Source organism: Ictidomys tridecemlineatus, chromosome 5 (assembly GCF_052094955.1).
Source record: "Ictidomys tridecemlineatus isolate mIctTri1 chromosome 5, mIctTri1.hap1, whole genome shotgun sequence".
In the NCBI taxonomy this organism is placed as follows: Eukaryota; Metazoa; Chordata; class Mammalia; order Rodentia; family Sciuridae; genus Ictidomys; species Ictidomys tridecemlineatus.
In genome coordinates this window covers 121,672,845-121,781,038 of record NC_135481.1, presented here as the reverse complement: position 1 = coordinate 121,781,038, position 108,194 = coordinate 121,672,845, and the positions used below count along the sequence as shown (strand labels likewise).

At 47.1% G+C, this 108,194-nt stretch overlaps 3 protein-coding genes, 1 long non-coding RNA gene and 1 other non-coding gene across 15 annotated transcripts; 3 read left to right on the top strand and 2 right to left on the bottom strand.

The window, feature by feature from the left end:
• The first annotated feature begins 4,830 nt into the window (after positions 1-4,830).
• Positions 4,831-10,366, top strand: Ankrd9 (ankyrin repeat domain 9). Of its 2 annotated transcripts, none has more exons than XM_078050934.1 (3): positions 4,831-5,083; positions 5,980-6,053; positions 6,567-10,366. In XM_078050934.1, exon 3 carries the CDS (start codon positions 6,606-6,608, stop codon positions 7,569-7,571), a length of 966 nt encoding a protein of 321 aa, XP_077907060.1. In that variant the 5' UTR covers positions 4,831-5,083; positions 5,980-6,053; positions 6,567-6,605; the 3' UTR covers positions 7,572-10,366. The 2 variants fall into 2 exon arrangements, with proteins under 2 accessions (XP_077907060.1, XP_077907059.1); XM_078050933.1 differs by having other exon boundaries at positions 5,875-6,053.
• A 3,771-nt stretch (positions 10,367-14,137) lies between these two features.
• Positions 14,138-93,928, bottom strand: Tecpr2 (tectonin beta-propeller repeat containing 2). Of its 7 annotated transcripts, none has more exons than XM_005341003.5 (20): positions 93,788-93,928; positions 88,683-88,973; positions 76,211-76,339; positions 75,565-75,696; positions 71,311-71,468; positions 67,707-68,019; positions 63,978-64,110; positions 62,812-63,144; positions 60,979-61,961; positions 58,400-58,583; positions 56,393-56,566; positions 54,035-54,215; positions 52,637-52,778; positions 47,801-48,041; positions 47,020-47,109; positions 45,192-45,425; positions 36,535-36,683; positions 17,008-17,149; positions 16,210-16,359; positions 14,138-15,919 (listed from the first exon to the last, which is right to left on the bottom strand). In XM_005341003.5, the coding sequence occupies exons 2-20, from the start codon at positions 88,899-88,901 to the stop codon at positions 15,765-15,767; spliced, it is 4,242 nt and encodes a 1,413-aa protein (XP_005341060.2). In that variant the 5' UTR covers positions 88,902-88,973; positions 93,788-93,928; the 3' UTR covers positions 14,138-15,764. The 7 variants fall into 7 exon arrangements, with proteins under 7 accessions (XP_005341060.2, XP_040129889.2, XP_040129891.2 ...); XM_040273955.2 differs by having other exon boundaries at positions 88,683-88,923; positions 93,788-93,919; XM_040273957.2 differs by lacking the exon at positions 45,192-45,425 and having other exon boundaries at positions 88,683-88,923; positions 93,788-93,919.
• LOC120887078 (small nucleolar RNA SNORA11) lies at positions 21,526-21,652 on the bottom strand. Its single transcript, XR_005730246.1, has one exon. It is a non-coding gene; the product is annotated as a small nucleolar RNA SNORA11 (small nucleolar RNA).
• On the top strand, positions 70,164-71,872 carry LOC144377957 (uncharacterized). Its single transcript, XR_013439309.1, has 2 exons — positions 70,164-70,559; positions 71,345-71,872. It is a non-coding gene; the product is annotated as an uncharacterized LOC144377957 (long non-coding RNA).
• On the top strand, positions 93,292-104,292 carry Cinp (cyclin dependent kinase 2 interacting protein). Of its 4 annotated transcripts, none has more exons than XM_078050939.1 (6): positions 93,292-93,535; positions 97,790-97,958; positions 98,245-98,341; positions 99,320-99,449; positions 102,689-102,818; positions 103,569-104,292. In XM_078050939.1, the coding sequence occupies exons 3-6, from the start codon at positions 98,280-98,282 to the stop codon at positions 103,769-103,771; spliced, it is 525 nt and encodes a 174-aa protein (XP_077907065.1). In that variant the 5' UTR covers positions 93,292-93,535; positions 97,790-97,958; positions 98,245-98,279; the 3' UTR covers positions 103,772-104,292. The 4 variants fall into 4 exon arrangements, with proteins under 4 accessions (XP_077907065.1, XP_005341059.1, XP_040129898.1 ...); XM_078050938.1 differs by lacking the exon at positions 93,292-93,535 and adding an exon at positions 93,983-94,294; XM_005341002.5 differs by lacking the exons at positions 93,292-93,535; positions 98,245-98,341 and adding an exon at positions 93,919-94,043.
• The last annotated feature ends 3,902 nt before the right edge of the window (positions 104,293-108,194 follow it).

The following is a 108,194-nucleotide window of genomic DNA, read 5'->3' as shown; positions in this document are numbered from 1 at the left end:
TCTCCCCGTTACTCCACGTGCCTCCGACCCGCTCCATTCTCCTTCTCGCTGCTGCCCCTGCTTTGAACCCCCTCACAGCCAGGCCCTCTCCCTAGCCTCCAATTTCCTTGGACACATCCCTCAATGCAGGGCCTCAGCCTGAACCGGGGGCACCCTCACCTCCTCTCCTTTCCCACTCACACCCAGCTGTCCTCCAGTATCTGTGATTTGATCTGCAGAACACAGTGCAACACAGTGCTTGTCTCCAAGGCCCCCATACCACCCTTTACCAACACCCCTTCAAAGCCATGGTGGCTGGCACCTCCACCCTCTCACCCCTGCCACTGATTCTCAGCAGCCCAGAAGGAGGCCAGAAATCCAGCGCCAGCTTCGAAGTTCCTACGCCCAGAACCTGCAGGATGTAGGTCCCAGGATTTGAAACCCCCCCCATCTCTGGCCTCACTGAGCAGCCTCCCAATCAGCTCACACATAGACCTCTGCCCTGGAGGGAGGGCCAAGTGAAGGGAGGGTGCTTCAAGCCAGGTCTCAGCAGGAGCAGGTGAGGATAAAAGTCAAATCCTCTCCCCAGTTGGCAAGACTCAGCCCTCAGCCCCTCCCTGCCCCAAGCCTCTTTGGGAATCATCCTCCACCCGTCACCCCCTGCCCCAGCTGTGAGCCACACCCTGAGGCCATCCAACTTCCTTTAGGAGTCTGCCCATTAACAGCTGTCCACACTGTCCCCTGGGCAGCCTTGGAGGGCTTGTGAGACAGCTGTGGAGGGGGATAGCCTGCTGGCCACAACCCCCAGGAGGTGTAGGCAGGGATGTTCAAGGCATTGCTGGGAGCAGGGGACAACTTTCCCAGGAAGACCAGGACTCAGCAGTCACAGGTGCCCTGAGGATGGATCTGCCTCTGTAATAGAACATCTGTTACAGGGCACAAAGATTGACTTCTTTCTTTTTTATTTATTTTTAGTTGTAGGTGGACAGCATGCCTTTGTCTATTTATTTTTATGTAGTGCTGAGGGTCGAACCCAGTGCCTCACACTTACAAGGCAAGCCCTCTACTGCTGAGTCACAACCCAGCCCCAAAGATTGATTTCTTAGAATTCTTGAGGCTGGGAAGAGGGGAAGGAAGGAGGGGAGGGAAGGAAGGCAGAGAAGGGAGGGGGACAGAACTCATCCTTTTGTCTTGAAGCTCTCTGGGGGTGGGGGCCTTATGGCGCAGTCACCTCTTAGAGGCCCCAGTTCTCAACACGGGTGCATTTGGGGATTCAGTTGCCAGTGCATGAGCCCTGGGGACAGGTTCGAGTCATAGAAGTGATCTTGGGAGGAAAAGGCAAGCTGCTGAGGGTAAGGGACATCTGCCACCATGATGGAGAAAGTTACAATGTCAGCCACCATGTGGCCATAAGAAAGACCCATGCAGCCAGGAATGCCACTGGGTGGCAGGAAAAGAGCAGATGCCCAGGGCGTCATGTTTTTTTTTTTTTTTTTAATTTTAATTAGTTGTTGATGGACCTTTATTTTTATTTATTTATTTACATGCAGTGCTGAGGCTTGAACCCAGGGCCTCACACATGCTAGGCAAGTGCTCGACCACTGAGCCCCAGCCCCAGCCCATCCAGGTCTTTACATTTAGTCCCATGGTATCTCTTAATTGGGATCATGGGCTTCCAGGCATTTGTCATTATTTGTGTGCTTTTCATGAATGAATTAAATAACAAAATAATTCCCTTCCACCTCCACTATTGTCTGAATGCTAAACCCAAGCTCCTTGCCCCAGCTTATAAAACCCCTAGGGAACAGCCCACCCATCAACCTTTGCAGCCTCCCTTCTTGTCTCCAGGCCCTGCACTACCTGTGCCTGTCAGATCAGGTGAGGTGGCAGCAACCAAAGGAGGCCGATTTAAAAAGCCGCCGAAGGAGGCTTTATTGAGATATCACTCCCAGGTGGAACTCTGACCTACAGAGGGGACAGGGGAAGGGTCTGAGGAGAAACCCCATGGAAGCTCAACAAGACTGCACTTTTTTTTTTTTTTTTTAAAAGAGTGAGAGAGAGGGAGAGAGAGGGAGAGAGAGAGAGAGAGAGAGAGAATTTAATATTTATTTTTTAGTATTTGGCGGACACAACATCTTTGTTGGTATGTGGTGCTGAGGATCGAATCTGGGCCGCACGCATGCCAGGCAAGCGCGCTACTGCTTGAGCCACATCCCCAGCCCCAGACTGCACTTTTATGGGGCTTACAGCAGGAAGGGAAGGGCTTGGGACAGGAAAAGGTGTTTTTAGGGTCCCTTGTCCCGTTGGAGTTGGTTAGGGGAGTTGGCTGAACTCCAGGATTGGCCAAGGGGTCCTGCTGATTGACAGGTGTTAGGAGACCTCGTGATTGACAGGTGTTTCCGCTGGAGCCTGATTGATGTTCCTTTCCCCAGGCGGGCTGCTTTGTTCTGGCAGCCACCGACCTAACAGAAGTGTCTCCCTTCTGGTCTTTCAGGCTAAGTCCGTGCCTGTCCCATGTTTCTAAGGCAGTGGAACAACAGGGTCAGTCTTGACTTTTTTGAAAGAGTCCTCTGAGAACCTGAGCAAACAGGGACAGCATGGAAGTGTACCCAGCCAAGAGCACATCCTGGCATCCACAACCATGGCCTTTTGCCTCCGTCCACCAGTAGCCACGTGACACTTATGTCTCACCTCAAGCCCTGGGGGAGCAGAATGGGGACAAGGGCACAGCTGTCTTGAGCCCAAGGTTGCCCACCTGGGGACCCCTCCCTAGGATGTCCTGAAGGGCCTGGGGGCTCCCAAAGGTCATTCGTTTTGCCCTCCATCATTCTCAAAGACCTTCAGAACAGGGGAAGCTGGGAGAAACCTTAGGGAAACTGAGGCCTCAGGAGGGGAGGAGATGGTGGACACAGTGGCTACACCTGTAATCCCAGTGACTCAGGGGGCTGAGGTAGGAGGATGGCAAGTTCAAGGTCAGCCTTGACAATGAGGCGAGACCTGTCTCGAAATTTAAAAAGGGGCTGAGGATGTGGCTCAATGGTAGAATGCTCCTGGGTTCAATCTCCAGGACCAAAAAAATTAAAATAAATGAGTGACAACTTGTTGAAAGCCGAGGTGGGCAAAAGCAGGGCTCAGATTCCGAGCCTAGTGCTCTCTATAACCCCCACCCCTGGCCATAGAGTTTCTTCAAACTTAGTGGATTCCATGGATCCCTTGAGAGTTCCTATGGTCTGCAGGGTCCCAGTGTACTGAGGTGGGGCAGGGCTGCTGCTGTCAGCAGCCACCATACACAGATGGCAGCCTGGGGCACAGGATGCCCATCTTCCCCAGGTTGGCCTGGGCTGCCTTCTCTCTGGTCTGAGAGCCTTGTCTGCCTCCCAGGGCACAGTGCTACAGGAGAAGCCCATGTGTGCCCTGTGTATGTTCATATGTGTAGGAGAATGGACAGGCATGTGCTGTGGTAGGGGTCTGCTTGGGTCTGTTCAGAGGAGACTCTGGCCCAGGCAGGCCCTCTAGTCTTGTCCTAATTTCCTGGGGTGACACAGAGGAGCCAGGGCAGGGCTGTGTGCTCAGTTTTGCCCTGTAGGCTGGATCCCTCTCCCCATAGCAGAGGCAGGAGAAAGGGTTGGGATGAATAACTTTCTCCCTGTATGAGAAGGTACTGGGATGCTCTAGTGAGGACCTGTTATCCCTGCATGGGCTGTGGGTCTGTGGTTCTCAATGTCTGTAAAATGGCCAGTTTGGTGGCACATGCCTGAAATCCCAGGCAATCAAGATGATCCCGTGTTTGTGGCCAGCCTGAGTAATTTAACCTGCCTTCTCAAAATAGAAAGTAAAAAGGGCTAGGGATGTAGGTCAGTGGTAGAATGCCCAGGTTCCAAATCCCCAGTTAAAAAAAATTGTTTAAAAAACTGTGTTAAAAAAAAAAAAGGTAGGGCTGGGTTGTGGCTCAGTGGTAGAGTGCTCGCCACACAGGTATGAGACCCTGGGTTTGATCCTCAGCACCATATAAAAATAAACAAAATAAAGATATTGTGCCCATGTATAACTAAAAAATTAAAAAATAAAGGTCCAGAATTCCTAACTACTGGGGTGTGAAGGCATGAATTAGTGCTTTTGGGACCCCAGGACCTCAGGACTCTAGGCTCCTGAGCCTCCAAATCTATTACCCCAAATCCCAGGCCCATTGTGGGAAGGCTGGGGGCCAGGGCCCAATTCACAGGCGTCTGAGGAACAGCAAGGGAAACCCCTGTCTTCCCTTCTGGCTCTCCTTGCAGGCTACGGCTCTCTCTCTGAGCAGGGAATTCTTGGCGGCTGGTGGTTGTGATAAAGTGAAATCAAGTGTGTTTAGACAGGGAGGGCAGACGCAGGTGCCACACATCTCCCTCCATCCATCCATCTACACCCTCGGTCCGACCCTTCCCTGGGAGATGAGCCTGGAGCTCCCACGACGACGGGCAGCACGCGATGGGAATCTTTGGGGCACACTTCCATCCCAGGCCCACACCGTAGGGGGTTTTCCCAAGGTCGGCGAGGGTCAGGTCAAAGGAGTCTTGGAACTTGACTCGCGGAGCCACGAGGAGAGCCTCACACAGAGGGCGCCGGGGTGCCTACCAGCGCCTCGACCCTGGCTTTGCCCCGTGGGCGCGGCTCCAAGCGCCCAGCCGGGTGCGGGCGGCCCCTCGGGGGCAACCGGGTTCCCGAGCCCCGCCCCCGGCCCCGCCCCCCGCGCCCTCAAGTTTCTCCGAAGTTTTCCTCAGATCCGGCTGTGCGCCCCGCCCCCCGGCCCGTGACGCAACAATGGTGCAGCGCGGCCGCCAATGGGCGGCGGCGGGGACCCGCGGCGCGGGCCAATGGCGGCGGCGGGCAGTCCCGCGGTCCTGCCGGCCCGGGCCGCACTGCGCCGCCCGCTGCCCGCCCGTCGCCGGCGCCGGTACCGCCGCCCAGCTACCCGACCCAGAGCTCGGCTGCGGCGGGCGCGGGCGGCGGCAGCGGGGCTCTCCGGTGCGGTTCGTGCTGGGACCCCCGCCTGCCTGCAGCACGGGGACGGCGCGCGCTCCAGCCCGCAGCAGGGACCGGGACGCTCGGCCCACCGTCCCTCGCGGTGAGTCCCCCCGCGCCCGCGGCTAGCAACCCGGGCGGCGGTCCCCGCCCTGCCCGGCACGCCACGGTGAAACCCTCACCGCGCCCGCCACCGGCCCGCAGACACCGGGCTCGTGGGGGTGACCCGCCGCGGCCGAGGTCGGGTCGTGCCCGCTGGGAAGGGCGGGGAGGAGCTGGCGGGTGGCCCGGCTCGCGGCGCTGTCCTGGGGCCCAACCCCGTCGCGGAGCCGAGGCAGTTCTCTGCCCAGTGACGTGGGGCGGCCGAACTTTACGTAACGCGCCCGGCGCCCCACGCGTGCCCACTTATTGCACCTGGGACACAGAGGCTCTGACTCCAGGAGGGCGCATGGCCACAGCCCAGCCCGCCGTGTCCACCTCTGTAGCCCAGTTGCTGCGAGGGGTCCACCCAGTGTGTGTGGATGTGGCCTGACTGCTGCCCCAGGGCCCTCCGGACCGAAGGCTTACCCTTGCCCAAAGACACCAGGGTGGTGGGGCCGGGGGCGGGGCTCAGATAGGGGCTGGGGCATTGAAGGCAGGGTCAGAGTTCAGGCTGGGGTCCTCACCATGTGGGAATGAGCCCAAATTGGAACGCAGGAGGCCTGGGTTCTGGTCCTGCTTCCACCCTGACTTGGTGACTGACCTTGGATAAGCTTGTCCCCTGCTGGTAAATGGGTGGCAGTACCAGCATCCTGTGTGAAGATCAAGAAAGGCGTCGGCCGGCCGCACTGGAGGGGAGGGACTGCAGACTGAAGTGCAGCCTCTGGGTTGACTTCACCCTTTGCCTCCTCCCAGGGGCACTGACCCAGAGGAGATGTAGGGTCGGAGCCACTCCCCCACTCGCCCTGCTGGGGCTCGCAGCCAGCCACAACCGTCCACAATCCACTCCCTCCCCTACAGATGAGGAAGCTGAGGTTTCTTGAGGGAAGGTGAAATACAGTCACGGAACCTGGTGATCGTGTGTCAGGAACCAGGTAGGTCTCATCAGTCTGGGAAGAGGCTCAGGGGGCCTGACAGTGGTAAGGGGTCCGAGGGCAAGATCAAAGCATCGATGGGGTTGGGGTCGTCGGGGAGTTAGGGGCGGAAAATGGGTTTGGCTCAGGTTGAGATATGGGCCTGAGTTTTCCTGTCAGCTACCTGGCTTCTTATTCGGGGTTGATGGACCTGGCAGAGGTGGGACAGGCACTACCCCCCCCTCCCCGCCGTTTCCGGGCTGGAGAGACTTTGAAGGCCTGACCAGGTTAGGGTTTCTCCAGCGGGTGCCAGAGAGCAAGACAACTTCAGGGAGGGAGATCAGGTGCTGCCAGATCAAGAAAGCAGGCTGTGGTTCTGGGCCTAGGAGAGACTATAGGTGGGGGCAATGACTGCAGGGGCCAGGCTGAGGCAGGAAGCAGGTAGGAGAGTCCCAGACAGAAAGCTCAAGGCTCCAGTGGGGCTGTGGGGGTAGATGGGACCACCCTCTCCTCACTGCACCTCTTTGCCCGCAGGTTGGTCTGTCCTGGGGCCCATGCCTTGAGGCTGCCAGCATGCCTTGGGACGCAAGGCCTGGGGGCGGTGCAGACGGTGGCCCTGAGGGTGCCAGCGCAGCCCGCTCTCGGGCACAGAAACAATGCCGGAAGTCGTCTTTTGCCTTCTACCAGGCGGTGCGGGACCTGCTTCCGGTGTGGCTCCTGGAGGACATGCGCGCCAGCGAGGCCTTCCACTGGGATGAGTGTGGGCGCGCCGCGGCCTACTCGCCCTCGGAGGCGCTGCTCTACGCGCTGGTGCACGACCACCAGGCCTACGCACACTACTTACTGGCCACTTTCCCGCGGCGCGCACTTGCGCCACCCAGCGCGGGCTTCCGCTGCTGTGCGGCGCCTGGGCCTCATGTGCCGCTGGCTGTGCGCTACAACCGCGTGGGCATCCTGCGCCGCATCCTGCGCACTGTGCGTGACTTCCCAGCTGAGGAGCGCGCCCGCCTGCTGGACCGACGTGGCTGTAGCCGCGTGGAGGGTGGTGGCACTTCGCTGCACGTGGCCTGTGAGCTGGCGCGCCCAGAGTGCCTCTTCCTGCTTCTGGGCCACGGAGCCTCGCCAGGCCTCCGTGATGGTGGTGGCCTCACACCACTGGAGCTGCTGCTGCAACAGTTGGGCCGTGATGCAGGCTCGGTCCCTGCCGCTGGGGCTGCCTCTTCCGCCACTGCCGCCAACACTGTGTCTGGCGAGCCACGCCAGCGCCGCCTGCTACTGCTTGACCTACTGGCGCTGTACACCCCTGCGGGTGCCGGAGGCCCAGCCCGCCGGGAGCTGCTGGGTGACCGACCGCGCTGGCAGCGGCTTCTGGGTGAGGACAAGTTCCAGTGGCTGGCAGGCCTGGCCCCGCCATCTCTCTTTGCACGTGCCATGCAGGTGCTGGTCACCACCATCTCTCCTGGCCGCTTCCCTGAGGCCCTGGATGAGCTGCCGCTGCCGCCCTTCCTGCAGCCCTTGGACCTCACTGGCAAGGGCTAGACCCAGGGGGTGCGGGATTTGGGGACAGAACTGTTTTTCGGAGCATTGTACCTGCACTTTACATATACTGATCTCTGTACAGGAGAATCTGCTTCATCTGTCACATGCCATGGGGCAAGGCTCCCAGGTTTCCTGGGTGCAGCTGGACCCAGCTCCCCATGTTCCTGCCCAGCTGGGGCTCGGGTCATATACTCCCCTCATTGCCTAGCTCTGCAAAGGGGTGAGGACCAGCCTCCCACTCAGATCTGGAGCTGGGAGTGTCCCAAAGAGGGTGGCTGCTGAGCTGAGCAGGAATTGAGCAGGCACAGGGGGAGGGGACTTACTTGTGCAAGCCAGGGGGACGGAATGTGCAGAGGCCTGGAGGCCAAGAGGACAGGCCCAGTGGGGAGTTATGAGAGGAGGCTCTCGTAGTAAACTCTCTGGTAGGGTCTGGACCTGATCCTGCAGTTGAGGGGGGACAAGCAGGACTGGGCAGTCTGCTGTGCCAGGAGCTTGGCAGAGGCCTGACCCAGGCTGTGCCTTCCTGTATCCCCACCCTACTCTAGCCATGAGCCCCTTGGGTGTCACTGGCTTCCTGTATCTCCCACTGATAGGTGGCCCACGCAGGCCTGGCTCTGACTCTGTCACCACCTTTTGCTCTTTGTCCACAACTGGCAGGCAGTTTCCTGGGGCTCCTGCTTTTCAGCTCAGCCATTGTACCTGGTAGGCCCCAGGCCTGGGGCCCCCAGCTTCTTATCCCTCCTGGGGTTAGGTGTGTTTTCCTCTTGGCCCAGGGATGACTCCCTGGCCCACTCACAGTGGGCATTAGATGGTGTCCATGGTGATGGAGGGGTGGGTGTGTCACCCCAGGGGCAGGCTTCTTGCCCGTGACTGGAGAGCTGATTTCTCCAAGAAGATTTGTTACCGTGTGAGTGTGCTGCCATCCTGCAGGGTGAGGGGACTGACTGAGAAGATGTACCTCTCCTGAGGAGCCTCAGGACCAGGCAGGGTGGCCAGGCTGCCTGTCTGGGGAATCCTGCTGGGTCTGTATGGGCTGGAGGACTGTGATGTCCTGCCAGGGCATCTGCTGCCTGCCCTGCACCCAGTGTTCCTGAGGGGAGCCTGCTTGCCAGGTGGCAGAGTCTAGGGTCAGGGCTTCAGAAGGAGGGCAGGAAGGCCCAGACAACAGATCTTGCCTAGGGATCTAGACCCAATACCCACTTTCAGGGTGACCTTGGACAAAAAACCTCTGCCCTGGGCCCTGGTTTTCTCATCTGTCTTCAAGGGATTTTGGACCACCTCAGCTTATTGCCAACCCTGAAAAGGATGTTCCCCCATTGTGCAGGAGTGTGGGGTGGGTGGGTGTACTATCCTAGTGGGAATGGAGAGGGAAAGATGAAGAGGGCACACGACCTTCTGAGCCCAGATCCAGACTGGAGAGGGTCTTCTCCCCTCCTGTTGTGCCCTGGACCAGCTAAACAGCCTCTTTGAACCTCTGCACTTAGTGGATACTAGCTGCCCAGCCCCAGGCCTAGGGCATCAGGCTCCCTGGTTCTCACAATAAGGATGCCATTGCAGAGGACTTTCACTTTCTTCCTTTGAAGGACAGCAGTAGACTGCAGGACTGCTGGGGTGGGGCCTGTCAGGCTTTTGGGAGCCTGTCATCCCAGCCATTCTGTCTAGAAAGCTGGACAGCTATTGGGTATAGACTTCACATCTCTCCTGTCTGGTGCTGTCCTCTGGGTCAGTCTGTCCAGGGCTAGATGTCCCTGTACCTCCCCTCCTTTAGTGACAACCTTTGGACCCCTGGCCTAGGGGAGGTTCCCTCTACAGAACCCATTGGGACAACCCGGAGGAGGCCGGTATGGGATCCTGCCATCTGGAGGAATTATGGGCAGGAATCCCCAGCTGCAGGAAGGTGCAGGGCAGGGTCTAGGGCTGGGGGGGGGGGTGGTTTGTTTCAGGTACTCTGTGGGGTAACAGTAGTTGTGGGACAGCCACATCATTGCTGAGTGACTGGTTGACCCCTGTGTCCACATGGGCGAGTGGGTACAGGCAAGGACACCTTAGCGTTCACTGATTGGGGTGGGTGAGGCAAGGGCACAGGGAGTCACAGGAGGCCACAGACCAGAGTGGAGCCTGACCCCGGCACAGCTCAGCAGCCGGCCTGGCCCAGCCCTCCACCCTATAGTGGAGCAGAGAACTTCACGTGGTGCTGGCAGATAAGGTTATCTGGTGCCTGCTGCTGGGAGAACGAAGGGGGCCCCAGAGTTTGGCTTGCCACACCCAGGAAGGGCTGTGAGGACCCTGGTGCATCTGTCACTGTTGTCATTCCTGGCAGTGAGCTTGCAGGACTTGGGGCAGACCCAGAGGATTGGAGGGAGTCAGAGCCAGCTAGGCCCAGGCCCAGGCCCTTGGCATATGGCAACTCTGCTCTTGGTCCGCGTGGCAGGTGACTGACAAGCCTCATTCTCTGTGATGAAGCACATTGGTTTGTTGGTTTATTTCTTAAATGTCACTACTCTCTCCCTCTGTGTATGACCAAGTGCCCAGCAGTGTTCCAAGAGCCCTGAACCCAGTTCATTAAGAGTTCAGGGACCAAGCCAGGGGCAGTGACACATGCCTTAATCTCAGCATCTTGGGAGGCTAAGGAAGGATGGAAAGTTGTAGGCTGGTCTGGCCAACTTGGTGAGTCCCTGTCTCAAAAATAAGAACTGGGAATGAAGCTCAGTGGTTGAGTGCCCCAGAATTCAATCCCCAATAATACAAAAACAAAACAGAACTGTGTATTAAAGGTACTAGCCCTTTGACACATACTTGGTGCATGTTTTTTTTTTTTTGAAGGTGATATGGTTATTTTGGCTGTACAAAAGTTTTAACTTTTATGAAGACAGACATCATGTTTATGACTTATGGGATTTTGTTTGTTTTTTGTTTTTGTAGTGATGGAGTTTGAACTCAAGGGGTTCTCTAAAGCGCCTGCCACACCCAAAGTAAAGCTACATCCCCCATTCTTTACTTTTTTTTTTTTGGTACTGGAGATCAAACCCAGAGGTGTTTAACCACTGAGCCACATCCCCAGCTCCTTTTTGTATTTTATTTGGAGAAGGGTCTCACTGAGTTACTTACCGCCTCGCTAAGTTGCTGAGGCTGGTCTTGAACTCACGTTCCTCCTGCCTCAGCCTTCCAAGCCATTTGGATTATAGGAGTGGGCCACTCCAGCGATCCTCCTGCCTCAGCCTCCCAAGCCACTGGGATTACAGGAGCGGGTCACTCTACTCCCGGCATCCCAGTTCTTTACTTTTTTTTTTTTTTTTTAATATTTTTTTAGATGTTGATGGACCTTTATTTTATTAATTTATTTATATGCGGTGTTGAGAATCAAACCCAGTGCCTCACACGTACAAGGCAAGTGCTCTACCACAGAGCCACAACCCCAGCCCCCGGTTCTTTATGAGACAGGGTTTTGCTCAATTGTGCAGGCTGGCTTTGAATTTATAATACTCCTGCCTTAGCTTCCTGAGTCACTGGAATTATAAGTGTATATGGCTACACTTGGCTACAATTTATTTATCATTTTGTACTGAGGGTTTAATCCAGGGGCACTTTACAACTGAGCTATATTCCCAACCCTTGTGTTTTTTTTTTTTTTAAATTTTGAGATAGGGCATCATTAAGTTGCTAAGGGCCTTGCTAAATTGCTGAAGCTGCCCTCAAACTTGTGATCCTCCAGAGCAGCTGGGATTACAGGCACATGCCAACTGTAAGTAAGATTTTAAAGAAGTCTTTGGTGTTTTTTTTTTTATATTTGACTCAACTAGCATTGATACAGTAAAGGGTTAATGCTAGCAGCCAGGTGCAGTGGCACATGCCTGTAATCCCAGCTGCTTGCCTCAGCAAGCTAAGCAACTCAGTGAGACCCTATCTGTTTCTAAAAAAATATAAAACAGGGCTGGGATGTGGTCGAGTGCCCGAGTTCACTCCCTCCCCACAAGAAAAAGTTGATGTGAGAGAGAGCTGAATTTTTTTTTTTTTTTAGAGAGAATTTTTAAATAGATTTTGGTGGACACAACATCTTTATTTTATTTTTGTGGTGCTTGAATGCCAGGCTACTGCGCTACCGCTTGAGCCATATCCCCAGCCCCTGAATTTTTTTGAAAATATTTTAAAATATTTTTTTAGTTGTCAATGAACCTTTATTTTATTTATTTATATGTGGTGCTGAGAATTGAGCCCAGGGCTTCACGCATGCTAGGCACGTGCTGACCACTGGGCCACAACCATAGCCCAGAGATAGCTGAATTTTTAAAATGTAAATTTATTTAATTTTGGAATAAAATATTTACATGGCTCAAAATTCAAATGATACAAAAGGTATATGCTTACAAGCAACCACTGTACCAATTTCTTGTCCCCATATAGAATCTGTTTCTTCCCCAGCTTTCTCCCCTGGAATTGGGAAAAGCCGAAAGTCAGCCAGAAGGTTGGAGAGTGAGCACCATTCCACAATGCTGTCACCTTCCTCCCTCTTCTCATCTCCTTTTTAAAACCGTCGCACTCACACAGTGAGGAGGGCCGCTCGCCAGCACGCACCACGCTTCACTGGGCCTGTGCTCAGGTGGCCTGGCCCTCCCCAACACAGGCTGTTTTCAGAACTTCCCTATGAGGAATGGGTGCTGGATGTCTTAGTGTTCTTGAGTGCAGGTTTCCAGAAGTGGAGTTCATGGTGACACATTTGGGTCCTTGCTCGGTGGTATCACGCCTGACTTTGGCAGTGTTTTTTTTGGGGGGAGGTACCGCGGATTGAACTCAGGGGCACTGACCACTGAGCCCCATCCCCAGCCCTATTTTGTATTTGATTTAGAGACAGGGTCTCACTGAGTTGCTTAGTGCCTCGCTTTTGCTGAGGCTGGTTTTGAACTCACGATCCTCTTGCCTCAGCCTCCTGAGCCGCTGGGATTACAGGCGAATGCCACCGAGCCCAGCTTTGGGAGTGCGTTCAACACGTGCTCTTCCATCTGCTTGTGTCTGATGCATTTGTCCCATGGGTTTGGACAAGGCCTTTGGTAGACACTCCACCTCAGGATCTTACTTGTCATTGTGTCCCTATTTGATTTTTGTTTGTTGTGATGCTGGGGATTGAACCCAGGGGTGTTTTACCACTGAGCCACATCCCTGGCCCTTTTTCACATTCTGAGTCGGGGTCTAAGTTGCTTAGGGCTTTGCCGAGTTGTTGAGGTTAAGCCTCAAACTGCGATGCCCCTGCCCCGGTTTCCTGAGTTGCTGGGATTACAGGGGTGGACCACCACACCTGGCTTCCCGTTAACTTACGAGAGGTGTGTAGGTTGGCTGGCTCCACATCATGTTGGTCTCCTGTTCTGGGTTTGTGCTCTGAGGATTGAACGTAGGGTCTCATCCATGTCAGGCAGATGCTGTATCACTGGGCCACATCTCCAGTCCTGTGCAGGATTTTTGATTTAGACTTTGCATTTTGAAGAAATCAAATCTGTACATGGACTTTCTTTCGTGGCCTTGTCATGATTTCTATTCAGAAGCCATTCAGAAGACAGAGACTTCCTCTATTTCTTTCTTCCACTTACTATTATTTTGCCAGAATTAAGCAGTGGCCAACATCAGCTGTGAACACCCGCCCCCCCTGCATCTGCGGCACCTCCATCTTGCATCTCCGAGGATCTGGACTGCATGGTGCTGTGGGACCTTTGACAGCCTGTGCCATACTTGATATGCCAGCCTTCTTGGGGCTCTGGTCACCACTCTGCAGTTCTCATCTATTTGTGAGGTGGCATCAATCATCTGAGCTCCCTACATGAAGGTGAGCATGTTAACAGGATCCCGAGTCTCACAGGGCTAATAGAGGCTGCAAGGCTGTGAGCTCCTAGCAGCACACCTGGCCATCACGGGGCTGTGTGGGCTGGTTATGTGGAGGAAACTTACTGAAAATGAGCTATACCTGCAAATTTCTCTGAGGAGAAATTTCATGTTTGGTCTCCTGTTCTGGAGCATGAAACAAGTCTCCTTTTTTTTTTCTTAAATATTTATTTTTTTAATTGTAGTTGGACACAATACCTTTATTTTATTTATTTTTATGGGGTGCTGAGGATCGAACCCAGGGCCTTGCACGTGCTAGGCAAGTGTTCTACCACTGACCCACAACCCCAGCCCCTACAAGTCTCCTTTTAACTCAAGTTTTCTCTGATGTCTCTAAAGCCTGGCCGTTTCTTGACACTGGTCTGACATTTCTTGTTCAGGTGGCTTCCTGGAACCTTGGATGTGGTCTTTTTTCAGATGTTAGTTCCTAGTAGGGCAGGGTCACGGAAACCCCACAACCTGCCCCTGGCTCCAAGAGGGGAATCCCCGTGCCCCACCCCACTTTAGGGCCATCCTTCCCAGGCCACCTTGGGTGCATCCTGCTCTGGAGCAGCCATCACAGTGACACCTCCTAGTGCACATTTCAACACCTACCAGGTCACTCCTGCCAGTGAGGCTGGGCTGGGGCGCCTCCCAGCACATCCCTGGGAAATACCTAAGCGCACCTTCTCCCAGCTCAAGCATCAGACCTGACCAGGTTTGGAAAAAGTCTAGTTTATTGCACGATCTCAAAGCACAACTAAAATTAAAACCAGAAATAAAACTGTACAAAGCACAGAAGCTAAAAGTAGTCTAAAAGTATCAACTAGACTTGGGTTTAATTGCACTAAGGTCCCACGGGCTTAGGAGGACGCTGCCATCCGGGCGGAGCCGGCAAGGCACAACAGATGCAGAAGAGGAGTAGCCCACCTGGGGGTGCCTCCACAGTCACCAAACTCTTACAAAAGGGCTCTATAAAAGTGAAGTGGGTTTCAGCATCTCCTGCTGAGATTTGAAAAGCCTCCCTCTCTATGGCTGCGGGGGGGGGGGGTTCTTCCCAAGGCCTGTGGGGGCTCCCCAGCCTGGGCAAGGTGGGGTAGAAGCAGCCAGCCGAGAGTCCAGCTGGGAGCTGCCAGGGGCGGGCTCAGGGTGGACACGTGGTGGAGCAGCCTTGTCCTGACACTCAGATGCCTGTGGACCACAAAGGCCACCAGGAGGAGGCCACAGCAACTATCTACAGCAGGCACTGTGTCACCTACCCGGGCACCAGGCCAGGCTGCCAGTCAAGGACATTCTGGGGATGGCCATTGCTCTGAAGCCCCAGCCAAGACAGGACAGGCTCAGGCTAACCCTCTGGAAGGAACAGAAGGCCCTCCCTTGTCTCCAGAAATACACTTCTCTTCTAAATTTGTAAGATTTGATTTCAAATGAGGTATCTTATGCAGGTTTGTAATATAACAAAAAAGGCAATAACTAGGAGATCTGTCCTCTGAGGACATATCTGGCTTTGTGACATCCACCAGCAGCATTTGACAGCACTCCAAGGACATTTCTAAGCTAGCTACCACAGCTCAGCTCCCCTGCGTCTGACCAGGGTACTCCTGGGCCAGGCCGCCTGAGACAGAGCCTGACGCTCACTAGCTGGCCCCCAGCAGCCCTCACTGTCTGGTGAGGCGCGTTTGCCGCTGGCCGTGCAGACAGCAGTGAGGCGTGGTGTGTCTGTGTGTGTCTTCAGCCTGCACAGCCAGCGCCCTCTCCCCAACACGGATGGCCCCAAGTTCCTCCTGGAGCAGGCAGTGTGCAATGGAACCTGCCTCTCAGGGAGGAAGTGGGGCCCTGTGAGGAAGAGGAAACCATCACCAGGCACGTCCAGAGGCTGGAGGGCACTGACCTGTAGCTGCGCTGAGCCCAGGACTACTCATGTGGTCACAGTCCAGGTGCCCTGTTGCCTGTGCTGGCTACAGGTGTCCCTGGATCCTGGTTCAGACTTGCCCTGTTCCCCAAGTTGTCTCCCATAAACAGGACCTGGAGTGTGGAGAATTTGACCTCAGCACAGGGAACTAGTGCATGCAATGGGGCCACAGCCATTGCACCTGCTTGGAGGTGACCTTGGCAAGAGGTCAGAGGTGCTGCTGCTACAGCAACAGCTCCGGGCACTCAGCTAAGGCGCTGGGTGCTGGAATGAGATGGAAATCAACATAGATGAAGGCAGGTGTGGGGCGTCCACGAGAACAGACGTGTCTGGGCAGGGTTGATGAGGCATTGACGAGTGAGTGACTTGGAAATCAGCAGTGTCCACTGAAGAACCTTGGCATCCTTCCTCCTGAATGGCTGCCCAGAGCTCCTTCAGATGACCTCCCATTCATCCTCCAGGTCCTCAGGGTGGGTGGTGGCCACCTGACTGTTCTTCTGGGTGCCATGTGAACGGCTGAATGTCTTAGTCAGCCGCTGGAGGAGGTAGCCCGGGGGGCCCACTGCCCACAGCTCATCGGACGCGGTTACTGCAAGACAAGAGGCAAGCAGAGACTATTGTATCACAGGGCTGGGGTAAGGGCACAGGTGAGCTCAGGGACCTGGACAAGCCACTTCCCCAATTGTGCTTCATTCTCTTAACTTTAAAATGGACGCACAGAACCCTGTGCTGGCCCAGAAGCCTGAGAGAGCCCACGTGTTCAGTCCCTCCAAAGTTGTCCCGCCCTCCGTCCTGGCTTTGGGAGTGCAGAGCCGGGTGGGAGCAGCCTCTTTGAGAGCCCTTTTGACACAACCCCGAGGATCCTGCCTGGGCACCTGCCTGTGAAACAGGTCGCATTTCCGGGAATTTTCTTCCAGTAGTCCCCAGCAGGGTTTTTGTCTGTGATGCCGTAGCGCCGGGCCAGGTCACCATCTGGACAGCGGGCCCACACAGTCCTTGTGCTCAGTGCCAGCTGGCAGGCCTGCAGCCCTGTGGGAAACCAGGCATCCTGCTCAGCACCTGAGCATGGGACGGGGCACCCCTCCCTGACCATGGCACTTTCTGGGTTCTGCCCTTGTCTACCAGTACTTCCTGCAGGACACAGTGCCCGCTCCACACTGGGCACCAAGGGAAAGGATGCCCACTGTGGGGCTAGCCAAGCCACGAACGCCTGAAGCCAAAGGTCAGAGGGTCTGGCTGTATGAAAGCAGTCATGCTCCCAGAGCACCCGGAAGGTGGCCTGGTCTGCCAAGGAGGGAGTGCGTCTTTATTTCGGCGATGAGATTGAACTGTGGGTGCTCTAGCACTGAGTCACATCCCCAGCCCTTATCATCTTTTATCCTGAGACAGAATCTTGCTAAATTGCTTAGACTGGTCTTGAACTTGCACTCCTCCTGCCTCAGCCTCCTGAGTAGATCACAGGCGTGTGTTGTCATGCCTGGCTAATGGAGTATGGTGCAGATTCCTGTCTGTCACCTGCCCAACAGGACACCGGAGGCAAAACAGAACACTGAGTGGGGCAGCTGAGGCTTCCCTGCACACAGCTGGGCAGCCCCACATGACAGCAGCCACAAATATGCCGGCTGACGACTGTGGCCACGTGTGGGACACTGGGATGGTCTCATGGCTTCTTCCTACCAGGCACGTGCTCCCAGTCAGTCCCCACAGGCATCTCCTCGGTGATCCCGGTCCGGACATGCACGTTCCACCTGCTGTCGAGGGCCCACAGCATCTGGTCATTGGGACTGGAATGGATGCTGACCAAGGTGACCCCGGCTGGCTGGAAGCAGGAAGAGACTTTTCTCAGGGAAGGAGGGAGAAGGGTGACAAGAGAAAGATGGGAGGTGTGGGGAACTGAGGACACATGGATGATCACAGGCACGTGGCCTGATGTCAGGCTGGGCGGAGGTGAGCAAACCTCGGGAAGCAAGGTGGATGGGGACCGTGCTAGCCCGCTCTTGCAGCAGAGGCTCAAACCATCCTAGAATGCCAGGCAGGCCACAGGGACCTCCCTCTACAGCCTTCAGCTGGAGACAGAAGGGCAGAGGCCTTCAGGTCAGGGAGGGTGGAGCCATGTGAGAGGCACATGGTGCGGAGGTACTCTGGATGGCACCACCGGCAGCCCTGCTCACGGCAGCAGCAGGAGGGGACCCCCGTCAGAGGCAGCTGGACCCCTGGCAACCAGCAAAGTGGTTCCTCCTGCTCCAGCTGCCCTCCTGTCTCTGCCCTTGGGCAAGTGATGTTCCCTACTGCCTGGACCTTGGCACACTGGAGTGAGGAGAGCCAGGCAGGAGCTGGATCCTGGGTGGATACTGGGACCCCTGCTCCTCAGGCATCCTTGGCCCAAACCTTACATCTACTGGTCCACTTTTCATAGCACAAGAATAAATCTCTTCGGTGGACTATCCACCAGCCAGCTCCAGTATGACCCAGGGATCCACCCTTGGTTTTCAAAGCCTCTGTGCTTGAGAGGGCAGAGCTCTCTGGAGGATCCAAGCCTCTGGTCACTGGCAGTTCTGGTGAGCTGCCAAAGCTCTGAGGGACTGGCTATCCCCCACTGTTGATGCTTCCTTTCCTGGACTCTGTTGTCCCTGCTCTGCACTTCGCTCTCTGGGGCTGTTGTGAATATGATTACAGTACAAGCTACTGCCCGGCTCCATCCAGTGAGCTGTCATGACCCTGGTGGAGGGCTGGGGCTGGGGCTCAGGGGTAGAGTGCTTGCCTAGCACCTGTGAGACCCTGGGTTTGATTCTCAGCACCACATAAAAATAAATAAATAAAGGTATTGTGTCCATATACAGCTAAAAAGTAAATAAATATTTAAAAAACAAAACAAAACAAAAAACACTGGTGGAGGGCTGGGGCTGGGGCTCAGTGGTAGCGCACTTGTCTGGCATGTGTGAGGCCCTGGGTTCGATTCTCAGCATATAATTAATTGCATATAAATAAGCAATTAATAAATAAAGGTCTATCAACAGCTTAAAAAACTAAAAAAGCCCTGGTGGCTCCAGCTGCCAGACACTCAGGGCACCTCCAGGGCAGGGGCTCACCTGCTCCTGTGCCCATCGAGGTGCACTCGTGCTCACCCTCTGGCTGCCCTGTGGGGTTCCCTGTTGAGTGAGTGAATGGGGGGTACCAAGTCCCTTGCACCTCAGCTCCAGGGCTAGTTGGTCCCAACGGGGACCCAGGGGATTCAGACAGAATCTCAAGGACGTGGGCATGTCACCACTAGGAGCCTGTGTCAGCACTGGCCTTGCCTGCCTCTTGTTTCTCTGAATAACTCAGGTTTGGTGTCTCAGAGCCAGATGGGACTGAGGTTGCTGCAGGCTTGTCATCTTGCAGGCCACTCCTGACACATTCCCGGAACAGGAAGCTCGCCGCCTCCTCTCCCACCCAGGTCGGCGTCTTATGATGAGCTCACACTAGTTCAGGTGGCTCCCTATCAGCCAGCTCCAGTATGTCCCAGGGATGCCACCTCTTGGCTGAATGCCCATCAGCTCAGGTCACATGTATACTATGACCATCCAAAAGAGTACGGAGGAAACAGATGTCCCTCGTAACAGTGGCACCAACACAGGCTCCATGTGCAACCATGTCAGGGGAGCTGAGGCTGCTCCATGCACTCTCTGGGTCCATAGACACCAGGCACTGGGGCACCGCTGTGTGTGGGGCAGGAGTGGGGCGGGGGGCAGGAGTGGGGCACGGGGCAGGAGAGGCAAGGCCAACCTCAGATCCTGAGAGTGGGGAGAGAGTGAGTGGCGGGGGGGGGGGCAGCTTCTTGCAGTGGCATTAGTGAGGAGGTGGCTTTAGGGTTGAGGCCTGGAGGACACAGGGCTGCTGTGGGTGGTGGGAAAGAGGGAAGGCTGAGGAGGACTGTGGTGCTTATGCTGTGGGTCCTTACTGCCCATGCTACCAAACCAGTCCCCGTGGGTCAGATGGGAGGTAGGCATACACCAGAGCAGCCCTGGACCCAGTCACCTTCAAAGGTCAACCCCCAGATGCACTGGCAAGGTCAAAGGATAACTATATGCCACACATGTCACTGCTCTATTTTGGTGACAGAATGCCCCTGGACCATAGACAGAGCCACAGGGAACCCTGGTCTGCCCTGACTCCTGGCCCTAAGTGCTGGTTGGACCGGGATCTACTGCACAAGGGCCATTCTCTCAACTTTGTTCACTCTACAGTTTAGCCCTGGAGTCCAGAGATGCAGATTGGGGGAGCGTTGTTCTAGGTCCAGCTGCTACAATTCTACAAAGAGTAAAGGGGCTCCAGCAAAGGGAGGGGAGAGGCTGGCCACTTGAGGATGCATTGCCAGCCCAACAGCACAGAGGCCTGCAGAAGTGCCCCCAAGCACCGTGAGCACCACCTACATGCCTGGCCCATGCTGAACATCACCACCCTGGGGAAAGGAGAGCACGCCACGGCTTCAGGATGTGCTGTGTGCTTGGCATAAAGCCAACCCACAGGTTTGAGGACAAACACTGAAAGCATCCTCGGCCCCTATGGACCTGGCACGACAGGCTGTGGGTGGCTATGAATTCTTCAGCCCCACGGAGAGACCAAATCTGAGGCCTGTTCCCTAAAGCCTGGGCTGGGCCTTCTTTGACCAACAGGCCACAAGGGAAGCAGTACAGGTGGGCCATGCCTGGCTTGAGTAGCAGGCAGAGGTGGCCAGCTTTCAGCCTGAGCTGCTATGAGGCCTGAGGCTGAGGAGCCCGCTCTCTCTGGGTCCCAGGAAGCCACCTTCCCAGGACCTGCCAGGGTCCCAGAACTGGAGCAGAGAGGAGCAGTTCCTGCTGGCTCCGCCCCTGTCCTGAGCCAGAGATGCAGATGGAGTGTAACAGCCTGATGGTGGAAGCTACTGACTTTTGGGTAGTGTATCATGAACAACTGGACAGAGGGAAGGGACGGCTGTGATGCAGGGGAGGGGAAGGACAGGAAAGAAGGAAGTGGGACTGTCTGTGGGAAGCACTGGAAGGACAGCAGGAGGTAGCAGGGGACGTCCCCCATAATCAGGCAGACCCAGGCCAGATGCCCCTTCTCTTTCTCTCCATCCCCTCTGAAAGGGCTCTGAAATAAGATGCCCCAGCCTTCCTCCCATGGCCTGCCCTCCTTCTCCTTGCCAGCCCTGCTAGGACACAGGGGACAGCATGCCTTGCTGCTGCAGTGCTCCTAGTCTCCCTGCCAACAGAATGCACAGAACTCCTGGTTTGGGATGCCCCATGCTGAGGGCCTGTCTCTGTGACCTACCGTGCCATCCTGGCACATGTGCCCTGCATATGCCCATGGTCACCTGGCAAGCTTCTACCCACTTTCATGACTCTACCACATCACCTTCCCAGCCTGCAGTGGGGACCCCCATGTCACCACAAGCTCCCTGAGGGCAGAGGCCATGTCTGTTCCCTCTATCCACTCAGTGACCAGCCCAGGGTTGATCTTGATGCTGAGGAGGAACTGAGGCTACCGGCAACCACCAATGCATGGCCAATGTCCAGGTGCCTCACTTTTTCTTGTGCAATAATTTTAAAAATGTGTATTTTAGCCAGCGCAGTGGTGCACACCTGTAATCCCAGCAGCTTAGGAGGCTAAGGTAGGAGGATTGCAAGTTCAAAGCCAGCCTCAGTAAAAGCAAGGCACTAAGCAACTCAGTGAGACCCTGTCTCTCTTAAGTAAAAAACAAAATAGGGCTGGGGAGGTGGCTCAGTGGTCAAGTGCCCCGAGTTCAATCCTGGTATGAGGGTGGGAAAAAAAGGCTTATTTTGCTACAACTAAAAAAAAGAAAGAAAAGGCGGATGAGCCATGGTTGTACAGTTACCACCAGGGGTTCTTGGGACTAAGGGTTCTAGGGACTTCTATTGTTTCTTTCTATATGTTTTGCAGGACTGGGGACTACATCCAGGACACTCGACCACCGAGCTGTATCTCCTGCCTCCGCCTCCCAAGTTGCCAGGATTGCAGGTGTGAGCCACCGAGCTGGCTTTTTTTTTTTTTTCCTTTAAAGATTCAAAGTCTTTATTTCTAGGATCTCCCATGTATAAACTGGACAGGCTCTAGGTGGCTACCTCCCCCACTAAATACTGCAGTTTTTCCCAAAATATTAAGCCCTGTCCTACTGATCCTGTGTAGAAACCACATATGGAGATGCAGGGGTGCACATGTGGGGCATTTGCTGGTAGGGAAGCCATAAGTTCTGTGCCCTTCCTTACAAAGACCCCAGATCCCTGTTGGGTTGTTGTAAACAGAGGAACATTCTTCAGGCCCCTTGCTCCGAGCACACCCTTTTATTATTCCTTACAAATGCACATGAATCTATAATCATCTCAATATCTTTTATAAATTGTGGTAAAATGCACACAATACAAATTCTGCTATTAGTGACATCAAGTACATTCACAAATTGCATGATCATCAATACTATCTGGTTTCAGAGCCCTTTTTAAATATTTATTTTTAGTTGTAGTTGAACACAATGCCTTTATTTTATTTTATTTTAAAATACTTATTTTTAAGTTGTAGGTGGTGCTGAGAATCAAACCCAGAGCCTTGTGCATGCTAGGCGAGCACTGTACCACTGAGCCACAACCCCAGCCCCAATACCTTTATTTATTTATTTCTATGTGGTGCTGAGGATCGAACCCAGGGCTAGGCAAGCACTCTACCACTGAGCCACAACCTCAGCCCCTTCAGAGTCTTTTCACTGTCCCAAAGGAGACAAAATTTCAATTAAGAAAAAGCAAGCATGCTCAGCATGGTGGTATACACCTGTAATCCCAGTGACTCAGGAGGCTGGGCCAGGAGGATCTCAAGTTCCAGGCCAGCCTCAGCAACAAAGCAAGGTCTTAAGTAATTTAGCAAGACCCTGTCTCAAAATAAAAAATAAAAAGGGCTGGGGGGATGGCTCAGTGGTAAATGGTAAAGCACCTCTGGGATCAATCCCCAGTATCAAAACAAACAACAAAAAAAGCAGCTAAAATTTTGCTTATTCAAATTAAAAAACTCTTAGAAATGCAAAAAAGGAATAAAGAACACAACTTACAAAATGGAGCAAACAAGGGGTTTAAGAACTGTGTCTAGTGTGGTAAGCTGAGAAAAGGGGGAGGAGGGAAAGTGGGAGAGGGTAGGACAGACACAGGCCTGGGCTTGTGTTTTTTAAGTATGCTTTAAAGATAGGTTACAGGGCTGGTGGGAGGGAGCCAGGTCCTCTTTCTGGGCGTGCTGAATGATTTAATTATAGCCATCAACTACTTAGATGTTCACAGATCAAGGGGCTGCTGGTAGCTGTAAAGCTGCCTTTAAATAAGACCTTGTGGGGACACAGGAAGCTGCCTCATGCTCCCTAGCAGCAAGGCTCCAGGAGGGGTGCCAGTTAGGAGCAAGCAGAGCAGACATCCCTTCTCCTGAGCCACCAAGGTCTAGGACATGACAGTGCTCTTTTCCATTTTTCAGAGTCTTCAACTGGAAGCTCTGTGATCTTGACTGGACGCAGAGTGAAGGGCCGAGTGTGCCCTTGACTCTCCAGAGCTGTGGAAAGGGCCCTGTTGCAGGTGCATGCAGCAGCCTGGGCCACAGAAATGGTTCTCTGGTCTAAGAGTTTGAGTGTCAGGCGCTTCATTTGGACAAGGGGAGCCATGAGGAGATGGTCCACCCTGGACAGGGCCAGCCTGTCTGTGAGTCAGTGGACAGTATGTGGTGACCCAGCTCTAGCAGTGTAGGCAAACCTGGCACTCCCTGCCAGGAGAGGGGACTTTACCCACCACAGACACTGTCCAGAGGCTGCTGCTGCCCCTTTCTGTAGTAGGCACGGTAGCAAGGCATGATCAGATGTGGTCCCAGCCAGTGGCTCTCACTGGAGACCATTTCCCCTGGCATCTACTGGACCACAGGCACCACAGGCAGGGCTATGCTGCCTGGTCCAAGGCCTCACGTAGCCCTGGCCCCTCATGGTGTGTCAGCAGGATGGCTTTGGGCTTCTCCCTGGGAGGCTGCCTTGATCATGGGCACCAGCGTGCATCTGCCTACCTGCCAGCCCCAGTGGTTCCCAACAGGCTCCTTCCTAGGGCCAGTGATCCCCTGGGCCTGGGTATCTCCTGCTCCAAGAATGGGACCACCCTCTGCATTTCCACTGCTCCTACAGCTCAATGAATTAGCAACCAGAGGACAGCACGAAGTAGACCCCAACAAAACTTTGAAAAGGGAGGACAGTCAAATTAACTCTAGGCTGGAGAGAAAACGATCTCTTACTAACAGCCTGGCTCTTCTGTGATTTAGGGCTCACAAATATTGAGCCAAAAAGGACCCAGGTGACAGTGAAGCCCAACTCCCTCACAGGAGAGAACTGATAAAAAGGATGCTGAGAGGCGATGGGACCTGCCCTGGTCAGAGTGAGCCTGGAGCTCAAATGTGTGGGCTGGAGCCAGAGTTCTTCGAATTTCTAACAGGATAAATCTTTATCACGAGGCGCTTCAACATGTGCGTGTACACACACAGTAGCACAAAACACAATCCCTCACAAACATGCATGCACACACAAACAGGCACACCCCTACACACATTTCCCCCAGCCAGAATGTGAGTTAACTCAGGTGGAACAAAGGAACCGGTGAGAAGTTCACAGCCAAAGGTTAATTTATCTAGATCACTTTGAGGACGCAGACAAGATCAGAGGCGTGTGGCAGCAGCACCAAGTCACTGGCCAGCAAGCTTCCAAGCAGCAGCGTAAGCCACACTGGGAAGACCCTAGCTGGAAGGACCCTCAGTCCAGACGGCTATGCCTGGCAAGTGGTGGGTGGAGCCCCCTGGACTGCCTTTTCTTTTCCCTGTAATGTTATCTCCCTCCCTCCCTTTCTTTTCTATCCTTTAATCCACTTACAATGTGTGGACACAACCAGGAACAGTGGCACACCCCTGTTATCCCAGAGACTTGGGAGGCTGCGGCAGGAGGCCTACAAGTGTGAGCCTCAGCAACTTAGTGAGACACTGTCTTAAAATAAAAAATAGAAAGGACTGGAGATGTGGCTCAGTGGTAAAGCACTCCTGGGTTCAATTCCCAGCACCCCCCTCAAAAAAAAATGAAATACTGAACTTTATTTTCCTTTGGAGTTCAGGGTCTCACCCTGATGCTGTCACCTCAGGAGCCACTAAGGAGTGTACGTTTGTGGGGTCCTTTGTTACTGGCCCCTGTGGTAGTTATACTTTCTTTTATTTGGTCTTTTTAATTTTTTTTAACATTTATTTTTTAGTTGTAGTTGGACACAATACCTTTATTTTACTTATTTAGTTTTACGTGGTGCTGAGGATCAAACCCAGGACCTCGCACTTGCGCCTCTGCCGCTGAGCCCCAGCCCAGCCCCTTATTTGGTCTTTTTAGTCCTTCTGTGTTTTCCCTGTAGCAGATCCTTTTCCTGCTTCTGGTCTATTCCTCCTAGTTTGGATAAGCTTGAAAACCAGTTACCAGTGTGAACAGCCTTGTATTAAGGTCAGTCAAAGTGTGTGCCCAGGCCTTCACATTTGGTCCTACATGTGACTCCAGAACCCAGCAAGAAAAGGCATCTGCTGACTGCAGGGAATGTGCTAGAGGACGACCCCCAGGCAGGCCTCCTGCCCAGCAGGGGCTGCAAAGCCAACGGCCACCTCTGTTCAGCTCCAGACACCACTGGGGTGATGTGCCACATGGCAGATGCTGACAAATCCTAGCGTGAGACTCTGCTCCCTGTGTGCTCACCAGGCAGGCTTTGGCTGGCCTACCAGATAAGTGAAGCCCTGAAGGGAAAGATCCTGGAGGTGACTGATGAACTCAGCTTTTCTAAGGTCATAAGGTCAGCAAGGGACTCTGGTGTCAGTCCTTCCAGCTTTTTTTTTTTTGGTGGTGATGGGGATGGAACTCGGGGCCTCACGCCTGTGAGGCATGCACCACCCACATTACCCCAGCTCACGTTCTGGCAGCTTCACTGGGGCATACACATGCCTCTCTGGGTCTTCATTTTACCCATTGGGTATGAGTCACTCAAGATTGATGAAGGAGCCACTGGTGCTCACCTGTCATCCCAGCCCCGCAGGATGCTGAGGCAGGGAATCACAAGTTCCAGGGCAGCCTGGGCAACTAGTAAAATGTGTCTCAAGATTAAAATTACAAAAGGCTGGGGTGCAGCTAGGTGGGGCAGAGTGCTTGAGAGGCCCTGGGTTCCATCCTCAGTCCTGGGGGAAAAAAAAAGCAAAAGCAAAAGTGAGAGAGGAGGGGACTGCTGCAGGGAGGAGCACTCATGTCCTCTTCTAGGAACCGCCACCTTCCAGACCAGAGACGAGAGCCGGAGCCCAACATCCTAGAGGAGGCAGTGTTTCTTAGGATAGGTTGTTCTGCATGCTAAAAGCCCTCTGCCGCAGAGCTTAGCCCTTTTGTGCCTCACTCTTACAACCAAGGATCGACAACATCTAAAGAGAGTCAGTGTCTGCCATGAAAAAGACCAAGAAGAGACAAAGCAGGTGTGATGGAGGACAAGGAAATCAGGAGGGGAGAAGAAACTTTAAAAACTCCTCAGGTCCCACGTTCCTACAGGAATGCTCAGCCAGCAAGCGCCATATCACGTACAACCACAGAATGCTGCCTACCCACGATGACTTAGACTCTGAGTCAAGTACACTCTCTGTCATTATCCCTAAAAAGAACAAAGAAACAAAACATCCTCAGACAAAAGAGAAGACTTTACAATCATGAAACAATAACAGGAACTGAAGTGTGATCATGGAAATGACCTGACAGAAGGCTGCAGGAGAGACTGGGCTGTGGCTCAGTGGCAGAGCGCTTGCCTGGCATGGGGGAGGTACTGGGTTTGATCCTCGGCACCACATATAATAAAATAAAGGATCATTGACAACTTAAAAAAAAAAAAAAAAGAAAGAAAGAAAAGCTATGGAGAGTGCAGGCAGTTTGGGAAGCCCACACCATCAAGGAAGAATCCCAGTGAGAGCAAACCCAACAGAGGGGACAGAGGTGGGACAGACAGGCTGTGTGCAGGTGGGCCCAGCACACAGATGGAAACAGGCCCTCGCTAAGGCATACCAGGAACAAAGAGAGCTGGCAACTACAGAGAGCAAGAACAGGTCCAATACCAGGAATCAGGGGTCAGAACAGCACCAATCTTCTTGGCAGCAAGGGCTTGATGGGGAAGACTTTCAAAATTCTGATGGAAACTGACACCAACCAAACTGGTATAACCAGCCAGGTTGAGGGTGAAGGTCAATGAAAGATGTCGGTATTTCCAAAAGTTACTTCCTGTAAGCCTCTCCTCTGGAACAAAGTGGAGGATACCCCCCAAAACAGAGGCATCCCCTTGATGGAGACAGGGCTCCATCAAGAAGGAGGTGGGGCAGAGGGTGAGCAGGCCAGATTGTAACCTGCCGATGGGACCCAGGAGAGATTTCAGCAACAAAAAACAGACCACTTGGGGTGTCCAAATGTGTTGAGGCAGAGGACTGGGGCTGAAGGTGGAAGAGCAACAGAGAGGGTCATCAAGTCCAGGAAAGCAGACACGGCACAGGCAAGCAGCCATCAGTGCGGTTCATCCTTCTCTCCTGTCACAGGGTGCAGGGGCAGGACTGGGGATGAGGGGTGTAAGAGCCTTGTGTTCTCCTCTGCCAGTGGAGTCAACTAAAAACCCCGGGGGAAGGACAAAAAGGTGCCCCTGCAGCAGCTACCCAGAGATACAAATGGAGAGCAGCTCTCCAGGGCAGGGAGCACAGCATTCCCTGTAGAACCGCTGACAACGTAACTGTTGGACTCCGACTTCGACGACATGGCACCGAGCCACACGTATAGACAACTGGTCCAGTCACCAAGGGATGAGACCATGGAGACCACAGATACTGGAGCAGGACCCTGCTTGTTTCCTTCCTGGTTGTTCCCCCAGTCTACTGCCCCCTCTTTGAGTCACTCATCATCACCACCATCTTCCTCTTCCTCCTCCTCCTCTTCTTTTTTTTGGTTCCAGCCTTTTTTATTTTAAAATGGGGTCTTGCTAAGTTGCCCTGGCAGGCTTGAAATTATGATCCTCCCGCCTCAGCCTCTGGAGTAGCTGGGATCACAGGTGAGGGCCTCTGAGCTGGTTGCACTTGATTGTCGTGTACATCCTCATCTGTTTACCCATCCACCAATCCACAGTCCTTTTTAGATGCACCTCAAAGCAGACTGCAGACATCAGCATCCTTCTCTCCCTAATTACTCCAACCCGGAAGTCATTAACCAGAGCCTGGTATTTGTTTAATATATTTTTCTGAGATAAAATTTGCATGCAATAAATGTGCAACTCTCAGGCAGCCACTGCCTGAGCTTTCAGGAACTCCCTCTAGAAATGCCTCTTGCCCCTTGCCAATCATTTCCCTACTGGGTGACAATGGATCTGATTTCCACCAATTTGATACATTCTGTTTTGCTGTTCTAGAATTTCACTGTTTTGCTGTTTCTAGAATTTCAGAGGCGTTGAGTCTGAGTGCTGCAGGAGCCCGCAGACATGGCTTTTTTCTCTCAGGACAATGACTATGAGATACAACTGTGTTGTTGTATTTCTTTTTCTTTGGCTCATCTGTTTTTATTACCATCCCAGTCCCAACCCTAGTCCCTCCGTCACAGAACTGAAGATGGAAGGTCAAAGAGGCTAAGTCGAGGCCATGGACCAGGGCTGTCTGGCGCTGCGGCCTGTGCTCTCTCCACTCCACAGTATCTCCTCTGCCACAGGGTTTGGGCCCAAAATGGCTGCTTGTTTGGGATCTGGTTTCCCATCCTCCTTCTCTGCCCTTCCTGCTTTTGGCTGTGACCTGACATACACATCTCCCAACAGGTGTTGGTGGACATTTTAGGGACATGCCTGCCCCCTTCTGCTTCCTAAGTGGAGAAGCCCCAGTCTTGCATTTCGGGCAGCCAGCCCTACAGCTGGGGGCTCCTGCTCAGCACACAGGTGTTGAGCCTCACTACTGGTCCAGCCTGACCCCCGTACTGACCCGGCACTGCTCAAACACTGCTGTTCACTAGTAGGCCAGGCAGACCTCCCAAACCACAGGCTAGGCACCTCTGCATCATCTGAAATCTGTCATTAAGGAGAAAGCCAACAAGGATAGCGAGTGGCCAAGAGCCGGGCTCCTGCAGCACTCAGACTCAGCGCCTCTGAGCTCCTAAGCCATCCATGCCTACTAGGGCAGCTGGTGCCCACCTCCAGACAGCACCCAAGGCTGCCCGGTCTGGGATAGCAGCACAAACCACAGAGGCCCCCCTGAGCATACCACAGGCCACCCAGCCGAGCTGCATTGTCTGCGCAAAACACACGGCACATTTCAAAGATTCAGCACCAACAGGGAAAGGCTCTGGCAATTTTTTTGTTTTTGGTGTTGAGGAATGAACCCAAGGCCTTGTGCATGCCAGGCCAGTGTTCCACCACTAAGTTGTACTCCTAGCCCTTCCTTGGTTTTTTAAACTACTGTGATTACAAGTTGAAATGGTAACTTTTTGGATATACTGGGTTAAATAAAATATATTACCAAACCTAATTTTGCCATCTCCTCTCCCACAGCACTGCTAGTCAGCGGAAGAGTCTTCGCTGTAGCTCCAGAACTCTGGCCCTCACTGTTCCTGGGCCAGGGTATCTTCTAGGCCAAGACTGTGTCTCATGCTCCTTCTGCTTGGAACACACTCTGGCCTGCTGTCCTACCAATACAGGGCTGGGGATGTAGCTCAGTGACAGTGTCAATTCACATGGGAAACAGGTACCTCGGCCACAGCGGGCGAGAGCATGGCCACTGGGAAGAAGTGAGGCCTGCTCAGGGCACACAGGGGCTGTGAAGCAGTCTTCTCTTACATTGAGGCCCACAGGGCTGAGTGCTGTGAAAGACCCTCTGCCAACTCTGCTGGTTACAGAGGTGCTGTGAACGTGAACAGGAGGTTCTCTAACTGAAACAGCAAGCTCTGCTCTCCAAGATGCTATGCACCACTAGAAATGCTCCTTCCAAACCCTTCCAAATGTTAGGCCTGCATCATTCGCTTTGAGTATGTTGTTGAAACTTCTCCCCAAAACCACCACCAGAGGGAGAGGTTTTGCCAGAGCACGGGAAACAAAAATAAAGAAGCCGCTGATGTAAAACATTCCTGTTGCTTCACTTCACGTGCCCTCTGGCATCTACTGACCTGCTCCCATCTCTGATTCAACTGCAGATGTGGCCTCCAGGGAGACAGAACAAGAGGAGACACAGAGGACCAAATGTGATGCCCTATTTATTTCCTAGCACTTGGCAGTATTCTGACTTTCGAATCCTTTGTGGTGCTGGGATGGCCCAGGGCCACTCCCAGGCTGAGCACGCTCTCTTTGGGGCCGCCCTCAGCTCTCAACACCTGTCACTGAATCCTCGTCTCTCCTCTCTTCCCTGGACTCATTTTCTAGGGCCCTGTGCAGAAAGATTCCTTAGGCTTCATCCTGCAATATCACCTGTGAGGTCACTGAGCCTGAGCTGTGCCACCATGCCTTCTCTTGTGGCATCTGCAGTGTCCTGGTGCAAGCCCTGAGCCTCAGAGCTAGAGGTGGGAACCAAGTCAGGGTGTCACACTCTTGGTTCTGCATCCTGGCTCTGCCATCTGCTAGTGATGAAATCTCAGACCATTTTCCGAGCCTCTTCTCTGAGTTGAGGTTTTCTCCTTTGTTGAGTGAGGTCAGGAACAGTCTCTAGCTGAAATGTCATGAGGACTGGGGGGGTGATGTGCTTACAGTGCAACGTCAACACCAGGTGAGCGTCCTTTATAGCCCTTGTACCTCTGGCCTCAGCAGGGTCCCACAGAGGATCATAGGGAACCTCAGCAGGGGCATCTACTGGCGGGCAGGCCTGGGCCCTAGGATGGGCCCAGCATCATGTTAGAGCTGTGACGCTGGACAGGTTGTTGAGTAACATGTTTCCTGCAAAGCAAGGAGAGCCACCCCTGGTTTTTCAACATTCTGGGGAAAAAGCAGGCTCAAGGACAGGGCAGTGTTTAGAGAAGCACACAGTTAAGGCTTGTGCACAGATAAAGCCTAACATTTCCCCCCAGGAACCAATCTGAAAAGCCTCTTGTATCTGCAAATTCTACGGCAAAGTGAATTTCTTCAGAAGTATGCTAAAAGCTAACCAGAAAAGAAAGCGTGGCTCTAGTTTCTAGTTTCTACTTGAAATAGTTAATGTTTAACAGCCTACCTACCAAGCACGACTTGAGGTCCTTTATGTAAATTTGCTCTACTTTGGTCATTTTCCTGGGCAAGCTGTAGATCACCACAGTTAGTACATCTCTCCAACTGAAGCTTTCTCCCTCTTTATGTTTTACTTCCTAGAGGTTATTCTAGAATCTAATGGAGATAGGAACAGAAATGCCCTCATTATAAACCCACTGCTAGGTGCCCCTGTGGCTCCTTGGTTGCAGAGAGGTGCATACAACAGAGGACAGGGTGGCCCCAGCCCCACTGTGGCCTGCAGACCCTGCCTGTTCTAGTCTCCTGCATCCTGGCCTTTGGCTTGTTGGGGAAGGCGTGAGGCAAGGCACAAGCATGAAGCAACTGCTCGACAATGCTCTCTGCCACAGTACACTCTGCAAACCAGCCCCTGACCTACCCTAGCGTGGCTCTGCCATGCTACATGTTCTCCATAGCACCATGTTCCCATGGTCTCACACAATTATGACCTACACTTAGAGTTATCAGGGGAATGCCACTATCAAGCAAAGCACTGTGCATAGAAAGTGTGGAAGAAACAGCAAAGATTAGAGTGGAAATAGATGAGACACAGAAAAATGGGACAAAGTCAAATCAAAAGACGTTTTTTTGAAAAGATCAACAAAAATTGACAAACCCTGTGGCTGGATTAAGAAAAAGAAAAGACCTGGCTCCAGTGGCACACACCTGTGATCCCAGTGGCTTGGGAGGCTGAGGCAAGAGGATTGAAAGTTTGAGACTAGCCTTAGCAACATAGTAAGACCCTATCTCAAAATAAAAAACTAAAGACTTAAATTTTTAAAATCAAAAATTAAAGAAAGGGGCTGGGGATGTGGCTCAAGCGGTAGCACGCTCGCCTGGCATGCGTGCGGCCCGGGTTCAATCCTCAGCACCACGTACAAACAAAGATGTTGTGTCCACCGAGAACTAAAAAATAAAATATTAAAAATTCTCTCTCTCTATCTCTCTCTCTCTCCTCTCTCATCACTCTCTCTTAAAAAAAATAAAAGAAGGGATGTTACTATCCATCTTATAAAAATAAAAAAGGATTATGAGAATACTATAAGTAAGTGAACACAAATAAATCAGAAAACAGAAGAAATGAACAAATTCCTGAAAAAACAGAAACTGCTCATATTGAAACAAAAGAAATGGCAAAAAGACTGAATCAGTAACTAAAAACAGAAACTTCCCACAAAGAAAAGCCTCAGTCTACATGGAAACACTGAGAAATTCTAATAATGCTTAAATTGAATCAACCTCAATCCTCACAAACTCTTCCAGAAACCAGCAGAGGAAGGGACACTGATGTCAATGTATTTTATGAGCCCAGAACTGCCCTAATACCAAATCTGGACAAACCCATGAGGAAAAGAGGAAACCAAAGATCATTGTCCCTCATGACTGTGGGAGTAAAGACCCTCCTCAGGAAGGCCTGAGCAGACCAGGTCCACAGCTTGACCAGGGGGTGCACCATAGTCAAGTAGGATGTATCCCAGGAATGAAAATGTGGTTCGTGGTTCAACATGTAACAATCAATATGATACATCATATTAATGAAGAAAAAACCCCACGTGATAATCTCAATAGACAAAGAAAAAGCCAGGTGTGGTGGCACACAGCGTAATCCTAGCTTTTTGGGAAGCTAAGGCAGGAGTATCACAAGTTCAAGTTTAAGGATAGCCTGGACAACTCAATGCAACCTGTCTCAAAAAAAAAAAAAAAAAAAAGGATGGGGATGTAGCTCAGTGCCTGATGAGTTATATGCAAGGCTCTGGATTCAAACCCCAATACCATTAAAAAAAAAAGAAAAAGCATTTGACAAATGTCAGTTCCTTTTCTCAACAAACCAGGAATTGAAGGGAACTTTAATAAACAAAACCATACAGCTAACAGTTAATGGCAAAAGACTGCATGATTTTCTCCTGAGATAAGAAATAAGACAAGGACATCCACTCTTGCTGCTTCTTTTCAATATTGAGCAGGAAGTTCTAGCCAGAAGAACTAGGCAAGACGATGAAATGAAAGCCACAAAGGAAAAGAAGTTAAAATTATCTCTATTTATGGACAATATCAATTTTTTTTTTTTGTGTGTGTATGTGTGTGGTATTAGAGACTGACCTAGGGCCTACCACTGAACTACAGTCCCATCCCCTCTGCCCCGCTTTTCTTTTAATTTTGAGTCAGGGTCTTGCTAAGTTCCTGAGGCTGGCCTGGAACTCTCGATCTTCTTGCTTCAGCCTCCTAAGTCTCTGGGATTACAAGTGTGTACCACTATGGCTGGTTTTAAAATATGACTCTGTCTACTAGAAATTCTAAGGAGTGTATTAAAAAAACTATTAAAATTTAGGGCTGGGGATACAACTCAGCTGATAGACTGCTTGCCTCACATGCACAAGTCCCTGGGTTCAATCCCCAGCACCATAAGAAAACAAACAAACAAACAAACAAAAAAACACTATTAAAATCTAGAAAGTTTAGTACAGTTTCCAGACACAAGGTCAATATACAAAAACCTACACTAGCAATGGACAATCTGAAATTGAAATTAAAAAAACAATTCCAGGGGCTGGGGATGTGGCTCAAGCGGTAGCGCGCTCGCCTGGCATGCGTGCGGCCCAGGTTCGATCCTCAGCACCACATACCAACAAAGATGTTGTGTCTGCCGAGAACTAAAAAATAAATATTAAAAAAAAATTCTCTCTCTCTCTCTCTCCCCTCTCACTCTCTCTTTAAAAAAAAAAATTCTCTCTCTCTCCTCTCTCTTTAAAAAACAAAACCAAAACCAACCAAACAAACAAAAGACAAGTATAAAACAGTGCCAGGTGTGGTGACACATGCCTGTAATCCCGGAGGCTGAGGCAGGAGGATTGAGAGTTCAAAGCCAGCCTCAGCAACCTAGTGAGGCCCTAAGCAATTTAATGAGACCCTGTCTCTAAATAAAATATAAAAAAGGGCTGGGGATGTGGCTCAGTGGTGCCCCTGGGTTCAATCCCTGATTCAAAAAAAGTATCAAACATGTACTCTGAAAACTCTAAGACATTACTGAATGAAACAAATGAAGATCTAAATAAATGGAAAGACATCCCATGTTTGTGGGTTGAAAGATTTAATAAAGGTAAGATGGAAACACTTCCCAAATTGATTGACAGATTCAACGCAATTCCTATTCAAACTCTCAGTTGGTATTTTTTTTTATAGAAATTGACAAATACCCTAAAATTCAGATGGATAGAGAAGGTACTTTTAAAAAAATATATTTTTAGTTGTAGATAGACACAATACCTTTATTTTATTATTTAGTTTTACGTGGTGCTGGGGATGAAACCCAGGGCCTTACACATGCTAGGCACTGTAACTGAACTGCAGCCTCAGCCCTGAAAAGGCTCTTTTGAAACAATCTTCAAAGATAAAAAGTTGAAGGATGTATACTCCCTGACTTGAAAACGACAACCAGGTACGCATGTGAGCAGGAGGCACAGGTCACTGCAGCAGAGCAGAGCCCAGGCACTGCCCTACTTGCTACCCAGTGATCACCTGCTGCCTGGCAAGGGTTCCATGTGATTTAATGGGCACAATGGTCCTTTCCGTAGCTGGTGTCAGTACACTGCATGTGCATGTGTGAAAGAATGAACCTGGATGCCCGTGGGACAACAGCAACTCCAAATGAAGGAGAAGCCTACACAGAAGAGCTAAAACCACAAACTCTAAAACAAAACATGACTTTGGAATAGGAAACAGTTCTTAAACATGACACCAAAAGCACAAGGAACCAAAGGAAAAAAATAAACATTTAAAACTTTTTTTTTTTTTTGGTACCAGGGATTGAACTCAGGGGCACTTGCCACTGAGCGGCATCCCCACCCCTATTTTGTATTTTATTTAGAGACAGGGTCTCACTGAGTTGCTTAGTGCTTTGCTTTTGCTGAAACTGGTGATTCTCCTGCTTCAGTCTCCTGAGCCACTGGGATTACAGGCATGTGCCATAGTGCCCAGCACATTTAAGACATTTGTGCATCAAAGGACATCATAAAGAAAGCAGACAGACAAGGCACAGTGGGGAGGGAAGAAAACATCCAGAACATACAGAGCTCCTGTGACCGACTGGAAAGGATGACAGAAGGGAGAGTGAGCAGAGCACTCAGATACAGTTCCTGAGAGAAAATATGCCAATGGCTAACTAACGTGGGAAAAGAAGCTTACTGTCACTGGTCTTTAGGTAAATGTAAACCAAAACCACAATGAGATACCATCTCACACTCATGAAGGTGGCTAAAATGAAATGAAAAGAGAAAAAAATTGGAGGGTGAGAATGTAGAAAAACTGGAACCCTCATATGTTGCTGGTAGAATGTAAAACGGCAGAGTCACTGTGGAAGACAACTTGGCATGTCCTTAAGAAGCCAAACAGAATTACCAGATGACACTACAATTCCACTTATAGGCATATGCTCAGCTGAACTGAAAACATACATCCTCCCAAAGATTTGTACACAAAGTTCATAGCAGCAGTATTCACAATAGCTGAAAAGCAGAAACAACTAGAAGGTCGTCAATTGGTGAATGAATCAACAAAATGTGGTGTGTCTGCTAAAGGGACGCTGTTCAGTCACGAGAAGGGAAGAAAAACTGAGAGGTGCTACAGCACGGGTGAGCTGAAACCACACGCCAAGTCCAAGCCGCGAGGGAAAAGGCCACGCACCGCAGGACTCCATCCACATGCAGCGTGAGGAGCAGGGAAAGCCACGGGGATGGGAAACAGTAGCGGCCATGGTGAGAAGAGGGGGCTAAGGGCTCCAGGGAAAAGGTGGTGACTACCAATTAGTAAGGGGTTTCTTTTTGGGGTGATGAAGATGTTCTGGAGTTGACAGCGGTGATCACTTCACGCTGTGAATGCACTAAAATCATGGGGTTGAATACTGTAAAAGATGAATTATAACTCTTAAAAAGAAATAACACAGGGCTGGGGCTCAGTGGTAGAGCGCTTGCCTAGCTTGTGTGAGGCACTGGGTTTGATTCTTAGCACCACATATAAAGTCCACTGACAACTAAAAAAAAATTTTTTTAAAATAACATAAAACTGTTAGAAGGAAAACAGGAATAAACTCATAGTGTCCCCAGGACAACTATGGAATTGATTACAGGCAAGCTCGCCTGCCCTCACCACCATGCACCAAGAGTGCTGAGCAAGCAGCTATGAAGTGCCCCTCTCTGCGGGTGGACTGCCCCCACTGTGCGTGGGCAGCTGGTGTGTACTGCATTCCTTACCTGTGCCCTGCACCCTTCTACTCACTTCCACAGCCTTGTGAGGTAGGGAGGACCCCAGCAAGGACATGGCACCTCCCTGTGACCATGACTACCAACATGGGACCTCCACAAATTCTGAGGACTCCAAATGGGCACTAGCAGGGGTCAGACAAAATGACTTTCACTAAGTCACAACCCGTAATTATAAATCTTAACAGAAATATGCTTAGCACAGGAAGTACATTCATCAGGCCCTTAGCATAACTGAATCTGTGCTAAAATCAGACTCCGCTTGTGACTTAGCTGGTGGGAAAGGCGAGAGAACAAACTGACGTCAAACATAGTGTAAAGTGAAAGTGACAAAGGGCGGGCGGACAGGAAAGAAGGGACTGAGACCAGGAGAGCACTTGCAAAATATGGATCTCCCTGTAGCAACATTTTAGGTGACTTTTACCTCCACCTTTATACTTTTGGGTTTGCTTGATTTAAAAAATAATCTATTTTTAATTATTAAAGAATAATCTATTCAGCCCTAAACGTCACCCATCAAACTCCCAGCTGGGAGTGGCAATGATCAAGGCAGCAAGAGTGCTGACCTCTCTCACTATGTGCTACAAGGGCAGCTGTGGTCCTTTCTCCAGTAAGTGCATTCTGACGGCTTCGTCTTACTAAGGTGCAGGTTCCTACTGGTTAACTTGGCTTACCTGGACAGGTGGTTCAATCATGATCCAGGCTGGGAGCATCAGACTGGGATTCAGAGGCTGGGTGCCTACACGGAAGTAAACTCCACCCCTGGAATCACAGGCCCAGATGTGCTGACTTCCACATGCCAAGCTTGTGAGTTTTATGGCACCTGTAGAAAAACAGAGAAAGAGTACACATACTATAATTACTCCTGTGAAATGGCTCACATTTCATTTCATCTATGAACTTTGATTTTATACTTCAAAGGAAGAAAGGAGGCTACACTTTGGTTGGACTCAGGTGCATGTCCTTTGACCTGCTGCAGCTCTTCCACGTTGGGTGTGTAGACTTGGCCGGGTCTGAGAACATCATAACGAGGGGAGTCCGGAAGGCCCTAGCTGCCCTGCCATCTGCCTGGTGCCACATGGTATCCCTTCTAAGCTGTGAGCAAATTAATCACAGTGCTGCCATCACAGTGCACAGCCACCACAGGCTGGGATAACATTTCAGCACAAGTTCCACCATTAGATTACTACTGCCAGTAAAGTCTGGAGTTGGGGAAGGGAACTCATATTTACTGATAGCCTTGACTCAAATTAGAAACGACTATCTACATCTCCTAAGGAATCTTCACGTTTATATTTCTCTATTAATTAAACTGATTATAAACTGAAAAGAAATGGGAGGCGCCTTTAAAAAAGCATTAGGCTGGGAGTGGAGCTCAGTGGTAGAGAACTTGCCTAGCATGCATAAGGCCCTGGGTTCCATCCCCAGCATTACACACACACACACAAAAAAAAAAAAAAAAAAAAAAAAGAAAGAAAATAAAAGTTTATGTGGCAAAAATGTGCCACTGCTAATAGTTACTGAACAGCCACTACAGGATGGGCTCTCATTTCAAACTTCACAGCCAAGATCACACTTATTATTGTCCAAGTTTATGCAGGAGGCCAGCCAGGCTTTTACAGAGAGAAGTTTGCCTGGGATTGCCAGACTAGAAGGTGACTCAGTCTGGAGGCCAAGGCTGGACCCCCTTTGAACCTGGGTCAGCTTGACTTCTCTACAACAGCCACCTCTGACCTCTCAGGCTTCACACAACAAAATACACAGACATGCAGCGTCTGTGTCCCATCTGTTTCCACAAACAACCTCAGTAACCTATACCATCAAGATGTGGAATATTTTAATCACCCCCAAGTTCTGTAAGGTCCCTTCCTGTCAATGTTCTCTGCCCTGGACACACTAAACAGATCTCTATACCAGAGGTAAGCGTGGTCTGTCCTAGCAGTTCACAAAAGCAGAACTGAAGCGTATGTGCTAGAACGTGAACGAGCCTCAGCCTTGCTCACCTCACTCTGCTCCTCCATCCACCTAGTGGTGGACATTGGCTATATCCACATTTTGCTGGTAGAAATAGAACTGCTAAAATCATTCTTGTAGAAGGTGGGATTTTGTTTATGTGTGTGAACATGTATTTTTCTTGAATAAATGATCTAGGTGTTGCTAGGCCATATGTTGGATGAACGTCTCATTTTAAAAGAAAAAGCCAGTTTTCCCAATGTAGGTACCATTTTACATGCCCACTAGCAGAGTGTGCAAATTCTGGTTGCCTGTGCTCTCACTAGCATTTGGTTCTGGCACCTTCTTCATCACAGCCTTCTAGTGGGGGTGAAGTTGTGTCTTGTCTTAGCTTCAATTTATGTTTCTCTGCTAACCAACCAAGAGGTTGAGAGCTGGGTGCAGTGGCACACACTGTAATCCCAGCTGAGGCTGAGGCAGGAAGATTCCAAGTTGAGGCCAACCTAGGCAACTTACCTAAATATTGTCTCAGGATAAAACATAAAAAGGGCTGGAGATACAGCTCAGTGATAGAGCTCGCTGAGTTCAATCCCCAGCAACACACGCGCACAACCCTCTTACCCCCCCCCAATCTTCTACTATGCAGGTGGGCTATCTTCTTTTGTAAAATGCTTATTCAAATCTTCTGCACATTTAATTAATTGCAGTGTATTCTGATTAGACAGATAGAGGAGGTCTTTCTATATTCTGGATACAAGTTTTTGCCAGATACCTGGAGTGTGAATCTAACCTATGGCTTGATTTTTCATTTTCTTAACTTCTTTTATGTGAAGCCTTAATTCAACAGCTCATTCTAAGTTCAGTGCATGGTAAAACGGTGTGTGGCCAGTCCAGCTAGCATTGGGGCTGGGTGGGGCCCAGCAGCCTAAGGACGGTGCCCCTATTGCACAGCCAACACTGGCATGGGTGATGGCTCACAAGATTGCACCACAACACACCAGCTACCCTATGGGAAGCTTGCCACAGGTCATCTTGATGCCAGTAAACTATAAGCTCACCTACAGGAACTATTCCAGCTACCGGAGCCTTCAACCTGCCCCTGGAGCTCCAGGCAGTAGCTTGGTATGCTAATCACACACAACAGGAATGCACTGGGCCAGGTGCTCAGGTGGCAGTAAATAATACTGCCAGGAGGACACACAGAGTCCACAGGACAAGGTGAACATGCTGGAATATGTGCTGCGGTGTGCAGACCAGCCTGTTCTGCACTAGAGTCAGGAAGAAAAAGAAGTTTAATGGAGGGTTTTTCTGCAGGTTTTACCTCCCAGAGAGTGCATGACATTCATAGTCTGTTCCACAGGGACATGTGGCAGAGCCTGCTCCCTCCCTAAACCCTCTGGGGCTCCTTCACATTCCCCAGAATCCAGCAGTGGTGACTAGGATGGTGACTGGTTCGGTAATGGGCTATGAGCAGACGTGATGAGGCACTTTACTCCAGAAGTGCAGCATGTGCCCTTCCAGCTTTTCCCTCCTACAGGGACCCAGGTGGTGGAGCAGCAGAGCAAGGGTAGACATCAGAAAGATACTGCCTGGGGCTGTGGCTATGGCTCAGTGGCTGAGCGACTTGTAGGTATGAGGTATTGGGTTCCATCCTCAGCACCACATAAAAATAAATAAATAAAATAAAGGTATTGTGTCCATCTACAATTAAAAAATACAAAAAAGAGAAGAGCATGTGCAAATTGTCTTTCCAGACAGCTGCTTTCGCCTTGTGCCCTGGGCAGGCTAAGGGCAACTTGGAGCAAAAGTGGGGATCCTTCACAAGAGGTAGGAGTCCCATTACCCCCCAGACTAACTGCATGTGATGGCAGCTTGTACCTGCATTTCAGCTGGGTTGGTTAATTTATTATTATTATTATTATTATTATTATTATTATTTTGTGGTGCTTGGGAATGAACCCAGGGCCTCACAAACGATAGGCAAGCATCCTATCAACTGAGCCACATCCCCAGTCCCCTTATTAAAATTTAGAGACAGGGTTGTCACTAAGCTGTCCAGAGTGGCCTCAAATTTTTGACTTTTTTGCTTCAGCCTATCAAGGAGCTAGGATTACAGATGTGTACTGTGTTTTATTTTTATTACCAGTATAAGGCCAAATACAGGATCAAATTGCATAACCCACAATTACTTAGAAATGGAGTTGTAAATACTACTTTCTGCCATTTAAAAATCTTACTGGTTATATACTGTGGGCAAGCATTTGGTCCCTGCCTGCAAAGCCTCTGTCCTCCTTGAGCAGATGGCTAACGAATATAGCAAGGTGGACTCAAATGACTGTGGCACCAGAGGCAGCAGCAGAGTGCTCAGGGAACACTGTGGGGAAGTGTCAAGGTGGGGACCCCGACTGAGGCAAGTTCAGGGTCAGGTGGCAACCTCAGCTGAGTCCTGAAGGAAGAGGCAAAGGCAGGAAAGTCCAGGGAGGGGCACGCTAGGCCCCGGAGAGAAGCTGACAGCAGGCAAGGCAGTGCTCACAGTGAGGGCGTCAGCGGGGCAGTGGCAAGAGGCTGGGCGGGGCAGGTCAGGATCAATTTTGAGGGCCAGCGACGACAGCTTTATTCAGGTGGCACTGTGGAGCCATTTGACACTGAGGGCAACACCACCTGAACTGTGTTTTAGGAAGACAGTGCTGGCCACATGGGAGGAAGTGGGCACACTTGGTGCTCTGGGTGGATACTGCAGTCCTACAGTCCTGTCAGGAGGGGACTCCAATAGTGACTGTGGGAAGATGGGAAGAGAGGGCCAGATAGCATGGGAGAGTCTTTGAGGCGGATGGAACGGCCACCGATGACTGGACTGTTCAGTGGTGAAGCAGAAACTGCTCAAGAGGGCTCTGCCCAGGATGGGGACACGGCTCAGTGGCAGTGCTTGGCTAGCATGCATGCCGCCCTGGATTTGATCCTTAGCACTGCACAAAGCAAATGAGCAAACAGACAGACTGGACTCTGCTCTTTCCTTCAGAATTCAGTGGGAGTAGAGTGAAATCAGAAAAAACAAAACAAAACAACAAGAACAAAAACCAAACAAGTTTGGGAAGGATCAGTTTGACACTGAACAGAATCTTCAAAGGCAGAGTTGGTCCTGAAAAGGCCACGGCCCCTTCACTGCCACGGCACCCCAGGGCTGGCATTTATGGCACAATGCTGCATCGCAGCTCATCCCAGAGGAGTAGCCCAGGCACATTAGTGCTGACCAGACAACGCTGCACTAGTCAATGTTGACTGAAGACACCTGCCAAGGACGATGTGGGGTCCTGGGCAGAGAACTTACCCCACCTCAGAATCTGAAATCCCTAACTTAACTGTTTTCAAAGCTCTCCTGATCCACCTCTTCTCCCCATGGCTGCACAGACATGCCTGGAGTGGACCTTGTAAGAGGACACCTGGTGCCCTGGTCTGCCAGCCGGGTGAAGGCCAGCACCCCTCCCACTGCGCCCTGTTGCCCTGCCCTGCTCCAGCAGAAAATCTACCAACTCTGGACTGCCGTGCTCCTCAGGTTTATGAGAAAGTGGTGCAAGGAGTTTGTTCTTCATTCCAGCATCAACCAAATAACCTAATAAATGAATAAGATCTAAAGCTGAAAGTGAGATAGACTAAAAATGGCAGAGCTTTTCAACATAGGATGCTGGAATCAACTGCTTGCCCAGTGGTGCAAGCCCAGCCATCTGACTGTGCACCCAGCAGTCCAAGGATCAGCCCAATACTGAAGGCTTGAGAGTAAGTTGTGATGCCAAGAAAGTTCACACTTAGATGGGACTCTTGCTGGATCATCTCTGAGTGGTGTGGGGTGAGGTAGTGGCTGCTGTTCCCATTAGAAAGACGAGACAGCATCATCTTTGAAGGTGAAGAGTAGCTTGCCTAGGGCCCAGCTCTCTGCACACAGCTGGCACTGTGTCTGCCACTATGTCTTGCCTTCTATTCACGCATCCAGCCCTCAAAGAGCACCTATGAAACACCACAGGGCCAACACATCCTAGACTCAAGCTTGTCTTTTTTTTTTTTTTTTTTGGTGCTAAGGATTAAACCCAGGGCCATGTGCATGCGAGGCAAGCACTCTACCAGCTGAGCTGCATCCCGTCCTTGTCTTATTCTTGCTTCCTCTCCCTCCTAAGTTGAGACTCAATCCTGCTGAACCTAGGATTCTCCTCTGCAAAGAATGGCCACTTTCCCAGGAAGCCCAAACGCACACCTCAGAGACTGGAACACCCTAGCACGGCTAGCAGGACTAGACTGAACTAGGGACAGGCAGGGGCCATGTGGGGATGGAAGGACCAGGAAGAGTGGGCTGCAATGGCGTGGCACCTGCATGATGCCCCCTCGCTGTGTACCCCTTTGCAGTGGTGTGATGGCCTTCCCTTGGAGGAGCCAGGTGGGGGTGATGCTGGTGAAATAGTTTCATTCCTGACCCAAAGTGTGCAAATGAGTAAGGCCTCCCCCAGCTCTACCTAGCACCTCTCCCAATGGGCCTGGTAAGGATGACCAGAGAAGGGCTAAGGGCCAGTGGGTCTCTGGACAGATGAGATTTCCCAGGGCAGACAGCAGCACCAGCATTCAGATCACTAACAGCCACAGCCTTGTCTGGCAAAGGCTCTCAGAAAGCCAGAAAGTGACCAGTAGGTCCAGAAAGCCCAAAGCACAAATACTCACAATACCCTGGAAAATCCCTAGCTGTGGCAGGGTTTGCTTCAGGAACAGCCGGATTAGGTTCAGGGGCCTCTAACCAGCAGCCTGTAGGAATCCTGGTGCCAAAAGTGAGAGTGGCTCTGTGCTGGGCCAGGCTTGCTCAGGGCAACATCAACTTTATGAAGAGTGAGACCCTGCCATACAGGAGGGCCTGGGCAAGGAGGGACAGCCAGCCTCTCTGCTTGCGCACTTCCTTCCTCATCCTCTTTCTTTGTGAGTCTCCGTGGTTGTGTTCTTGACACTGGACACTTGTCCAATTCAGAACACTGGTTGTGGGTGCACAACAGCAGGAGCCCTTGCTGCAGGGGAGGGCACCCCACCCTGGGAGCCATCTGCTGTGGCCTCCACCTTCATATAAACCACACTCAGCATGCAATGGAGGAAGGATAGCATCTTCAACAAATGGTGCTGGGAAAACTGGAAATCCATATGCAACAAAATGAAACTGAATCCCCTTCTCTCACCATGCACAAAAGTTAACTCAAAATGGATCAAGGAGCTTGATATCAAATCAGAGACTCTGCATCTGATAGAAGAAAAAGTTGGCTCAGATCTACATATTGTGGGGTCAGGCTCCAAATTCCTTAATAGGACACCCATAGCACAAGAGTTAATAACAAGAATCAACAAATGGGACTTACTTAAACTAAAAAGTTTTTTATCAGCAAGAGAAACAATAAGAGAGGTAAATAGGGAGCCTACATCCTGGGAACAAATTTTTACTCCTCACACTTCAGATAGAGCCCTAATATCCAGAGTATACAAAGAACTCAAAAAATTAAACAATAAGATAACAAATAACCCAATCAACAAATGGGCCAAGGACCTGAACAGACACTTCTCAGAGGAGGACATACAATCAATCAACAAGTACATGAAAAAATGCTCACCATCTCTAGCAGTCAGAGAAATGCAAATCAAAACCACCCTAAGATACCATCTCACTCCAGTAAGATTGGCAGCCATTATGAAGTCAAACAACAGCAAGTGCTGGCGAGGATGTGGGGAAAAGGGTACACTTGTACATTGCTGGTGGGACTGCAAATTGGTGCGGCCAATTTGGAAAGCAGTATGGAGATTCCTGGGAAAGCTGGGAATGGAACCACCATTTGACCCAGCTATTGTCCTTCTCGGACTATTCCCTGAAGACCTTAAAAGAGCATACTATAGGGATACTGCTACATCGATGTTCATAGCAGCACAATTCACAATAGCTAGACTGTGGAACCAACCTAGATGCCCTTCTTTTTTTTTTTTTTTTTTTTTTTTTTTTTTTTTTTTTTTTTTTTTTTTTTTTTTTTTTAATATTTATTTTCTAGTTCTCGGCGGACACAACATCTTTGTTGGTATGTGGTGCTGAGGATCGAACCTGGGCCGCACGCATGCCAGGCGAGCGAGCTACCGCTTGAGCCACATCCCCAGCCCCTAGATGCCCTTCAATAGATGAATGGATAAAAAAATGTGGCATTTATACACAATGGAGTATTACTCTGCACTAAAAAATGACAAAATCATGGAATTTGCAGGGAAATGGATAGCACTAGAGCAGATTATACTAAGTGAAGCTAGCCAATCCCTAAAAAACAAATGCCAAATGTCATCTTTGATATAAGGAGAGCTACTAAGAACAGAATAGGGAGGAAGAGCATGAGAAGAGGATCACCATTAAACAGGGTCGAGAGGGGGGAGGGAAAGAGAGAGAGAAGGGAAATTGCATGGTAAAGGAAGGAGACCCTCATTGTTATACAAAATTACATATAAGAGGAAGTGAGGAGAAAGGGAAAAAAAACAAGAGAGAGAAATGAATTACAGTAGATGGGGTAGAGAGAGAAGATGGGAGGAGAGGGGAGAGGAGGGGAGGGGGGATAGTAGAGGATAGGAAGGGCAGCAGAATACAACAGACACTAGTATGGCAGTATGTAAAAAAGTGGATGTGGAACCCATGTGAATCTGTAATATGTATACAGGGTAAAAATAGGAGTTCATAATCTGCTTGAATCAAATGTATGAAATATGATATGTCAAGAGCTTTGTAATGTTGTGAACAACTAATAATATAAAAAAAACACACTCAAACTTCCTAGTTGGTCAGGAATTTACTTAGAGAATGATCTTATGTCTTGGCTTATTTAGTACTTCGTGGACTCTGAATGAACTATCTGCAAACTGTGCCGTACTACTTGGCCTACTCTAGCTCCTGGGCCCAGAGAAGAGCTGCAGTTAGTGGCACATCTTCTTGCCCTGGGTACGAGAACCCTCGACACGTGCTGAGAGCCTCTGCACTGGGTGCTCTCCCAGATGTCGAGGCGCAGACAAATGTGCCATTGATCCACGCACAGGGCACATCCCTTTTCCAGATTTAAAGGTCACAGAGCTACATCCCATGTTCAGACAGACTGACAGAGACAGCTGTGCCAACAGTGCTGCTTGTAATCAATTCTTAGTAGCAACTTCTGAATACCCAAGGGTAGCGGGTGAACCGCCTCACAAAATCAAGAGGCCCATTTCATCCGGAAGAGTGACCAACCAATCTCCTAAAACCCAGCACCTGAAAATCACATCCAAGAATTCACCCAAGGCAAATTCAGGGCCCTGAGGCAATCGGGATCCAGCAAGCACACTGACAAGATGGTCATACCTAGCTGGGAAAGGTCCAGCCTTGTCCAGTGCATGCCTGTGGGGCAGCTCTTGGATAGCGTCCTGATAAACACCTGGCCGAGGCTGTCCAAGGCCCACAGCGCATCCCGGCAGGCAGCATAGGCTCTCATCTCAGCGTCGGGGGGCAGCTGCACTGTGGAGGGGCGGCTCTCTGGGCTCTGGGTGCTGATGCTGCACAGATCCTTGCTGCTCTGGCACAGCCACAAAGAGCTTCCTGTGGAAAAGGTTCATGTCTATGACGGTGCCCTGTTTGCAAGAAGCCACCTGCCCTCAATGCACAAGGCAGCTTTACCTTCAGGCACACACACCTAACACTGTCCGCAGATGCTGGCTGGCTCATACTCCATACTCACCCAGGCAGGAGGGCAGGGGCTTCCAGGTACTTTAAGTTAGAGGAAACACCATAACCAGCTGGTTAGCCAAATTAAGCCTCAGATATTTTAAAGGAATGGAAAGAAAGTGGGACTTAGAAAGTTTTATGAAGGCTATAATGTGGCTCCCATTTATATCAGGCTGGGAAGCCTTTAATACAGACTTTTAAAACAGACTGTCAGATCTCACCAAGAGGAAGGACCTTTCTGAAAGCATCAGCATCAGTCCCCTGCAGAAGTGGGAGCAGCAGTTCTGCAGGAGAAGAGCACCAAGGTGCTATCCCCACCCTTCTACTAACCAAGCAGGACAAGACCTGGAAAGCTGGAAATCTCCTCCTTCAAGCCTTGCCTCAAAATGACCTTTCAGTCCCTCCACCATTTCAGTGAGATTTTAGATTCTGTTTAAAATGCAAATAATCCCTGAAGAAGTTAAACCCTTAGTCACAGTATGAAAGTAGAATATTATTTAAAACCTGTGGTGAGATTTGTTTTGGGGTTTGATCATTTATTGAATTTTGAAAACCTGAGGGAAGGCCTGCCATATGTCTGTGCAACAGTTGCAGAAGAGCCAGGCAGCTTCCGGGAAGTGTGACAATGTGCCTGCAGCACACCCATGACATCATGAGGAGAGGGTCAGTAGAGACTGAAAGCTGCCACCCATCAGCTCAGGTCAGTCACTGTGCCCAGTGAATCTGTGCCAACCCAGGAACAACTTAACATTTTCTGAGATTTCTGGCAGAACTGTGACCAGAGCAAGCTAGTGAGTAAGCACGAATTACGCAGACCAAGTGACCCACACGCTGGAGACTGATGGCTGGAACTAAGTACGCTGCTTCCTCCTTATTCATAGACTTATGGTGTTTTCTAGCTGACCCAAAGTGTAACCCTGGGAGGAGGCCCTGACAGGTCACCTAACTGCTGGGGCTCCCAGCTATCTGGTAGCAGCACCGTTTCTCCTGACTCCAAAGCCATGTTTTGTGAGGGGCCACGGGTTCTGCACAGACACAAAGTGGCAGGAGTTGTGCCCTTCATTGGGGCACAAGTGTGGTACTCAGGGTAGACAGAGGCTGCTAGAGGTAACATAAGAATTATCCAGGGCAAATGGGGAAGGTGCCCAAAGAAGCTATGGCCCCTGAAATTTGCTGCTGGGTGACCTGCTACCAGCCCTTGTGACCACACTGCATAGTCTCTCCTTCACAAAGACACTCTGCATCAGTCTCAGCCACCTTGACCATCCCCTGGAGGCTCTTCTGAGCAGGCTATCCAGCACAGACCCTTGGTTCACCTACCAGGGCTACTGGCTTGAGACACTGTCATATCCTCTGTTTCAAGAACTGCATGGCTGCATCTCCTCACCCACTGGGCTATGGTCAGACTATAGTCTGAACTTTTTCAACTACCAAACCATGCACTATATTTCTCTACAGGCTAACCCACCTTCCTTGGTGGGAGCAGCAGAAGCCAACACAAAGGCCCATTTGGTTGCAGAAGCTGTCCCCCGGGGAACGACATTATTCCAATAAGTGCCTGGAAAGAATAAATAATGAATTAAAGAAAGAAAAAGATGAAAAAATTTCAGAGTTTTAGTTCTAGACTATAGCTGCCCACAAAACCACTTACAGCTGATTCTATTGTCCTGGGATTAAACAGTCTGAGCCAGGTGCATTTCCATGAACATAGTCAGTATGGGCTCCATCTTGTCTGCAGAGGCCCAGGGAGATCAACGGGGGAGGAGCTAGAGCCAATTTATTAAGAAAGGGTTCACTCACAGATCCAGCTGGTACCCTGTATGTCCTATAGGAGTGATAATTTCCCTCCAGGAAATGGACCATTCTCGCTACTAGGCTCTGTGGGCTTGGATAGATGTTTCCCTTTAAATGTGAAATTATTAACATAAAAATGGGCACTATTTGCTTTTCTTATATCACAATTGGTTACAAGAGGAAACTGATTATACAATGTCTAGAAAATGGGTCCAAGTTTTAGGAATGACACACTGAAAACAGAACACGGGGGAGCAGTGATCAACGAGGCAGAGTGCCCCCATGCCAGAAGCTCCATGCCATTGGTGCTGCACTACCTTTCAAGATGGAATCTAAAAGCTTTTCTGCAGGAGGCTCTGGGTTTGATCCCTGCACCACACAAAAAATTAATTAATTAGATAAAATAAACTGGAGCTGCCTATCAAGCCAATCTGAAAACAAAGTGATCTGCCCACCTATGAGGCTTCCTTTGGCCACGTGGAACTCATTCTTGCCTGCGCAGATCCAGACGCCACTGTGGTTAACTCCCAGCAGGCTGGGCTGGCACTGAAGCTGCTGAGACCAAAATGCCAGGCGCAGTTTGTCTGCTACCTTTTCTACGGGCGCCTGGGCTGCTGTGGCCACCGAGTGCGTGGCCTGGATAATTGTCTGGAATAAGCTGCACTGGTCAAACACCACGTAGTCCGTGATGCTCACCTGGAGGGGGCAGAAGAGCAAAGACCTGTGTCAGTGCAGTCGCCAGCACATGCTCTGCCGCCAAGCAAGGTTCTGCCACATCCACACATCTGCATCTACAGTATGATGGCCAGGCACCCCCCCCCCCCACATACACACACACACGTGCAAATGGGGTCTGTGAGAGGGCTGGGAGTAGAACAACAAGCTACTAACTGCCACTGCTTCAAGGGTGGGATTGAAAGTGGTGGAGGACACTAAAAAACAAAACGAAACAAAACCAAAAAAACCTATAAATAAATTAGAAAGATCAGTAGGGTGGAGGGAGAAGGGGAGGGAGAAAGTGCTGGGGACTAAATTAGAGCAAATTATATTCCAATTTTTTTAATTGTCAGTGGACCTTTATTTTATTTATTGATACACAGTGCTGAGAATGGAACCCAGTGCCTCACACATGCTAGGCAAACACTCTGCCACTGAGCCACAGCCCCAGCCCTCCATGCTTTTTTGATTAGGTCAAAAGGTATCTTAATTTTATATGTAACTAGAAAGAATAAAAAGAAAATGGTGGAAGAAAATGTTTCCATTGTATTTTACATACTTCCATATTACCTGGATCAGTTACTAGGGTGTATTATTTTTGTGGTTAAACAGCATTCCTTCCCACTCATTCTAAGTCATTTATTCTAATGAAAATGAGCAAGAACAATTTTGCTTTTAATTTCAGATGTTGCCAATAGACAATAATATACAACATTTAGACTAATAATGAATTAAAAAAGTATTATAAGTAAGAGGATGAAGTAACTTATATCTTAAACCAGGACTACCAACATTCACGCTAAGCCACCAGCATAAACCAGGATACCTCTGGGCACCTACAAGTCTCCTAGCTCAGAGGCAGAACTCGCTTCCATAACATTCCTGGAAAGCATCTGCACAGACACCTCCAGAGATGCTTTTCTAGGCAATCACTTCCCCTCAGGGGACTTCTCCCTTGTTGGGTGGCTGTGATTGAAATTGAGTTCTTTATGACTGCATGACTTTCTCTCATAGTTCTGCATGTTGGGTTCAGTTACAGAGATCCACTCCTGCCCAGATGCTCACTTCCCTCTAGGAGTCATGCAAAATGAATGCTGAGAGTAATGTTACTTATTAAAGGAAACTTAAAAATTAACAAACAAAAAGAAAATACAACACACACTACCTCTTTTTTTCGATTCCAGGGATTAAATCCAGGCTTTACCAGTCCTTTTTTAATTTTTAAATTTTGAAACAGGTCTCCCTACTGATGCTGGATTTGAACTTGTAATCCTCCTGCCTCAGCCTCCAGAGCCGCTGGGATCACAGGTGTGCACCACCATGCCTGGCTCATACTATCCTTTCTTGTCTGTGAAAGGACTAGGGTGGCTATGAGAGCTGTCCTAACTCAAGTTGACACAGATTGGTTTTTTTGTTTGTTTGTTTATTTTTTTATATGGTGCTGAGGATTGAACCCAGTGTCTTACAAATGCTAGGCAAATGCTCTACCACTGAGCCACAACCCCGGGCCCCCCACACGGGGTTCAGACCCTGCTGCAGATCTGCTGCCACATTCAAAACTCTGTAAGCTCTCTCCTGCATGGCTGTGCCATCTGCATCAGAGTGCTCTGGAGTGAGTGGCAGGACACAGGTGCTGCAGCCCTGAGGCTGGCAGCCATGCTGCTGAGTGGCAGACAGCAGAGTCCTGGCTAAGGGCCTGCACAGCTGCGCATGACACTCACCCGACCTGGGGAGTAAAGACACTGCCAAGGGTATCCGCTAAATATGTCAGACTCATCCCCAGCACTCAAGATGTGCAGAAAAGCAGAATGCGGATCACAAGAGAATGGAAAAATTTAGCAGCTAAACACTGGCTACAATGAATCAATCTTTTTTTTTTTTTTTTTTTTTTTAAAGAGAGAGTGAGAGAGGGGGACAGAGAGAGAGAGAGAGAATTTTAACCTTTATTTATTTTTTCTTAGTTCTCGGCAGACACAACATCTTTGTTGGTATGTGGTGCTGCTGAGGATCGAACCCGGGCCGCACGCATGCTAGGCGAGCGCGCTACCGCTTGAGCCACATCCCCAGCCCTACAATGAATCAATCTTAAGAGTATTTAAAATAACTCTGCTGCAAAGTGTCTCAAAATGGTTCTGTCAAATAAAATTTCTCTGAAGGTAATATTATGATGAAATGAGATCTAGCTTTCTGAAAATGAATTTTTCTTTTTTGGTGGTGCTAGAGATTGAATCCAGGGCTTTACATATGCAAGGCAAGCATTCTATATCCCCAGTGAGATCTGGCTTTCTTTCTTTCTTTCTTTTTTTTTTTTTAATATTTTTTAGTTGCCAATGGATTTTTCACTTTATTTATTTATATGTGGTGCTAAGGATCAAACCCAGGGCCTCACACATGCCAGGCAAGTGCTCTGCCACTGAGCCACAACCCCAGTCCATTTTTTTAAAATATTCTTTTTTTTTTTTTTTTAGTTGTAGTTGGACACAATACCTTTGTTTATTTTTAAGTGGTGCTGAGGATTAAACCCAGGGCCTCGCCCGTGTTAGGCGAGCACTCTACCACTGAGCCACAACCCCAGCCCACAGCTTTCTTTATGCTACTTAAAAAACAGATTTTAACCAGCTCTTCTTTGTGAAGAGGCACAGTCGTCTCCTGCTTTGACAGTGCTTGTACAGAACCCACTGTTGAGCCAGCAGCCCTTCACTACGTCCTCAGTGCCCTCACCACCCCAGGCCTCCACACCTCTCCTCAGCCACCTCGGCCACCTCCCTACAGGCACATCAGAACTACCCCAGGACTGGGAGGCCGGCCATTGTCAACTGCTTCCTGTGCTGACTTGTCCATGTCTTACTACTCTGTGATGATGTGGCTCTGAAGAACTTTGCCAAATATGTTCTTCACCAATCTCATGAGGGGAGGGGGCAGGGCAAGAAACCAGACCATGTCGACTGGGGGGTGGGGCTGAATGTAATAAGATGCTCTCTATTTTTTTTTTTTCAAAGAGAGAGTGAGAGAGGAGAGAGAGAGAGAGAGAGAGAGAGAGAGAGAGAGAGAGAGAGAGAAAGAGAGAATTTTTAATATTTATTTTTTAGTTCTCGGCGGACACAACATCTTTGTTGGTAAGTGGTGCTGAGGATCGAACCCGGGCCGCACGCATGCCAGGCGAGCGTGAGGTGGCCATGACAAAAACGACCTCCACTTGCATAATTGCATAGACATCACTTGTGTGAGCAGGTGAAATCAAAGAATGTGGTGCCCATGAAGACAACTTGTGCAATATGGCAGCCTCAGAAGGAGGCATGGCAGAATCTCTTCGACAAGCACAGCCACGAAGGCAGTGATGATGAGAGCTAAGCCTCAGGCTAACCCCCCCACAGTCATGGAATGACTTTTCTGGTCACCAAGGCAGTGTATGCATGTTGGGGTACCTTTACCTTTTCTATAAGTTGTACCAAAGCATCCATGTAAGTGCTTTAATTTGTATCATTTCTTCAAATAAAGAAACCTGGTACCCCCAAAACACAAACGATATATATATTTAGTACACATATAGATATGCAAATACATGTGTGTATCTGTATATGGTTATAAGTACACAGAAGGTATTTTAAAATCACATAACTTTATAAATATTACCTAGAATATCCCATTAGAGACAGATATATGCAATATACATGTTTATCAAGGAGCAAATATAACTTATTTTCTCAAGTTCTCATCTGGCAGAGCAGACAGTGCATGGCATGTCTCAACAAGGCAGATCTGAGGAGACAATAAAACCCGAACCAACAGAGACATAAAAACGGAAGGCATCGATCTGGATGTGGTGGGAAATGCTTGTCGTCCCAGGGACTCAGAAGATGAAACACAGGAGGATCACAAGTTCAAGGCCAGCCTGGGGAACTTAGTGAGACCTGTCTCAAAATAAAAAAGGGTTGGAGGTGTGGATCAGTGGTAGAGTGGTAGAGTCTAGAATGCATATGGCTCTGGGTTCCATCCCCAGAAACAAACAAACAAAACAAGCCCACCCAACTATAAGATGTAACGTATCTCACAACTGTCAGGGCTACCTCATGCCCACAGAGAAGACTGGGAAGCGAAGCTATTGAGGGGGAAAGTGGGTGCTGCTTGACTACTCCCTCTGGCTTCTCACAGCATCCTCCTGTCAAGGAGCATGTGGAAAACTCTCCATTCTCTGTTGAAACATCACTGACTTAAAAGAGGTCTTTCAAGCAATCGTTAACAGATGGATTTTAACTGTGGATTGGGTTTCTCTTTTCATAGTATATTTGTTCCACATTAAACATCACTATTATCTAGGTCTTCAGATGGCTGCCACTGGGTTTACTTAGCTTATAATGATGAATGTCTAAATAAATAAATAAAATCTGCATTACTTAAACAAGGAAAGCATGGCGAGTTACCCCTGATGACAAGTCCTTGTGTCTCACATGTGCTCAAATCCAAGTGTCTGGCCCACAACAGCAAGAGTGAGTACTGTTCATATAATTCAGCCTCCTAAGGAAGAGGGGAGGAAGAAAGGAAGCGGAGCCCTTGGCCAATTCCAGAGCACCTACTTGCCACCAGTGGCTGTCATCTCCTTGCGGCTTCTTGGGAACCACGCCAGTTCTGAACCATAGCTTTCCACGAATGTCCAGAGCCCACAAGGTGTGCTGATCCCCGAGAGTTATGCAGACAGGCTCCAAAGCTTGCTTTTCACTAAAAATGAGCAAGAGAACACGAGATTCAGTCACCAAAGTCAGGGCTGCCCCATCGCGTTTGTCCTGGTGGGCTTGCATGAAGAAGAAACATGCCCCTGCTAGGTGTGAGTGAGTCACACAACTGTGCAACAGAAACTGTCCAGATGTGCAGCAGTTGTTCAAGAGCCAGAATGGTGGGGAAAGCTATGGAGAGAAAGCCACCTAAGACAAGTGTGAGTGGGTGCTGATGGCATCCCAGGTCAAAAGCATCCCCATCACTACCCTCTCCTCCCCTAGTAATCTACCGCAAACTCCCTCATGGGCCCAGTGATGTCATGCAGCCAGCCCCAGGTAGATGCCGCCCTCTATGCAGGGTTTATCTCTTCCTCCTTCTGGGCACGTTCATGACAGCTCTGAGGCTCAGCTACTGCTCCTAGTGGCATACTGCCTCCCAGCCTCTGCAGGCAGTCAACAGTTCCTTGGCACCATGCACTCCACATCCCATCAAAGACCCTCTGGACTAACTGGTGTCCACTATTATGAGGCTCACCACTGGACTGACAGCTGATGATGGCAGAGCCAAGTCTCAGCCACCCTGGCTCACAGCACTGCTCCCTGAAGGTTCACTGGCTGTCTAAATTCAAATCAAGACCATCCTGGTCTGATTATTCCTAGGGACTAAATTTCAATTGACTAGGATGAAAATACAACAAAGTATCTTGACCTAAGCCATTGTAGCCTGAACAGAAACCATCTGCCAACAGGCAGTTCTGAATGGAGACCAGCACGAGAGACTTATGACTTTGAGGCTTAGGGTAACACAGGGCAGCAGCATTTTAAAAATAGCTCCAACTTGATGCCCTGTCTGCTGGCAGAGGTAGGCAAAGAGTGTCCCCAGACCAGGCTTTAGAAGTTAACTCTGGGGCTGGGGATGTGGCTCAAGCGGTAGCGCGCTCGCCTGGCATGCGTGCGGCCCGGGTTCGATCCCCAGCACCACATACCAACAAAAATGTTGTGTCCGCCGAGAACTAAGAAATAAAAAATGTTGGAAATTCTCTCTCTCTCTCCCTCCTCTTCTCTCACTCTCTCTTAAAAAAAAAAAAAAAAAAAAAAAAAAAAAAAAAAAAAAAGAAGTTAACTCTGACAACTCAAGAGAACTCTATCATCATGAGACCTTTAGGGGTTGGCTCTGCCCAGAAAGACCTGCATGGGTGGCTTGTGGAGAGTCATGCTGAGGAGAACACAGGAGAGGACAAACACAGTGCCTGGCCGTACCTGACAATGTCACACTTCCACTGCTCCCCTTCTGGACAGAAGCTGCTCACGCCCTCCCGATACAGGAGGGCCCTCTGTTCTGTCAGTGCCCACACCACACTGTTCCGGGCTGTGATCTGGGACAGTGGGTAAGGACAGTCGACCTTCACGGCTCGGGCACAGGGGCGATCCACGCTGAGACCTGCCAACAAAAGGGAACAGAGGGCCTAAGGATGCAACATCAGTACTTCACACTCTACCATAAATCTGATGTTTGCATATTTTTCTTTTCTAGTACTTTGCCATATTCTTTCATAATGAGTGCCTTTATCTTGAAGGTTTAGCCAACAAAAAGTAGTTAAATTTTGCTTCAACAAGACATGTGTCTAAGGCAATTTTAAATACTCTTTGGAACTAAAGGATTGTAATTCAGAATTCTCTGCTGTCCCAAGGTAACTTTAGATGTTCTGGAGAAGCCAGGTGTGGTGGTGCATGTTTGTAATTCCAACTATGTGGGAGGCTGCTGCAGGAGGATCACAAGTTCAAGTTCAGCCTGGGCATCTTAGTGAGTTCCTGTCTTGAAATAAAAACACAAGGGCAGAGGGCGGACCTCAGTGGCAGAGTGTCTGCTTAACTTGTGTGAGACCCTGTGTTCATTTCCCAGTACTGTAAAAACAAATTTTTAAAAAATAAAACAAAATTTAAAAATAAAAAGGGACTGGAGATGAAGTTCAAAGGTAGAGCACTTGCCCGGCATGCACAAAGCCCTGGGTTCAATTCCAAGTGCCGCAAAAAAAAAAAAAAAGTTCACAGGTCTCTTTTACTAGGAAGGCTGTGCCCCTCCAGGCCTCAGCTGCTGCAGGGCCTCCAGCCAACAAAGCAGCTCCCCTTTTCTCTGCTTTCACCAGTGCTAGATGCAAACCCCTCACTGAGGTCTGTTAGTCACACTGCAGGTCTGTAGCAGGGCCAGAGCTCCCTCCCTGACTCCCTGTCCCTGGCTCTTCCCTTCTTCCTGTTGTCTGTCGTAATTGTAACCTAAGTGAGCTCAAAGGCCACTCCTAAGGGAGCTGGCAGAACAGCTATCACCTAAAACCTTGTGTTCAACAGCCTCAGCTTGCAATTAGGTTTCAGTGCTATGATCATAAAAGCACCCACAGTAGAACCCAGATGGCAGTCACTTGCAGGATTTCTCATTGTACATTCTTGGGCAACCCACAGGCTCTAATGCATAGGTTCAGCTGGGTCTCATGAGAAATTACTGCCCTGGTAATTGTGCTGGCACTCCTGGCTAAGAGTCATCTTCTCTTCATCCCCAGGCCAAAAGCATCACCTCTTCCCCACGTCCCAATCTCAAAGTTCTGGAAGCTAAATGTGTATATGCCTTGCTACACCCATTTTCACTTAAAGGAAGATGGAGGAACTAGGTTGGAGAGCAGGATCTGAAATGGCCTGAAGCTGGAGAGGCTGCCCACCATGTGCTCAAGGCTCCTGGACACCTGAGAGAGCCAAGCCAGCCAGAGCTTTCAATCCCAAGAACCACTCGCAGCTGATGGTTCACAATAGATAAATCATGCTTTTGGAACTAGTAATATTAAATGATTAGAAAACTAATCTTTACATAAATCCAATATGACCTCTTGACAACCCGAACAGAACTTCTCTGCCCCTAAGTCCTTTGCAGGTATCAAGAGATCACAATGTTGGGCTGGGGATGTGGCTCAAGCGGTAGCGTGCTCGCCTGGCATGCGTGCGGCCCGGGTTTGATCCCCAGCACCACATACAAACAAAGATGTTGTGTCCGCCGAAAACTAAAAAATAAATATTAAAATTCTCTCTCTCTCTTAAAAAAAAAAAAAAAAAAAAAGAGATGTTGTTGGCAAACCGTTTCCCATTGTGCTGACAGTACATGAACACTCACTCATATTGCAATTTGTTTATAATAAACAGGTCCCACTGTGCCACACCTAGCAGCTGGAGGTTTTCCTAAAGGCAATTTTCTAGGACAAGTTGAACTTCTATGTGGAGCATGTATTTCTTGTTTTTCTCTGACAACATGTAAATAAGCACATAGAGCCAGTCTTTGACCTGGCTGGAAAAAATCCAGCTGCTCAAGCTTCAAGGGGGAGATGACTCTGTTTTTCTTCCCTCTTAAGATTGGATATCACAGGGTATGTGATCTGCAATGGTTAGCCACAAGAAGATTCTGCTTTTGTATCTCGCTAAAAAACCCCTCAATTTGTCCCAAATCTGTGTCAATATCAGGAAATGGCAAACTCCTAAGTTTTTTTTTTGTGTAAATGGGTGGTGAGCTTCTGAACTATGTGTTACTAACAAAGCAGGCACTCAAGAAGCGGAGGTGCTAAACAAGCCCTCGGTCACCTGTCTGTAGGTACAGGTCTCCGTTGGTCCTGATGATCCAGGCCGTGTCATCACTCAGGGCCACAAACACTGCCTGGGGCAGGGCTTCATACCAGTGCCGCTTCCCCTTGATGGTGACTTTTCCACAAGCAAAAGCACGGTTAGATTTCTGCTCAATTTTCCAGAGAAGGGCTCCTGTGGAAATAAGAATCCTACTCACCATCCAATAAATATTAGAATTTCCTAAACAAAAACCTGTACTCTGGGTCCTGTAAGGGAGAGATTTCTAACTCACATCCTGTTGGTTCCAGCCAACCATGCTGAGGCTTGAACCCTTGGCCACCGCCTGCCAGCTGTGTCTCTGGGCATCAAGTCCTGGATGTCTCCAAGCCTCAATTTCCTTATTTGTGAAATGGGATCACCTCCCACCTTATAGGCTGGTCTAAAGCCTGGAGATGAGGGGAGAACCATGACATGCATGTGGAGCTGAGCATCTCACAGGGCAGAGGAATGACACCCTGTAGCCTGGACAGAGGAAGTGTCCTGATAGATATCCTGCCTTCAGGGATTCAGAGGGAGGGACCACTTCTGGGCCGGCTAAATGGAAGAGATGCACAAAAAAGACGCATTGAAGGGGATTCTGAGGAAGAGAGGAAGGAGGAGCTGTATATTGGAAGGATGCAGACAGGTCCTCCAGATGGAGGAGCGGTACCGGACAAGGCAGGCAAGGTGAGGAACCACCGGCTGAGAGCAAGCTGGGCTGGACCAGGGGTTCTGTCAGGTGGCCAGGCCTGGGTACTCCCCAACACCACACAGCATGGGGGCCCTAGTGCCCCTCAAAGATATGGGCCCTGAAGGACATCTCAGTTGACAACATTAATCTCAACAGAAATGGGGAACTCCAACCAGAGCAATAAAGAACTGAAGAGCTCGGAGATACAAAATAATTAATGTGACCAGGAGAAAACCAAAGTTTCTAAGTGGCTGGGGAAATGAACCCAGAGGCAACAGGAGAACAGTTAAGAGGCAGCGCCAGCTAGTGGAGGGGCTGCTCTCTCAGTCAGTCTCCACAGAGTAAGTTCCAAGCCAGGAGTGAAAGAAAGGGAACAAAACAACCCTAAACAAACTGGTATTTTAAATGGTGACACGGACAAGGACAAGTTCAGAGAAGTTCAGAGTAAAGTTACAGGAGTCTTGTCTGACTCCCACTTCAAGGCAAAACCCATCTGATTCCATTCTATTCACCCCACCACACTGGAATACAAAGAGAAATGGCCAGGATTAAGCAAAACAAATCCGAGTCAGTCTTGGTGGAACACGCTATAATTCCAGTGACTTGGGAGGCTCAGGACCTAAGCAACTTAGCAAGACCCCGTCTCAAAATAAAAAACCAAAAGGGTCAGGGATAGAGCTCAGTGGTAAAAATGCCCCTGGGTTCAATCCCTAGCACCAACCAATAAATTAAAACAAATTAGCAGACCCTCTTTTGGGAGTGTCTACCTGAATTTACTAAGGTACCTGGTCATGGCAATGGAAAAGTAAAGGACCTCCCTTGTACACTTGGGGAGTGGACTGTACACCCATAGCACACAGCTCATTAGAGACAAACTTTAAAAAGAACACCAAACTGGACATATCCGACACATCCATGGGTCTATCTTCCTTAGTTCAATTGATTTTCAGTGGACACTGATGAAGAGAAATACACTTTATTTTTATAAGGACATAGTATATTAAAATATCTTTTTAAAATCTTCAATTCTAACTATTTACATAGCTTACTAAAATATCTTCATGTGTTGCCATTGCAATTAATAAAAAACCAAAAGCTCAACAGAACAGCCATCGCACTATTAAGTGATATCAAAGGAAGAAATTCTCGGTCTTTGGAGGAAGCACCTCTCAGGCCTGCTAGGAAAGATCAGTCTGCACTTATGTGCTAAGTGGTTTGCACCTGGGAGCTGGGGAGCTGGGGAGCCAGGGAGTTGGGGAGCTGGGGAGTTGGGGAGCTGGGGCCGGGAGGCCGACCTGAAGGGGAGACCGCCACCTGCTGGACCGCATCTTCAAACTTCTGCCAGCGCAGCCCAGCGCCTGGCAGTGCACTGCAGAACAGGCTGCCTTTGTAGTCCAGGCACCAAATATACTTCTCGGAGACCGCCAAGCTGAGTATGCCATAGCCAGGACCCGAGTAGCCCATCCAGCTCTCTGCAAACTTACAAGGACAGAGTGGGTAAGTTCCAAGGCAGGGGATACTGCTACACCAATCCTACTGTTGTCAACGAGAAAAGAGAGCAGAACATCAAAATGATACAGCTGAGAGGGTCTTTGTGAAGCCATGCAGAGACTGGTCCCTGCTCTCTTTGGAACTTCCACTTAGGAACATTCTGGAATAAGACCCCATAGCGACCCTGGGTGACACCTGGTCAGGTTGAACTTCCTTCCTGAGCATGAGAAAGGCCCTGGCTTCAGTCTACTTTACAAGGAGGTGAACATCAGCACTCACTGCAGACCCACTGTGTGTGTCTGCCTGTTGTGGGTATGCAGGGGAACAGCTCTCCACTCTTTTTCACTAGCTTTGTAAGCACTGTTCCCACCCTCAGACATGTGGTGTGGCATATGCAGTGGCCGTGAAGGCCTGGCCAAGGCATTCTAACTGAAATTGGTACACTAAGGTTTCATTACTAGGATTCTTTTAAAAATCAAAACTAAACACATCCCTTGTACTTTAACAAATTTCTAAAACTGCACAGGAAGTTGATATACGCACTAAGTGAGTACAGATGCTCAATATGGAAGTCAACTACTTCAGCGAGAACGGTGTTCACTTCTTCTTCTGCTCACCATGGCAAGCCTTGCTCCTGACCCTTCTCCCCACAATAAAATACCCACAGAATGTCTTGGCTTTTCAACTGTCTGGTTCAGGGCAAGGGGGGTGGGATTTGGAGGGGAGAGGGTCCTCAGAATGCCAGGATCCCTCTCACCTACGTAAGGACTTTTCCTATACCAGCCCCACAAACAAGGTCTACCTGGCTGACGCCCTGATGGGCCTTCCTGCAGCCCTGTCTACTTGACATCCTCACTGAATCCACTTGACCCTGAAGATCCGGACATGACCTGGCCTCCTCTGTAGACTCTGAGGCCCAGGAGACAGGATTCACAACAACCACCATCTGTGCTGTGATATCCCCAGCAAACACAGCCTGGCAGCCTGAGCATGTGGGAACTAGTGGGTTCAAAAATGCACACGGGAGGGCCGAATGAGAGGCCCACCTGGTCTCCACACAAGCAAACAGACACTTCACTCTGATGGCCTCACTGTACAGAGGATGGGAGAGGGTTCTGGGGCCCATTCTGCCCTTTCATTTACTAGGTGATCTTACACAACTAATTTGACTCTTTTGAGCCTCAATTCCCTCTGTTAAATGGGACAATAGTACCTATTTTGTAGTTTGTAAATTTTATTTTTATTTTTTGTGATACCAGGGGATTGAACCAGGGGCTGTCTAACACTGAGCTACATCCCCAGCTCTTTTTATTTTTTGAGACAGGGTCTGTTCAAGTTACTGAGGCTGGCCTTGAACTTGGGATTCTCTTGCTCAGTCTCCTGAGTCGCAGGGATCGCATGCGTGCACTACTGTGCTGGCTAGTTCATTTTTTTTTTTAAGAAGCAAGTATGTTAACTTGTAAAGGGCTCAACAAAGTCTCTGTATATGATGAGAGCTGACGAAAGTCACATACTTTCAGCACTTGAGAACCCAGTGGAAACGTGGGGAAAGCCCCCATGGCTCTAGGCGAACAGCCAGCCGCCAGCGACATCTCATAGCCACAGTTAGTAGGAAATGTTAGCTTTGAAACCAAATGCTTTTATACTTCTAATGATGATTACTTGCTAAGGAAAGTAAGCACTTAAAAAAATCACTTTTTAATATAAAATGCCCAAGAGCAGTTAATAAGTACCTCTGAATTAGAGGGGCTATAGGCCCACAGGAGTCTGACTATACCAAAGCTGGTTTCTGCACAGAATGCTGGGGAGTTTTGGGGCCACTGCCTAGAGATTGAGAGACAGCAGTTCTGCAAATAGCTGCAGTCCCTGCTGATGATGTCTAGGAGCTATCTGACTGTGGAGGGTAGGGAGCACCCCATCTTTGACCTCCAGAGGCTTTCCACACCACAGCAAACATTGCTCTGCCCAGTGATTTCTGAGAAGGCCCCAGGCTAACACTAAGTGAACATGCTGCCCTGGCCTTGCTGGGTGGGAACAGATAGCAAGATGCTGCTTCTGAAGGCAGTGGGTCACTGAGCAGGGCAGAAGCAGTTCAGGCCATTCAAAGTCTCTGTGCTGCAAACCCCCCAAATCCAATCTTTAAAATACCTTTGGCCTGGGCTGGGCATGTAGCTCAATGGTAGAGCACCTGTCTAGGGTGCACCAGGCCTTGGGTTTGATCCCCAGCACTGTGAAATAAACAGACACCCTCCCCCACAAAAAAAGCAAAACAAAAGAAACATATTTGGCCTGCACATTTTGCAGTAGGAATATAATTTTTTTTTCCACATCTCTTCAAAATGAAAAGCAGGTATAGTTAAGCCCCCATGCCTGTGTCACACACCTGGTCCAACTTGAGCAGCGTGGCATCATCTGCACCTGGCCGGCTCAGGTCCTGTAGGGAGTGACTGGCTCTGAGCTCTGTCACACTAGTCTCCGAGGATGAAGATGGGAGCCCGTGAGCATAGATGTCCTCCTCGTCACTGGACGTCAAAGCTTGATCCCGAGAAGGCTCATGAGTGCTGGCCACTAAGGCAGGGACCAGAGGAGTCAACTGTCCTCCCACCCTCCACACGTCACATTCAGAAGCAGGGGTTACTTTCTGACGTGTGTCATTATCAGTAACAACACGCCAGGGATGTGAGCCAAGGGAGCCAGGAGCTCCCAGGTGGATTAGGCTGTCCTCTTTGCTGCTGGCCTCTACAGTGTAGTCTTCATCAGCTCTAGTCCCAGGAAGCCACTGCTCAGCACTGGGGACCCAGCAGGGGATGGAATGCAGCACGGGTGAGTCCAGGAGAGGGGCTTCAGAAGTGCTGTGGGGGGCTTCAGCCTCCATGTCTTGTATCTCAAGTGCCTCAACAACACTTCCCTGTTCTCGGGAGGGTGTCTCTTCGTGCTTCAGGGCATCCTCCACAGGAACAGGCTCCGCTTTGAGGCCTGTGATCTCACCATCTTCCACATCTTCCCTTGGGAGCAAGGGCAAGTCCAGTACCCCATTAAGCAGATGTGTCTCCTGTGCACTGTTACACGGAGGGATTTCAGTCCTAAAGTCATTTTCTTCACCTAGCACATCAGGGGCAGACTCAGGCACTTCCAGGATACTAAATGCTTCAGGGTCAGTACTTCCCTGAAGGATGGTGTTCACTTCAGCACTAAGGCTGCTTTCCTGGTCAGGAGACTCTGTGCTTAACTGATCCACGCTACTGCCCAGAACACTTGAAGTCAAGGACAGCTGGTCGGTGTTCAAAGACAGGGGACTATCACCAGGACACTCAGAGCAGGGAGTCGATTCAAGGGAACTGTGACAGGCATTCCTGCTTCCACCTTCTAATTTAAAATGAGAACATTCAAAATAAGGGTTGATTCCACATAAAGACATGACTCTACATTGACAGGGAGAGACTACTTATAAAACACATTTTTAGCTCAAGAAAAGATCCCACAATTTAAATGTGAAGGATATTTAGTTAGTGAAGAATAAAGCCCTTTAGTACAAACTATTCCAACACAGGATGTTTTATATGGACACAATACCATACTCACCAATGGGCTCTGAAGCCCTAGAAATGCTAAGCAGAAAGTTGGGAGAGAACAAAGAGGTGTGTTCAACTGGGTGATACAACTTGCTCACGCACCAATTTTAACAATTATCAAAATGCTTAGAAATTTGGTAACATTTTCCTTAAATAACTGCAGTGACCTTGAGCTAGGCAGGCTCAAATGGTACCAGCAATAAAAAGTTCAACGTGAAAACCTGCGTTTGCATCATCCAACCCTGAACGTATGCGCAATGTCCTCACCACACCGGCACAGAGCTTCCTGTTTCCATGACTTTGCATCCATGATTGTTGACTCTCTCGTCTAACAAATGGTCTACATGGATAAGTCAACACTGTAACTTAAATATAGAAAAGAACAAAACCCAGACCCTTGAAGCAGGGTGTGAGCACACCAACCAGAGCCCTGTTGGCACAGCCTGCAGTCATGCTTCTTGGCTAATGTGTGAACTACTATACCGTTCAACTCCTCTGGGGAGGAGGGCATTTGTTTTCTGAAGACCTTTTCTCTGAGTGGGCAAGTGCTCATTCAGTAAGCAGCAACACTCCTACACGGGGAGATGTGCCCCTTCCCAAAGGGTGTGGTCAGACTGCCCCATGGGGGCTACATGAGTTGGTACCTGTCCTTTTCTTCTTCTTCTTCTTCTTCACTTTGATAGGTTTCACAATAAGCTCCTGCTCAAAGTCTTCCGAGCTGATGACACTGAATCTCTGTGAGGAGGGTTGGTTGCCCTTGCCTGATTCCGGGACTACCTGGCCCCCAGGGGCCAGCAGCCCAAAGCTGCTGTCAGTGGAGTTGAGTGAACTACTTCTGCTCCGTGGCTCACTGGCTACTGAGCTGGCCACAGAAGAGCCTCTGAGCCTCGTCTGGGAAGCTGTGGCCCCCAGTGGCTTCTCCAGATGCTGCATGTGGGCATGTTCCGAGCATCCTGATATCTCCAGACCATCTCTCACTGAGAAAGAAGAGTTCAAGTCAATAATGATCATCCAGGTCAATGTGTACTTATTCCAGTTTGCCAGCCTAAATAACAGCTGCCACAGAGGGAAGCAAGGTTCCTGCCTACTGAAGAACTGAGCAATTCTAAATTTATAGGAACACACAGAATTCTAGGAATTCTAAATTCACAGGTGTGTGTTACTGGGCAGTGAATTCAGAGCCTTAAACATGCTAGGCAAACAAGCCACCACTAAGATAGTCCACAACCCTTTAAAAAAAAAATTTTTTTTTTTTGACAGGCTCTTGCTAAGTTGCCAAGGCTGGCCTTGAACTTGAGATCCTCCTGCCTCGGCCTCCCAAGTAATTGTGGTGATATGTGTGTGCCACCACACCAGGACAATAAAGTGGTTTTTGATTTTTCCTTTCTACTCACCCAAACTTCCTATCTGCACACCAGGGCCTCCAAACATGAGATGATCTAACCTAAGCCTTACATAGCTAATTTCTCATTAAAGTATTATGGGGCTGGGGCTGGGGCTGGGGCTCAGCAGAACAGTGTTTGCCTAGCACGTGTGAGGCCCTGGGTTCAATCCTTAGAACCACATATAAAATTAATAAAATAAAGGTATTGTTTCCAACTACAACTAAAAAATAAATAAATATATTTTTTAAAAAAAGTATTGTGAACATTATTTTCAGAATAAGATGAAGACTCCAAACATCTTCTTCTATAAATAAACTGCAATGACTTAACTGGCAGAATAATGGTCAATTTTATAACTATAAACTGCATGCCACAGAGAGAAGCACTTCCCATGACACATGGTGCATTTAATGAGAAATACAAACCTATTGATGCTAGTCCTTCAGGTCTGCTTGAAATTCTTATAATGTTCCTATCTCCCTTTAAGAAAAATATTTCATTTTCTGTGCAGGAAACAGATACAATATCACCGGATCCTTCCAAACCAGCAACTGTGGCCTGTCAGAAATAAATAAAATCACAAACCTAGATAATAGTAATGGTTCAAAGGATAAAAAAGCATGTGTAATTGTGGAACCAACCTAGATGCCCTTCAATAGATGAATGGATAAAAAAAAAATGTGGCATTTATACACAATGGAGTATTACTCTGCATTAAAAAATGACAAAATCATAGAATTTGGAGGGAAATGGATGGCATTAGAGCAGATTATACTAAGTGAAGCTAGCCAATCTTTAAAAAACAAATGCCAAATGACTCCTTTGATATAAGGGGAGTAACCAAGGACGGGGTAGGGACGAAGAGCTTGAGAAGAAGATAACATTAAACAGGGATGAGAGGTGGGAGGGAAAGGGAGTGAGAAGGGAAATCACATGGAAATGGAAGGTGATCCTCAGGGTTATACAAAATTACATATAAGAGGAAAGGAGGGGTAAAACAAGATAATACAAGTGGAAGAAATGATTTACAGTAGAGGGGGTAGAGAGAGAAAAGGGGAGGGGTGGGGAGGGGAGGGGAGGGGAGGGGAGGGGGGATAGTAGAGAATAGGATAGACAGCAGAATACATCAGTCACTAGAACGGCAATATGTAAATCAATGGAAGGGTAACTGATGTGATACAGCAATCTGTATACGGGGTAAAATTGGGAGTTCATAACCCACTTGAATCAAACTGTGAAATATGATATATTAAGAACTATGTAATGTTTTGAACGACCAATATAAATAAATAAAAAAAAAGCATGTGTAAGAATTTAAATATGGATGCACTTTGTTATCACTTCCTGCAAATTCTTTTTTTTTGGGTGGGGGGGCGGGTACTGTGGATTAAACATAGGGATGCTTAACTACTGAGCCACATCTCCGGACCTTTTTAAAATTTTTATTTGGTTGAAGACAGGGTCTTTCTAAGTTACTTAGGGCTTCATTAAATTGCTGAGGCTGAACTTGTTATCCTCCTGCCTCAGCTTCCAAAGTTAGTAGGCAGCACCCTGTCTCTGGCTGAAATAAAGAGTAAGTCAATCCAGTCAGGTAGTATCTGACAGATGTGACCTGCAGATGTTCAATTTAGCAGTAGGGTGACGTGACTAAGCCAGCAAAGCCTCTCCCCATCCCTCAGGCCCCCTCCTCAGGCCTGCTTGGCTTCCTGATCCTTACAATGTGAAGCTCATCCTCCTTGACAAATGCAGGGGCCTCTGCCATCCATGGCCTGGTCATCCTGCCTCAGCTGAGCTTCACAAGCAGGGAGCATGTATGCAAATTCTAGTCCCATTCTTCCATAGCCCACACATGCTTTCTTTCCTGTCCTGCTGGGGAAGTTCCAATTTTATCCAGATGCCATCTCCTCAAGAACTGTTCCCTGACCAGCTCACATTCTTGGGCAATGCTCAGGACTCCCTGGAGGCTTGTTTCCTATAAACCTCCATGTGGTATATCTCTCCTGGGCTGAAGTATGTGTTAGCACATCTAGCTCCCCCTGCTGTGGGAAAGGCCAGTGTGCCTGCAATTCATGACTTCTAAATTAATATAAGAGGGGAGGAAGGATGTCCCCAGCTAAAAACAGACACAAAGGACATCCCAATTCCACACTGCTTTAGAGACAGTTTGTGCTTTTCAGCAAATAGTGTAAACAAGAGGCCAGTTCACAGCAGAAGATGAAGAAAGTCTCAATTCTCTGCTTGCTAATTTGCAGGCAGTCCTAACAAACAGCTAGAAACAGGACATTAGTTTCTGAAAGCTGAAAATTAAGTTGCTCTGGGGAGGTGCAGATTCAGGTGACAGCCGGCACATCTATGCACTAGCATCCATCAACATGTCCTTGCCTATGAAATGAAGTTAATTATGTGTGTTGAGTAAAGCAATGGGTAAGAGCTGAAATGAAAAGGACAGATGGACAATTACAAAGTATCTTAATGCCACTAATTATCAGGTTCAAAAGGAATGGGAAGAAGAAAAGTTAAGTTCTCTAAAACTAGGGAAAGAATAAAAAAGAAGTCTTGAAATATCTCTCATAAAAGAAAAAAAGAAATTCAAGGCTGGAAGGTGATCCCTCTATCCAATAACCTGTATGCCCCATTTACAGATAAGAAAGCCATGGTAAGACAGATGGGAGACTCTAGGTTATAGGGAGAAACAGGCCAGAATCTTCTCTTGGGTCCCTTTTCTTTCTACCAAACCACTATTTCCAGGCATGGATGGTAATAGTAATTAAGGAGACTCCAAAGAGGAGCAGATGAATATAATTTGGCTGATGTACACCAAATAAGAACACCCTTCACTGGAGAGTAAGGCCAGGCAAAAGGCCTGTGTTTAGGACAAGAAGAAACGGAAACTAAACAGCTTTGTTTAAATCTTTCTCTAATAGTGACCTTTTATCATTCTGATTTAAACAGAAATTGTTTCCTGCTATGATTTAATAATGATGCTAGAAAATTGCCCAAGATATGTCATTAAATTTAAAAAAAAAAGTGGAAAAACTGGCAAAATGATTTAGCTCACTCTGTGTAGAAGAACAGGGTGGAAAGCAACCTGGAGCTGAGTAACACTGGAGAGCCCTGGGGATGGTTATTCTGAGTGTGCTCACTATGACCCAGGAGGAAAACATGACCTGTGGTGAAGCATGTGCAAGGTGCCTTGGGTTTAGCTGCAGCAGAGGAGGAGAAGAAGAAGATACATGACCCAAATAGATTACAAAGAAAAAGTTTAATTTTCTTTTTAGTTTTTTTTTTTTTTTTTTTTACTGGGGATTGAACTCAGGGCTGCTTAACCACTGAGCCATATCCCCAGCCCTTTTTTTACATTTTATTTAGAGACAGGGTCTCACTGAGTTGCTTAGGCCTCACTAAATTGCTGAGGCTGGCTTTGAACTTGTGATCCTGCCACAGCCTCCCAAACTGCTGGGATTATAGGTGTGTGCCACTGCGCCTTGCTAATTTTTTTTTTTTTTTTTTTGGTACTGGGGATTGAACTCAGGAGTACTCGAGAGCCACATCTCTAGTCCTATTTTGTATTTTATTTAGAGCAGGGTCTCACCGAGTTGCTTATCACCTTGAAGTTGCTGAGGTTGGCTTTGAACTTGCGAGTCTCCTATGTCAGCCTCCCAAGCAGCTGGGATTACAGGCATGAGCCACCGCACCTGGCAATTTTGTTTTTAAATAAAAATAAAAACCACAATTTCTTGGCAGGGCATAGAACTATGAACATCAAAGCAAACTATCTTTTAAGATCTATGAAAATTACCAATCCTTTATTTAATTTCCTTGACTGGCCCAAAAGAAAAAATGAAACATGAGAATCAACAGTGCTGCTTCTTTTGGGGCTGGGGATGTGGCTCAAGCGGTAGCACGCTCGCCTGGCATGCGTGCGGCCCGGGATCGATCCTCAGCACCACATACAAAAAAGATGTTGTGTCCGCCGAAAACTAAAAAATAAATATTAAAAAATTCTCTCTCTCTCTCTCTCAAAAAAAAACAAAAAACCAAAAATAAGAAAACAGTGCTGCTTCGTCACTCTCTGAGCCCGAGGAAGGACACTGCATGGATAAACATCCTCTTTGCTCTTTTGACACCAAACTTGCGTAGGTCCCATCACATACCTGGTTGACGGTGTCCAGAAGGTAGATGCTGTACTCATTCCAACTCAACACCCAGCCTTCTCTGAAGAAACAGGAAACAAGCCCCAGGTGTTTCTCAGGGGAGCTGTAACTTCCCCTGTCGGAGGATTCCAGGCGTGGGTATAGCTCGAAAGGTGCAATTCCCCCAGCAAAGACGTCCTTTAAGATGAACGTGGCTTGAACAGTCCCATGGACATCAGCCTTCCACAGCCGGAGACCAGGCCGAGAGGCATACAGAGTTAGATCACTCTGCTTACACAATCCTGGTATAAAACAAGCACCAAATTTCCCAGTACTAAAATCAGAAGGAAAAAAAGAAAGAAAAGACCAGGCATGGACTGATTTAAAGCGATAAAGATATGTCAACCCCTGATACTAAATACAAGAATTTATTGGCTAAACCCAAATAATTGATGCTTTCCCTTGAGCACACAGCCTGGTTTCTCTGAACTATCAATGAGTATCCACTATGGTCCAGCCCCTGTGCCTGGCATTTTATCTCCCAACTCCCATTTAATCCTCGCAACAACTCCATGAGGCAAATATTATAACTTCTGACTTAAAAGAGGAAACCAAGGCAGAAGGCAACAAACCCAAGACTGCTCCTTGTTCTCCCTGTTCTGAAATTCTATTCCTGTTAACATGATTACTATGATTAACACCAATGTCCTGTTAAGTCTTTTATTTTTGGGGGGATGCCTACTGGGGATTGAACCAGGTTGTTTTAACCCTGAACAACATCCTCAGATCCTACTATTTTTATTTTGAGACAAGGTCTAAGTTGCTGAGGCTGGCCTCAAACTTGAGACACTCCTGCTTTAGCCTCCGGAGTCATTGGGATTACGGGTGTGGCCAATGTCTGAGTTCATGCCAATGTCCTAGATGAACAAATTTTATATCTAGGAGTACAACAACCCATCTATGCTGTTGCCCTTTCAGAGTTTCTTAAACTCATCAGAGGGACACAAGTTCCTTTTGAATCCCTGGGCTTTCTTTTTTTTTTTTTTTTTTGCTCCCCCCATTTTTAAAATTATGAAATATCTGACACTCACAAAAGAATACATATAATAAAATTTATGAAGCCTAATGGAAATGCTCACTCAGGAATCCAACTTAGGAAATCAGTCACTGGCCACACCACGAATGTACTCTGCCCCCAACATTTCCTGCCCATCTGCCCCAGCTGTGACCACTGGACTATATTTTGTGTGTATGGTTCCCTTGTTTAATCACATCCACATATCCCTACATAATGTATAATATAGTATTATCTTTCACTGTATTAAAAAATAATATGATTGGGCCTAGGGTTGTGGCTCAGTAGTAGAGCACTTGCCTAGCATGGGTAAGGTACTGAGTTCGATTCTCAGCACCGCATATAAATAAATGAGCAAAATAAAGGTCCATCAACAGGATATAAATCCCTGACACTAAAAAAGAATGTAAAAATTTGAGCACCCATTACCTGGTGCTCTTTAACAAGAGAGTGAATGAGTTACGGAGTGCTATATATCAGTGAAAGTAAATAAGCTCTACAGTTTCAATCAAGGATAAACCTTAGAAACATAAGGTTAAGTGAAAACAGAAAAGCAGGTAGTAATAGCATATAGGTAACATCATACTCCCCCCACTTCCCTCCATAAGAAGCATCCTCTCACCCAGGTGAGGCTCTTAGTCTCCACCTGCCTGCATCCCTCATGGCATTTACTGTGGCCCTAGCCTTGTCTCACTAACCAACTCCCTCTGCCAGCCCATTCGAGGGCAGAGGCTGGTCCCCACGTTTTCTCACAGCCCCATTTTTGCCTGCTGCCTGCACAGCAGCCATTCCCACACACTTGTTGAACGAAGCACTGCTTCCAGGGACAGGCAAGCCCAATGCCCTCCACAACTACCATCTAAGACAGCATATGACAGAAAGACAAACCTTAAAGACCCAAGAGGCAGAAACTTTTACCCTGTTGTCTCCCTTTTCTAAGGTTAAAAAAAATACCATTTCCTTTGAAAAGGGGAGATATTCCTTATTTCTCTATCCTGGATGAGTGTCTGGCACAGAGCACACCTTCAGTCAATGCAGCCAAAAAACCTGACCACACAACACCCAGCAGAGGTTCATAGAAGCACCCAGGTCTCTACCCAGGTCAGAGGGATAGGTCTCAGGAGAGTCTGCTGGGCACGTGACCCATGTGAAAGTGAACTGCTTTCAAATCTCCTTCTACTCTACCATCCTTCTAGGAGACAGTGCAGGAACACACTAGCAGGTGGGCCAGGACCAAGCACCAGGCAGAAGAGAAAGGTCCTGGCAGAGGGAGAGGCAGAACCCAGATCCACAGAGTCACACTTTTCTGAGGGACCCAGGATCAGTGGTGACCACTGCTACAGAAAGGCAGAGTGGATGGAATTCAGATGGCATTCAGCCTAGAAAACAAGCTGAAGGGGAGGTGGAGTGGGTCTCAATAGCTGAAGGGCCACCATGTAGAAAAGAGGATCAGCTTTCACTGTTCTGCTGCAAAGCATAGGACAGGGCTGTGAATGTGACCACAGAGCTGGCTGCACCCGGCTGACCTCACCCGGCCCCCCTGATAATACATCGCCGACGGCACCACCAGTCTTGGGGCTCTCACAAGGCCTGCCATTCTCCTCACTCTCCACAGGGCCAGCCTCAAAACCTCTTCCTGTTCACTGGCCGACTTCCTCCCTGCCCGGACAGACCCCTTTACTGAGGAAGAGAAAAGGAAGACATAAGAGTTCCTCCAACTCCCACCAGCCGGCCAACAACCGGCCTGTGCCAATACCCCTGCTCCCCACCCCGTCATGGCTTCCTGTTTCCTCCTCAAGGTAAGAAAAGGTCAGCTCCTTGGTTCTTTCTCCCCTTTCCCCTTTCACCCCCAAGCAAACTGGCTCTGAGCTGTTTTCTGGGCTTCGGTGGGAAGGTGAACTGTGGCTCACAGATTTGTCTGTCCATCTTTTCCCACTTGTCTGGTGTGATGGGAGACTTGGGCCTCATCCTTTCTTGCCGTCCTCCCTCCAGCAGACTAGTCACTGTCCTACTCAGCTAATCCCACTCATTGTGAATGCTGCAGGCCTATAGGAGTCTTCCCGGGCCCCAGGCTGGGAGAAGCCTGTTTAAACTCCTGTTGCCCCACAGCAGTCAGCAGGACCGACAGCAAGGCCCTCTCTGTGCTCCAGTTTTCACGGAGGAGCATGGCTATCCTCCTGCTTACTGGGCCAACCTGAGCCTGTCACTGCAGAGTGCTCCAGCAGCAGGAGCACAGAGGCACTCAGGAGACTGAATGCCTGGGGCTGTATGTGGCCAGGGCCAGGGCAGATTCAGACTATGTCACCCTGAGACCTGGCCCCAGAGGCAGGGCAGCTGTGCCTGAAGGTCACTGTAGCTCCCCACAAACAGTCCCTCCTCCCTTCTAACTCAGACAGGATGTCCTTGGCAGGCTTGGGCTGCCAGGAACCATACGGAACCCCAAACCAAGTGCCACTGGTCCACATCTGCAAATAGGAAATCCAAGAGACCTTAAAGCCACTCTGTCACAAGGCCCCACATTGACAGCAAGCTGTGTCCTGTGAGACTCACCTTTTCCTTGCCTGTGTTCCAATCTGCCTGACAGACTTCTCTTCAGTGTAGAAGAGCAGGCTTCTCTGCAAGGTGGAGATGAGCAGCACCTTCTGACTGTAGTCCAGCTGCACGATGGAGGACGGCTCCTCCAGCACCAGCTGGGAGTTGCAGGTGCCCTGCGGAGTCCAGCCAAACCTGTGCTCAGTGCTAGGCTGGCCAGGGGCCTCCCAAGACTGACACCCTTCCTGCCAGCGGCATTCAGGCCAACCCACACCTCACAATGACACCTAGCGGGTCTCTTCAGAGTCAGTGTCAACCCACTGCCGTGAAATTTGGAAGAGTCCTTCCTAATGAGAAAACAATCAGTGCTAACACGTTGGACAAGAAACACTTAAAATTGGTTGAATTTCTCATAAAATATTCTCTGTAAACAGTCAAAAAGAACCCATGAAGGGGCTGGGGATGTGGCTCAAGCGGTAGCGCGATCGCCTGGCATGCGTGCGGCCCGGGTTCGATCCTCAGCACCACATACAAAGATGTTGTGTCCGCCAAAAACTAAAAAATAAATATTAAAATTCTCTCTCTCTCTCTGTCTCTCTCTCTTTAAAAAAAAAAAAAAAGAAACCATGAAGATCTAACATAAAGATGTCACAATGTGCATATTATTTATCCTATCACAAGCACAATGGATGGGACTTTCTATAAAATTACTGTGACAACAATCAGCGCTCCTGTGGTACTCTCCCTCCACAGAGCTCGATGTAAAGTAAGCCCAGCTGAACAGCTCATGGAAAACAGAAGGCTAGAAAGAAGTTAAAACAGCATTAAATACATGAGATGGTATTAAAATAAGATGGTCCTTTCTACCCACACAGGGAAGAATTCTAGTAGGCATTTTATTGCTAATACAATCTATATTTTGTGGTGTTAAAAATCTGCTTCTCCAGGGGCTGGTATAGCTCAACTGGTAGATCACCTGCCTCACATGCACAAGGCCCTGGATTCAATACCCAGTACCACAAAAAATAATGATAAAATAAAAATAAATAGATAAAAACTTGACTTTTTTTTTTTTTTAAATCTTCTCAGGAGCTGGGGTTGTGACTCAGAGGTAGAGAGCCTACCTACCATGTCTGAGGCACCGGGTTCAATCCTCAGCACCACATAAAAAAATAAAAAAGAAAAGAAAGATATTGTCAACCTGTAACTAAAAAATAAATATTAAAAAAATAATCTGATTCTCTAGGAGCAATTCCAATTTGCCTAAGAAACACTGCCACACATCACAGACCTCTTTGGGGGTGAGCAGGGGCAGGGGTCAGTTTTAAGGGTAAAATTTACATACAGTAAAACTTGTCATTTTGGTATATAATGCTATCAATTTTGACAATTTGACTGCCACCACTATCAAGATGGAGAAATTTCAATTCTCCCTAAACACTAAGGACTCTGAAGGCAGATTCTTTTCCATAAAATAATTAGTTAGAATGTAGATTTATTTTCAGTTTTTAATTTAGCTTGTAATGGAACTGAGTAGACTATATTATATAAAACCACACATCCTCTCATGTCTTTTGTTTTTGGCAAATCTCATGAAATACTTGTATCTTAAAAATGTTTCAGCATGCTTATGGTCAATTTTTTCATTTACTGAGTGGTGAAGCATGGTGGCCTTCTCTCAGCTCCTCACCAATCTGCCCACAGGCACAGGTAGTGGAAGAATCTATAGTGGTAGTGGCAGGAAAGGACCTTCAGCACTCAGAACAATACACATTTCCACAGAGCAACAGTTTTCAAAAGGGACCGCTCTCAAGGGTCCGCCACTTTCATAGCAATACTAAGATGCTATTGCCCTTTCCACTGATGGTGCAGGAGCCACAGTGGGGAGAGCATCTGGAAGCTCAGCTCAAACCAAGGCAGTGGCACCAATCACTATCAGCAGTTACTATACCCTTCAGCACTGTGCACTCTCATCAAAACACCCAGTTCACTGAAGATCAACCTCTCTGATGTAGAAAAGTGCTCATCTCACTGTCTTTACCCTTAAGAGCAGGCACCTTTGTACTGGATGTGAGAATGGGGTGTACATGTGCAGTGCTTGTGCATATGGAAGTACAAGGTTCCTTTGAAGGACAGCACTTATGCCATGGCTGGAGTTGGGAGGTGAACCAAATGCTTTTTCACAGAACACCTTTCAACTTCAAATACTATAATTATTCAAATTTGGGTATTTGAAAGACATTTTCCTTTTTTAAAAAAATATTTTTAGTTGTAGATGGACACAACACCTTTGTTTATTTATTTATTTTTATGTGGTGCCGAGGATTGAACCCAGTGCTTCTCACATGCTAGACAAGTGCTCTACCATTGAGCTACAGCCCCAGACCAGGAAGACATTTTCTTAAGGAAAAAAAAAAAAAGCAAGCCTGTCACTTCAAAGAGGACAAGTGATAGTATTTACAACTTTCAAATGCAGATGAGAATCTTGAAAATCTGTTCCTGTGTCTGTGAACTAGACAAGTCTTGATGGCTAAAGACTTTTACGATCAGATTGATTATAATATTAACAAAGGTGGGTGCTTTTTTGATACTACATAATAAAATGAGTCAGCATCTGGAGGATGCACATTATCCTGTGAATCACTATTTCTGAAGTGACCAACACATGATGCTACAAAACCATGCACAGGTAAAAGATTCCATGAAGTGCAAGATAGACTTCTAGATTTTAATGAAATAGAGTGTGAAAAATTCATCTTTGTGGTTTCTTTCTTTCTTTCTTTTTTTAACAGATACAGCTTTTTAAAATATACACCTTTATTTTATTTATTCATTTTTATATAGTGCCGAAGATTGAACCCAGTTCCTCACACATGCCAGGCAAGCACTCCACCACTGAGCCACAACCCCAGCCCCTTATCCCTCTGGTTTCTGATTCCATTTTGTAACTACTCTTTAAAGAAACTCTCACGTGTCATGTGTAATTGTAACCTTTAAAGAACTACTGTTTGTCAATTTGTGGATATTATTAAAGAAGAATATCCACAATTAAATGAAAAGGCTATCAAAATACTCCTTCCATTTCCAACTACATGTCTGTTTGAGGTTGGATTTTCTTTATATACTCTTGACTCAATGGCAGCAGATTGAATAAAGAATCAACTGCCTTATTATTAAAAAGCCAGACATTAAAGAAATTTGTAAAAATAGAGAGCAATGCTACTTTCCTCATTAGTTTTGAAATTACATTTACAAAAATGTTTTAAACTATTATAATGTAAGGTTTATTATTTCAAAATATAGTTAATAAATGCTTTCCAATTCCTCAGTTGCAATTTCTAATGTGGTATGCTTGACATAATTGAAAGCTCTTTGGATAGACATTCTAAGAGCATAGAGGTTCTGAGACCAGAGAGCTTAAGAACTGTATGGAGTATGTGTAATAGGTCCGTTCTGGATGGGAGGGCCTGAAAGCTACTCAGCTGGTAACTGGTAACTTCTTGGAAATTCAGCACTGGGAATGAAGGCTACAAATGAGAAAAAGAAAGGACAGTAACACCAAGTAGTTCAGTCTAGTTGTCAGACCCAGGACAAAACAAATAAAACACAGGCCACTGGCCTTTGGAGAAGATCCTGGGTTGGAAGAGACACTGGGCCTGAGCTTATGCCCCTAGGCTGGTTACTGGTTCTACAGGATGAGAACACAACAACTCCAAGCACCCTTGTGACAAAGGTGAGGTGGAGCAGAGCACCTGCTGTTCCAACTCTTTCCCTTCCTGAGCATCTCCTCCCACGTGAGGTCATCTCACAGGCCAGGTCCTGCTCCAGGTAAGCTCTCTATCCAAGGAGACACTAACCTTGTTCACAGTTATGACTGGACAATGCTTCCTGTCACTTCTGCTTTCAAGGAACAGGGAATGACAACAGTTTCTTTTCTAAGTGGTCAGAACAAAGAGCAGAATGAAAAAGCAAATGTTTCACCAGAGTAGTGACAAGTTTTGGAGGACTTCAACGTATCCAAACAACACGTGGTGTCCCACAAATATGTATATTATTTATGTGTCACTTAAAAATAAAACAGAGTGACTGCTGCAGTAGGCCAACTCTTTAGTCACAGAAGTAGGAGCTCACTGGTAAAATCCATGAAAGAAAATGTGATAAATAACAATTGAGATTATAAAGGGACTATGATCAAGAATATAAGCTGACTAGTAAAATACAACTATAATCATTCCAAGTATTAGAAGGCATGAGCCAAGAACATTGATTTACCTGGTCTAGATCCAGAGAAGAATAGACAATTTTCCCTTTGTCATCTCCAGAGAACAATTTCATTCCATTGGGGCTCCAAGCCAGAGCAGTAATGCTATTTTTGTGAATACCAGTGACATCAAACCTCCGAAGCTATGAATAAACAATAAAAATACACACCAGGAAAAGAAAAGAATAAATGTTGTGACTGGGTTATGCGGACAGCACTGCTATTTATGTGGGAGCTGGTTTTCCCAGCCTGCTTTGCCACTCATAACCTGTATAAGGTTCCATCTGTCCACCTTCAAAACCCACAGAGAACACTCCAGGAGAATCAAGCAAAAATGGAAGTATCCACACGTACATACTTTGTGCCAAATGTTCAAGCAGCAACAAAAATGTAATCTACAAACAGCACAAAGTTATGCTTTTCTGAGAATAAATTTTTCTAGGTAGATGAAGGTTTCTATAAATTTTTTTGTTTTAGATGGACACAATATCTTTATTTATTTTTATGTGGTGCTGAGGATTGAACCCAGTGCCTTGCGCATACCAGGCCAGCATGCTACCACTTGAGCCACATCCCCAGCCCCAAAGGTTTCTAATTTTTAAAATCCATGAGGAATTTGCCACCAAATGAAGAAATGCTAAAATTATGAGCACCTACCTGTTTATTTCTCCCTGGCAATGAAGACACAAGTTGAAAAACCGCAACTCTCCCAGAGGCTGTGCCTGCTGCCACAAGGTCATCAAAGCAGCTCAGCAACTTCACAACAGTGATGGATTCTGTTTTCCCCTAGACAAGGAGATACACACAACAGAATCCGTGAGCAGACGGGCTTAAAGATGCAAAAGGAGGAAGACTATAACAAAAGGTACAAAAACCTTCATTCCAGGGATTCCTGACTAGAAATGATTGCAAGTTAGACAATTAAATCTGTTAAAAACCTTTTCCTTTCTAAAGTCCTGTTCCTGATTTTTTAAAATTATGTTAAAATTCACAGAAACTAAAATCACCGTAACCACCATCTGTAAGTGTATGTTTCACTGTACAACACATCCATGACGCTGTGCAGCTCCCACATTCCTTTCACTTTGTACAATGGAAGCCCATTCAACACGAATCTATTCCCTCTACCTCCCACTCCTCACAGCCATTGTCTAAGTAAAAGGTAATTTACAAATTAGGAGGTAATTTTTGTGAGTCACAATGTGTGGCAAGGGATTATTTATATCCAGAATTCATAGGAAATTCCTCAAACTCAATAAGAAGAAATGACTCAGTTAAAAAAATGGGCAGTGGATATGACATTTCTCCAGAAAAGATAAGCACATGAAAAGATATTCAACATCACTAAGCATTAGGGAAATAGTGGGATAGATACCACCTCACCCCCATTAGGGTATCTACTACCAAAAACCAAAACAGAAAAAAGCCAAGCAGGAAATAACAGGGTTGGCCAGGATGTGAGAAATTGGAACCTTTATGCATTGTTAGTGGGACACAAAATGGTGCAGCTGCTTTAGAAAACACCATGGTGGCTCCTCAAAACATTAGGGGTAAAATTACATATGATTCAGGAATTCCAGGTGGCTATCACCCGGTGGAAAACAGAGCTATATGCTAGCCTTATCAAAAATTGTTAGCCATAAGTGAGAGTTTATTTCAGGTCCATCTATTCATTTCATTGGTCTATATGTCTATCATTTTGGGGGGGTCATGGGATTGAACCCAGGGGTGCTTTATCATTGAGCCACATCCCCCAGCACTTTTTTACATTTTTCATTTTGAGACAGGGTCTCACTAAGTTGCTTAGGGCTTTGCTAAGTTGCTGAGTCTGGCCTCGAACTTATGATTCTCCTGCCTCAGTGATGTCTATCTTTACACCAATACCATACTGTCTTTAATTCAGTATGAGATCTCTAGCTTTGTTCTTTCTTTCTTTTTAGTTGCAGATATACACAACACCTTTTTTATTTTTTTATATAGTGCCAGGGATCAAACCCAGTGCCTCTTGCATGCTTGGCAAGTGCTCTACCACTGAACCACAACCCCAGCCTTAGCTTTGTTTTTCTTTTTCACAATTATTTAGGACACTAGGGGTCCCTTAAGAATTCATGTGAATTTGAGAACAGGTTTTTCTATTTCTGTAAACAATGTTGATATTTTATAGCAACTGTACTGTATTTCTAGATCACTTTAACAAATATGGAAACCTTAAGTCTTGCAATACAGGAACACAGGTTGTTTCTATTTATTCAGATCTTCTTCATTTTGGCTATATTTTGTACTTTTAATTGTATAAGACCGTCACCTCCTTGTTTAATTCCTAGATATCTTTTTTTTAAAAAGAAGATGCTATCTTAAGTGAAACTTTTAAAAAATTTCCTTCTCAGAATGAGTGTTTAAAAATATGATTTAATTTTGTGTGCTGACTTTACTTCTATCTTGAATTATTAGTTCTAACTATTTTTTGTGGGGAATTTTTTTGTGGTGCTGGGGTTGAACTCAGGGCCTCTAAGTCACCTCTCAAACCCTGTGATATCTTTCTCCATTCTTTCATCTGCAACCTATTTGTGTCTTTGAATCTAAAGCAAGTCTTTTGTACACAGCAAATAATTTGATCATTAAAAAAGATACATTCTGACAATATCTGTCTTTTGAATTTAATCAATTTGATAATATCTTTTGAACTTACATTTAAATAATTACTGGTTAGAAAGGATTTATTTCTGTCATTTTGTTATTTGTTTTGTTTAGTGCATTCTAACTTTTTGCCTCCTTTCCTGCATTACTGTTCTTCTTTTCTTTTGCCTTGTGGTACTGGGGATTGAACCCAGGGGTGTTCTACCTCTAACCTACATCCCTAGCCCTGTTTTTTGAGACGGTATCTCCCTAAATTGCTAAGGCAGGCTTTGACCTGTGATCCTCCTGCCTCAGCCTCCTGAGCTGCTGAGATTAAAGACATATGTCATGGTGCCTGGCTAAGCTCTGTCCACTTTTCTTTAAACATTTTTCTTTTTGTTCCTTAGACTTGATCATTTCAATCATTCTGCTTGAAGTTCATGAATTCCTTCTTCTGCTTGCTCAAATCTGCCTTTGAAACCCTCTTAAGTCAACTTTTTAATTTCAGTCATTGTTCTTTTCAGCTCTAGAACTTTATTGGTTTTCTCTTTCTTGATATTATCATTTCATTCATACATCATTTTCCAATCTTTCTCCATATCTTCCTTTAGTTTTTTGAGCTTTTTTTTTTTTTGTGGGTGTGTGTGTGTGTGTGTGGTGCTGGGGATTGAACCCAGGGCCTTATGCATGTGAGGCAAGCACTCTACCAATTGAGCTATATCCTCAGCCCCTATTTTTTAAGCTTTCTTTTTTTTTTTTGGTGGGGAGGTGGTACCAGGGATTGAACTCAGGGGCACTTGACCACTGAGCCACATCCCCAGCCGTATTTTGTATTTTATTAAAGACAGACTCTCATTGAGTTGCTTAGCACCTGGCTAAAATGCTGAGGCTGGCTTTGAACACGCAATCCTCCTGCCTCAGCCTCCTGAGCTGCTGGGATTACAGGCATGTGCCACCATACCCAGCTTTTTGAGCTTCTTTAAGATAACTGTTTTAAATCTTTGTCTAGGTCCATCATCTGTTTTTTCTGTATCTGTTGGTTTACTTTTCCCCTTTGGACACATTTTCCTGTTTCTTTGTATATCTGGTAATTTGTTTTTGAAAACTAGCATTTGAATCTAATAATATGGTCATTCAGAAAATCAGACTCTATATTTTTACACTGTTGGTGGGAGTATAAATTAGTACAACCACTGTGGAAATCAGTATGGAGATTCCTCAAAAGACTACCATATGGAACTACCATATGACCCAGCTATGCCACTCACGGGTATGTATCCTAAAGAATTAAAGTCAGCATGCTACAGTGATACATGCATACCTATGTTTAGAGCAGCACATTCACAACAGCCAAACTATGAAGCAGCCTAGGTATCCATCAATGGATAGATGGATAAAGAAAATGTGATGTATACATATACGCAGTAAAGTTTTATTCAGCCATAAAAAAATAAAAAATAAAAAAGAAGCAGCTGGACATCATGGCACATGCCTGTAATCCCAGTGGCCCAGAAGGCTGAAGCAGGAGGATCATGAGTCCAAAGCCAGCCTCTGCAACTTAGTGAGGCCCTAAGCAATTAGCAAGACTGACTCAAAATAAAATATAAAAAAGGGCTGGGGATATGGCTCAGTAGTTAAGTGCCCCTGGGTTCAAGCCCTGATACCAAAAAGAAAAAAAAAAAAAAAAGAAAGAAAGAAATCAGGGCATTTTCAGGAAAATGGGTGGAACTAGAGACCATTATGTTAAAGCAAATTAAGTCAAACTCAGAAGGGCAAGGGTCATATGTTTTCTCTCATATGTGGAAGCTAGAGAGGAAAAAACAAAGCTGAGGGTGGATCTCATGAAAAATCAAAGGGAGGGCTGGGGATGTGGCTCAAGCGGTAGCGCGCTTGCCTGGCATGCGTGCGGCCCGGGTTCGATCCTCAGAACCACATACCAACAAAGATGTTGTGTCCGCCGAGAACTAGAAAATAAATATTAAAAATTCTCTCTCTCTCTCTCTAAAAAAAAAAAAAAAAAAAAAAAAACAAAGGGAGATCAGTAGAGGAAAGGGACCAAGGAGTAGGAGCAGGGTGGGAAGGGGAAGGTGCTGTGGAGAGACACTGGCCAAATTGTATTGTTATAACGTGTGCATGTACAAATATGTAACAACAAATTCCCATCGTTTTGTACAAATTTTAATGTACCAATAAAAAATGTCAAAAATGAAAAAAAATCAAATTCTACTCTTTCCCCAAATTCTGCAGGTGTTGTTATTACTTTTGGTGTTGCCTGATTGTTGTTTTTCTTTTATTGTTTGCTGTTGTAAGCAGATTCTCTGCCAAAGGGCAGCCTGGTCTTCTCATATCTTTTCTGAGTCTACACTTTTTCTAGGACAGGAACACTTTCTTTTTTTTTTTTTGATTTCTTTTTCTGCTACTGGGGATCAAACTGAGGCACATCACCAACACTTTATATTTTTTGTTTTGAGACAGGATCTCATTAAGTTGCTGAGGCTAACCTTGAACTTTCAATCCTCCCGTCTCAGCCTCTGGAGTAGCTGGGATTATAAGTGGAGCCTGGCTACACAGTCATATTCTGATTTTCCTCTTATATGTAGTGCTTTGCAATGTTTCCACAGGCAAGACCTCATTTGGATGTGTATGGAGTAATGGTAAGATGACTATCCTATGTTGTACTCCAAATGAACCACAAAAGATGAAGATTCTAACAGAGTACTGCAGCTACTAAAGAGCCGTCTCCTCTGTGCAGGAGGTTGTCCTCTCCAACTGAACACACAGTTTTGGGAGGGATGCACGTAGAGCTGTGAGGTAGGAAGGTGACATGGGCCTTGTCAGCCAGATCACGCTCACATCTTCGATGACCTGTTTTTCAGTGTCTAGGCCCCAAAAGGGGAAAAAAGAGTAATATGAAGGGAGAAGGACACACTAGCTCTTAAATCCTCTAGACATCACTTCAGCTGGAGAGTCAGGGACATGTGACAACAGGGTGAAGTATAACAACAGCTATCCACCTTTTGGACACACCTCTGTGATCAGAAGTAGCAATCAGCATTCAGAGCATAGATCCCAAATATGGAGAAGACAAAGTATTATTAGCCCATCCTGGATCCTGGCACAAGTTATGTGCAAGATGTTCCAGAAACATGTGCACAAGTGTGTTTCATAGAGCTAAGAACAAGGGAAGAGCATCTGCTACTGTGCCAAGAGCTCAAAATGACGGAAATTAGCCACAATTTATCCTTCAAGCCTTCCCTGGAAATCACAAGCCTTAATAGATTCCAGAGTTCCAAAATAGTTACATCAGACACATTCTGCAGATGCAACTGCTAACTAGCAGGGGAGACAAATTACCAGTTGCTTCCTATCCACTATCTTCCCAGAATTCTTTTTTCTTGCTTGAGGATTTTTAATCTACAAAATAACAAAATTTTAAAACTCATTTCTAATGGAGAAAATGTTGATTAACAGTATGAATATGATGAGCTCTCATTAAGAGAGAATGAAAGAGCTACAAGAGGTGTACTTCCTGAACAACAAAAGCAAATACAGAGTCTGAAGTCGGAAGATCTGTTACAGAGTCAAGTCTACTGCATTCTGTGCCTCCCCAGGGGCAGTTTTCATCACTGTGCAGCAATGGCTGCCTGTGATCTACCTGTCTCACAGTCTCTCTGAGAGGACTAATAAGACACCTGAACACAATTTATAAATTGATTCCTGGCATTTTGGTTCTTAGATCAATAATTATATAAAATAACATTGACTTGACCTTCATAGGTTAGTTTATTTAAAAGAACATAAATGAGCAGCACACACAGATATTCAGGCTTACAGCCCATCTGAGTATTTTGTATTTTGAAATCATTCATTCAGAAAAATTGACCTTGCTAAGATATGTAGCAATGTCTCCCACACACCACTTTAATCACAGTTATCAATCTGCCAAACAGGTAAAAATACCCTCCCCATTCTGGATATCAAGTGAGCTCTACAGTTACATAAACTAAAGTAGGTCACAGTCCCAGCCTCTCACAGATCTGCCTCTGCAGACGTGCACATGAAGAGCTGCCTCCAGTGCGTGGGGTGGTGATGCCGAGCTCCCTTTCATCTAGTGCTCCAGAGCTTCCAGAATGTTTCCACCGGCTATAAATACATCTATTGCCAGATTAAGACACAGGTCAAGAGACCCTTGAGTCCTAAGCTATGGGAAGGAACAGAGGGATCCCCGAAGATTCCTGGTTCTGCCAGTGTTCTCAGTCAAGTGTTACTGATGACACTGCCTAGGAGTAGAGTGGAGGAGGGAGGGAGGGAGACCAGGCAGGACAATCAGCCAGCAGCCCATGGCAAGGAGTCGGGCTGGAGTTAACAAGGGCCTTAGAAGAGCAAAGTGGTAAACAGAATGTGCCACCAAGGCAGTGAAAACGTGACAAAGACCCCCACCCCAACCCTGTCAGAATGGAGATGGCAATAACAAAAACAGCACGATGACCACTCCTGTGTGTTCTCCTGCACCAGGCAACTTGTTGAGCACACTTCATGTGCTTTACTGAATCCAGAGACAGGAGGACAGGTGCTGCAGCTATCCTCATCACAAACTAGGAGCTGAGCTCCAAGATTTGTCTAAGGTAACACTGTGCAATTTGTCTAAGGTAACACTGCTAGTGAGAATCCAAAGTCAGGCTTCACACACAAGCACGACTCTTTCCAGGGGACCCGCTATGGCTCTGTGCTCTCTGCTTCTATGAGAGAGTCCAAAGGGCTTGCCGATGGACAGTTTGTGAGGCTTATGGAGGGTACGGAGACTGATAGCACTTCTGTAGTCTAGAGATGGATAACAGGACACCAAAGGTACCCTTAGCAGGATTCACTGACACTGCTTTGAAGCAGGAAGGACAAATAATATGTTTTAGATACATAGTCTTTTTTTAAAATTTATTTTTTAGTTGTAGTAGAACACAATACCTTTACTTATGTATTATTTTTATGTGGTGCTGAGGATCGAACCCATGGCTTTGCACGTGCTAGGCAAGCGCTCTACTACTGAACCACAACCCCAGCCCCTAGATACATAGTCTTAACACGGTAGCAAGAGGTTGACAAGAGAATACTTTCCCTGGGAATTTGTCACTGTAAAAAATCACCACATCAGGAATCAAAATGATCTATTAGCGCTCTTGCCATATCGAAGCACAAATTCAAAATGGCTGCATAATTTTTCTAAACAAATGCTTTCAAAATCAAAATTATCATTTAGGTAGGCAAGGAGCCTCAGTATCTTATTAGAAAGCACGTATTCAAGTGTAGTGCTTAAATATGTGCTTTCTAATAAACTAACATGCTTAATGCTTAGTTAAGATGGAAAAGACATTAAATCTGTGTACATATGTGTAGGAAAAAAATACAGTCCAACTAGGGCTTGGTCCTCTCTGCAATTCCAGGCATCCCCTGAGGGTTTTAAATATATCTCCTATGGATCAAGGAGGACTATGGTATATTGGTTTGTGTACCAAAAAACAGGACCCAAGATGGAATTACACAGGCAACACATCCATTAGGGAAACATTGATGAGAGGAAGAAGGAGAAGCACTCAGAAGAGGAAAGGAGACTGCCAGCTCAAGATGCAGGTCCATGACCTAAGGAGAAGGAAAGAAAAGGCTGAGTAGGTGAATCTCAGGTTCTAGTACAATTCAACGGACTTTTGGCCGAGTCAGTGGGGTTGCCTGGAGCCACAGGAATGTTCCTGCCATAGTGTCCCTGCTGTACGCAGTCAGTGGCAGGGAGCAACCGGTAAGTGCTGGGCTTTGGCCATGGCAGTTAGGGTACCATCAATTATGCTCCCATAGTAGGAGGCAATAATTAAAATTAGACATTGACAAAAAATCTTTTAAAGAGATAACATAGCCAGGTATGGTAGCACATATCTATTATCCCAGTGACTCAGGAGGCTGAGGCAGAAGCATTGCAAGTTTGAGGCTAGCTAGCTTCAGCAACTTAGCAAGACCCTAAGCAACTCAGTGAGATCCTGTCTCAAAATAAAAAAATAAAAAGGGCTGGGCATGTGGCTCAGTGGTTAAATGCCCCTGGGTTCAAACCCTGGTTAAAATAAAAGAAAAAGATAAAATATTCATTTTTTTTTAATGAGTGAATCAGGATTCATAATACCACTTTTAGCATACTCTAACCCTCAAGGCTCCACCATTAATAATTATTAATCTACCATTAATATCTTTTTAACACTTTATTTCATAAAATCAGACCATCATTTATTTATTTATTTATTTTTGATACTGGGGATTGAATCCAAGTGTGCTCTACCATCAAGCTACAGCCCAAGGCCTTTTTGTTTTTTGACAGAATCTTGTTAAGTTGCTTAGGACCTCACTAAGTTGCTGAGATTGGCACCAATGGTGGGATCCTCCCACCTCAGCCTTTCAAGTTCCTGGGATTATAGGTGTGAGCCACCACACCCAACCCAGTCCATCATTTAAAACACTATTTAACAATGATTTTTTAAAACTAAGCCAGTGTCATTAAAATACCAATTCAAGTCGGGCGGACGCAGTCAGCTCTGACAGGTACAGAGAAGAGACAGGCAGGAGAGCTTGCTGCCTATACAATGCCAATTGGCCAAATACAAAGTGTCTCACTGATAGTTTGTTTTCATTTTTAAAAAAGAAATAGACCATAAATACATGACTACAAATAGCATAACGTGTAAAGTCTGAACAGCTATGAGCACTCGTGGAGTTTGCCCCTGGCTTGGGAAAGGAACCATTCACAACACCTGGAAGCTCCCATGTGCCTCTCCCTAATGGCAGCCTCCCCAAAACCCTGTTCCGGAAGGATTGATTGTTCATAAGCTTTTATCCACAGCTTCACCCAACACATGTGCGCCCTTTAACACAGAAGTGAGTGGTTCTGCCTGACACTGTTCACACTTGTGTCAGCACACAAAGGGTCTGGTCTCCACTGACCTCACCCAGACACTGTCGTTTCTGGGTCCTGCACTTTATCAGCCCAGGGAGCTAATCTTATAATGATGCACCAGAGACTCCAGTCTAAGCCAAAATGTCAACAGCCACACAAACCGGAACACTCGCAGATATGACTCCTACCTGCTCCCTGCACTGGTCAGTCAGCAGAGGCAGCAAGTTTCAGGCCAAAAGCCACTCGGCAAGCAGGAAGCCATTTCTGGCCAAACAAGTTCCTGTCAGCAGACCTTGGGAAGGGTCCCATTGCAAAAGTCAAGGCAGCCTAGGCCTCTGCCCAGAGCCAGCCACTCCAGGGGTCACTGTTCCCTGCATCCCCACTAAACGGGTGGCTGGGCCTGAGTTTCCCAAGAGACACAACAGTCTATCCACTCATTCCTTCCATCACATTCTCTTCTCTTCTGTCTTCTGGCCTACATGATGTTCTTCTGTCTCTTCAGATGACCTTGCCTATCTCAGACCTCACCAAGAGTATGTTCATGCTTCTGCCTCCCTCATGTCCAGTTTCCTAGGGGACACATATTATTGCCTTCCTAGTGGCAACATAACTATCTCACACAGAAACCCAGTAAACAGAAAATTTAAGGAAAAGAATCTTGATTTGAAAAGCACCAGGAGTGATGTTCTGGACAACCCTCACCAGCAGGCTGGCATCGGTTACCCTCTCAGGCTCCTTGGCAGGCAGCATCTCCTCTACCCCCAGAAAAACCATGTCAGGACAAAGCGCTCTTGATGAGCAGACTCGTGGGAACTGTAAAGCCCAACAAAGCTTTCTTTTTGAGCTGCTTCTGCTGGATCAAAGTCAACCTTGAGCAGAAATTGCCACCATAGTAAATAACTAGTAGATCTGGAGTGTTTTTAAATATTTAAGAAAATCAAATAAGATAAAAATTCACAAGATTGTGTCAGTATTTTCCTTCTTTACTAACAAAGAACAACTGCTTCAAGTTTGAGTAATAACACAACCTTTAATGACCTGAAAGTTACATATAGTGTCTGCTTTTCTAGAATGCCTTTCTTGACTCTACAGTAAACCAGCAGAGAAGATGTTGCCGGAGTTGAAGGAAGGAGCCTGGCTGAGCTGTCACCAGAGAATTTCAAGGAGGATGAGAGACATGTGAAGAGGAAACACGCAGACTGCCAGCTGAAGCCCCAGCACTTGTGAGACGAACTTTCTTTCCAGGTGCTGGAGGTTGAACCTGGGCTGGCACACACTGGGCAAGCTCTACCACTGAGCTACTTCTCCAGCCCTAAGTGCTTTTGAAGTGCTGACAAAATTATCACATCAAGTAAGGCTGGCACTTAGCTTCATTTTCTTCTATATTCATGTCCAGCTGTCCACAGAATTTATTAAGAAAGACTTTATAATACAGATTGAACAGCCCTAATCCAAAAACCCAAAACCCATATACAAAAGCCAATGCAATGCTCAACAAATTTTGGGTTTTGGAGTATCTCGATTTTTGGATTTTCAGATTAGGGATGTTCAACCAGTAAAGTCTACATGACTTTTCCCTCCTCTGACAGTAGTTTTGTTTCACCTTCTTTTTTGACACATATTTCCCCTGAGTACAGAACACTGACCTGGTAATTCTCTCAGCATATCAGAAGGACACACTGCTGTCTTCTAGCCTCAGGGCTTCCGATGGGAAACCTGCATTATTCACATCCCTGCTTCCTGGCAGGTACACATAGCATGTTGCTCTTCTCCAGACCTTTTTAACATTTTCCCTTAACAGTCTTTAACAGTTTGATCACAGTGTCTCTAAGTATAGATTTCTTTGATTCATCCTGCTGGGGTTCATTGTCAGTTTTGTAAATCTTCTTTGTTAAGTGTTTAAAGTATTTGAGAGATTTCAGATACACTAAATTCATAGCTACAAAGATTAGTTGTGTAATGGTCCCTGTGTTCGAGGGAATGTGATCAGTCAAATCCATGAGATTTATGCAAAGAAAAGGAGCATTGGGAGTTCTAATTTTTATGCAAACACATTAATGCAAATTCCAGTATGCCCAAATTTGAACAAGGTGCTGCCAGTCAGTAACTTCCCAGTCTTGGGCAGCTTGGCTACACTCTGCCTCGGCTATCTTCCTAGTAAATGTAAATAATAATAACAGTGACTTCGTGGAATGTTTGTACAGATAATATGAGATAATATATATAAAGGTTTAAAATAATCCCTGGCATACAGTTAGGGCTACATGTGTGCTAACCATTTTCGTTATTTTTAAAACAAGCACAGAGTTAAAAAAAAAAAACTTTTGCCATCTAAAATTTAACACATTGAATGCTGATTAAAACTGAAGTGTCTGTATTCTCCTAAATACAAAAACCTTTTCTTAGAACATAAAAGCCTCTAACCACAGGCAGAACAGAGTCCCACAAGTTCTTGTGGTAAATATCAAACCTGATCATCTTTGAGCCTCAGAAAAGCTATGTACTCAATACAGATACTGACTAAATGGATGAATCAGATTACAGTCCATCAATACGTGGTGCCAACTGTACCATGGTCAAACAATGTCCCCACCAACATCGATAACACAGAGATGCCTGAGTCAACAACAGTGTAGAACATAGATTCTCAGGATAGGCACAAGGCATGCACAATTGTCATCCCAGCTACTCGGGAGGCCGAGGCAGGAGGATCCAATGTTCGCTACCAGCCTCTGCAACTTGGCAAGACTCTATATCAAAATAAAAAATAAAAGGGCTGGAGATGCAGCTCAGTAGTAGAGCACCCTGGGTCCAATCCCCAGTACTGCAAAAAAAAAAAGAATACAGACCACAGATTGGTTTAAGATGTACATAATCTGGCAATTCATTAATATTGACATAAATCCTTTTTCATGATAATATCATAGAATAACTAGAAATCATTCAAGTTAATTAGTGAGGGCACTTTGAGAATAAAACATTTAGGAAACAAATACCTATTTTCAACACTAAAATGCTCTTTTAAAATGATACAAGAGGGGGGCGTGTTGGCGTACACATGTAATCCCAGAGGTTCGGGAGGCTGAGGCAGGAGGATCACCAGTTCAAAGCCAGCCTCAGCAACAGTGAAGCAGTAAGTAACTCAATGAGACCCTGTCTCTAAATAAAATAAAAAATAGGGCTGGAGATGTGGCTCCGTGGTCGAGTGCCCCCGAGTTCAATCCTTTGTACCACAAAAATCAAAAAAGATGCAAGATTTTTTTGGAGACAGGAAAAAAGTTAAAAACAATGTTAAAAGTTAAAAACAACTCAATTAGGGCTGGGATTGTAGCTCAGTGATAGAGTGCTCGCCTAGCATGTGTGAGGCACTGGGTTCAATACTCAGCACTACATAAAAATAATAAAATAAAGGTATTGTGTCCACCTATAACTAAAAGGAAAAAAAAACTCAAAGATAGTTCTAAAGTATTGTTTGGGCAAAGTATGGAGCCTTATTCTAGCAAATTAGAATTACCCCTCCCAGAACATCAGTAGGTTAAACACCAGACACAGCGCAGGTAAAGATGCAAGAAAAGCAATTCTCACCTCAAAGTTGTACTTCTTCATCTGGCTGAGGTGCCTGCAGTACAGATAGAGCATGCCAATGCTGCTGCCCACTGCGATGTAGTCCTGGTTGGTATCGAGCGCTGTGAGGTAGACCATGATAGAGCGGAAACCCTTCTGAATCTTTGTGGGGATGGCATTGAGAAGATAGTACAAAGGGCAGAACTCTCTGAATGTAACAGGCTCCGATATTGATGCCATGGCCCAGGTTTCCAGAGACAACCTTCAGGCAGGAAGAGGAATGATGACTTATCATCTAGGGAAACCTAGGGGCTACAGAAGAATTACAGGTCTTTAATACCCATCCATACTGAAAAGAGGTAATTTCTAAACAGTAGGAACATGAAACTTTCAGGCAGGTAAAAATTATAGCTGGAGCTTAAATGGAGAAAGTAAAGGAGATGTTACTGAGATTATATTTGAGCATTTTAGTTCAAAATGTAATTCAATATGTACTTGCCTCTGTTTTTATGTTGTTCTCAAGTAGCTTAAGATTCAGACAGGAAGGCAATGAAAGAGTGAGACACAGAACCATAAATAATCAGGTGCTAATCCATGGGTCTCGATGAGATGAAGGAGAGATCAGTGTGGATTAAAGCAAATATAGAGAACATTTCATGGAAAAAATCCAGAACTTTGAAGCACAACAGGTTGGACAGATGCTTTGTACTAGAACAGTGAACCCATCCAGATGCAGAATTGTACTCCCTGTGTTAATGAGCTGGGAAGAACAGGTCCTACAGTGCCTACAGCCACCTTAGTGCCAGAAGCCTAGCACCTCACACCTGTGCCACAAGGAGCCCCAGGCCTCTTTGCATTCTGGATTCCAACCTTCCCTGAATCAAGATACTCTATCTTTATCCAGCACAACATGCTTAACAAGGTCACTCCTTAAATCTTTGCCCTACCCTAGAAAGCAGGTGGCATCATCCCGAACTTGTAGAAAAAGGTTCTGGGGGATGGAGGATCACAAGACTCAGCTGAGACTTGAATTTAGGTCTTTTCCAAGTCCTGGGTTCTTGCCAACTCAGTCACAGCTCTGATGGACAATCAGCAAGTAGAGAGAGATGCCCTGTGTCTGATTAGACCTGCAGGCATATTTCAGTATTTTTAGCTCTTCAAATTCTATAGGGTTTTTTTTGTTGTTGTTGTTTGTTTTGTTTGTACTGGGATTGAATGCAGGAGTGTTTTACCCCAATCCTTTTATTTTTTATTTTCAGATATGGTCTCATTAACTTGCTGAGACTAACCTCCATCTTGTGATTTTCCTGCCTCAACCTCCCAAGTGGCAGGGATTATAGGCATACGACACCCCATCTGGCTATACAATTTATTTTGAAAGTCTGGCTACAACACCAATAATTATTTGAATTGTTAAATTCTATGGCAGGCTGGTTTTGATAGCGTATGCATTTAAACCCATGACTCAAAAGGCTGAGGCAGGAGGATCACAAGTTCCAAGCCAGCCTCAGCAACTCAGCAAGGCCCTACACAATTTAGTGAGATGCTATTTCAAATAAAAAATAAGAGACTGGAGTTGTAGCCCAGTGGTAGAGTGATTGTCTAGCACATGTGAGGCACTGGGTTTGATCCTCGGCACCACATACATACATACATACATACATAAATAAATAAATAAATGTATTGTGTCCATCTACAACTAAAAAAAACTAACAATAAAGCTGGGCACGGTGGTGCATACCTGTAATCCCAGCAGCTCAGGAGGCTGAGATAGGAGAATCACCCGTTCAAAGCCAGCCTCAGCAATGGTAAGGCACTAAGCAACTCAGTGAGACCCTGTCTCTAAATAAAATACAAAATAGGGCTGGGAATGTGGCTCAGTGGTTGAGTGCCCCTGAGTTCAATCCCTGGTACCCACCCCCCAAAAAATAAATAATAAAACTTGGGGGGCTGGGGATGTGGCTCAAGCGGTAGCGTGCTCGCTTGGCATGCGTGCGGCCTGGGTTCGATCCTCAGCACCACATACCAACAAAGATGTTGTGTCCGCCGAGAACTAAAAAAAATAAATATTAAAAATTCTCTCTCTCTCTCTCTCTCTCTCTCTCTCTCTCTTTTTCTCTCTCTCTCCTCTCTCACTCTCACTCTTTCTTTAAAAAAAAAAAAAAAAAAACTTGGTGTGGTGGTGCATGCCTGGAATCCCAGAGACTCAGGAGGCTGAGGCAAGAAGATTTTAAGATCAGTCTCAGCAACGTAGTGAGGCCCTAAAAACCTTAGTGAAAAAAGAGCTGGGGATGTGGCTCAGTGGTTAAGTGCCTCTGGGTTCAATCACCAGTAACTCCCCCAAATTTTTAAAATAAAAAATAAATAGGGACTGGGGTTGTGATTCAATGGTAGAGCACTTGCCTAGTATGCATGAGGCACTGGGTTCGATTCTCAGCACCACATATAAATAAGTAAATAAAACAAAGGTCCATCAAAATCTAATAATTATAAAAAAAGAAATGGGGCTGAAAATGTGGCTCAGTGGGTTAAGTACCCCTGGGTTTAATCCTTAGTACTAAAAAGGAAAATTAACAAGTAAATAAATTCTATGGCAGAACAGAATGGGACTGAGAGAGTAATTTCATCTTCAAGATGAAATTCTGTCACTTCCCTGCTCCCATTCCTGCTAGATAACCAGTGCTCACAGGCTAAAGCCTAACCCAAACATGGACATTTTGACAAAAAGATGTCTCTAACTCCTCCCAGACCACTCTTCCATCCCCATTTTTGGTCCCAGCTGCAATGAACTATCCACCACAGACATCGAACACACAACAATCTACACATATTTGCAAAGTCCCTTTCCTCCCTTCCCCATTCACCGGTGTACATCCTAGGATATAGTCCTCCTCTATCAGAAAGTCTTCGAGACACCCTCAGATACTTTGTCCTTCTCTACTTTCCCAGAAATTTATGAGAACAGTTTTCACAAGGCCCCACCATTATCTGCTTTCTATTTCCTTCAATGAATTCTTCCTAGTCTTTACTTATGTCCTTTGGGTCTATATACTTTGTGGTGCTTCAAAAGACCAATAGAAAGTATAGTACAATCAACACTCAACCCATATTTGTTTATTATTAATTGCTCTCAAACATTATGCCAGATTTCCCCAAGTATGATAGTCCTAAATATAAGATAGTGTTAAAAATTCATGGGAATACTTTCATCCAAATCAAAGAACACATTCTTGTTAAAATGAACACACGTTTTGAACAACAGTTCACTTCTACCTCAACAATTCACAAAGACACTAACTACTACCTCCTGATTCTATCAAGCTCCCTGGGTATCACTATACCTAGAAATCTCTGCACGCTTGACGCCAAAGCTCATTTTCATTATGTGTATAAGGATTTCCTGATTTGCTCCTTATCTATCCAACTCAATTAATTACTCTGCTTGATGCCATTTTCTTCCTTTTCCCCCACTAAGTTACAGTAGCCATTTTGTCAAATTATATAGAGGCTAAAATAAGCTGACCTCCTCCTTAAACCTGAAGTGTTAACTTCTCTAAAAGAAAAACTGAAAACAAACTTAGGATGTAAAAAGATGATGTGGCTACAAAATAACTTAAACCTAGCCAAGCTTCTTCATAAATCCTGCAGAAGAAACTCTCTTATTCCATCTTGTCCATCACTGGTTTCCAAGTGGGTCATGAAACTCAAGTGGAGCAGACCCTATGGCAGCAGTTGATTCTCATACTGGAAAGTTCAAAGGCCAGACCAGAGCTCCCTGGGGGCAGCAACTGGGTCCACATGGCAAACCATAGTATCCTTAGGGCCTGGCACAATAGCTGGCACAAAACATACTCCAATAACTACCTCCTGAATGAACAAATATTGAATGTAAATCAAGTCACCAAAAAAGCAAGGTAGAGGTCTATCAACATGCATTATATCTGGGTGTAGGAAAGTTAAAAAATTCTTACAGGTTAGAAGACTAGGACTCAACAGTGACAAGGGGCTATAGCAGCTTCATGGTCAGATTCTGCCCATCCCTGGGATCTGGCCATCGGAATTTCCCAGAATTCCCTTCCTTAAAGATTCCAAGATCTTGGCTGCAAGGAAGCAGTCAACCCCAAGTGCAACTCATCATCCCAATAGATGAGAAGAGGGTGTATCCCACATTCTGCCAACAAACTGAACAGAAGTGACAAAAGAATAAAACTCCCCTATCTCAGTGAGAAAGAGCTGGAAAACAAAGAGCAGGTAAGAGAAATGGAAGTCAAGTGGGAGAAGCTAAAGTAATGAGAAAGTCAGAAGACATAAGAAGGGACCAGTGGAAAGAAAAAGAGAACTACACGGATGAAGCAGGAAGATCACAAGTTCGAGGCCAGGCTCAGCAACAGAGCAAGGCCTGTCTCAGGGCGGGGACTAGGAGTGCTGCTCAGTAGTAGAGCGCCCCTGGGCTCAATCCCCAGTATCAGAAAGAGAGGGCAGCACCGATGGAGGGGATGACAGCAGGGCTATTTATTGAGATCCTTGCACCAAGCACTGCTTTACTGCAGGCACTGGCCCACTTAATCCTCCCACCTCTCCCGACACAGACGCTGTTATCTCCACTTTACTGAGATGAAACGGAAGCTTAGAGAGGTGGCTGCGCTTGCTCCATCCCACTGCTGGGAAGTGGCAGCGCTGTGACCCGACCCCGGTTCTGACTCCAGGGTACCCCACTCTGCCTTATAAACGGATTGAGAGGGGAGTCACTCAACACCTAGGAGTCAAAGCCTGCTGAGGCGGGGGCGGGCGGAGGCAGGGACCCGGGCTGGGCAGCCCGGGGGACGGATCACAACGTCAATCACGCGGCTGAGGCGCCTGGAGCCCCGAGGCAGGTGGGCACCTGGGCAGCGAGGGGGAAGAACAGGGGCGCGCGGCGCGGGCCCGGGGCGGTGTCGGAGGACCTAGCTCCGCCAAGTCCCCTCTGCGGCCCGCGGGCCTCTGCCAGGCGCTCCGTGTGCTAGGGAGCTGGGTCCCCGCCGCTGCGCGCGGGCGGACGGTGGCTCAGGGCAGCGGACGAGCAGGCGGTGGGGACCCCAGGGCTGAGGCGACGGGACGTCGGCCGCCCTCAGCGTGGCCGGACTCACCTCCCGCGGCAGCCCCTCCGGACTCGTCGGCCCCGCGGGGCCCGAGGAGGCGGGGATGGACTCCGGGCCGCGGGGGCCGCCGGGAGCCCGTTCCCTGGGCAACCGGGCCGACCTGGCGAGCGACAACCGACTCCGCCGGGGGCTAGAGCGACCAAGCCACAAGTGGCGGCGGGCGGGGCGGAAGTGACGCTAGCGCTTCCTGTGAGTGGGCGGGGCTTGGGTCTCCTTCCTGGGATTTCTGCCGCCCGCATGGAAGGTGCGTGAGAGGGCTAGATTCCGGGTTGGGGAGGCTATGGGCGCCAGGCTATGGGCGCCAGGCTTTTGGTCGCGGGCCGGGCCGCCTTGATTAAGTGCTGTGGTGCCTTGCCCAGCCCGGTGTGCCGGCCCCGCGCAGCCTCTGTGGTCGGCTGGGGCCATCTTTGCTGCGCCTCCGTTTTTTTCACGTGTGGAGTGACAGCTGAATGGATGATGTGTGCAAAGGAGTATCAGCAACCTGACGCTCGAATGGTAATTATCGTCATTATTTATTTATTTGGCGTCACTGGGGATTGAACCTATGGGCTCTCTGCCACTGAACTACATCTTCAGTCCTTTTTTATTTTCTGAGACAGTCCTCTAAGTTGCTGAGGTTGGCCTCAAACTTGGGATCAGCCTCCCGAATCTCTGGGATGGCAGGTGTGCGTAGAAAGCCCCTGGATTCAACCTCAGTACCACAGAAATAAATAAATAATAAGTAACAGTAATGGAGCAAATTGGGCGCCAAGCCTTGCATGCCCATCACCTCCAGAAACTTCTACTTGAACTGTCAGTGAAGGTTGCCAGAACATTCTGCTTGTAGAGTGCTCACTGAGCACCAGTAATGTTTTAAGTCAGCTCCATTTTGCAGTGAGAAGCCCTGGCATGAAGGGAATAAGTAACTTAACCACTGGGTTATGCCTCATCTGCCCTGTTCTGTGGCTCTGATTACTGTTCTCTCCCTACTAGCCTGTGAGTTTCTTAAAGTTGAAGCTGTTTTTTGGTTCCTAAGTATGTACTAGTATAATGCCAGATTCTTGGGACCCCAGTAGACCTCCAGGAGCCGATTCTGATGCAATCACACAAGAGTCTTTATTGCAAGCTGGTTGTGAGCCTGGACTCACAACCGTTTCTGATGCAGGTGTCCCAGGGAGTAAGCCCTGGTGCTTTGTCCAGTGAGATTTTATAGGTTTTGGGGAGATACTCTATGCGTCACAACATCACACAGCAAATCATTCCATTCCGCGGGAAAATCAAACAACAACTCTTAACATTGATTAGCACATTCAATGGTGGGTACAAGTTGGATAGGGATGTTTGGTTAGTACAAGAGGGGGATTTGTTTGAACTGATTGGTTTAAGCCACGAGGGGAGTACGTGCTGAACTACATGGTTTCCCAACATGTTATCCACCACCATAACTACTGGGGGGGGTCATCTGGCATCCCAGGTATTTTCCCTGTCTCATGCTGATTGGTGGTTGCTTAGGGGGTTGCTATGGGTTCTCACCTAGCCTAACTGAGTCAGGGACACCTGGTGCAGCAGATCTCTCCTGTTATTGCAGACAAACAACTCAGCAGTGTGGTTATGTGCCTAGGAGTGCTCTGTGGGTTTTTCCAAGGACAAGGGCCACGCCCCCTTCCTTGGACAGGCCTTGAGGTAGAAGCCTTTTTCAAAAAGGAGTCACATCAATTTCTCACTAGGTGCCTGGCAAGCAGACAGTGAATCAGATGGGATCCTCATCCTCAGGAACCCCTACTGGGGAAGAGAAAACTTTAGACAATTTCAGTACAGATGATAATAAGAGCAATTCCTCCACCTAACACATTTTATTCAGCACCTACTATGTGCAGAAGGTATGAAAGGGAACAAGATAAACAGAACCTATTCAGGTTGGATTCAGTCCAACAGGGACTGGGGCACCTCGCTGCTGAATGTCAAGATAGCAGAAGCATAGGATGTTCCAGTTACTAGTGCAGTGAGTCCTAACCCACCTTGGGGGATCCAGGAGACTTTATGGAAATGACTTTCTAAAAATCTAAGATCATGCCATTGCCCTCCTCCCAGCACACTGCTTACTCTCCATTGTACATAGAACAAGCCCAAACTTCCTGTCTTGGCATGCAAGGTTCTAATTGTGAGGTCCCCTCTTAACACACTACCCGCTCCCCTCCATTTTATCCTAGCCATACTGAATCTGGACTGTTTCTTGGTCATTTATCATCTCTTGCCCCTTTGGAAAGTCATTTCCACAGCAATGGCTATCTTATTCAGGCACTTCATCCTTCATGCCTGGCATATTGTAGGCAGCCAGCAAACATTAGTTGTTTCAGAGTGAATGAAGAATCAATATACTTAAAAGAAGACCCCTCTAGAATGCCAGGTGATTGAAGACACACTAATAGCAGAAACATTCTAATTCATGTTGAAGCTTATACAGACCCAGCACTGAGGCATGGATTGCAAGTGAGAAAGGATCAAGCTGAAGAAGGGTGTGCAGACTTTGGTAACAGGGCCTTGGACATCAGATGGTATACTGACCCTTGCCATGGGCCAGCCCCTCACAACATTACATAGGCATCTCCTCTCAGCAACACTGTGAAGCAGATACTATTTTTATTAGTCTACCCTCCAAACCATACAACTTTTGTGTTTTCTGTATTCCTCCAGGGCCATGAAGTTCTCAGTGGAGAAGGGAGTGCTGGGGTAGAACAAACTGCCCGGGAGGCTCTTGGTGGTGTGGGGACTGCTTCCTCCAGACAGTGGGATCTGGGTTTAGCTTGAGGGAGGCAGCACTAGCCTGAGAAGGAAGGAGCTTTTAGAAGAAAAACGCATGTGCAGAGGCCTTTTCAGGAGCTGCTAGAAGCTTGGCACAGTGGTACACATTTGTAATCTCAGTGACTCAGGAGCTGAGGTAGGAGGTTTGCGAGTTCCAGACCATTCTTAGCCACTTAGCAATGCCCTAAGGAATGTGGCAGGACCCTGTCTCAAAACATAAACAGGGCTGGGGATGTGGCTCAAGTGGTAAAGCACCCCTCGGTTCAATCCCCAGTACCAGAACAAAAATCCGACACACAAAAACTGCTAGGTTCACTTTAACTGGAGATCATGAAAACTGGTATTGCTAAGAGTGCCAGGGCCTGACGGAGCCAGAACTTCCTCCTGAGCCCCAGGAAAGGCAGAGGAGGTCTCGTCAGGATTCCCTTTGCATCTCTGGTGTCCTTCCTTCTCAGTATCTTAGAAGCTCCAGTGAGCCACATGTCTCTGAACAAAGTGCCTGAGACTGGAGAGTGGGAGTACTAAGGAGTCAAGCCAGATTATCCTTTAGGAAATGGAATGGGAGCCATCCAAGGGTTCTCGCAGAGAGTTACAACTTCACTTCCAGCCTTTGAAAGTAGTTAAAATGCCAAGGTCAAAACTTTGTGGAGGGCTGGGGATGTGGCTCAAGTGGTAGCGCGCTCGCCTGGCATGCGTGCGGCCTGGGTTCAATCCTCAGCACCACGTACAAACAAAGATGTTGTGTCCGCCAAAAAACTTTTTTTAAAAAATATAAAAATTCTCTCTCTCTCTTTAAAAAAAAAAGTTAAAAAAAAAAACTTTGTGGAGCCATTAAGCTAGGAAAGGATCAGCTATATCTGATGTGTCTTAAGTAATTTTTAAAAGTTTTGGCTTTTCTTGTTTTAGAAACTTTCATGTTTATCCAGACCTCTTAGCTTTTGTGACATTTATTTGTCTAGTTGACAAAGAATGTTAGTTTGGGGCTGGGGTTGTGGCTCAGTGGCAGAGTGCTTGCCTTGCCCATGTGAGGCACTGGGTTCAATCCTTCTCCCCACATAAAAATAAATAAACAAAACAAAGATATTGTGTCCATGTATAAGTAAGAAAAATCTTTAAAAATAGAATGTCGGTTTGTTGACAGTTAATAAGACATGTGTCCTCCGACTATGATCATGTTTTCCATAATAATTGTTTCTCTTACTCCTACAGCAAAGACTCTTGGAGTTACAACACCCAGAAAGCCTGTCTTGTCAGTCAGTGCAAGAAAAATTAAGGACAATGCAGCTGACTGGCACAATTTAATCCTGAAATGGGAAACCCTCAGTGATGCAGGTTTTACCACCGCAAATAACATTGCCAACTTGAAAATCAGTTTATTGTAAGTACATTTAGAGTTCCTCACACTCTGAACCTTCACCCTTAACCATTGGGCAGAAGAGTCAAGGGAGTCTTTTAGGGTAAGAACTTATCAGGATAAATGAATTTAAAAATAAAATAGTAAGCAAGAAAAGCAGTAAATTATATATGCAAGTATGAAGTGTATATGAGCATTTTTTTAAGTACTTGAGCTTATGTTTATTTATTGTGTATACACCTTTTTTGGAGGGGTTCCCTTAATCATGGAGCTTCATCCCCAGCCCTTTTTATTTTTCATTTTGGGACAGGGTCTTGCTGAGTTGCTTAGAGCCTTGCTAAGTTAATGAGGCTGGCCTCCAACTTACGATCCTCCTGCTTCAGCCTCCCGAGTCACTGGGATTACAGGTGTGTACTACCACACCCCACTACTTATTGTATATATCCATTTTAAATACAAAGTTATGCTATGTATTATTCATGGTTACATCTGTGTATGAACTTATAAAAATAGATTAAAGGACCAGACATGGTAGTGTACTGCTGTTATCCCAGCCATTGAGGAGGCCAAGGCAATAAGATCACAAGTTCAAGGCCGGCCTGGGCAACTTAGCAAGACCCTGTCACAAAATAAAACATAAAAAGGGCTGGGGATGTGGCTCAGTGGTAGAGCATCCCTGGGTTCAATCTCCAGTATTGAAGGAAAAAAAAACGTGATACAGGCTTAACTCACAGTACTGGCACCTTCTAGGACGAATGGTTGGGTGGTAAGTAATGAGACTTCATGTTCAGACTGTTACATTTTCCTTGTTTTTTAAAATTTTTCTTCCTGCTCTTGTTGTTGTGGTTGTTGTCATTGTTGAAAATAGGTATCACTCATTGCATTGCCCAGGCTGATCTCGAACTCTTGGGCTCAAGTGGTCCCCCTGCCTGGTCTTCCCAAATAGCTGGGGCTACAGGTGTGCATCACCACACCCAATTTATTTTATTTCTTAAAAAAAGACAAGGGACTTATGAAAAATTATTAGCAGTTGCAAATTCTAATTAAAGGCTTTGCTTTATTTTTTTTAGTTGAAGATGGATGTAATACCTTTATTTTATTTATTTTTGTGTGGTGCTCAGGATCAAACCCATTGCCTCATGTGTACTAGGCGAGCACTCTACCACTGAGCTACAACCCAGACCTGCTTTATTTTTGCATTTTCCTGTATAAATTCTTAATTTATCAAAGTTATAATTTTAAAATACCTGAACACCCCGTAGCTTGCCTCTGTCTACTGGCAGAGCCTTTATCCCCTGGCTTCCTGCTGGTTTCACCAGCCTGTGCTCTCCTAGAATGGCCATGCACATCGTGGACTTTAACCCATTATTTGCTATTTTATCCAGGAGTAAAGACAAGATAGAATTAAATAGCAGCAGCCCAGCTTCCAATGGAAATGAAGAAAAGATGTATCCACAATATGATAAGGAGCTTGAGGTGCTATGTGAGGAACTACAGACCACCTTGGATGGTTTGGTAAGACCTACTGGCCACTTGTGGTCACTGTCACTGGGTCCAGTGGACCTCTTTGGGGTTTGCTTGATCATTTCTGGCATTTAACACCATTGGTAATTCTTTGCTTCTCAGGCTTCTCTGATGCTCTCTTCCTCTACCCATCCCACAAATCTTTTTTTTTTTTTTTTAATTTTGGAACAGAAGTGATGAGTCCTGCCTCTTGGGGTTGGGCCCATCTTTTAGTTGTTGATAGACCTTTATTTATATGCAATGCCAAGAATCAAATCCAGTGCTTCACACATGCCAGGCAAGTGCGCTACCACTGAGCACCAGCGCCAGCCCCCCATCCCACAAATTTGATGTTCCCCAAGATGTGGCTCTGGACACCCACTCTTTCTGCACAGTACATTGTCCAGGGCAGTTCGTCCACTTCCAGAGTCCACAGAGCGAATGTTTTAGGCTTCATGGGCCAGACCATCTCTGTCCTCGTACTGCTCAACTCTGCCTCATAGGGCAATGGCAGTATATATAAGCAAATGGATGTGACTATGTTCCCATAAAACTATTGATGGGGGCCTGGGGATGTGGCTCAAGCGGTAGCACGCTCGCCTGGCATGCGTGCGGCCCGGGTTCGATCCTCAGCACCACATACAAACAAAGATGTTGTGTCCACCAAGAACTAAAATAAATAAATATTTTAAAAATTCTCTCTCTCTCTAAAAAAAAAAAAAAACTATTGATGGATGCAGAATTTGAATTTCACATGATTTTCATGTATCACAAAATTCTATTCTTCTTTTGATTTATTTCCAATCATTTGAAATGTAAGCACCTCCTGAGGACAGAGTATGTATAGACATTATTTGTAATTCTTCCACATGGGAACTTTGTCTCTTCTCCCTTTTTTGTTAATTATTCAATTTGTCATCTATATCAGTTTGGACTTCTATTTATACTTTGGGTTGTGATCCAAATCTACTTTATTTCTTGCTCAGATTGTCCCTACTTTGGCCATTGGGAATGCAGTTGGCTCATATGTTCCTTTGAAAGTCTCTCTTCACAGTGAAGTTTGGATTGGTTGTGGATTTTATGAACACTCTGCATTTGCTGGCATTGAAAGATGTTCCAGGCTCATCTTGTGCATGTCCTGCCTCAGTCTTAGAATAATAAGTCCTCATTCTATGTTCAAAAACCGAATGCTGAGATTGTACAGCTATTAATATTATTTTTTTCCTATTTTCCTCCCAGCATTTGGAGAGAATAATTTCCCAGACTCAGCTTCAGTAGTCTTTATTTAGGGGGATGGGTGGGGATACCAGGGATTGAACTCAGGCACTTGACCACTGAGCCACATCCCCAGCCCTATTTTGTATTTTATTTAGAGACAGGGTCTCACTGAGTTGCTCAGTGCCTCACTTCTGCTCAGGCTGGCTTTGAACAGGTGATCCTCCTGTCTCAGCCTCCTCTGCCGCTGGGATTATAGGTGTGTGCAAATGCACTCTGCTCAATAGTCTTTAATAAATTTGACCTTGGATGTTGGTGCACTCCTTTGCCTGAGCTGGACTCAGTCTGGGTTCGCTTCTGGAGACACTCTCAATGCTGAAGTGTGAGCATGGTCTGCTGCTAACATGCTATCAGTTCATACATACATGCATGACCTTGTCCCTATTGATGGCCAAACTGCAAAATTGGGCATGGCCCTTCTAGCATAGGGTCATGGCTCCAGGATTTTCCTCACTTTCTTCATCTTTGTAAGTTTTTCTTAGAGTCAGGGAGTTCTCACAGGATGCAGAGGAAAGCACAAAGGTTTGGGTGTTGAGAGACTTGGGGACAAAAGGCCTTATTTCTATTCAAGTTTGGCCTTATTTTTCCCTAGTTCAACCTTAAGCAGTTTTCTCAGCTATGAAACAGAAGTGATGAGTCCTGCCTCTTGGGGTTGGGCCCATTGAAATATCAAACCTAAGATTCAAGAAAGGAATCTTTAAAAATCAATGTTACCAGGCTGGGGTTGTGGCTCAAGTGGTAGAGTGCTCGCCTAAGACACGTGAGGTACTGGGTTCGATCCTCAGCACCACATAAAAATAAAATGGAAGGGCTGGGGATGTGGCTCAAGTGGTAGGCGCTCGCCTGGCATGTGTGCAGCCCTGGTTCGATCCTCAGCACCACATACAAACAAGGATGTTGTGTCCACCAAAAACTAGAAAATAAATATTAAAAAATTTCTCTCTCTCTCTGTGTCTCACTCACTCTCTCTTAAAAAAAAAAAAAAGACTGATAAAAAGTAAAAAATAAATATTTAAAAAAAAAATCAAAGTTACCTAAATTTAGTGCATGCCCCTTCAGAGGTAATTTGAGGTGGTTGGAAGGACCAAGTGCAAGAAATTAAGATTTTGGTGATTCGTATGTTTTTTATTTCCCCACCCCATGCTCATAAAGTCAGTTATGCCAGGAGTTAGAAATTTGATCTTAGTAGACCTGTGCTACTTAAATCTGAAATCCTAGTTTCTTCTATTTATTTTACCCTTTTTGTGTGTGTGTGGTGCTGGGGATTGAACCCAGGGCCTTGTGCATGCGAGGCAAGCCCTCTACCAATGAGCCCAGTCCCTTCTGTTTATTTTATTTAACAACCACTCATATAGCTCCACCAGGGGCTTCCAGTAGTCACTCCCTCGTCCTCCCCCATGAAGGCAGACACTGGCCCGCTCCGTGCTGTCTCACGTGCGCAGCAGGGGTGGCTGTGCGAGGGGGCCGTGAAGCGGCTCAGGATGGAGCCTGGGGTCTGCTGGATCACTGCCATTTCCTCCTGTGTCAAGTGAGCAGGCTGCCATTCAGTACCATCGTTTTATAAATAAGGAAATAGCCTCAACAGGCTTTCAGTATCTGAGTCAGAAATTAGTTTGTTTTATGCTTCTCTCCCATGTTTGGTCCCATAAGAGCATCAGACCCTGCCCTGGAATTCTCCAGGTCTTGCTGAAACATGCTGTTTAATTGCAGTGCAGTGGAAGACAGCACGCTCTCTACTCCAAGACTGGAAATCAGGGGCTTATTGGGGAAGTAATCCAAACTGATGAAACCATAGCAGCTGTCCATTGCCCTGCAAATTTGCTCTCCGTGGAGTTAGTGGCATTTGGTTATTACAGTTTGGGCCTCAACAGAAGTACTTAGCTTTGAAATCTAGTGAATTTGAAACTGATTTCAGTTTTCTAATAATATTTAGATTTCAAATAATGTTCACATATTCCAAATTAATATCTTTTCAGACCAAAATACTGGTGAAAATGGAAAAGCTGTCTTCAACTACCAAGGGAATTTGTGAACTAGAAAATTACCATTATGGGGAGGAGAGTGCTCGGCCCCCTTTGTTTCACACATGGCCTACAACCCACTTCTGTAAGTAGTTCTTGTGAGTTCATGTTTAGGAGGATAGAGGTCAGGAGAGGATTTAGTACCATTTAGATTAGATGAAGGCATCTTAGAATGAACATTTCTTCTTAGCTCTAATTACCTAACAGCAAAGAAAATTCAACGTAGAGATGCAAGTTGTTATTCTTGACTCTTTAAACCCAATAGAATGAAGTCCACCACCTCTGTGGAGGCAGAAATTCCTCTTTTATTTATTCTTTTTTAATTGAGGAAGAAATTGTTTTGTCTGTTTATTCAAGATGACTGCAGCCAACTTCATGGGAAAGGACTATTGAGAAAAATGTAATCCATCACTTAAGCGCTTTAAAGCACTTTTTTTTCTTTCTATGACTGGGGATTAACCTGGGGTGCTTTACCACTGAGCAACATCCCCAGCACCCTGCCCACTTTTTAAAATTTTTTTTATTTTGAGACAGGGTCTTGCTAAGTTGCTGAAGGAAGGGAGAAAAGAACAAAATTGCCTGGCCTAACAAGCTGCTTGTAATACTGTCAGTTTGAGCAATTCTCCTGTCATGGTCACCTACAGGTTAACACAAAGGCCTGTGCTTATTTTTGATCTCGTGCTCCTTGCTGCATAGCTAACGTTCCTAACTGGCACCAGCCAGAGTGATGGACACACTCCTCCTCCTCTACTGCGGTGCTGCTGTTGGTTCTGGCTTTTCACCAGGAGCCTCTGAAAGCGTGGCTGCTGGTGAGGGAGACTTGCTTCTGTTTCAGATGAGGTTTCCCTCCAGCTCTCAGACATGTACAGGCAGGAGCTGCTCCTGAAGCGCACTGTGGGTGCAGAGCTGGCGCACACGGTGGACCGGGACCTCATCCTGAGCTACCTGTCAATGTGGCTGCACCAGCCCTACGTGGAGAGCAGCAGCAAGCTGCATCTGGAGAGCATGCTGCTGGAGACAGGGCACCGGGCCCTGTGACCTTCCCACTCAGCTTGGCTCCAGACCACTGACGTCTTCCCTGTCTCCCAGTGGGTGGGACCTGGTGTTGTACCCAGGACCAGAGCCTTCTCTCTGGCCTGGCTACCCACCAGCCTTCGTGGGGTTCTGGACCTATGGCAGCTTCTGTAGCCTCTCCAGGGGTGCTCACCCCTTCTGCGGCCACCCTTCCCTTCTGCCTCATCTACCCATCATTCCTGACCTGATGAGTTCCTGAGCAGAGTGACTGAGGGGTCCGGTTTTTGTGAGTTAAGTATACTTTACAGGTCACTCACCTTGATGTAGAAAACCCCTCATTACATATTTTTACTTTATACCTATCTGTATTTAGATTTTTATGAGCACGTCAACTGGGTAAAGTTTGGCATCATGGAAATGAAAACTGCCAACAAAAACACAGCCATGGTCTGCATGTTCAAGGATGGGACAGGCCAGTAAGAAGTCCTCTGATCCCAAACCATGGGACTGTGTATGCTGTGGAATTGAATAAATGTTTAATTGTGGTGTTGTTTTAGCTTCTTTACATTTAATCATTAACATACTACTTATCTAAGTTATCAAGACCATTTAAACTTTTTTCTGAACTTTTTTTTTTTTTTAGTTGTCAATGGATCTTTCATTTTATTTATTTATTTATATGCAGTGCTGAGGATTGAACCCAGGGCTTCACACATGCCAGGCAAGCGCTCCACCACTGAGCTACAGCTGAGCTACTCGGAACCTTAACTTATCAGCCCAAGACTATTTTAACTTTAATTCACCAAATAAGACTTACCTGTAGAATTTATGGCCAGGAAAACCTCAGGAAATCACTACTTCTGATTCCTCCATTCTTTTTACAGATGAGGAAACAGGTCCTGTCATACAGTCATATGACAGTCATACAACTGTCCAAGGTTCTGGACAGTAACTGGCAGTCCCAGGTTTGCTTTCGTTTTTGGACTGAACCCAGGGGTGCTTAACCTCTGAACCACATCCGCAGCCCTTTTTGTATTTTATTTTGAGACAGAGTCTTGCTAAGTTGCCCAGGGCCTTGCTAAGTTGCTGAGGCTGGCCTTGAACTCATGATCCTCCTGCCTCAGCCTTCCGAGCCTCTGGAATTACAGGCATGTGCCACTGCCTCTGGCAGATTTGCTTTGATTTAGTTCCCCTGAACTTATTAGGTAAGCACTCCACCACTGTTGACCCATCCTCAGCCCCTTTTTTTTTTTTTGGCCATACTGGGAACCAAAGCATGAATCTAGCCAGGCCAGCATCACCTGGACTTACTAGGACCATGAGTATAGCCCCAGCCCATTTTCTTTTCTCTTTCTTTTTCTGCTCTGCTTTTTCCTTTTTTGCCAAGCTACATGCTCAGCTGAGTGAGGGGCTCTGACAGACATAAGATCCTGCACAAAGACTATGGACCCAGAGGGAAGACTGACTTGCAGAGAGCACATGTACCAATGTCACTTCGCCTCACAAAATAACGCAGGGTGTATATGCCTGTTCAATTCTGCCATACTTGCCCAGAAATATCCCCCTGGGCAATGTGGGCTTTAGCCTTATGAAGCCAAGGTTCTGTGGTCCAAAGAGCAAATGCTATCAGAGAAATAAAAGTATGGCCCCAATAAAAGACTGCATGTGACAGAAGTATTTTGAGAGCAAGTGAGGATTTCTTACTGTGCAAGCTGACCTATGAAAAGCATCTAATAGCAGCATTTCTTAGGATTTCTCTGTTCTCTGCCTTTGCTGTACTAAAATCCAACTATCATAAAAGTGGACAGTCAGACATCTGGATGCCTCTGGCTGGCATTTGGCTGGGCTGCTGCTTCCTGTTGTAGGCTCCACTGCAGGCCTAGATGCAAGGCTACCGGAACCAGCTACAGAGTGATGGGCAGGACGGGGCCCAAGAGGCTGTGCTTGCCAGCTGCCCACCTGGAAGAGGTCTTGGCATGAGGTCCAACAGTCATGTTTCACAAAATATGAACACTTAGAGAGGAGCCTGAGGATTTGGTACTATGAATAGGCCTTCAAGGGCATTTCAGGAGCTCTTGATGATATGTGCCCCAGGCACCTATCAGAAGTTGCTCAGGAGAACTAACAGGATTGATGCTGCTAAGGCCAGAGAAAAGTAAAGAGCTAAATAATGACTCTGCAGAGCAACTTCTATTGGGAAGGAACAAGGAAGAACTCTGAGGCCATTGTGGCATTTAAAGTTTATCAAAAAGGTGGCTCCCAGGCGCACAGATCCTGTTCCTCCAGAAACCATGCAAAATGACAAGAGGCACATGAAAGGGCTGGGGATGTGGCTCAAGTGGTAGCGTGCTCCCCTGGCATGCGTGCGGCCCGGGTTCGATCCTCAGCACCACATACAAACAAAGATGATGTGTCCGCCGAAAACTAGAAAATAAATATTAAAAAATTCAAAAAAAAAAAAAGGCACATGAAAACTCTGGAATCCACCTAGACAGAACAGGATTAGGGAAGGATAATAACACTGTAACTCCAGGAAACACAAAAGCTAGGTAACCATAGTGTGCTGTGCATGGCTCAGCTGTGAACAGCTTTTGTGTGTCATTAACTATTATGACACTTGGTGGGGCCAAGCTAAGCATCTTTTCAAGCTGTTTATCAGAGGTGCCAGGCATCCTGCCTTCCAGCAGTTCTGGTCCCTGTGGGTTGGGTGAGACGGTGTGGCTAATTCTGGCCACTGTGCTATTAAGTGCATTTGATGGCTTGACTTTACTGGCATTCTCTCTCTGGCATGGAACCAGAAGCGTTCAGCTGTGGCTGCCCTAGCTGGTTGTCCTCCACCTGCCCACGGAGCACAGCGCCCTCTAACCTGCCGGCAGAGATGTAGGTGAGCAAGGGGCACATGAGCTTATGTTAAAAGCTGCTGAGGCTTAGTAGCTGCACTGCGACCTGTTTCAGACTGATCCACAAGGTGAACCACACTGGGAGGTGGGGTTTGGCTGAGGCTGCTGTTTGTCTTCCATCTTGATCCTTTGTTTCATTTTAGTCTCAGCTGGCATGGAGCTGCCCTCTTTGGAACAGGCTTCAGAATCTTTGAGTCAGGTATGGCCACATGACTGACTACTGAGGTATACAGTTTTCAGATCATGGCCCTTAAAAGGTGTGTACACAGCTAGATGTGGTGGCTCACACCTGTAGTCAGCTGCTTGGGAGACTGAGGCAAGAGGATCTCAAGTTTGGAGCCAGCCTCAACAAGTTAATGAGACCCTGTCTCAAAAAATAAAAAGGGTTGGGGGTGCACTTGAGTGATGGAGCAGCCCAGTACCATCCCCGGTACTGCAAAAAAAAAAAAAAAAGCATGTGTGCTTCTCTTGCCCTTCTTTCCTTTTGGGGGTAACACAAGGTTGAGTGTTAAGCTACCTTGGACCTTAGGGACAAGGGCCATCCTAGGGGGAAGCAGCAATCTGGGTCTGGACCACCTGGGGCAAAGCCACCCAACTTCCTGAATGCCTCCTAGCTCATGCTTTTACTTAGATAAAAAATTCTCTCTGAAGCCTATCACTGTTGCCCCATGTCCCAGAAAAGCAGCCAGCTGATGGATGAGTGGGAAGAAGGGAAATGCCCTGGACAGCAGTGGGGTAGCGGGACGTGTTTGTTTTCCATACACCTGCAAATAATGCTGAAAAGTCAAGAGCACCAGTGTACGTTTATTATCTAGTGGCACAGACAGAAATGCCAAAGGACGCAACCCAGAGACTTGAAAGTGGTTACTTCAAGATGAGGAAGCCAAGAGAGAGCTTTCTGTTTTAAAACAGGCCTTAGGGAACTTGCATGTACACTTTTGTTAAAATAAAAACCAGGCCAGGCGTGGTGGCACACACCTGTAATCCCAGCGGCTCAGGAGGCTGAGGCAGGAAGATTGCAAGTTCAAGACCATCATCAGCAACTTATGGAGACTGTGTCTCATAAAGTAAAAAGGACTGGGAATATAGCTCAGTGGTAAAACAAATGGCTTCAATCCCCAGTATCAAAAAGTAAAATAGGGACTGGGGTTGTGGCTCAAGTGGCAGTGCACTCACCTAGCATGCGTAAGGCACTGGGTTCGATTCTCAGCACCACATAAAAATATTGTGTCCACCTAAAAAAAAAAAAGACTAAAAAATATTTTTTAAAAAAGTAAAATAAAATACAGTGTGCCTACGGTGGCATTAAAGATTGCTCTCCATCCCTTGCACTCCTGCTGGCTCAGCTCTCCCACCCTGTACCTGTCTGGGAGGAGCCAAGGCCCCAGAGCAAGATGCCTTCGGTGCAGAGCAGAGCATGCTGCAGTGACTGTGGTGCCTCCAGGGAAATAGGAGAGGGAGCTTTCCTGTATCAGATTTAGTGATAATTAACAACCAGTGAGCAGACTAGGTGCCAGGCACAGAGACGAATGCTCAAAGCACATGTC

Bases quoted from the DNA above. Each gene is read 5' to 3' on its own strand.
- Tecpr2 (XM_005341003.5), bottom strand. From the start codon at position 88,901: ATGGCATCAATATCGGAGCCTGTTACATTCAGAGAGTTCTGCCCTTTG. The intron at 63,145-63,977 runs GTTTGTATTTCT...CTTCTTTCTCAG, and splicing joins TGAAGGACTAGCATCAATAG to TGAGAGATGGTCTGGAGATA. The intron at 45,426-47,019 runs GTGGGTTAGCCT...CCTTTTCCACAG, and splicing joins TGCTGCTCCCACCAAGGAAG to GAAGCTCTTTGTGGCTGTGC.
- Ankrd9 (XM_078050934.1), top strand. From the start codon at position 6,606: ATGCCTTGGGACGCAAGGCCTGGGGGCGGTGCAGACGGTGGCCCTGAG.
- Cinp (XM_005341002.5), top strand. The intron at 97,959-99,319 runs GTAAGTACATTT...TATTTTATCCAG, and splicing joins AACTTGAAAATCAGTTTATT to GAGTAAAGACAAGATAGAAT. The intron at 99,450-102,688 runs GTAAGACCTACT...ATATCTTTTCAG, and splicing joins AGACCACCTTGGATGGTTTG to ACCAAAATACTGGTGAAAAT.